This window comes from Phyllobates terribilis, unplaced genomic scaffold (genome assembly GCF_046119375.1).
Source record: "Phyllobates terribilis strain yellow unplaced genomic scaffold, ASM4611937v1 Scaffold_12__6_contigs__length_324123572, whole genome shotgun sequence".
NCBI lineage: Eukaryota > Metazoa > Chordata > Amphibia > Anura > Dendrobatidae > Phyllobates > Phyllobates terribilis.
This window is the reverse complement of record NW_027362772.1, coordinates 155,539,795-155,683,973: the sequence shown is the minus strand read 5'-3', so window position 1 is coordinate 155,683,973 and position 144,179 is coordinate 155,539,795. Positions and strand designations below refer to the sequence as shown.

General features: G+C 45.7%; 4 protein-coding genes across 6 annotated transcripts; 3 read left to right on the top strand and 1 right to left on the bottom strand.

Annotated features, from left to right (window-relative positions):
- Positions 1 to 45,267: 45,267 nt before the first annotated feature.
- Positions 45,268 to 58,711, top strand: MED25 (mediator complex subunit 25). 3 transcript variants are annotated; one of them, XM_073656399.1, is made up of 20 exons: positions 45,268 to 45,465; positions 46,919 to 47,065; positions 47,176 to 47,221; positions 47,313 to 47,437; positions 47,581 to 47,679; positions 48,122 to 48,242; positions 48,373 to 48,532; positions 48,776 to 48,909; positions 49,016 to 49,112; positions 49,725 to 49,945; positions 50,268 to 50,405; positions 50,494 to 50,576; positions 51,990 to 52,047; positions 52,743 to 52,850; positions 53,161 to 53,337; positions 53,599 to 53,706; positions 53,795 to 53,878; positions 53,993 to 54,175; positions 57,627 to 57,834; positions 58,221 to 58,711. In XM_073656399.1, the coding sequence occupies exons 2-20, from the start codon at positions 46,941 to 46,943 to the stop codon at positions 58,325 to 58,327; spliced, it is 2,382 nt and encodes a 793-aa protein (XP_073512500.1). In that variant the 5' UTR covers positions 45,268 to 45,465; positions 46,919 to 46,940; the 3' UTR covers positions 58,328 to 58,711. The 3 variants fall into 3 exon arrangements, with proteins under 3 accessions (XP_073512500.1, XP_073512501.1, XP_073512499.1); XM_073656398.1 differs by having other exon boundaries at positions 45,269 to 45,465; positions 50,491 to 50,576; XM_073656400.1 differs by lacking the exon at positions 53,599 to 53,706 and having other exon boundaries at positions 50,491 to 50,576.
- A 751-nt stretch (positions 58,712 to 59,462) lies between these two features.
- On the bottom strand, positions 59,463 to 102,188 carry LOC141172322 (protein kinase C and casein kinase substrate in neurons protein 1-like). Its single transcript, XM_073656401.1, has 10 exons — positions 102,042 to 102,188; positions 74,619 to 74,768; positions 69,329 to 69,485; positions 68,714 to 68,949; positions 68,274 to 68,429; positions 67,407 to 67,582; positions 66,705 to 66,825; positions 66,333 to 66,427; positions 65,183 to 65,277; positions 59,463 to 60,761 (listed from the first exon to the last, which is right to left on the bottom strand). Exons 2-10 carry the CDS (start codon positions 74,676 to 74,678, stop codon positions 60,646 to 60,648), a joined length of 1,212 nt encoding a protein of 403 aa, XP_073512502.1. The 5' UTR covers positions 74,679 to 74,768; positions 102,042 to 102,188; the 3' UTR covers positions 59,463 to 60,645.
- Positions 102,189 to 115,653: 13,465 nt separating this feature from the next.
- On the top strand, positions 115,654 to 124,102 carry SAXO3 (stabilizer of axonemal microtubules 3). Its single transcript, XM_073657787.1, has 5 exons — positions 115,654 to 115,857; positions 119,638 to 119,838; positions 120,021 to 120,182; positions 120,722 to 120,849; positions 123,493 to 124,102. The coding sequence occupies exons 1-5, from the start codon at positions 115,762 to 115,764 to the stop codon at positions 123,899 to 123,901; spliced, it is 996 nt and encodes a 331-aa protein (XP_073513888.1). The 5' UTR covers positions 115,654 to 115,761; the 3' UTR covers positions 123,902 to 124,102.
- A 512-nt stretch (positions 124,103 to 124,614) lies between these two features.
- On the top strand, positions 124,615 to 139,333 carry LHB (luteinizing hormone subunit beta). Its single transcript, XM_073657788.1, has 4 exons — positions 124,615 to 124,735; positions 130,997 to 131,166; positions 134,519 to 134,687; positions 139,012 to 139,333. Exons 2-4 carry the CDS (start codon positions 131,111 to 131,113, stop codon positions 139,240 to 139,242), a joined length of 456 nt encoding a protein of 151 aa, XP_073513889.1. The 5' UTR covers positions 124,615 to 124,735; positions 130,997 to 131,110; the 3' UTR covers positions 139,243 to 139,333.
- Positions 139,334 to 144,179: the final 4,846 nt, after the last annotated feature.

The window sequence follows — 144,179 nt, the reverse complement described above, 5'->3', positions numbered from 1 at the left end:
ACCCTCGCGTTCTCAAAATTTTGGGTGACAGTTATTACTGGTTGGTGACACTTCTAGACCCACGCTACAAGGAGAACTTTATATCTCTTATTCCTGAGGCGGACAGGTGTACAAAAATGGAGCAGTACCAGAAGGCCCTTGTTGCGGAACTATTAAAAAAATTCTCATCTGAAAATGCTAGCGGCAGAGGGCACACTTCATTGGACAACCAAGGAGTACAGGCGAGAGAGACACAACTTCAATCCAGCAGAGGCAGGGGAACACTGTCAAAGTTCTGGGAGAGTTTTCTCAGACCCTCCCATCGCACAGGCCCTGAGGCGCTGGGTACTCTCACAAGGAGTGCAAAGTTTGGGAAGATGCTGAGGAAGTACCTTGCCGACCGTACCAACGTACTCCGTGATTCCTCTGTGCCTTATAATTATTGGGTATCCAAGCTGGATACGTGGAATGAACTGTCTCTCTATGCCTTGGAGGTCCTGGCCTGCCCTGCCGCCAGCGTTTTATCAGAGCGGGTTTTTAGTGCCGGTGGGGGAATTATAACTGATAAGCGCATCCACCTGTCAACTGAAAATGCGAGACAGGCTGAGTCTTATAAAAATAAACAAGGGCTGGATTGGGCCAGACTTCTCAACACCTCCGAATGATAGCAGCATAACATAAACTCATATCCAGTGTCTTTTCTCGGGAGGTGTATTCCCATGCACCTTTTCACACCCACACATGGGTATACGCTTCCTGATTTTGGCTATTTGCTCTTGTCCTCCTCCTTCTCCTCATCCTCCACCACCATATCACCAGGGTGACCGTGGTCCATGATGCAACACCCACATAATTTTTTTAAAGGGTGTTTATGATGCCCGTAAAAAAAATTTTTTATACAGTATGTTCATGTATACCCCCCAGGGGTAAATGCTTGTCAGCCCATACACTTAGTGCATGGGCATTACAAGTATAGGAGGCCCGCTCCTTTCTAATGGGAACATTTTTTTATGAGGCCCTCCTCCACGTCTCTTCCAAGGGTCATTGAAGTGCCTCCAAATTTTTGGCCGCCCTTGCATTCACTGCATAGGCCAACACTATGGGAGAGTCTCTCCTTTCTAATGGGAATTTGTCATTACTGTGGCCCTGCTCTGTGTGTCTTTAAATTCTTAGTGGGGTTTTTCCTGAAATTGTCAGCCGTTGGACTCACTGCATACCCTATAACTGTATAGCAGACCCTCTCCTTTCTATTGGGAACAAGTCGTACTTGTTACTGTGGCCCTGCTCTATGTGTCTTTAAATTCTTAGTGGGGTTTTTCCCAAAATTGGTCAGCCATTGCACTCACTGCATACCCTATAACTGTATATAATGTAAAAAAATATATATATTTCAGCTCACCTGGGTCAGCCTGCTCGGTCCACTTTCTCATGAGGCACGGTGCTCGGATTGTAAAGATCTCCGTCTGGGAGACATTAGGCAGTGATGAAAGGGTAGTTATCCAGCAACTCGTGAAATTGACTTAAAAAATAGCCTTTATTTTGAAAAAATTAAAAACATGAAACCATAGTGCAAATAAAAGCGCACAGAGGTTTACGCGTTTCGGATACGTAGATCCTTATTCATAGCATAATACAATGTTGAAATGGAAAAACTTTTAAGGCATATGGAGAAAGTAGCTGCCCACCGACATCACCTGTTCAAAAGCTCAATTACACATGAGTCCAGAGTCTCAGAAAACTCAGTTTAACACTAAATGAACTGACTGTTTCTATTTAAAAGGAAAAAAAATAAAATTGGAAAGTTACCAAACAATTAGAAACTCGATAAATATAACTCGCTAAATATAAGTCACATAATATTAACCTAGAAACAGACAGTTATAATGAATATAGCAGGAAAACAGCTAGTGTAAAATAGTGCAAGTGGAAATAACCGGAATATTAATACAAATACATTAATTCATTTCTCATATTTAAACCAGTTGGATATCTAGTATTTAATTTCAAAATCCACTGTGCTTCTTTTTATATATATAATATTATATATATATATATATATATATATATATATATATATATATATATGAAGCAAGAAAGGAAGAAATTTCCTTTTTAGATTTGAAATTAAAGAGTAATATTAATAATCATAGGGTGGAATGCAACCTTTTTCGTAAAAAAAATAGCTGGCAATTCTATATTGCACGCCTCGAGCCAGCACCCTAAACATGTTATTAGCAACATACCCACAGGAGAGTTCATAACGGCACGCAGGTGTTGCACTGATGGCGTCAAATATGAACAGGAATGTGAAATTATTAAAGAGAGGCTAATAAATCGAGGGTACGATACTAAAACCATAGAAACATCAAAAGATAAAACTAATGGTAAGACCAGGGATCAATATTTAGCACAGAGTTCCAAAAATGCAAATAGAATAAATAAATTCCCAAAAAAAGTGATATTCTCAACCACATACCGTACAGTCCAAAAGTTTGGACACACCTTCTCATTTAAAGATTTTTCTGTATTTTCATGACTATGAAAATTGTACATTCACACTGAAGGCATCAAAACTATGAATTAACACATGTGGAATTATATACTTAACAAAAAAGTGTGAAACAACTGAAAATATGTCTTATATTCTAGGTTGTTCAAAGTAGCCACCTTTTGCTTTGATGACTGCTTTGCACAGTCTTGGCATTCTCTTGATGAGCTTCAAGAGGTAGTCACCGGAAATGGTCTTCCAACAATCTTGAAGGAGTTCCCAGAGATGCTTAGCACTTGTTGGCCCTTTTGCCTTCACTCTGCGGTCCAGCTCACCCCAAACCATCTCGATTGGGTTCAGGTCTGGTGACTGTGGAGGCCAGGTCATCTGGCGTAGCACCCCATCACTCTCCTTCTTGGTCAAATAGCCCTTACACAGCCTGGAGGTGTGTTTGGGGTCATTGTCCTGTTGAAAAATAAATGATGGTCCACCTAAACGCAAACCGGATGGAATAGCAAGCCGCTGCAAGATGCTGTGGTAGCCATTCTGGTTCAGTATGCCTTCAATTTTGAATAAATCCCCAACAGTGTCACCAGCAAAGCACCCCCACACCATCACACCTCCTCCTCCATGCTTCACGGTGGGAACCAGGCATGTAGAGTCCATCCGTTCACCTTTTCTGCATCACACAAAGACACGGTGGTTGGAACCAAAGATCTCAAATTTGGACTCATCAGACCAAAGCACAGATTTCCAATGGTCTAATGTCCTTTCCTTGTGTTCTTTAGCCGAAACAAGTCTCTTCTGCTTGTTGCCTGTCCTTAGCAGTGGTTTTGTAGCGCCCAGGGGATGGGGACAACTCGGCGCCCGGGCCTTAATGCCTGGTCTTGGGGGATGTCGCGGTGGTCGGCTCCCGGGCCCGTACCCTGGGGTCTCTCTTAAAAAGGGGAAAAAGGAAAATGAAAGGTCGAAGTTCGTGACGTCACCTGTGGTGTCTGGTGAGGACCACCAGTGCTGCGGCAGTCCACTGAGGCCGGTGTTACGGCAGCTATGATGGTGTAGCTCCCCACAGGTGGAGCTAGGCCTCAGGGCAGCAGTGTTTGGTAAGGTGCACGATATGGCGGTGACCCAGCCAGGTCCAAGGAAAAATGGGAGACACACTCACATTTGGCTTCAGTACCTTTTTACTAGTGGAGTTGCGGTACCGCCCGGAGCACTGTAGGGTGACGGGTGCACTGCAGGTCTCTCCCCAGTGAGCAGGTATAGGGCCTCCTGTATCCTTGCCGCTTCGTGTAGTTTATGGCCTGTCTGAAACTAGGCCCAACTTAGTCCTTGTGATGCGCCGGCTGACTTAGTGTTAGGGCCTTTTGCTGAAGAGCACGCTCCTGGTATGGCGGAGCCTCCGTGCCTCCTGGTCCTGCTACGTGTCAGCTCCTGGACTATCCTGAGAACTGAAGTCTTCCAGGAAAGATCCGGCTGTTTTCCACAGAGGGTATACTGCTATGCAGACTCGGAGCCGGTATCCGGTATATTTCTGGGGTGAGCCTATGAAGCTCCTCTGTCCCCAACACTACTGTTCCACTAGCCTTCGGCCTACTCTGGGCCCTCACTAGGCTATACACACTGGCAGTTAGCTGGCTGCCTCTTCTGCCGCTCTCTAGAGCGTCGACAACACTCCTAGCTGTCTCTCTGTCTCAGACTGCAGCAGACTCCAGCCTGTTCTCTCACCACAGAAACCTGCTGAGTCCCCTCTCCTGCCTAGCTCCACCATCCATATTTATATCTCCCTGTAGAGCTCCCTCTGGTGGTTCTGGGGTAGGGTGGAGGTGTTTGCATGCTCTGGGGGCCTCTTGTGGAGAAAACCTGAAATGCACCCCCCTTGGGTCTGTGACTCCATGCACAGCAGGGCATCACATTCCCCCCTAGTTGAACTCAGCACTCCCGGGCTGAAGCACATTTTGTAATAACAAAAATAACAAGCTTCCCTTTATGGGAGGTTAGGACACTCGAACGTTGCATAACAAGTTAGTAATGAATACATATATATAATGCAATAAATAATTGGCAATGAGCAACTAGAAAGTCCAAGTCTCTTCCGGAGAGGTTGCTCAAAGGGGCACTCCAGGGAGCGCAAATATTTACAATACAAAGTCTTTGGGCCGCACAAAGTCCTCAGCCTCAGAGTTCATATATGAGGAATAAGCAGGTTAGGGTTAAAGTGTCCATTTCACTTAGATTGTCCAATCAAAGGGAAGAAATATAAGTTAAATACACACATGAATACAATATGCAGTGTAATACATAATACCCCAGGGGTAACTATCTACATGAATCATTGCTTCTATTTTAGATTCTATATCTAGCTGGGGTTTGACCTTGCGTGGTGCGGGTTGATCTGCGCAGAAACGGGATGCGTGAGACACTAGTGTTTGCACTATTTCCCATATGGTCAATACTAGATATAGATGGACTGCTGGTGTATTTTGACCTCCCTAACCGACTGGCAAGTGTACCGTTTGCTGGGCCTTCTTGCTCTGCTCCCGCCGGTGATCCTTCTTGAGCAGACTCTTCTCCAGTATTAGCAGGTTCAACTTGCTGTGGGGAGTTTTCTGGTTGTTGGAAGAAGTGGAGTACTGGGACGATTACCGCTCCTCCTATTTGAGGCCAATCTGCCGGGAAGTCGCCTAAGTCAGTATGAATTCCTGCTTCTTCAGGTTCCTTCTGGATGATGAGAGGCACTTCTTCTTGGGGTTTGAGCAGATCCGGACACAACTTCAGGTGGTCCCGAGATACTGTTGCTGTGGTTCTCCCTCCATCTTTGCTGATCAAACACGTCTTCCTGTTGTCAAACCTTGAATTCAACACAGTGTAGGGTTCTCTCTCCCACTGGTCATCAAGCTTGTGATTCCTCCGCTTTCTTTTCAATACCACTTCTCCTGGTGTGAAGGGTTCTGCTGGTGCACTTCTGTTGTATTGTGCCTCTTGTTTATCCCTCACCTGAGTGAGACTGTCTTCGACACAGGCTTAGACTCTCCTGTACTGCTCCTGTCTGGTCGTGTCCTAGTCCTCAATGGTCACATCAGCTTCAGGTTCTACAACACCAAGCTCCAGGTCCATGGGCAACTTCCCTGGTCTTGCCCGCATGAGATATGCCGGAGTGCAATTGGTGGAACTTACTGGTATGTGATTATACAGATCCACTAGGTCAGGTAGTAGGTCTGGCCATTGGTTTCTCTCTTCTAGTGGTATGGTCTTCAGTAGATCGATGATGATGTTATTCATCTTTTCACAGAGACCGTTAGTTTGGGGGTGGTACTGTGTAGTCCTGATCTTTTTACACCCGTACAGATGGCAGAACTCTTTGAACAATTCAGCCTCAAAGGCCGGGCCTTGGTCAGTCAGTACCTGTTCAGGGTATCCATGGGGCCTGCAGAAGTACACTTGGAACGTCTTAGCTGCTGTCTCTGCTGTCAGGTCTTTGACAGGGGCGACCACCAGGAACCTGGAGTTGTGATCCACCATGGTCAGGGCATAGGAGTCCAGGGCCACGATCTCCAGAGGTCGAGTCATCTTGATGGGTTCCAGGGGTGCCTTCTGGCTGCTGTAGTCTTTTCTTCTGAGGCTACAGGTTCCACAGTCTCTGCACCACCTCTCAATGGAGCTGCGCATCCCCACCCAGTAGAATCGACACTTCAACAGGGTCTCTAGCTTTTTCCAGCCAAAGTGCCCCGCCTGATCGTGGTAGGCCTCCAACACCATCTGGATGTCCGTCTTGGGGACCACTATCTGCCACACCATCTCGTGGGTTTTGGGATTGACGTACCTCCGGCACAACTTCTCACGGTAGATAAACAACCGGCTTCTCTCATTCAACAGCTGCTTTGCTTGGAGAGACGCATCCTTCTCCAGGGAGGAACCTTCTTGGGTTATCAGCTCCTTGATACGGCTGACAACCGGGTCGCTGTCCTGGGTCTCTTTCCAGCTGTGGTGAAGCAAGGGGTTTAACGTCTTACCGCGCTGCTTCCTGGAGGCTCGTAGCTCGTGGGCCATCCCATTCCGGTGGAAGGCAGGTAGTTCAACCTCTTCCAGGTCATCCACTTCTTCTTCTGTGTCTGACTGGTGAGGCATCCTGGACAGGGCATCGGCGTTGGCGTTCTTGCGGCCCACCCGGTACTTTATGGTGAATTGGTAGTTTGACAGCCGAGCCATCCATCGTTGTTCCATGGCTCCCAGCTTGGCTGTTTCAAGATGAGTTAAGGGGTTATTGTCAGTGTAGGCAGTAAACTTGCTGGAGGCTAGGTAGTGCTTGAACCTTTCTGTGATGGCCCAGACCAAGGCCAGGAACTCCAACTTGAAGCTGCTATAGTTCTCTGGGTTCCTCTCGGTCGGGCGGAGCTTCCTGCTTGCATACGCGATGACTTTCTCCTGGCCATTCTGCTTCTGACTTAGGACAGCTCCGAATCCTTCATTGCTGGCATCAAACCAGACAATGTGAACTGAGGTCTAAGATGGCAGACATACAAGAAACAGAGGCATGTTCACACTAGCAAAAAAGAAGCAAGACAAAAATATATCTCATACCCTACCATAATTATATATAAATGTAAAGCAAAATTGCATAATAAATATAGGGTACTTAGTGAACTATTTTTGATCAAAAAAAGTATACAAGCCGTCCCACCAGCGGCAAGGTGACCCTAAATTGGGACGGTACCTATACTGCCTATATTAAAAACCTTACTGTATATCAAAGTTGAAGTAATGCATATAAAAGGGTAGACAAATAGGACCGGGTCCCAACTCCAGACCACCTAGGCCCGTGGTAAGCTACATATATACCAATCAGCTCAACAAAGGGCATGCCACACCCTTAAATTGCACAGAATGCAAACAAGTCAAAAAACCAGACAATGTGAACTGAGGTCTAAGATGGCAGACATACAAGAAACAGAGGCATGTTCACACTAGCAAAAAAGAAGCAAGACAAAAATATATCTCATACCCTACCATAATTATATATAAATGTAAAGCAAAATTGCATAATAAATATAGGGTACTTAGTGAACTATTTTTGATCAAAAAAAGTATACAAGCCGTCCCACCAGTGGCAAGGTGACCCTAAATTGGGACGGTACCTATACTGCCTATATTAAAAACCTTACTGTATATCAAAGTTGAAGTAATGCATATAAAAGGGTAGACAAATAGGACCGGGTCCCAACTCCAGACCACCTAGGCCCGTGGTAAGCTACATATATACCAATCAGCTCAACAAAGGGCATGCCACACCCTTAAATTGCACAGAATGCAAACAAGTCAAAAAACCAGACAATGTGAACTGAGGTCTAAGATGGCAGACATACAAGAAACAGAGGCATGTTCACAGTAGCAAAAAAGAAGCAAGACAAAAATATATCTCATACCCTACCATAATTATATATAAATGTAAAGCAAAATTGCATAATAAATATAGGGTACTTAGTGAACTATTTTTGATCAAAAAAAGTATACAAGCCGTCCCACCAGCGGCAAGGTGACCCTAAATTGGGACGGTACCTATACTGCCTATATTAAAAACCTTACTGTATATCAAAGTTGAAGTAATGCATATAAAAGGGTAGACAAATAGGACCGGGTCCCAACTCCAGACCACCTAGGCCCGTGGTAAGCTACATATATACCAATCAGCTCAACAAAGGGCATGCCACACCCTTAAATTGCACAGAATGCAAACAAGTCAAAAAAACAGACAATGTGAACTGAGGTCTAAGATGGCAGACATACAAGAAACAGAGGCATGTTCACACTAGCAAAAAAGAAGCAAGACAAAAATATATCTCATACCCTACCATAATTATATATAAATGTAAAGCAAAATTGCATAATAAATATAGGGTACTTAGTGAACTATTTTTGATCAAAAAAAGTATACAAGCCGTCCCACCAGCGGCAAGGTGACCCTAAATTGGGACGGTACCTATACTGCCTATATTAAAAACCTTACTGTATATCAAAGTTGAAGTAATGCATATAAAAGGGTAGACAAATAGGACCAGGTCTCAACTCCAGACCACCTAGGCCCGTGGTAAGCTACATATATACCAATCAGCTCAACAAAGGGCATGCCACACCCTTGCCGCTGGTGGGACGGCTTGTATACTTTTTTTGATCAAAAATAGTTCACTAAGTACCCTATATTTATTATGCAATTTTGCTTTACATTTATATATAATTATGGTAGGGTATGAGATATATTTTTGTCTTGCTTCTTTTTTGCTAGTGTGAACATGCCTCTGTTTCTTGTATGTCTGCCATCTTAGACCTCAGTTCACATTGTCTGGTTTTTTGACTTGTTTGCATTCTGTGCAATTTAAGGGTGTGGCATGCCCTTTGTTGAGCTGATTGGTATATATGTAGCTTACCACGGGCCTAGGTGGTCTGGAGTTGGGACCCGGTCCTATTTGTCTACCCTTTTATATGCATTACTTCAACTTTGATATACAGTAAGGTTTTTAATATAGGCAGTATAGGTACCGTCCCAATTTAGGGTCACCTTGCCGCTGGTGGGACGGCTTGTATACTTTTTTTGATCAAAAATAGTTCACTAAGTACCCTATATTTATTATGCAATTTTGCTTTACATTTATATATAATTATGGTAGGGTATGAGATATATTTTTGTCTTGCTTCTTTTTTGCTAGTGTGAACATGCCTCTGTTTCTTGTATGTCTGCCATCTTAGACCTCAGTTCACATTGTCTGGTTTTTTGACTTGTTTGCATTCTGTGCAATTTAAGGGTGTGGCATGCCCTTTGTTGAGCTGATTGGTATATATGTAGCTTACCACGGGCCTAGGTGGTCTGGAGTTGGGACCCGGTCCTATTTGTCTACCCTTTGATATGCATTACTTCAACTTTGATATACATTAAGGTTTTTAATATAGGCAGTATAGGTACCGTCCCAATTTAGGGTCACCTTGCCGCTGGTGGGACGGCTTGTATACTTTTTTTGATCAAAAATAGTTCACTAAGTACCCTATATTTATTATGCAATTTTGCTTTACATTTATATATAATTATGGTAGGGTATGAGATATATTTTTGTCTTGCTTCTTTTTTGCTATTGCTGGCATCAGTATACAGCAGGAACGGTTGGCTGTAGTCAGGGTAGGCTAGGATCTCATCACCTGTCAGGATCTCCTTCATTTCTTGAAATGATTCAGCCTGTTCTTTACCCCAGTAGAATGGGGGATTTCTGCCTTTGGGGGACTGTCCTACCAGGAGGTCTTGCAGAGGTGCTGCTCTCTTGGTGTAATCTTTTACAAACCTCCGGTAGTATCCTATCAATCCCAGGAACTGACGCACCTCCTTGAGGTTCTTCGACTCCGGCCATTTCTGGATGGCAGTGACCTTCTCCGGGTCTGGTGCTACCCCTTCTGGACTGACAATGTGTCCCAGGTACTGTACCTTCTTCTTGAGCAGGTGGCACTTGGAGGGCTTCAACTTCATCCCATACTGGGACAGTGACTCAAATACCTCCGCCAGGTGCTTCAAGTGGTCCTCATACGTCTTGGAGTACACAATCACGTCATCCAGGTATAGTAACACAGTCTCGAAGTTGCAGTGTCCCAGGCAGCACTCCATCAATCTCTGGAACGTTCCGGGGGCATTGCAGAGTCCAAACGGCATACTGTTGAACTCGCAGAGTCCCATCGGGGTGGTGAAGGCCGTCTTCTCCCGATCCTCCTCAGCCACAGCTACTTGCCAGTACCCACTAGTGAGGTCAAGGGTGGAAAAGTAATTTGCAGACTTCAAGGCAGCCAGGGATTCCTCAATACGTGGTAAAGGGTATGCATCTTTATGTGTAATGCAATTTACTTGTCTGTAATCTACACACATTCTCATGCTTCCATCCTTTTTCCTGACTAGAACTAGGGGAGCTGCCCAGGGACTACAACTATCCCTTACTACCCCTGCCTTCTTCATGTCATGCAACATCTCCTTGGCTTTCTGGTAGTGTGCTGGAGGTATAGGCCTGTACCGTTCCTTGATGGGGGGATGGTTGCCTGTGGGGATGTGGTGTTGTACCCCCTTAATCCTCCCAAAGTCAAGTGGGTGTTTGCTGAATACCTGCGTGTATTCCTCAACCACCCGGTGTAATCCCTGTTTCTGGTGGGCAGGAGTGGTGTCTGTCCCAACGTGGAGCTGTTGACACCAATCCTCCACCTGTGTTGTAGGGTCATTATCCTCCACTTGGTTTGGGTAGGTTAAAGACTCCGCCGTGTGAATAGAGTTATTATTTACAGTGTAGAGTTTGCCAATAGTGGCATAACGTGGTAATCTGACCTCGTCTTCCCCATAGTTAAGAAGGCGGACGGGCACCCTCCCATTGCGTACATCTACTACCCCCCTGGCAGTCAAGAGTGTAGGTCTGTGCTCTGAGCTAAGGGGTTCTACTACTGCCTGGTAGCTCTGTCCTTTAAGACCTATTGCTGCTCTACACCAGATAAGCATTTCACTCATTGGGGGTATTACAATGGGTATCGGGTCTGTTACCCGCACATTACCAATCTCACCACCCATCAGCTTCACTTGCTGCTGGTACGTCAGGGCTCGGATCTCCTTCTGGATCGCTGTCTTCTGCCCTGGTCTGGCAACGTCAGCGAGCTGTTGGAGTAAAAACACAACCTCCTCCAAACAGTTACCAACAATGTTAGTGCCTAGTACCATATTCAGTCCATTTTCCTCATGGGCAGTCTTCACCACAATGAGTCCCTGGTCCTTTAACCCCACTCTCCCCACTTTTACTGCTACATTCTTAACCCCAAGTAGGTCAAGAGGGAGGCCGTTAGAGGCTGGAGACTGTCCATGGACCAGTATTTGCTATAGAGGATATCAGGTATGATTGTTACCTGGGATCCGGTGTCCAGCAGGGCAGGTATCGCAATGCCGTCCAGTATGATGGATAGGAAAGATCTTCCTCCCATGAACCTGCAGTGCCAGTCTGAGGGGCCTGCTGAGTCTATTCCTGGGTGCTGGCCCTCGGACCCAGGGTTTGCTCGTTTAAAGGACACTGGTGCACTGTGTGTCCTGCCTTCTGGCAGCGGTGGCAGACGAACTCTTGGCGAGGATGATGCTGGTTGTTGGCCCTTCCTGGGGGTGGCGTTGTCCTCCTCCGGGGTGGCGACGTCCTACTCCGGGGTGGCGACATCCTCCTTCTCCTCCGGTTCATCCAGGGGACATCCTCAGGGCAGTCAGCTAGCTGGATCTTTCCCTCCGTCTCTGGCTCCGTCCATAGTTGCAGGGCACTCATTACAGTGGCCAGGTTTTTGGTCAGCTGGCGCACTTCTGAGCGCAGACAGTCCAGCTCAGTAGGGGGCGCTGCCTGCACTTTGGCTTCAGCAGCCAGCGGGGAAAAGGTGGGTGCTGCTGGTGTTGTTGTGGCCCCACCCTGGTAACGCTGGATAGATGTATCTGCTGTCTCCAGGGGTTGTAGTCCCTTGATAGCCATGTCCTTAAGGGTGTCAAAGGTAGCATCTGTATGGTCCAAGGACCACCAACGCACAGTCCGGCTCTCCGCTTGGGACCTTAGCCCCCCGACAAATTGTTCTTTTAGCATTTGACTCTCATTAGTTATGCTAATTGGACTAACCTGTTTTAGAGCCCGCAGGGCCCCTTGTAAGCGGCAGGCGTAGTCCCGAACGCTGTCCTCCGGTCTCTGAGAGCATTGGTAGAACCTCATCCGGAGGTCTGCTTCAGTGCGTTCCTCGAAGGCAGTCTGTGACTTTTCAAAAATTACGGACACTGATTCCTGGTCTGCGGCTGTCCAAGTCTCTACTTCCCTCTCCGCAGCACCAGTCAATTGTCCCACAGCTACTGCAGCTCTTTGTTTGCCCGTCATAGAATACATGTCCAGGATGCTGCATATTTTGCGCTTGAATCCAGACAGGGTGTCCGGCTTGCCGCTGTACTGGGGGAGCCACTTTGCTCCAGGCATGTACGGTAAAGTCAATGGTACGATAGGGGCTAAAGGCCCTGGCAATGGGGCGGCTGCTCCGTCCTGCGCGGCGGTGGCTGCGGGTACATCATCGGAGCTGTCAGCCTGGGCAGCGACGTCGGGCTGTTGCTGCAAAGTGAATCGTGGCCTACCTTCCTTCTGTAGGCCGCAGCTCCGCAGGTGATGGTCTGCTGATAGGACCTTGCGTCGCTTATGTTCCACGTCAGCACGTTCGCTGGGTTTTCCTGCCAGGACCTGACGCTGCGTCAGTGCGTGGGGCGTGTCCTCAACTTTGCGCGCTTTCAGCGGTTACGCCCCCTAGTTTTCCCGCGGTTACTCCCTTCTTCTCGCGCGGTGACCGGAAAGATGGCGGTCAGTGGCGGGAAACTCCAGAAAATGGTGGGAAAAGCTTCACCACTGTAAGTTTTACAGTTTCTTAAGGTGCACAGTACCCGGTGGCAACGGGCACAACTCTTTCTGTTGCCGCGGGCACGCAATCCTGTTCGTGACTCGTTAGAGAGATGAAGCGCCCAGGGCAGGGTCGGTCTGGCGGGAAATCGGGAAATTTCCCGGTGGGCCCCGACATGAGAGTGAGAAAATTGGTGGCGGGGGCCCTTTAAAAGCGCGGCTGAAGCAAATGTAGCGTCGCGCACATTCATTGGTGACAGCGGGCCTGCAGTGACGTGCATGCAGCATACTTACCACGTGAGTCCCTGACACTAAGAGGATGGATTCTTTCTGGGTGGTGACACGCACTGCGCTCTGCTTTCCCGCTGGCTGGCAGACTGTGGTGTGGTGTCAGGTGACGCAAATGCCGCTCTCTTCTGGCCTCTGATACGCCGCGGCCGCGCTCTGCAGTGCTTTCTCTCTGCTCCGGGGCCGTCCTATGATACGCCGGCGCCACCGAACCCGACGTCTCGCTCTGCACTCCCTGCTCCCGGTCTTCTGATGTGGTCCCATCCCGGCTCCATATCTGCTCTGGCCTGCTCCCCTGTAGTAATACCGGCTCCCGACCAGGTGGTGGCACCGGAGCACCGCCCCCTTCTCTCCTGCTCTGACTCTGGGCTTTTTTATACCGGTTCCGGGGCTGGATATGTGGAATGTGGCCTGGCCTGGAATTGAAAACAAGACTGCAGTCCTACAGCTCTCACTGCTTCAATTTCATGTCAAGAGCACCGTGCCAAATAGTCAATAACGTTTTTATGGGTGAGTTATATGGCTGTGTGTGTGAGTGTGTGTGTGTGTGTATATGCCTGCGTGTGTGTGTGTATATGCCTGCGTGTGTGTGTGTATATGCCTGTGTGTGTGTGTGTATATGCCTGCGTGTGTGTGTATATGCCTGTGTGTGTGTGTATATGCCTGCGTGTGTGTGTGTGTGTGTATATGCCTGCGTGTGTGTGTGTATATGCCTGCGTGTGTATATGTATATGCCTGCCTGCGTGTGTATATGCCTGCCTGCGTGTGTATATGCCTGCATGTGTGTGTGTGTATATGCCTGTGTGTGTACAGTGTGTGTGTATACAGTGTGTGTGTATATGCCTGCTTGCGTGTGTGTACTGTATATGCCTGCATGTGTTTGTGTGTATGTATTTGAGTGCCTGCATGTCTACGTGTGTATATGTGTCTTCACACGTGTGTGCGTACTTCCCTGCGTGTCTGCATTTTTGTGTGTGATTGTCTGAGTGTGTCTGAGCATGACTGCGTGTGCATTTCTGTGTGTGCTTGCCTGCGTGTGTACGTGTCCCCATTTCTGTGAGTATCTGTATCTGTGTGTGTATATTAGGGCTCTTTCACATGTCCTGATATTTACGGGACTGGAGATATCCGTGTCCACCTGTGTGTCATCCGTGTGACACGTACCGGCGCTTGGGAATCAGTGTACAGTTAGCGCTGTTCCCAAGAGCCGGGTGCTGAGCGCTGCGCTCATCATAGATCCCTGCAGGTGCTGCGATCAGCAGCAGGGTCAATGATGAGAGTAATAGACTACTCCCTCCATGTCCAACTGTAAAAATAGGAATAAAATAAAAGAATCCTTATACTCACCTCTCCTAAGTGTCACTCGCTGTAATCCGTGTGAGCGCTCACGCCGAGGAGAATGACTCCTGCAGCGAGCGGGCCCCGGAGCTGCACTCAGTGATTGACAGGGCACCACTTGTTGAGTGCAGCTCCGGGGCCCACTCGCTGCAGGAGTCATTCTCCTCGGCATGAGCGCTCGCACGGATTACAGCGGGTGACGCTTAGGAGAGGTGAGTATAAGGATTTTTTTTATCTTATTCCTATTTTTACAGTTCTACACGGCGGGAGTAGACTACTACTCTCATCATTGACTCTGCTGCTGCTGATCGCAGCACCGGCAGGGATCTATGATGAGAGCAGCGTTCAGCACCCGGTGCTTGGGAAGAGCGCTCTCATCAGTGTGCGGGACGTTTTGCGGGAGGTGCAGCAGGTAAAAACATTCATTTGAATGGGTCTACGTGTACCAATGTCTCTGGTACGTGTGGAAACTGTCACCGCATGTACTGACGTGTGAAAGAGCCCTTAGTATGTGTCTGTGTGCTCTTGTTTTTGTGTGTGTAAGCGTGCTTCTGCATGTCTGTGTGCTCTTCCGAAGATTTATTATATTTGGGGAGAGATGGAAGAGAAATTTTAGGAGACAGAATGAGGAGATGTGTGAAAAAACAGTATAGTGAACCAGAGGAGGGGTGGGAATGAGTGCAGGAACACAATGTGGAAGGGGGATGTGTGAGGAAACAGTATGGAGAGTGGGGGAATAGTGTGAGGAGACAGTATGGAGGGAGAAAAGTGTGAGGTGACAGCACAGAGACTAGGTAGTGTGGGGGAAGGTATAGAGATGCGGCAATATGGGGGAAACAGTGTGAGGGCACACAATGGGGGGAACAGTATGCTGAGGAGGGGGGGAGTGTGATGAAGGGGCACAGTATAGACACTGGGCAGTATAGGGGGGACACAGTGTGAGAGGACAATGTTAACAGGGGGCCCAGTATGGTAAGGAGAGGACAGTGTGGAGAGGGGGCCCAGTATGGAAAGGAGAGGACAGTGTGGAGAGCAGGTACCATAAGGGGGGTAGAGTGTATGTCATGTTTTGTGCAGGGAGCATTGTAAGAGTTAGGTTTATTCAGGGGCTCAGTGTAGATATTTTTATTCAGGAGCATTATAATGACTCTGCTATCTTTCAGGGCATCGTGTGGGGATGTGCTGCAGAAGACCAGAGAAGATGGAAGTCTGCTGAGATGAGCTGTGGATGAGAAAAGTCATCATGGAGTCTGGACAAGAGGAAGAAAAGAAAGAGAACGACTCTAATCAGAGAAGACATCTCAGGTAAGACACCTGGATGTAAATGTTCATTTGTGATCCTGCCTGTGTCTCATCAGTACTGTGGTTCCTGTATGGTCCGCAGTCTGATGATGACTGATAACAACTCCCAGTATCTCTATTGTTAATTACATACTGGGAGTAATAGGTTTATGCGATACAAAGATATATGGGTCTGACCTGACATTACAGTTGATGGTGGTTCAGATGATGTATTCATGTACTGATGTGTTTGTGCGCGTCTGTGTGTTTGTGCACGTCTGCGTATCTGGAATAATATGTATTTTTGTAAGATGCGTGTATGTAACTGTGCATTGTGGTGTGTAATAACATTCATATGCTTGAGGTGTAGCACCTTGAGGGTTCGGCTGCTACAGGGGTATTGCACCTCAACCCAGAGGTGTGGTATTCCACTCCCGGGTAAGGATGGAGTGTGGACCTGAGCTCGGTAGGCTGCATGCACTACATACATCCCATTTCCGAGGAACAGACCGACGGTACTCCCACTTAGAAATGTGCAGGTACGACCGAGTCTGTTCCTGGCTGGAGTGGGAGGGGGGTGGAACATCCCAAGTAGTGTAGGGGCAGATAGGGGGAGCAGCCTGGGTAAAGATAGGAGCTCATTGGGTGCTGGTCACCTGAGCTCACACATAGAGGGTGTATATAAGGTGGGCACCAACTAAGAACAGGGTCAGATGCAGAGAACAAGTCAGGAGTAGAGGAGAAGAAAGACCCAGAGTGAGAGAGGAGAAGAGAGAGACCCAGAGGCACAGAAGAAAAGGACTCTAAGATCCCAAATTAAAACCCCGGGTGAAGAGTCGGCATCAGGGTACCGGAACCCAAGCTGGTGGGGGTAAAAACATTCCCCAGCCAGAGACCGGAGACCGTGGGCAGCGTTTGCCACGGTCACCCACCACATCCACCCCGAAGGCACACCACATGAAGCGTCAGGGAACCCAAGGCCAAGGGTGTCCCAACAGAAGGCCCGAGGGAGCTGGACCTAGGTGGATCACTGGTGGGGACGGCCAGAGAACGGGACAGAAGGAGAGCTCAGGGCCACGTTCCGGACTTGTTTGGGGGTTGGCTGGATCCAGGACCTGGTGGACGCAGCACGGCTCGGGTGGTCACTCGAAGCTGGAGTGACCAGTACAACATCTGCAGTAAGTAAACACCCTTAACTGCACAACCCGACTCTGTCTTCACTGCCGTCTGCACTGCACCACCACAACCCCCATCCTCTGCACCTGTCCCCCCTGAGGCTATACCCCACCCGTTGGGGGTTATACCATCTCAAGCTGCACCTGCACCATCAGCCTCAGCGGACCCTGCTGCAGCGGCGGCCACAGTGACCGCATCACAACGGGTGGCGTAGTCGACACAAAAGAACTCTTAATAACATCTGTAGGACTGCCACATAACACTGAGCTTGACGCCCTGGGCACGGGCCGGGTCACAGCCGCTCGGAGACTACAACCCCCCATCTGATCCGGTGCCGGGTATTCCCCTCAAAAAGGAATATGTCCCAGGGGGCGCGTCAACTTTGGCGTAGTCGGCAGGATTACGTGCCCACAACAACCGGGTACTGCGTGCCTGAAGAAAAGTGCAAGTTTACCTCAGAAAGAAGTCTCCCGCCGGTTCCGGAGGGTCCACGCCATCGGACCCCATCACAGGTCGTTTCCCGCCGATTGTCCGCCATTTCCAGCTTGTTCCCGCCATCTGCAGAGTTTCCCGCCACTGGGCGACGCTTCCCGCCAAATCCGAAGATTTCCCGCCTTGGAAGAGCAGCGGACGCCATTATGGGCGTGCCAAAGGAGGGCGAGAGGCCGCCTCCCATCGTGGGACGGGACAGAAAATGGCGCCAAAAGTGGAAACCGCCCCCACCAACAGAGACTGTGATGCTGGAGGTGTCTGTCAGCGTGAAAGAACTACCCCTGGAGCTGACAGTCACCGAGTTGCCCCGGGACCGCCCTCGAAGTGGGAGGAGACGAGAGAAAAGAGCAAAGATGGGTGCCGCCTGGAGCAGTCTGGAGCGAGCGCACCCGGAGGCAAGAAGCCTGGAGAAGAGTATCGGAGGAGCTTACCCGGAGATGGCGAGAAAGCAGAGCAGCACCGGCCCGTTGGCCAGGAGCCTGCTAGAAACCGAGGAGGGAGAGCAGAGCAGCACCGGCCCGCTGGCCAGGAGCCTGCTGGAGACGACTGTAGGAGAGCAGAGCAGCACCGACCCGTTGGTCAGGAGCCTGCTGGAAACAACGACCCCACTAGGACTAGTGGAGGTCCTAGCACAGCTCCCCCGAGACCGGGAGTGTGCACAGACCGCTCTGGAGGGCCTCGCAAGGAGGATGGCCCGGGTGCAGCGAGAGACGTTGGCGCAGTGGAGCCGAGAGATGGCCCAGCAGACCGAGACCTGTCAGCGGAGCACGCCACCCGAGACGAGGAAACAGACCGCCTCTGAGGATGGCGCGGGAGGATTGAAGGCCGGAGACGGCGCCGAGAAGGGAGCCGAACGAGTGGAGGCAGGTAAAGGGGACGTCTATACCCCAAACCGGGAAACCGCGTACCTGCCCCAGCTCCCCGTCGCAGAGCCCGAAGTCTATCCTGCCGTGCCCGTCGCTGCAACGTCACCGCCGCAGACTAGGCCTCAAACGGGAGCCGCGACCCCTGTGACGTCACACGCCTCGACCCCGAGCGTGACCAAGCAGGAAGTACCACCAGCCTGGTCGCAAGGCCTAGTACCCCCGGGCGCCGCAATACCAATAGCGCCCCCTACCTCCGCGGAGCCCCCGGCCTGGTCGCAGGGCCAAGTAGCCCAGGGCGCCGCCGTCCTTACGGTGCCCTTTACCTTCCAGATGCCCCAGGCCTGGCCGCAAGGCCCGGGCAACCCGGGTGCTAACACCACCGCGCCCATAAGACCAAGAGTGCCGCATCTGGGAGAGGACCTGTACGCCCAGCACACGTGCCCGGATGGGCAGCCATTTATATGGCCACCGGAGTTCCACCATCCCCGACTCCGGAGAGAGAGACCCCTGGATGAACCCCTGATCCCGGCTCCAAAGCCCGTAAAGAGGATCTCGCCCCCGCTAGCAGAAGTGCAGTTTGAGTGGGACCCCACCGGAGAAGATCTTATGGGGTTCACTCAAGAGACTCGGGCAGCTGCAGCGGAGCGTGCTGAGTGCTGCCGCCAACAGCTCGAGGACTTTGAGAGGGAGCGGAGAGAGAGGCGGGTCCGGGAACAGCAAGCTCAAATAAGGAGCGCGGAGCAGAAGAGCCGGGCCAGGAGAGACCCCCGTGCAGCGCATAGTCCCCGCACCACCGGGACTGTGATAAAGTTTAACATGCAGCATGGGTGGGGCTTCATCCGAGACCACCACACCCTAGGCGACGTCTTCGTAACCAGGAGAGACGTTGAGTCCCACCTACCGGAGGGACACAGAGGTCGTGACCTTTACATCGGGGACGAGGTCACCTTCACCCGGCACAAGTGTGCCAAAGGTCCCTACGCCCTCCATGTGCATCGCCTGACGGAGGAAGAGCTGCGGTGTGAGGAGGAAGAACAAGAGGACCCGGACGGGTCTGAAACTAGAGCCAAAGGTAACCATAAAGCAAGAGCAGGAGGACGCCGTCGCTAAGGACAGCGAAGCAGAAGCTGTATATAGTTGCCCGTCGGGGCACCGTAAACTGAAACCGTAAACTGAAACCGTGAACTGAAACTGAAACTGTTGCTGTTGCTAATATAGTCCCCGTTGGGACCAGCAAGTGTGAACTGTTACCCGTATTTCCTTAAATCCCACTGACCGAGGACTGAGAGCGGTCATCCCTTTCCTAAATACCTGGCCGAGGACTGAGAGCGGCCATATCCCTTGTATATAGTTGCGCGTCCCAAAGCGCCCCCTACCGGTTTTATAGGAAAACCAGTTTTCTAGAGAGACTGTCGCACTTTACCCGGTCACACGTTGCACAGTGACCGGAGGAGGAGCCAGAGGCGACGAGAATGTTTTATATGCTAATATATGTTGTTTTATATGTTTTATATGTTTATGCAAAAATTTGTATGTTTTGGTGTTGTTTATGTCTTACAGCCCGAGGACGTGCTGTGATTTACCAGGGGGGAATGTAGCACCCTGAGGGTTCGGCTGCTACAGGGGTATTGCACCTCAACCCAGAGGTGTGGTATTCCACTCCCGGGTAAGGATGGAGTGTGGACCTGAGCTCGGTAGGCTGCATGCACTACATACATCCCATTTCCGAGGAACAGACCGACGGTACTCCCACTTAGAAATGTGCAGGTACGACCGAGTCTGTTCCTGGCTGGAGTGGGAGGGGGGTGGAACATCCCAAGTAGTGTAGGGGCAGATAGGGGGAGCAGCCTGGGTAAAGATAGGAGCTCATTGGGTGCTGGTCACCTGAGCTCACACATAGAGGGTGTATATAAGGTGGGCACCAACTAAGAACAGGGTCAGATGCAGAGAACAAGTCAGGAGTAGAGGAGAAGAAAGACCCAGAGTGAGAGAGGAGAAGAGAGAGACCCAGAGGCACAGAAGAAAAGGACTCTAAGATCCCAAATTAAAACCCCGGGTGAAGAGTCGGCATCAGGGTACCGGAACCCAAGCTGGTGGGGGTAAAAACATTCCCCAGCCAGAGACCGGAGACCGTGGGCAGCGTTTGCCACGGTCACCCACCACATCCACCCCGAAGGCACACCACATGAAGGGTCAGGGAACCCAAGGCCAAGGGTGTCCCAACAGAAGGCCCGAGGGAGCTGGACCTAGGTGGATCACTGGTGGGGACGGCCAGAGAACGGGACAGAAGGAGAGCTCAGGGCCACGCTCCGGACTTGTTTGGGGGTTGGCTGGATCCAGGACCTGGTGGACGCAGCACGGCTCGGGTGGTCACTCGAAGCTGGAGTGACCAGTACAACATCTGCAGTAAGTAAACACCCTTAACTGCACAACCCGACTCTGTCTTCACTGCCGTCTGCACTGCACCACCACAACCCCCATCCTCTGCACCTGTCCCCCCTGAGGCTATACCCCACCCGTTGGGGGTTATACCATCTCAAGCTGCACCTGCACCATCAGCCTCAGCGGACCCTGCTGCAGCGGCGGCCACAGTGACCGCATCACAACGGGTGGCGTAGTCGACACAAAAGAACTCTTAATAACATCTGTAGGACTGCCACATAACACTGAGCTTGACGCCCTGGGCACGGGCCGGGTCACAGCCGCTCGGAGACTACAACCCCCCATCTGATCCGGTGCCGGGTATTCCCCTCAAAAAGGAATATGTCCCAGGGGGCGCGTCAGAGGCACCTTTACTAAATCTATTAGGTCTCTTTCACATGTGTTAAGGAACTCCATTTGTCTTTCCACATTTAGGAACAGACAAGTGAAATTTGCTAACCTTGTCATAACTGTCACCATTGGGATGTGCTTGTATGAAGCGGGTTCAGGAGCTGAGCCTGCTCCATACCGGGCAGATGTCGGCTGTGTTACATAGCCGGCATCTGCCTGTAACAGCAGTGATCAGAGCTCGCCTTGATTGCTGCTGTTTTGAGTATTTAAGTGCCCTTGTCAATCACTGACAGCGGCATTTAGATAGCACAATGGCCGGTACATGCAGTCACCTGCTCCCTTCAGCCCCCTGTGATGCAGATGCAGGTTGCTGATGGGTTGCCAGTAGTGCTGAGTGAGCGTGGTCGGATAAGAGGCATTACAGTCACCGTGAACTACAAAGTGAGCGTGCTGCAATAACGTCCAGCACCTTGATTGTGACACTTCCATGGAGCCCAACCTCAGGTTGAGCTTCATTGAATGACTAACATGGCAGCAGCACCTGGCAACTAGTGCTGAGCGAGCGTGGTCGGATAAGGTGTGATCCCAGCATGCTCGGGTGTTATCCGAGTATCTTGTAGTGCTCTGCTACTATGCTGGGATCACACCTTATCCGACCACGCTCGTTCAGCACTAGTTGCCAGGTGCTGCTGCCATGTTAGTCACTTTGTAGTTCGCGGTGACTGTAATGTCTCCATCCTTGCACCGACCCTATGACAGGAAGCGAGTGGCGGCAGGGAGAATAAAATGTAATTTTCTCCATGCAGCCAATGCTTTTCCAATAAGCCGTCTAACCAGGCTTTAAACCCTATTTACCTGCAGATTACCCCTATATCTGCAGATAAATAGCGTTTTTCAAGGTGACAAGTTACCATTAAAGGGACTCTGGCAGTACGGAATGACTGTTCGAAGAAAGTCCTGCCGCTCAGTGCTTCACAGCGCGGCCAATCATGTAACTATAGTACATTATAGAAAAGCATAACAAGTAATAAAACCGTTTATGGTGGGCTGTAGTGTGGGCCCCTAGAGTCAGTTCTCCTGGTGGGCCCTAGGCACCTCAGTCCGACCCTGGCCCAGGGGATGGGGACTACTCGGCGCCCGGGCCTTAATGCCTGGTCTTGGGGGATGTCGCGGTGGTCGGCTCCCGGGCCCGTACCCTGGGGTCTCTCTTAAAAAGGAGAAAAAGGAAAATGAAAGGTCGAAGTTTGTGACGCCACCTGTGGTGTCTGGTGAGGACCACCAGCGCTGCGGCAGTCCACTGAGGCCGGTGTTACGGCAGCTATGATGGTGTAGCTCCCCACAGGTGGAGCTAGGCCCCAGGGCAGCGGTGTTTGCTAAGGTGCACGATATGGCAGTGACTCAGCCGGGTCCAAGGAAAAATGGGAGACACACTCACGTTTGGCTTCAGTACCTTTTTACTGGTGGAGTTGCGGTACCGCCCGGAGCACTGTAGGGTGAGGGGTGCACTGCAGGTCTCTCCCCAGTGAGCAGGTATAGGGCCTCCTGTATCCTTGCCGCTTCGTGTAGTTTATGGCCTGTCTGAAACTAGGCCCAACTTAGTCCTTGTGATGCGCCGGCTGACTTGGTGTTAGGGCCTTTTGCTGAAGAGCACGCTCCTGGTATGGCGGAGCCTCCGTGCCTCCTGGTCCTGCTACGTGTCAGCTCCTGGGCTATCCTGAGACCTGAAGTTTTCCAGGAAAGATCCGGCTGTTTTCCACAGAGGGTATACTGCTCTGCAGACTCGGAGCCGGTGTCCGGTATATTTCTGGGGTGAACCTATGAAGCTCCTCTGTCCCCAACACTACTGTTCCACTAGCCTTCAGCCTACTCTGGGCCCTCACTAGGCTATACACACTGGCAGTTATCTGGCTGCCTCTTCTGCCGCTCTCTAGAGCGTCGGCAACGCTCCTAGCGGTCTCTCTGTCTCAGACTGCAGCAGACTCCAGCCTGTTCTCTCACTGCAGAAACCTGCTGAGTCCCCTCTCCTGCCTAGCTCCACCATCCCTATTTATATCTCCCTGTAGGGCTCCCTCTGGTGGTTCTGGGGTAGGGTGGAGGTGTGTGTATGCTCTGGGGGCCTCTTGTGGAGAAAACCTGACATGCACCCCCCTTGGGTCTGTGACTCCATGCACAGCAGGGCATCACAGTTTCCTAGCAGCTATTTTACCATGAAGGCACAAAGTCTCCTCTTAACAGTTGTTGAAGAGATGTGTCTGCTGCTAGAACTCTGTGTGGCATTGACCTGGTCTCTAATCTGAGCTGCTGTTAACCTGCGATTTCTGAGGCTGGTGACTCGGATAAACTTATCCTCAGAAGCAGAGGTGACTCTTGGTCTTCCTTTCCTTTCATGTGAGCCAGTTTCTTTGTAGCGCTTGATGGTTTTTGCAACTGCACTTGGGGACACTTTCAAAGTTTTCCCAATTTTTCGGATTGACTGACCTTCATTTCTTAAAGTAATGATGGCCACTCGTTTTTCTTTACTTAGCTGCTTTTTTCTTGCCATAATACAAGTTCTAACAGTCTATCAGCTATGTATCCACCAGACTTCTGCACAACACAACTGATGGTCCCAACCCCATTTATAAGGCAAGAAATACCACTTATTAAACCTGACAGGGCACACCTGTGAAGTGAAAACCATTTCCGGTGACTACCTCTTGAAGCTCATCAAGAGAATGCCAAGAGTGTGCAGAGCAGTCATCAAAGCAAAAGGTGGCTACTTTGAAGAACCTAGAATATAAGACATATTTTCAGTTGTTTCACACTTTTTTGTTAAGTATATAATTCCACATGTGTTAATTCATAGTTTTGATGCCTTCAGTGTGAATGTACAATTTTCATAGTCATGAAAATACAGAAAAAAATTTAAATGAGAAGGTGTGTCCAAACTTTTGGTCTGTACTGTATAACAAAAATTATTATAATGTTTTTGGTGTTGTACGGAAACACTTGCCATTGCTTTATACCGATAGTACTCTAAAGGAAATTTTGAAAAATGGATGCAAATTTGTTCCAAAGAGGTCACGCACAGTGGGGAACATTATTTCTCCTAGTGAATTTAGAAATAACGAACATAGAAAGAGGGGGAATTCTTGGCTGTCCACAAAAGGCTCATTTAAGTGTGGACAAAGGCAATGTGGTTTGTGTCCATATATGATCAATAACAACAAATCGGTAATTAATAATGAGGGACAAATATACCGTCTAGTGACATTTATGAACTGCGGCAGTAATCATTGTGTTATGTGATTTTCTGTACACAGTGTAATAAACAGTATGTTGGGTCCACAAGCCGCACTTTGAGAAAACGTTTGTCAGAACACATATACGATGTCCTAAATCCCACTACTCGTAGTTTGTCAGGAGCCTCCAGGCATTTTTTGCATGAACATGGAGGTAATATCAGCTGCTTATGTGTAAGTGCATTGAAAACTGTCCCTATATCTCACCGTGGTGGGGACAGGGTTAAATTATTATGGAAAAAAGAAGCACAGTGGATTTTGAAATTAAATACTAGATATCCAACAGGTTTAAATATGAGAAATTAATTAATGTATTTGTATTAATATTCCGGTTATTTCCACTTGCACTATTTTACACTAGCTGTTTTCCTGCTATATTCATTATAACTGTCTGTTTCTAGGTTCATATTATGTGACTTATATTTATCGAGTTTCTAATTGTTTGGTAACTTTCCAATTTTATTTTTTTTCCTTTTAAATAGAAACAGTCAGTTCATTTAGTGTTAAACTGAGTTTTCTGAGACTCTGGACTCATGTGTAATTGAGCTTTTGAACAGGTGATGTCGGTGGGCAGCTACTTTCTCCATATGCCTTAAAAGTTTTTCCATTTCAACATTGTATTATGCTATGAATAAGGATCTACGTATCCGAAACGCGTAAGCCTCTGTGCGCTTTTATTTGCACTATGGTTTCATGTTTTTAATTTTTTCAAAATAAAGGCTATTTTTTAAGTCAATTTCACGAGTTGCTGGATAACTACACTTTCATCACTGCCTATAACTGTATAGCAGACCCTCTCCTTTCTAATGGGAACATGTCTTACCTTGTTACTGTGGCCCTGCTCTATGTGTCTTTGACGCGCCCCTGGGCCTACTTAGTGTAGCGTTGCGCACGCGGGGACTACCCGGAGCCGGGCCTGTTGGGGGTAGTAGTTTCGTGGCGGTGACCCGGTCCGTGCCCAGGGAGTCAAACTGTGTGGCTGAGTATTAGCAGTAGATGTTGGACGACTACGCCACCCGTTGAATGCAGCTATGGAGCTGCCGCTGCAGGGCAGACCGCTGAGGCCGGTGGTACGATTGTGCAGCGTAGATGGTATAACCCCCAACGGGAGGGGTATGGCCTCAGGGCAGCCGACGTGGATGATGGGGGTAGCAGGAACCACTCAGAGACAATGCGGTGTAGTTCAGGGTCTTTACTGGTGATAAAGATAGACCCTCCCGGAGTACTGGCTAGCGATCGGGGCCTGGTCAGTCTTTGAGCAGATAGGATCTCCCCTGGCCAGGCGGAGTTGTAGGCCTCCCCAACTAATTGTACTCTTCTGGCTACCTTGCTAGAGGCGGGTAAAAGTAGCCCACGTCCCTGAGTGTACCATGTGGTGCTCACCCGTATGGCCGGTGACTCGGGGCCTTCTAGTGGCTTCCGCTCCACGACGGCGGTGCTGGTCCCATGCGTGTGACCGTGCCTTCGGGTTTCTTGGCCAGAGGACCTGAAATCCCCTGCCGGGCGGTTTCTGCTGCTGGGTCTGGGTTAATCCCCACAGCCTCGGACTCCGGGTCCGGTGGTAACTCTTCAATAAGGGCGAGCTCTTCAGCTGCCAGCCCCTGATTCCTTTTAGCACTGCTCCCACAGAGCTCCTGATCTCTCTTTCCTATAGCTGCTTCTCTTCTTCTCAACTCAACTCACTAACCCTGCCTCAGCCCCAGCTTTATATAGGGGAAGTTCTTCCCCTCCCAGGACTGGGCAGGAGGTGTGGCATGCATAGGATTCCTGACCAAGAGACCTCCCACCTGCTCTCAGACATAACATTGCTATTACTGTGGAGACCAGACCCCTGGGGTGCCACATCTTTAAATTCTTAGTGGGGTTTTTCCCAAATTTTGGCAGCCCTTGCAGTCACAGTGTAGCACCCCGAGGGCTCGGCCGCTACAGGGGTATTGCACCTCTGCCAGAGGTGTGATATTCCACTCCCGGGTAAGGATGGAGTATGGACCAGGGCTCAGTAGCTGCATGCACCACACACACCCCATTTCCGAGGGACAGTTCAACGGTGCTCCCACTAGACAGAAGTGCAGGCACGACAGAATCTGTCCCTGGCTGGAGTGGGGAGGGGGAGGAAAACCCAGTGGTGTAGGAGCAGATAGGGGTGGGTCTCTGGGCATAGGTAGGAGCCCATTGTTTGCTAGTCACCTGGGCTCACACAGAGAGGGAGGTATATAAGGTGGGCACCATCTTAGAAGTTGAGACAAGACAGTCAGAGGAGAGGAGTGAGAGAAGGAGTTCAGCCAGAGAGGGCTGACAGGGAGCTGTGGCTCAGTCTGGGCCCAGCTCCATGAGGCAGGCCTGGAGTGGAGGCCAGAAACAGCAGAGAGAACAGGAACAGAAGAGAAAGTGTGGCACCCCAGGGGTCTGGTCTCCACAGTAATAGCAATATTACGTCTGAGAGCAGGTGGGAGGTCTCTTGGTCAGGAATCCTATGCATGCCACACCTCCTGCCCAGTCCTGGGAGGGGAAGGACTTCCCCTATATAAAGCTGGGGCTGAGGCAGGGTTAGTGAGTAGAGAAAGAGTTGAGAAGAAGAGAAGCAGCTATAGGAAAGAGAGATCAGGAGCTCTGGGGAAGTCGTGCTAAAAGGAATCAGGGGCTGGCAGCTGTAGAGCTCGCCCTGATTGAAGAGTTACCACCGGACCCGGAGTCCGAGGCTGTGGGGATTAACCCAGACCCAGCAGCAGAAACCGCCCGGCAGGGGATTTCAGGTCCTCTGGCCAAGAAACCCGAAGGCACGGTCACACGCGTGGGACCAGCACCGCCGTCGTGGAGCGGAAGCCACTAGAAGGCCCCGAGTCACCGGCCATACGGGTGAGCACCACACGGTACACTCAGGGACGTGGGCTACTTTTACCCGCCTCTAGCAAGGTAGCCAGAAGAGTACAATTAGTTGGGGAGGCCTACAACTCCGCCTGGCCGGGGGAGATCCCATCTGCTCAAAGACTGACCAGGCCCCGATCGCTAGCCAGTACTCCGGGAGGGTCTATCTTTATCACCAGTAAAGACCCTGAACTACACCGCATCGTCTCTGAGTGGTTCCTGCTACCCCCATCATCCACGTCGGCTGCCCTGAGGCCATACCCCTCCCGTTGGGGGTTATACCATCTACGTTGCACAATCGTACCACCGGCCTCAGCGGTCTGCCCTGCAGCGGCAGCTCCATAGCTGCATTCAACGGGTGGCGTAGTCGAACATTCTAACATCTACTGCTATACTCAGCCACACAGTTTGACTCCCTGGGCACGGACCGGGTCACCGCCACGAGACTACTACCCCCATCTGATCCGGCTCCGGGTAAGCCCCCGTGCGCGCAATGCCGCACGACACAGCAGGCCCAGGGGCGCGTCAACTTTTGGCGTAGTCGGCAGGATACCGTGCCCGCAACCACCGGGTACTGCGTGCCTGAAAAAAGAGACTTTTAAACTAACCTGAGGTGAAGATTCCCGCCATCCGGCGCCATCTTCTACCTTCTTCCCGCCATCCGTGAAGTTTTCCCGCCATCCGGCGCCATCTTTTGCCTTCTTCCCGCCATCCGTGGAGTTTTCCCGCCGTTGGACGCCATCTTGAAGACGCCGCGCGGGAAGAAGAGGGGCGTGTACTCCGAAAAGACCGCGAGAACTGAAGCCCCGCCTCACGTCCGGACGTTGCGTAAGGTCCTGGAAGGAGCCCAGCAGACGCCGACGTCACAGGAGCGCGACGGAAGGTCCTCGACCCTGACGATCCACTGCGGAGCCGCGGCCTACGGAAGAGGATCATCGCAAGGTAGGCCACGGTCCACTAGGGGGGAGGAAGATGTCGGATACGGAGGAGAGCTTCACTGCCACAGCCACCGCCAGCGCCACCGCTGCTGCGGTCATGCCTTTCACGATGCCCTATATCCTGGGGGCAGCCTGGCTACCCCAGTACTCAGGGGAGTCACATACCCTGAATGACTTTAGAGAAAAGCTGGATAGCCTCTTCCAGGTGTACCCCCTCACAGAAGAGCAAAAAGTGAGCATCCTGGTGGCCCAACTAACTGGGGCAGCCCAAAGGGAGGTAAAGTCCTGGCCACCTGGGAGGAGGACTGTCGCAGGGATATTAACCCGGCTGAAGGACACCTTTGATACCCGCACCTCAGCCGAGATTAAGCTTAGATTCTACGGGTGCAAACAGCAAGCACATGAGAGTTTAAGAGACTATGCTTTAAACCTACAAGAGGCCCTGAGAGCCATTAAGCAGACCGACCCTGACGGCGTGGGAAACGAGGACAGGCTGTTGACCGAACAATTTATAGAGGGACTATATTGCAATGCCCACCGAACCCAGTTGCGGGCAATGGCCTTACAGGATCCTCATCTGGACTTTGCACAGTTCAAGGACAGAGCCATCCGGGTGCTCCGAGAACCGGCACCGGGTGGCGTTGTGACCCACAGGCGCCCTACTACCGCTTACCACCAGGAGGCGGCGCCCTTGTCGGCAGGGCCTGTGGGAGCTGATGCGCAGGCTTTGAACAATGACCCGGCTCCAGACCTGCACCATCAGGTCCAAGAGCTAGCTAAAAGCGTTGCCGCGCTAACCCGAACTGTGCAGTCGTTACAGGTTTCTGCTCCAGGGAAGATCCAGCTGGCATCCGGACCGGAGGACATCCCGTGGCGTCGACCAAGGAGGACCCCACCGGCCAGAGGAAGACCCAGCGACCGATACAACGAGGACGGACAACCCATCTGCCGCCGCTGCAATCAACCCGGACATATGGCAAGGTACTGTCCTTTAAACTGGCACAACCTGGGGTAGAGGGCCAACCCCCAGGAATAAGATCACCAGGCCCATCGAACTGGCGTGACAAATATGTGGGAGGACGTCCAGTCTTGCCTGTGGTACTGGATGGCATTCCTATGAGTGCCCTACTTGACACCGGGTCACAGGTCACCACCATCCCGTACGTGCTCTTTAAGCAGTACTGGAATGACTCGGATATAACCCGCTACCCTGACGACGACTTGAGTATCATCGCCAGCAATGGTCAACCCGTGCCACAGATCGGATTCAAAGAGGTGACCATTAAAATCGGTAGAGTCGAACTGGCAGCACAGGGACTGATCATTGTAGACATTGACAAGCGCGAGAGTCACCCAAAGATAACGCTAGGAACTAATGTGATTGAAAATTGTCTTTCAGAGGTGATTTTCATTTTACAGCAGGTTGCCAAGAACGCCAGCTCCGGCCAGCAGCGAGTGCTCCAGAAAGAGATCCGGGCACTGATGCGACGGCAACAGGTGGAACTCTCCGGTGGTGAGATTGGTAGCGTAAGAATGTGTGACCCTTTCCCTATTGCCATGCCCCCGAAAAGTGAAATGATGATTTGGTGCCGGGCAGCTATTGGTCTGAGAGGTAGAGATTACCAGGCCATGGTAGAACCAGTCTACTCAGACAGTAGGCCCACCATTTTGACAGCACGGGGGGTAGTTGATGTACGCCATGGGAGGGTGCCCGTTCGTATAATAAATATCGGGAAAAGGGAAGTATACCTGCCCCGGTATGCTACGCTAGCCAAATTATATACTATCAACCAAAATTCTATACAGTCTGTGGAACCCTTGCCTCCATCTCACCCGGAGGAAGGTAACGGCTCTATGAAAATAATGGAGGATTGGTGTCAGCAACTACATTTGGGTACTGACTCCACTCCCTCCCACCAGAAACAGGGAGTCTACCGGGTGGTTCAAGAGTACGAGAGAGTGTTTAGTAAACACCCGTTAGACTTCGGACGAGTCAAGGGGGTAGAACACCACATCCCCACGGGAGACCATCCTCCCATAAAAGAGAGGTATCGGCCCGTACCCCCTGCACACTACCAACACGCCAAGGGGATGCTTAGAGACATGAAGGAGGCTGGGGTAATCAGGGATAGCTGTAGCCCCTGGGCAGCTCCACTAGTCTTGGTCAAAAAGAAAGACAACACCATGAGAATGTGTGTAGATTACCGGAAAATTAACCGTATCACACACAAAGATGCGTACCCCTTACCAAGAATAGAGGAGTCTTTGGCTGCTTTAAAATCTGCTAACTTCTTCTCCACCTTGGATCTCACTAGCGGGTACTGGCAGGTTCCTGTAGCAGAGGCGGATCGGGAGAAGACCGCATTCACCACCCCGATGGGACTTAGCGAGTTTACCTGCATGCCGTTCGGACTCTGCAACGCACCAGGAACCTTCCAGCGATTGATGGAATGCTGTCTGGGACACCGAAACTTTGAGACGGTCCTGTTATACCTGGACGATGGCATCGTCTATTCCAATACCTACGAGGACCACCTGAAACACCTGGCGGAAGTGTTCGAAGCTCTGGCAAGTTACGGCCTAAAGGTGAAACCCTCCAAGTGTCACCTCCTGAAGCCAAAGGTGCAGTACCTGGGACACGTGGTGAGTGCTGACGGAGTGGCTCCCGACCCTGATAAGATCACCGCAATTAAGGAATGGCCAAGCCCCTCCAGCGTAAAGGAAGTGAGGCAGTTCCTCGGGTTGGTAGGCTACTACCGAAGATTCATTCCCGGTTTCACCAAAAAGGCAGCTCCTATGCAGGACCTCCTGATAGGCCAGTCCAGGAAGGCCAAGAACCAGAAGCCGCCCTTCAGATGGGAGAAGCTGGAAGAAGAGTCCTTCCGCCAGCTGAAGATGGCCCTCACGGGGGATGAAATCCTGGCGTACCCGGATTACAGCCAGCCCTTTATCCTCTACACCGACGCCAGTAACATCGGGCTAGGAGCCGTACTATCCCAGATCCAGCAGGGGAAAGAACGGGTAATTGCTTACGCCAGCCGAAAACTGCGACCCACCGAAAGAAACCCTGAGAATTACAGCTCATTTAAGCTAGAGTTCCTGGCAGTGGTGTGGGCAGTCACCGAACGCTTTAAGCACTACCTCGCTTCTTCCCGGTTCACCGTGTACACGGATAACAACCCGTTGACACACCTGGACACTGCAAGACTCGGTGCCCTAGAGCAGAGATGGATGGCCCGCTTGTCCAACTATGAGTTTACAATCAAATACCGGGCAGGACGTTCCAATACCAACGCAGACGCCCTGTCCAGGATGCCAAACCTACCGGACGTAGGGGAAGATTCAGAGGAACTGGAAGAAGTTGAGCTCCCCGCGTTCCACCGTCATGGGACTATCCAGTATTCCCACCGTGTAAGAAGTAAGCAAACCGCTACGTTCAACCCCTTACCTCATTACAACTGGGTGGAGACGCAAGACAGTGACCCTGCCGTCCGTCTGGTAAAGGAGATGCTGACTCGGCCAGATGCACGCCTTGACCCAGACGCTCCGGAGGAAGCCAAGCAACTGTGGGCTGAGAAGAGTCGACTGTTCCTTTATAAGGGAAAGTTGTGCCGCAGAATGGTTAACTCCCGGACGCATGAACTAATCTGGCAAGTAGTGGTGCCAAGAAGAGACGCAGCTATGGTGATGGAGGCATACCACGACGGAGCTGGGCATTTTGGATGGAAGAAGCTGGAGTTCCTGCTGCGCGGGCGGTTCCATTGGGTAGGCATGAGAGGAACCATCGAGAGGTGGTGCAGAGACTGTGGCCCATGCAACTTAAGAAGGAGGGACCGTGCCAGCCAGAAGACTCCCCTGCGGTCCATCATCACCAGACAGCCGTTGGAACTGGTAGCCTTGGATCATGTAAAACTGACCCCAAGCAGAAGTGGCTACGTCTACGCGTTAACCATCGTGGATCACTACTCCCGGTTCTTGGTTGTCGTCCCCGTCAAGGACTTAACGGCTCACACAGCAGCTAGAGCCTTCCAGCAGCACTTCTGCCATCCGCATAGATACCCGGAGCAGGTGCTGACGGACCAGGGGCCTGCCTTTGAAGCGGAAGTCTTCCAGGAGTTCTGCACCCTGTATGGCTGCCGGAAGATTAGAACAACACCCTATCACCCGCAAACTAATGGACTTTGTGAGAAAATGAACCAGGTGGTGATAGATCTTCTGAAAACATTGCCCCTGGAAGAACGTAGTCTGTGGCCTGAAAAGCTGCCCGACCTGGTGGACCTATACAACCACATCCCTGTAGGTTCCACCAACTGTACCCCGGCTTACCTAATGAGAGCAAGACCTGGTAAGCTTCCTGTTGATCTGGAGATGGGAGTCCTGACACCCGAGGACACTTCACCAGAAGCCAACTGGGACACAGAGAGGCAGCAGCAATACCGAAAAGTACAGGAGAGCGTGGAGCGTAGTCTCTGTCAAGCTAGGGAAAGACAAGAGAAAACTTACAACCAGTATGCTCCCGCTGTTCCCCTGGTGCCCGGAGAGCAGGTCTTGAAGAGGAAAAGACGGCTCCACAAGTTGGACGACCAATGGGAGAAGGACCCGTACACCGTACTGCCCTCAAGCCACGACAACCCGAAGATCTGTACAATCAGTAAAGACGGAGGGGAAACCACAGCCATTGTATCCCGGGATCACCTGAAGAAGTGTCCTGAACAGCTACGGAACCCTGAAGAGGAACAAGAAGACCCTCGACCCGTAGAGGAAAGGGAAGATATGGTTAGTACTGTGCTCGGAGACTTCTCTCGGTCTTGGACTCAAGTCAATGGTGCTGTTGTGGTACCCGTCCTCACGTTCCTCCAACCAGCATCCCAAGTGCCTACGGAGACGCAGGTAGAACTGGAAGAACAGCCGGTCCAGGAGGCAGAAGACCCCACACAAGCAGACCAGGAGAATCAACCCTCTGCTTATAGTGAGCCTGCCATACCCCTAGTGAGCCAAAGAGTCCGTAGACGGCTGCCCAGTTTACCCTTGACAGCTCCTATACCCTGTAGCTCAGGACCAATCAACCAGCTCCGTAGGTCCACTAGGGTCACTAGAGGCCAGCTGCCCATACGGTGGAGGATCTAAAATGTTCAAGCTATTTTATTAATGTTTATCTGTTTATTGTTGCTTGTGTATAATTATGTGTTTATAGTTATTTATAGGAGTCTTTGGTGGATTTACCGGGAATCCTTTGTGTATATAGTTGGAGCGTAACCCAGGACGGACTGAAAGACTGTTAAGGACTCGGGCAGGACAGACCCCTACCTGGTTACGTCTCCCTGTGTTGGTGAAATGGACACCCTTGTTTTCCTCAAAAGTTACACCCGGTTGCGGACACGCCGTGACCACCTTATGTGTTGTCTCTATTAGAATGTTATTGTTTGCACCTTGTTATGTTTACAAAAGTATGTTTAGTCCCGAAGTACTAACTTTCACTAGGGGGGAATGTGGCACCCCAGGGGTCTGGTCTCCACAGTAATAGCAATATTACGTCTGAGAGCAGGTGGGAGGTCTCTTGGTCAGGAATCCTATGCATGCCACACCTCCTGCCCAGTCCTGGGAGGGGAAGGACTTCCCCTATATAAAGCTGAGGCTGAGGCAGGGTTAGTGAGAAGAGAAAGAGTTGAGAAGAAGAGAAGCAGCTATAGGAAAGAGAGATCAGGAGCTCTGGGGAAGTCGTGCTAAAAGGAATCAGGGGCTGGCAGCTGTAGAGCTCGCCCTGATTGAAGAGTTACCACCGGACCCGGAGTCCGAGGCTGTGGGGATTAACCCAGACCCAGCAGCAGAAACCGCCCGGCAGGGGATTTCAGGTCCTCTGGCCAAGAAACCCGAAGGCACGGTCACACGCGTGGGACCAGCACCGCCGTCGTGGAGCGGAAGCCACTAGAAGGCCCCGAGTCACCGGCCATACGGGTGAGCAGCACACGGTACACTCAGGGACGTGGGCTACTTTTACCCGCCTCTAGCAAGGTAGCCAGAAGAGTACAATTAGTTGGGGAGGCCTACAACTCTGCCTGGCCAGGGGAGATCCCATCTGCTCAAAGACTGACCAGGCCCCGATCGCTAGCCAGTACTCCGGGAGGGTCTATCTTTATCACCAGTAAAGACCCTTAACTACACCGCATCGTCTCTGAGTGGTTCCTGCTACCCCCATCATCCACGTCGGCTGCCCTGAGGCCATACACCTCCCGTTGGGGGTTATACCATCTACGCTGCACAATCGTACCACCGGCCTCAGCGGTCTGCCCTGCAGCGGCAGCTCCATAGCTGCATTCAACGGGTGGCGTAGTCGAACATTCTAACATCTACTGCTATACTCAGCCACACAGTTTGACTCCCTGGGCACGGACCGGGTCACCGCCACGAGACTACTACCCCCATCTGATCCGGCTCCGGGTAAGCCCCCATGCGCGCGATGCCGCACGACACAGCAGGCCCAGGGGCGCGTCAAAAGGAAACAAGGAACAGCACATTAAGAGAGGCCCAGAGACACGAGAGAAGAAGGAACCCCATAGGCCCAGGAGATTGCGGGTGACGGGTTGGCAGAACAGGGTACCGGATCCCAAATTGGTGGAGGCGACTAATCCTCAGCCAAAGACTGGCGGTCGTGACTATATCTCGGTGCGACCCCTCCCTACACCTACCAGGAAGGCACACCACATAGGGTCAGGGACACAGAAATCAGCGTACCAAGAGAAGGCCCGAGGCAGCCGGACAAACGTAGAGTCACTGGAGGGGCACGGCCAGAGAAGGGAAGAGAAGGGAGCCCTGTGCCACGCTCTGGAATTGCCTGGGAGTTGGTCGAGCCCCTTGCCTGGTGGACGCACCACGGCTTGGGCAGTCGCCGCCAGTGCCGAGGTGACTAGGACCAGTAAAGAACTGTGAGTAAAGCATTGGAAACTGCAACCACACGTCTCTGTGCTTCTTCGCCGCACCAGCACCACCAGTGCTGGGACGCTCGTGCACCATCACTCCCATCATCCGCACTAACTGCCCTGAGGCTATACTTCTCCCGTGGGGAGTCATCCCATACTTGGCTGCGCATACAACATCAGCCTCAGTGGGCTGCATCGCAGCGGCGGTCCCCACTGACCGCAATCCACGGGTGGCATCGTCGGACAATTATAATACTACTAAGTCTACCACTGGTTTGACCACCCTGGACACAGACCGGGTCATCGTCACGGAGACTACAACCCCCAGCGATCCGGCTCCGGGTATTCCCCGCACACACGTGCACGCACAACACAGGCCCAGGGGACGAGTCAACAGCATGGGCATTACCACTATAGGAGACCCGCTCCTTTATAATGGGAACATTTTTTTTTACTGAGACCCTCCTCTATGTCTCTTCAAAGGGGTATTGGGTTGCGTCCAAATTTTTGGCAGCCCTTGCAGTCACTGGATGCACAATAACAGTATAGGCGACCCACTTGTTAATAATGGGAACAACAAAGCATAGCCGGCTGATGGCTCTCTAACAATAGCTAGGGCCGACTGCTGGCCTTTTAAGAATAGTAAGGGCCGTCTGATGTCCCTATAAAAATAGGCTTTATGACTTTCAGAGTCCCTCCATCATAAATAAAACAGGATGTGTCTGATGATGTGTCACATACCACATTACCAGATAAGGTTGTAAAATGTTAAAATGACACTTCCCGGTGAATGCATTTGTCTTAAAAAATTACGTAAAAAAACAAAACAATAGGATCTTTCTTTAGTATAAAAAACAGCGTCACCAATTTAACGTCAATGTAATCACATTGTTCAGCTCATGTACCTCCTCCTCTATCTCTGAAATGACCACATCAGTCACAAGCTGACAGCACTGCAGCACTGCCTTGGCCAAGCGGCAACAGGCTGTGCTGAAGATAACATGCTTAATGCTTAATTGACAAACCGCCCAGCGCTGCAGAGTTGTTGAAAGCTGTAACACAGCAGCCTGATCTGTGGCTCTCACCGCTGAGCATACAGCCAGGCATGGTCGTGTGTGACAATGGGCGGAACCTGGTGATGGAGAAATGACAGCCGGAGTAGATACGGTTTCCCTCTATGCCAGTCCTTTCACCGAGCTAAAGAATATGGCTGTGGTGAAATACAACTCCCACTGAGAAGCTGTTTCAGATTGAAAAACATTGTGCCCACCAGAGGATTGGATTCTGAGGGCTAACCTTACTCACCCGCTCAAGAGCCCCATAGCAGCTGCTAAGTGAATCATGAATATCATGAACTCTCCTGAGGTAGAAGCCAGGGCACACCAGAGGATTCTCTGGTGGGACCGTCCAACCCTGCCGTGAAGCAGTCCTGGCTAAGAAAAGTGTGTGGGAAGGTTCCCGGACACTCTATGGCTGCTTTTTTACTGAGGAGGAAACACGCAAACACGGGGAGAACATACAAAGTCCTTGCAGATGTTGTCCTTGCTGGGATTTGAACCCAGGATCCCAGCGCTACAAGTCTTCAGGGCTAACCACTAATCCTATGTGCTGCCGTTCACCCTCTAATATCTAACAGGCTGGAGAAACTTGCACCTACTGCCACTCTATCTTCAGCTCCTTTGTGAGAAAATGTATTTGGGCAGCCACTCAGTCTACCAAATAAAATTCCTGAGAAGGAAATTGGGGATGGCTTCGCTACTGGTACTGGGGGCAGTGCTAATACCATGGCGTAGTACCATAGTTTGCTGGAAATATTCCAGGCTGGTAGGAGGCAAGCAAATTCCCACAGAAAAGTACCAGCAGTAATGTTCAGGCCACATTTCAAGTGCAAGCAGCTTTACAGGACTTCCTGTGAGAAATGACACACAGGGTAGATACGGTTTCCCTCTATGCCAGTCCTTTCACCGTGCTAAATACAACTCTCAGCAGAAAAAGTTGTTGACTGGCTCCATACCGTCCCTGGCTACATTCACCTGTCCACGTGTTTGTGATTAGGCGGTCCTTCCCAGTAAGTGCACTGGGGAGGGCACTGGTAATGTTGTGGGACCCGTGCTTGTGAAAGGCGGAGGCGATACTGGGAAATATAGTGGCGGCTGGGGACCGAGTATGGACACCCGGCCGCCACCTGCATGAGGTTGTGAAAAGCTTCCACCTCCACGAGCTTAAAAGGCCATATTTTAAGTGCAAAGAGCTGCCCAGAAATCTGGCAGTTTAGTGTTGTGGCCTGTGGGTGGGTGGCTGGCTGCATACTTGCACTTGCATTCCAAGTGACAGAAAACTAAGCAGATGGTGGCCTCTATCATCATCATGGCCTCACCTCGGTACTATGAACTCTCCTGAAGCCAGGGCCGGCCGGAGGAGTCTCCGGTTCTCTGGTGGACCCGTCCAACCCTGCCGAAAAGCAGCCCTGGCTAAGAAAAGTGTGGGGGAAGGTTCCCGGACACTCTATGGCTGCTTTTTTAATGTGGATCGGCCATGCTTATGCATGTTATTTCTCAAAACGCATTACAGATCAGGCTTTGTCCAACTCTGTATTCAAGAAATTAAATGCGCAAAGAAAGATGTGTGTGTCAAAGCACCACCGACAAGTGAGAGTTGATGTTGGACGGGCTGCCATTGCTTCTGCAACAAGCTCAATTACAGGACTTCCTGGGAGAAATGACACGCAGGGTAGATACGGTTTCCCTCTATGCCAGTCCTTTCACCGAGCTAAATACAACTCTCAGCAAAAAAAGTTGAGGACTGGTGTGGCGCCCCTGCGGGTTCAGTCGCCACAGAGGTACTGCATCTCACCCAGAGGTGTGGTATCTCACTCTCAGGTAAGGATGGAGTACTGCCCGGGACCCAAACACCTGCATCCAACACTACCCCACTCCAGACCAGCAGGAGCGGCAAGATGCATTGCTGCGCTGCTGAGCCCTGACCCTGGCTGGAGTGGGGGGAACCAAGAGAGCGGGAACCATGTAGTGGGTGTGGGTGGAGGAAGAAGATCAGGGGAGCACTTGAGAAGGAGGATATAAAAAGGAGAAGCCATCTTGGGACTTCACTTCAGTCAGAGGAGGAGAGTGTGTGGAGCAGGAGCTCAGCAGGAGCTCAGCTCAGGGAGGAGGGCCTAGTGAGAGAGGCCCAGGACAAACTGAAGAGAGGAGAGGAGTGAGAAGAAAGGCTCCAGTAAGACAGAAAGGATCCTAGGGGCACGGGCAGTGCAGATGCCACCCGTGGGCCCGAACCCACCAGGAGTGGAAGGATCAGGCCACAGAGAGGGGACTGGCCCCTAAACTAGCAGTCTCAAGTCTCAACTATATAACCGGAGGGTGCAGCATTTCAGGTGCTGAAGCCAACAGCCACATCTAACTCACCAAAAAGGTGGCCATAGAGGACCCAGGGGACAGAGAAAACGTCGCCCGACAAGGTCCGCGGTCACTGGCTTGGGACACTGGGTGTGAGGTGCAGGGAGATGGGCAGAAGGAACACATAGAAAGGGGTCCCGTTACGTACTCTGGAATTGCCTGAGGGTTTGCTGAACCCCTCCCTGAGTAAGCACAGGACGGCGTGGGAAGTTACCCTTGCCCTGGTAACTTGGAGTCTAAAAATCGTGAGTAAAACCCTGAAGACTGCACCCCACTGTCTCTGCGAATTATTACTGCGCCATCATCCCCTGCACCACTCTACACACCTACTTCATCTATAACATCCCTGCAACGCCCTGGAGCTAAGCTCTACCTGTGGAGCGCTAAACCAACTTTGCTGCACTAACATCAGCTCCAGAGGACCTGCTCCGCAGCGGCGGCTCCATATAGACGCATTCCAGGTGGCGTCACGAACTTTATATAAAAACTATAAATCCCCTGTAAATAACCCCTTTTATTGACCGCCCTGGGTCACGGACCAGGTCACCGCCACTGTGACATCTCCCCTAGCAACAACCGGCCTGGCTACCGAGCACCCCACGGCCCAGGGGGCGTGTCACTGGCTCTGTACCGTCCCTGGACACATTCACCTGTCCATGTGTTTGTGGTTAGGCGGTCCTTCCCAGTAAGTGCACTGGGGAGGGCACGGGTAATGTTGTGGGACCCGTGCTTGTGGAAGGCGGAGGCGATACCGAGAAATATAGTGGCGGCTGGGGACTGAGTATGGACACCCGGCCGCCGCCGGCATGAGATTATGAAAAGCTTCCGCCTCCACAAGCCTAAAAGGCCACATTTCAAGTGCAAGCAGCTGTCAAAAATTTGGCAGTATAGTATTGCAGCCTGTGGGTGGGTGGGTGGCTGGCTGCATACTTGCGCTTGCATTCCAAGGAATGGGGTAGGGACAACTGAACGCTGCAGTGGGACAAGGACGTGGACGGTGATTTTTGCAAGTCTGCAACGACAGGTGCATGGCGGGAGGCATCTTCGCATGCGCCAAGGATCACTTATGATGGGCACACTTTTAGGCAGTGACCTGGGAGTCAGAGATGCTTCCAGAGGTCTTCCTCATGCTGTTCCCATGTCTTTTCAGCACTGTATACATGTGTCTGATGATGTGTCACACACCACATGGCCTGATAAGGTTGTAAAATGTTAAAATGAAATTTCCTGGTGAATGCATTTGTCTTGGTTGAAAGCAATGCAAAAGTGCAAAAACGCATCAAAAACATTACGTGTGAACATAGCCCAAGGTGTGGAGGAGTATTTTTGTTTTTGGTTATTTATTTTGCCTTATATACAAGTCATTACCCTGGAAAGGATGTTCCTTAACATATTTCCCAGGAAAATCCATTTTGGTTTCGTTTTTGTATGTTTTATTGTGAGTCCGTAAAAGTGGCATAATACTCTGACCACGTTGTTGACAGCAGTGACCTGGGAGTTAGGGGTGCTTCCAGGGCTCTTCCCCATGCTGTTCCCATGTCATTTGAGCACTGTTCCCATTGATTTGGGCAATTTTTAGACCCTCTGCAGACCGCCGGGGGGATCTGCCTGAAAAATGCTCGAGTTTCCCATAGACTTACATTGGGCTCGTTGCTCGGGTCGAGCACCCGAGTATACCAATGTGCTCGACCTGAGCAACGAGTACCCGAGCATTTTAGTGCACGCTCATCACTATGTGCACATAGCCTTAGACCCTGTCCTGTGTCCCCCCATTCATTATAAGTCCTTGTTAGCATCATAATGAATTTGTGCATGGGAGAAGACATTATCAGGCACTGAGCATCCTCCGCCACCTCCCAATTCATTACAAGTCCCTGACAGCGTCTTTTCCCACCTTTCAATGCATTATAAAGTGTTCTATGAACCTTACCCTCTCCTCTCCCACTATCCAATAAATTTTAAGTCCCTGATAGCGTCCTCCCCATCTTACAATTCATTATGACACAATCAGGGACTTAGCACCCTCTCCACCATCTAATTAATTTTACATCCATATCTAACATACCCCCTCCTCCTGTTCATAAATCCATTATAAATTCCCCTTATTCCCATCCCAATCCCACACCCCCTCATTGTCCTCTCCCGCATCCCTCATTGTTCTTTCCTCCATCCCCTCAATTTTCCTTTCCCCCACATCCCTCATTGTCCTCTCCCACCCCCTCATTGTCCTCTACCTCCACCCCATCATTGTCCTCTCCCCCACCCCATCATTGCCCTTTCCCCCACCCCCTCATTGTCCTCTCCCCCACATCCATCATTGCCTCTCCCCCGCCTCCATCATTGTTCACCACTTCCACCATCATTGTTCTCCCCCACCACCCCATCATTGTTCTCCCCAACCACCCCATCATTGTTCTCCTCCACCTCCCCATCATTGTTCTCCTCCACCACCCCATCATTGTTCTCCCCCACCATCATCATTGTCCACCATCATTGTTCTCCCCCACCACCCCATTATTGTTCTCCCCCACCACCCCATTATTGTTCTCCCCCACCACCCCATTATTGTTCTCCCCCACCACCCCATCATTGTTCTCCCCCCACCTCCATTATTATCCTCTCCACCACCCCCATCATTTTCCTCTCCACCACCCCCATCATTTTCCTCTCCACCACCCCATCATTTTCCTGTCCACAACCTCAATCATTGTTCTCCAGCACCCCTATCATTGTTCTCCCCCACCAACCCATCATTGTTCTCCCCCCACCTTCATCATTGTCCTCTCCACCACCCCAAACATTGTTTTCCCCCATCCCAATCATTGTTCTCCCCCACCTTCATTATTTTCCTCTCTACCACCCCCATCATGGTTCTCTCTCAACCCCATCAGTTTTCTCCCCCACCTCCATCATTGTTCTCCAAACCTCCATCATTGTTCTCCCCCACCTCCATCATTTTCCCCTCCACCACCCCTCATTGTCCTATACCCAGTGTATTGCTGAAAACAAACACACACAACAATACTCACCTCTCCGTCTGTTCCCCCGCAGCATCGTCATCACTGGCAACTTTCTAAATGACACAGGCGTGTGCTGCATGCTGACGTCATCAAGCTGCGCAAGCCTGTGTCAGACAGAAAGTGCTGGGCAGGAAGCAGAGGACGGATTTTTGCAGCTCTGCTGCCATTTTCTCCTGTATGCAACGGAGATGCAGGGATCACTCCCTGCCCGACACACATGATGAGGGCAATCTGGCCATGGGCCCCCGGAGCCCCAGATTGCTCTCATTATCAGCCGCCCTGCAAAGGCTTCCCTCCGGCTGCACCTGCGGTATGTCCACCTCTGCATAAAACCCCAATTATTCCAATTTAATATCATAAGTTATATATCATCGATATATCTCCACCACCTGAAATTAGAGCTAAACATGAGGCTGCTGGAAAACAATAATAATCTACACTGTGCCCCTGAAATTAATAAACAGTGTATGTGGTATAACTAGGGTTCCATGGGCCCAAATGCAAAATTTGGACCAGGGTCCCCACCAGTATTTTGGTCAGATCTATAGGCCCCAGTAATAATGTTCTCCATCCTGGAACCAATCCTGTAGTAATGTTCCCCATCCTGTAATAATATCCCACATCATGGCACCAATTATGTAATATTATCTTCCGTACAGAAATAATGTCCCCTATTCTGGGCACATCCTATAATAATTTTCTTCCTCCTGGCACCTATCCTTTAATAATGTCCCCCTTCTTGTAACAATGTTTCCCACCCTGTAATAATATCCCCTATCCTGTACTAATGGCCTTTGTCCTGTAGTAATGGACCCCATTCTGTAATAATATCCCCCAAACTGTAGTAATGCCCCCATCCTGTAATAATATCCCCCACCCTGTGGTAATGTCCTCCGTTCTGTAATAATATCCCCCATCCTGTAGTAATGGCCCTTGTCCTGTAATAATATCCCCCATCCTGTGGTAATGGACCCCATTCTGCAATAATATCCCCCACCCTGTAGTAATGTCCTCTGGTCTGTAATAATATTTCCAGTCCTGTAGTAATGTCCCCCATCTTATAATAATATCCCCCATCCTGTAGTAGTGTCCACCATCCTGTAATAATATCCCCCATCCTGTAGTAGTGTCCACCATCCTGTAATAATATCCCCTATCCTGTAGTAATGGCCATCGTCCTGTAGTAATGTCCCCCATCCTGTAATAATATCCTCCATCCTGTAGTAATGGCCCCTATCCTGTAATAATACCCCCCCCCCTATCCTGTAGTAATGACCACCATCCTGTAATAATATCCCCATCCTGTAATAATGTTCCCCATCCTGTAGTTATGACCCCTGTCCTATAATAATATCCCTCATTCTGTAGTAATTCCCTCCATCTGTAATAATATCCACCATCCTGTAGGCATGCCCCCATCCTGTAATAATATCCCTATCCTCTAATAATGTCCCTCATCCTGTAATAATATCCCTATCCTGTAGTAATGGCCCCTATCCTGTAATAATACCCCCCCATCCTGTAGTAATGACCACCATCCTGTAATAATATCCCCATCCTGTAATAATGTCCCCCATCCTGTAGTGATGTCCCCAATCCTGTAATAATATCCCCATCCTGTACTAATGTCTCCATCCTGTAATAATGTCCCCCATCGTGTAATAATGTTCCCCATCCTGTAGTTATGTCCCCTGTCCTATAATAATATCCCTCATTCTGTAGTAATTCCCTCTATCTGTAATAATATCCACCATCCTGTAGGCATGCCCCCATCCTGTAATAATATCCCTATCCTCTAATAATTTCCCTCATCCTGTAATAATATCCCCTACCCTGTAGTAATGGCCTCCGTCCTGTAGTAATTGCCCCTGTCCTATAGTAATGTCCCCCATCCTGTAATGATATCCCCATCCTGTAATAATATCCCTCATCCTGTAATAATATCCCCATCCTATAATAATATCCCCTACCCTGTTGTAAAGGCCCCTGTCCTGTAGTAATTGCCACGTCCTGTAATAATGTCCCCATCCTGTAATAATATCCCCATCCTGCAATAATGTTCCCCATCCCGTTGTAATGTAAACATATCCCCATCCTGTAATAATGTAAACATATCCCCATCCTGTAATAATGTCCCCCATCCTGTAATAATATCCCCATCCTATAATAATGTCCCCCACCCTGCAGTAATGTCCTCTGTCCTGTAATAATATCCACCCCCTGTAGTAATGTCCCCCATCCAGTAATAATATCCCCATCCTATAATAATGTCCCCCACCCTCTAGTAATGTCCTCCAGCCTGTAATATCCCCATCCTATAATAATGTCCCCCACCCTGTAGTAATGTCCCCCATCCTGTAATAATATCCCCATCCTATAATAATGTCCCCCACCCTGTAGTAATGTCCTCCGGCCTGTAATAATATCCCCATCCTATAATAATAACCCTCATCCTGTAGTAATGTCCCCCATCCTGTAATAATATCCCCATCCTATAATAATGTCCCCCACCCTGCAGTAATGTCCTCTGTCCTGTAATAATATCCACCCCCTGTAGTAATGTCCCCCATCCAGTAATAATATCCCCATCCTATAATAATGTCCCCCACCCTCTAGTAATGTCCTCCAGCCTGTAATATCCCCATCCTATAATAATGTCCCCCACCCTGTAGTAATGTCCTCCGTCCTGTAATAATATCCCCATCCTATAATAATGTCCCCCACCCTGTAGTAATGTCCTCCGTCCTGTAATAATATCCCCATCCTATAATAATAACCCTCATCCTGTAGTAATGTCCCCCATCCTGCAATAATATCCCCATCCTATAATAATGTCCCCCACCCTGCAGTATTGTCCTCCGTCCTGTAATAATATCCCCATCCTATAATAATAACCCTCATCCTGTAGTAATGTCCCCATCCTGTAATAATATCCCCATCCTATAATAATGTCCCCCACCCTGCAGTAATGTCCTCCGTCCTGTAATAATATCCACCCCCCTGTAGTAATGTCCCCTGTCCTGTAATAATATCCACCCCCTGTAGTAATGTCCCCCATCCAGTAATAATATCCCCATCCTATAATAATGTCCCCCACCCTGTAGTAATGTCCTCCATCCTGTAGTAATATCCCCATCCTATAATAATGACCCCCATCCTGTAGAAATGTCCTCCATCCTGTAATAATGGCTTTTCCAGGCTCTTTGTTTCCCTGCACATTACTCTTTGATGTTTTCTGTGCTCATGCATCAGCTGAGAGGAGTTCAGAAAAAAAGAAGGCGCTCACTGACAGATTCTCAGTTAACTCATTTTGCAAGCGGCAATAAATAGCATAATGCAGAACTATAGAAAGCAAACTTTTTATTGAAACCCTATTACAAAAACGATTTTTAGCCCAAAAACATATGCATTGAAGGAAGATAAAGTAAAATTGTCCCTAATATGTTGGACAAAACCTCTTTAAGGCCACAATGGGGTTAACAATTGCTATGTTAGTGATACTAATCATTATTAGAAGCTTGTATCACTTGGTTTTGTAAACCAGAGCAGGAGTTGTAGAGATTTTTCTCATTACAGCACATTTAGCAGTTTGCGCATAATCCTGTTCTACCGAGTATACTGAAAGTGCAATGTCATCTCCTGCCTCTAGATGGCACCAGAGACAACCAAGCAGAAGCGCAGGCGCTGTCACACAGGAGTCAGACAGCACTAATCGATCCCAGACGATGAGCGCGCTGCCTGTGTACAGAGCGGTGACCTCGTTGTCGCTCTGCGCCGGCGTCTCGCTGGTGTGGAGGAGGTTGGGAGCTTCCGGGATACGGAAGTTCTGGGCACAGCATCTCCTGGACCCCGTGCCCGGGTAGAGGGGGCACACACCCTCCCCCGTAGGGAACCTCTACGGTCACATTTTGGGGGGGTCTGTGTGTACGGGACTGGGCGTGCTATAGAAAGGTAAAAGAACCGCATGTAGTGTGTACAGCAGCTGGAGAACTACAATACCCAGCATGCTTTGCTTATTTACCTGTTTTGGTTGGGTTTTATAGATTATTTGCAACTCTAAATAGTTTGCTTAGATTTCTGTGCTGTGTATAATATGTATATGGGGTGCATTTAATTTTTGCAGCAACTTAAAGGGATTTTCCACCAATACATGGAATGTTTAAAGGGATTCTCCATGAATAAATTCTATAATTAAAGGGATTTTCCATAAATGGAATATTTAAAGGGATTTTCCACCAATAAATTGTATATTTAAAGGTGATTTTTTTTCCACCAATAAATTGTATATTTAAAGGGATTTTTCCATAAATTCTATAATTAAAGGGCTTTTCTGCAGTTAAATCTGCTTGATAACATTCTGCAATACTTTTAGCACTTTGATTTCTCAGCACTTTCCAGATCTCTGCTTGAGAGAGATGAACGTTACATGATGTCCGTGCCGATGAACACAGAAAAAGTCAGAAACTCCCAAAGTTTTGCTTTTTTTTTTTTTTTATTGTTCCCTCCTATTGGCTCATAGTGAGGGGTCCTGTGCTGAAGACCCCACTGTGCGACGTCCATGTGCTCATACAAGGGGGGGGGGGGGATATAGATTCTTTAAGGTTTTCCCCCCTTTTATCTTTTTTTACTGTGTTAAAAATATTAAGATCAGCTGTTACTGGACCTCCCGGGGTCCGGTGCTGCATCGTCACCACTGTTGTAGTGATTGTGTGCAGACTGCAATGGTGACATCAACATGCTGCAGCCAATCACTGGACTCCAGCGGCTCGTTCTGTCTACCTCAGTGTTTGGCTGTAACGCTGTTGATGTGACGTTACCGCTGCAGCCTGTATATAATCATGGCGGTAAAGAGCTGGACCCCCGGGAGGGCGAGTAACAGCTGGTTTTACACAAATCCACCACTGCTGGCATGTTATCGCTGGTCCATAAAATGGTCCTGCAACTAGGACCCCAATCAATCAGTTTTACTGTTGGTTGCGTTTTCTCTATTTGCTCCATGTCTTATTAGTGTTTAAAGGGGTTGTCTGGCTTTGGGGCTCTCTGTGACTGCAGACTTGTGAATCTTCACAATCCACACAGTTCTCATCAGGATTTTCCAGCGCTGGTCATGTGACCTCAAGCATTCTTCTGGCCACATTCCAACTAGACATGTTTGGCCGTTATCAATTAGATTGCGCACGACTAGTCGGCATGTGACTGCATGTCTGCAAATTGCATACTTGCAGTCACGCGTCCACCTGCTCCCAACACCGGAAAGTACTGACAAGCGCGCAATGTGCAGTCACATAGAGGGACTGCACCCCAAAGCCGGACAACCCCTTTAAGATAAAGAACCCCCCTTGAAATATACCCTCTTGAAGCCGGCATCCAGTCTGACACTTATCCGATGTTTTGTCTCCTGCAGATCCTAGAGAACAGTCCCAGCGATGGACGCATCAACCCAGGGAAATGGAGGCATAGTATCCGACGTGGTCTTTGTTATAGAAGGCACAGCTAACTTAGGACCGTACTTTGAGTCTTTGAGGAAACATTATCTTCTCCCCGCGATAGAGTAAGTTATATTCCACCTGTTTGTGGCTTCCGTCTGAAGCCTTGAAAAATGTAGCAGAAAGGGGTCTGCTAGGTTTGAAACTTCATGCTCATATTATTTCCACCCCCCAGATATTTTAATGGCGGCCCCCCAGCAGAAACTGACTTTGGAGGAGATGTGAGTTGTTGCACATTTTGTCTAACAGGAATCAGCAGTCCGTCATATGCTGATATCCACCTGTACTGACCGCTCTTGTCTTGTGTTCCAGTATGGCGGCACACAGTACAGTCTTGTGGTCTTCAATACTGTGGACTGTGCTCCAGAGTCGTACGTCCAGTGTCACGCTCCCACCAGTAGTGCCTATGAGTTTGTTCAGTGGCTGGACAGCATTATGTAAGTCTTTTGTCTTATTAATCCCACAAATTTAGGAGTCTTCCAGGCTTTGTTGCCGGCACCACTTTTTTTTTTATAGTGCACCAGGACCATCTTGTTCAAATGTTAAGGACAGTCTTCTTTCTGTCTTCTTTTTTGTTCAGGTTTATGGGAGGTGGTGGTGAAAGCTGCAGCCTCATCGCCGAAGGTCTCAGCACGGCCCTGCAACTCTTCGACGACTTCAAGAAGATGAGGGAACAGATGTAAGTGACTCGTTTCAGACAGTTGTTTGGAAACTTTTTACTGAACAGATGACTTAGTCCGCTATTCTCCTGGATAATCATTGGAAGAACCAAAAACGAGATCAGCAGCCATCAGTTGTGTTTTCCAATGAGACAAACAGTTTATAGTAAAAATCTACACAATTAAAGGGGTTGTCCAGCCCGGAGAAGTGAGATTTACACAGTAAGTTACTAATGTTGTTCAGGTTCCTGCACCTCTAACATAGTTCCACTTCCAAGGTCTGGAAAAGTTGTGTGAAGAATCAGGAATCTATATAACCCTAGCAAAGTATCTTATGAATAGTAGCTGTTCTGCAGCACTCGGCAACGGCTGCTACACACTGCATTTAGCTGCATTCAGAGTGTTTATATGCACGGCGGCGGCTGCTGCATTGCCAATAATGTATTGATTTGTCTCTGGCAGCGGGCAGACTCACAAGGTTTGCATCCTGATCTGCAACTCTCCTCCGTACCTGCTCCCTGCTGTGGAGAGCACGACCTACTCCGGCTACACGACAGAGAACCTGGTCCAGAAGATTGGGGAGGTACATATTGTTTTTTTTTTGTATTTGCCTTTGCAGTGGCCAAAAATGTAGGAAAAAAAAGATCATAATAATGTTAATGTTGATAACATTTATTTGATACTTGACGTGGAGTTTCTGATTATCTCACCAGAGAGGGATCCATTTCTCCATCATCTCTCCGCGGAAGCTGCCGGCTCTGAGGACACTTTTTGAGAAAGCCATGCCGGTAGGAAGCATGATGGAGCCGCAGCCCAAGGACTACAGTCAGGACCCCCGTCACATGATACTGATCAGAGGGATGGTCCTTCCAGGTTAGCGCGACAGTTCCTATAACTTGTATCGGGTGCATTCACACAGATGTTTTTGTAGACGTGACTGGCCCAAGTTTTACGACAAATTGGAGATATAATACATATGAATTACCAGCTGTGTAATATATGGACCGGCGGGTCCTCCATGGCGAATATCTAATGTTCCTGATAACACTGATGGACGGTATGACCATGTGTATATGTCTGTACTGGTGCAGTTACCTTTTGTGCTTCCTTTTACAGTTGGAGGAGCATCCTCCACACCTGGTATTGTCCCATTAAAGCAACCTCTACCCCAGCCACAGCTCCCCGTGGTACAATCCCAGCTTCCAAGTGCCCCGCCGCACCCGCTGCCACAAGTCCAGGCTCCATACATGGTACAAAGAGAGTGTCATTCATTTTTTTTTTTAAATGGCAGTATTAGATGGAGGCCATTGCTTCTATACTGATATCTGTATCTCACATGTGATGACTTTATTCCAGCATCCTTCTCAGACGAGCACACTGACCCCCGCACAGCTTGCTGCACAGTCAGCCGTTGAAGCTGCCAAGATACAGAAGAACAACATCCAAAATCGGTGTAAGTGTCTCTAGCTGCTTTCCGTCCATCGAAGTGCAGGACTGTACAGTTTGGAGTTAAAGGGGTTGTCCGGGACTTTTGCATTGACGGCCGATAATCAATATCTGATCTTGGGGGTGCGACACACAGGACCCCCGGCGATCAGCTGTTCCCGGTGCCTTTCGGAATTGATCTGCACCGCTGTTTCCACTTTATAGTGGCCAAATCCAGGTACTGCACATCCCCCTTCTATTGAATCGATAGGGGGCGCATGTGTAGTACCTGGCTGTGGCCATTATACGGCTGACTTGGCTGCACACCTCTGAAACGGAGCATTTCCGGCCAGCGCTTGGAACAGTAGAGCTGCGCAAACCATTTTTTTGGCACTGCTCGGAGATTAATTTTTCCGAAACTCTCGACAACATTTTAAAGGGATTGTCCAGGCATGTTCTCCAGTTCGATTTGTGCAAGCTTATAGATACAGTGACCAAGACGACTGTCTGACCTACTTTCTTTCTATTTCCTGTCCACTACTTGTTGTCAAGACCTATCCATCTATAATTACAGACCAGTTACTTTCTCGCTGCTTTGTGCGTTCCCTAAGCTCTGGTTATTTTTTTTTCCCTCTTTCAGTTCCCGGACTCGGAGCCCTGCAGTCTACTCCGCCATTCAACCAACCACCGTCTCAACCAATGCCTCAAGGACAAGCTTCCAAGATGGTCACCTCTTCAGCTTCTTTACTAACGTCATCTCCCCAACCAAGTTTAGTCTCCACCGTAACCACCGGTCCAGGACCTTCCCAGGGAATGATGGCGCAGCAGAGCGCTCAGCAGCAGCCTGTCCCGCAGCCCATGGTACGTCACAAACGATGGCTCTGCACTTCAGTCAAGCTAATCTATGGCCGTCTCTGTATTTCTCCTTCCTTGTCCACCGCCATCCAGTTATCGGGGGGCCTACTAGAGCCCTCTGTTCTTCCTGGAACCCCAGCCTGCCATACTTGTTTCCATTCTCCGAATTGATGGGGGTCCTAAAGATCTAACAAGATGGGGATAACCCCTCATCCTAGATAATTAATATTTATGGTCGGTATGCTACTTCTTCTAGGGTCTGTAAGTTCTCTTTGGTATCTGAAAAAAGATTTACTTATATATCATTCGGCTTATTATTTTCTCGCAGCCCGGCACAGGAGCGCCGCCCGGTTTACCGGCTCAACAAGCAAACGCACCTCAGCTCGGCACCGCACAACTGGCCAATACGCAACAGTCTGTGGCCAACAAAATGCTGGCGTGGAGTGGCGTGCTGGAGTGGCAGGAGGTGAGTTATGTCCTGCCAGATGCTACATATCAGGAGGGTTTAGAGTGGATGGTTTTGATTTAAGTCTATTTGCATTTTCGCATAGAAGCCTAAACCACCGTCTGTGGACACCAACGCCAAGCTCACCCGTTCCCTGCCGTGTCAAGTTTACGTCAACCCCGGGGAAAATCTGTAAGTGCCTATAGGTGTTGCTTCGTTAGCTCAACTGTACTTTTTAAAAAAAAAATTCCAGCCCTTAAAATCAAGTAAATGGTGTCCGGCTGGTTTGGGTACTATAAATTAGAGATTAGTAAAAAAAAAAGGGTCTGGTGTTCCCACAAATGGCGCTGCTCATGTTCATGTGTCAGGAATCGTGTCCACTTGATTACCTTATGTTATTGTGTTTCTCGTTAATAGCATCAAGGGACACAGGGCTGTGGGTATATGCCCTTCTTGACAGTAGGTAAAGGGAAAAAAAATATTGCCTCCTGGTGGGGAAAGACCTCTCCTTGGACACTTGCTAGGCTAGTTTTAGCCTTTTTGGAGGCAAAAAAACAACTTGTTCCAGGGCCGGGATGTCAAACTTAAATGGGTTGACCACTACTTTCACATTGATGCCACTTATTCGCCAGTCTCCTGCCCCTCTTGCCACAGTTGAGTATGGTTGTCCCCACGATTCAGGCGAAGTCACAGAAGGGGTGACCCTTTGGGAATCCGAATTCATCAGATTGTAGAAGTATATTCTCAATTCTCCCATCTCCCATGGGCTCTGATTAGTGTCTCTCTTGTCATGGAGGGTCTCGCTTATCTTTATTTTCCCTGGAAATTCTCTTTTACAGCCCATTTGGCTCTTTATTTCCACTCTGATGTGGTCTCTTCTGTGGTTACTGGCACCGTTTTGCTCTGTTTAGGGGAATCTTTGGTAGCTAGAGGGGTCTATCTGGTTCCACCTTCACCTTCCTGATGGTCTGTTTTCTTTTCCCAACTGCCAGGCCTCCTCCACTGATCTCCAGGTAAAATGCACCACTAGGAGATCCAACTTTACTTGCAACCTTTTTGTTCCTCCCCCAGGGAGCCTGGTACCTTCCATCACTCCCTCGACGTGGCTTAGAGTGAGTCGGAGAGGGGTATTTTTCTTTTCCTTGAGCCTTTTTTTGTGCTTTTTTGCCAGGCGTGTTTTTTCCCAGGCTTTCTACATTCCTACAGGCACTTTTTCTGCCTCATTTTCTCCTGTCCTGGCCCCCTTCCTTTCCACAAGTCGCCAGAGACTGCAGCTTCCCCAATGCTAGAAACGAGACGATTGTTGTACAATCTTTTCCTGTTTTTGGGTTGCTCTCCTACCACTTTCGGCAATAAACTGAGTGTCCGAGCAGAGGGTATAACCCACTTTTTTTTTTTTCTCTCCATGTAATGTCTTGCCTCCTAGTGGCAGGGCATCCACCCATAGTGCTGTTTCCCCCCCCCCTCCCCCCAAGTTGTCAATGAGAAATAGATTTTATGATAAATATAAAAATCCAATTTTAATGAGTGTTCAGAAACTAATGACATATAAACAGAATTTTACAAAAAAATAAAGTTCAACTTTTTTTTTTTTTTGCATTGCAGGAAAACAGATCAGTGGCCTCAGAAGTTAATAATGCAGCTGATCCCCCAGCAATTATTGGTATATAAGAGTCTTTAACTTTTGTGTAAATCTCCATGTGTGGTTATATGTTTTGGCCATAAAAGCAGTTGATTGCCTCTTTAGCGAGGACTTGTCACAAGTGTCCATTCTTTGCTCTTTTTATTCCCGCTGCTCCCTTGAGTATTCCAGTTTTTGTTTTTTTAAAATCCACCATATGGTTCCAGAGATACGGACCTTTTTATTCATTGATGAGCTTTACAAGGGGGTGTGGCTCACAGGGTCATTATGCAAAGCAGCCTAAAGATCCACCCCCGAGGATCCAGCACAAAGATATTGGCACTAAATTGGCCCATATCTCTGGATCCGTAGAGCAGATTTTCAAAAAGAAAAAAAACGGGTAATCAAGGGAAAACCGGGAATAAAATAAGAGCAAAACCAGCCACTTTTGACATGACAGGTCCTTATTAATGCCCCTAAACACAGATGATCATTCCGAAATTGCCTTTTGTCTGTCCATCTAATGCATAGGGAGGGGGTTCTGAACTCATCCCCAGACAAATGATATTGGGAAGGAGAAGGATCTGGCCTGTTGAATTTTGGCGACAAGATAAACGGTCTTATAGAGACCTGTATGTGGGGGAATCGGGGGAGAGAGCTGTCAGCCATCTAACGTGTATGACCAGCTTTGGGTTGGCCCTAAAAATATAACAAGAGTTGCCTTTATCTTGTTGCAGACCACCTTAGGACCCTTATTCAGGAACTCTCGCATGGTGCAATTCCACTTTACCAACAAGGATCTAGAATCTCTTAAGGGTCTCTACCGGATCATGGGTAACGGCTTTGTAAGTATGCATTATAGGCTCCTACATGTATTACTGCTGAAGATAAAAAAATATATATAAAATTTTAAATATATATAATATAAAAAATATATATATATGTATATATTCATTATAAAAAATGTATGTGTGTGTGTGTGTATATATATATATATATATATATATATATATATATATATATATATATATATATAATTTTATAATGAAAAAAATGATTCAGATTTTTTTTTATTTTTTCCAGAAATATTGTAGTTTATCAGAAAGTATTTGGAACATGAAGATGTGACTTTCATCTTAATTCTTGCTGTTTTAGGCCGGCTGTGTACACTTTCCGCACACCACTCCGTGCGAAGTCCGGGTCCTCATGCTGCTGTACTCCTCCAAAAAGAAGATCTTCATGGGCTTGATCCCCTACGATCAGAGCGGCTTTGTCAACGGCATCCGACAAGTGATCACCAACCACAAACAAGTGCAAATGCAGAACCGCAGTGTAAGTAGGAGCTGGCGATCAGTCCGATTACTGCTCTTTATCTAACCCCGTCCCCCCCCCAGCCTTGTTAGTATAGGGACCCCACTCAAAAATTATGACAACTTTTTCTCATTCTGGTTCTGTGATATAATTTGGTTCCAATATTTTTTTCAAAATTTGCACCAAATATGGCACATGTGAACAGGCCCTTAGTGTCTGCATCACAGCCGCAGTAATTGAACTTTCAATATGGCCGCCTGAAAGTGTCCCCTGTTCTTTTAGATGGGGGCAGCTCAGTCTATGGGCGCCGGGTCGGCTCAGCCCAACCCTCAGGCCTTCTTATCCAAGCAGCCCGTTCCTCTGCCGGTGACGCAGGCTGTGCCACAGCAGGTAAATCCTTCCCTACGCCGTCTCGCTGTGTGCGCCGGTCTGTATCACGGCATCGCTCACCTTGCATGTTGTCTCTGTCATATTGCAGATGGCCGGGCAGCAGGTAACGCAAGGCATGCCGTCTGTCAGCCAGGTAACCATGATGGATGAGCAGCAGAGATCTCAGAATCTGGTGAGCTTGCGCTGTGATTGCACACTTATTGCATTTCCTCTGCACGCCGATACTCTGTGTGAACATGCGCTTAGGCGTCCTCGCTGACTGCAGTGCTTCCATGATTCCTTGCAGTTACAGATCAGGATGCAGCAACAGCAGCAGGCACCGCAGGGCCCCAACCAAGCGCCTCAGCAGGGGACCCAAGCTACAGTGCAAGCCCCCGGACAGCCACAGAACCCGGCAGGAGCAATGCTGAGACCCCAAAACCCCGGTGCCAACCCCCAGCTCCGAAACCTTCTGCTCAGCCAGCAGCCCGTGAGTGACTTCTGCCATTCTGCTAATCCGAAGTGGTCAATGTGAAGCTTCCTAATCCCTTCGTTGGACACTTAAAGACCACGATTAATCTAAAAAATTAAAGGGGTTTTCTAAATTCGGAAAACGTCTTTCCTTGTTCTGCAATTTTGTTTTACATAATACAAACTCCGCTTTACTCACCCTCCCAGGGTCCAACGCTGAGTCTCTGCTGCTCTTGACGTCATAGTCTGTGGCGCTAGCGTTACGTTGACAGCACTGCAGCCAATCGCTCAGCTCAGTGACTCTGCCTTAGACGTCACGAGCTGATTGGTTGCGGCATTGTCGACATGACAACAGCACATCAGGAGCAGCAGACGAGACTCTTCGCTGAACCTGGGAACGGTGGGTAAAGCACAGTTTGTTTTTTAAGCAAACTGCAGCTGGGAAACAAGGGCTCTGGAAAATCAGAAAACATAAGTATCAATAGATTTGTTACATTTCTGGTGATTCAAAAATTGAGTGTTTTCAGTGCCACGGTCTGAAGTTTAGAGCCCCCAGAAATTTTAACTTTTACATGTCAGACAATGGTTTTAGAGAGCCGCCGTGTTGGTCCTGCTGCGCCCATCATTACATGTACTGCTACATCATCACTGCAGCTGCCGCAGTAGGCCTAGACGCGACTTTCCCGGACAAAAAACAGCACCCGTCAAAGATAATCTTCAGTCCCATCACCAGACAGCACTGGCCCGGTGATTAGGACTTCTGTGACTGATGATGTGTTCTTATGTGATATCACAGTGGTGTTTGTCCTTATTTCTAGGCTGTGTTCTTATGCAATGACGTCACAGTAGTCTTTGTCCTTATGTGATGACGTCACAGTAGTGTTTGTCCTCATTCCTAGGCTGTGTTCTTATGCGATGATGTCACAGTAGTGTCTGTCCTTATTACTAGGCTGTGTTCTTATGCGATGATGTCACAGTAGTTTTTGTCCTTATGCGATGACGTCACAGTAGTTTGTCCTTATTCCTAGGCTGTGTTCTTATGCGATGATGTCACAGTAGTGTCTGTCCTTATTACTAGGCTGTGTTCTTATGCGATGATGTCACAGTAGTGTCTGTCCTTATTACTAGGCTGTGTTCTTATGCGATGATGTCACAGTAGTTTTTGTCCTTATTACTAGGCTGTGTTCTTATGCGATGATGTCACAGTAGTGTCTGTCCTTATTCCTAGGCTGTGTTCTTATGCGATGATGTCACAGTAGTTTTTATCCTTATGTGATGACGTCACAGTAGTTTGTCCTTATTCCTAGGCTGTGTTCTTATGCGATGATGTCACAGTAGTGTCTGTCCTTATTACTAGGCTGTGTTCTTATGCGATGATGTCACAGTGGTGTTTGTCCTTATTCCTAGGCTGTGTTCTTATGCGATGTCACAGTAGTTTTTGTCCTTATGCGATGACGTCACAGTAGTTTGTCCTTATTCCTAGGCTGTATTCTTAGGCGATGATGTCACAGTAGTGTCTGTCCTTATTCCTAGGCTGTGTTCTTATGCGATGATGTCACAGTAGTGTCTGTCCTTATTACTAGGCTGTGTTCTTATGCGATGATGTCACAGTAGTTTTTATCCTTATGTGATGACGTCACAGTAGTTTGTCCTTATTCCTAGGCTGTGTTCTTATGCGATGATGTCACAGTAGTGTCTGTCCTTATTACTAAGCTGTGTTCTTATGCGATGATGTCACAGTAGTTTTTATCCTTATGTGATGACGTCACAGTAGTTTGTCCTTATTCCTAGGCTGTGTTCTTATGCGATGATGTCACAGTAGTGTCTGTCCTTATTACCAGGCTGTGTTCTTATGCGATGATGTCACAGTAGTTTTTGTCCTTATGCGATGACGTCACAGTAGTTTGTCCTTATTCCTAGGCTGTGTTCTTATGCAATGATGTCACAGTAGTGTCTGTCCTTATTACTAGGCTGTGTTCTTATGTGATGACGTCACAGTAGTTTTTGTCCTTATGTGATGACGTCACAGTAGTGTTTGTCCTCCTTCCTAGGCTGTGTTCTTATGCGATGATGTCACAGTAGTTTTTGTCCTTCTGCTATGATGTCACAGTAGTTTGTCCTTATTCCTAGGCTGTGTTCTTATGCAATGATGTCACAGTAGTGTCTGTCCTTATTACTAGGCTGTGTTCTTATGTGATGACGTCACAGTAGTTTTTGTTCTTATGTGATGACGTCACAGTAGTGTTTGTCCTCATTCCTAGGCTGTGTTCTTATGCGATGATGTCACAGTAGTTTTTGTCCTTCTGCTATGATGTCAATGTAGTGTTTGTCCTTATTACTAGGCTGTGTTCTTATGCGGTGACGTCACAGTAGTTTTTGCTCTTATGTGATGACGTCACAGTGGTGTTTGTCCTTATTCCTAGGCTGTGTTCTTATGCGATGACGTCACAATAGTTTGTCCTTAGGCGATGATGTCACAATAGTGTTTCTGTATTTGTAGGCTGTGTTCTTATGCGATGATGTCACAGTGGTGTTTGTCCTTATTCCTAGGCTGTGTTCTTATGCGATGACGTCACAGTAGTTTTTGTTCTTATGTGATGACGTCACAGTAGTGTTTGTCCTTATTCCTAGGCTGTGTTCTTATGCGATGACGTCACAATAGTTTGTCCTTAGGCGATGATGTCACAATAGTGTTTCTGTATTTGTAGGCTGTGTTCTTAAGTGATTATGTCACAGTAGTGTCTGTCCTTATTCCTAAGCTGTGTTCTTATGCGATGATGTCACAGTAGTGTTTGTCCTTATTCCTAGGCTGTGTCCTTATGTGATGAAGTCACAGTAGTGTTTGTCCTTATTACTAGGCTGTGTTCTTATGCGGTGATGTCACAGTAGTGTTTGATCTTATTCCTAGGCTGTGTCCTTATGTGATGAAGTTACAGTAGTGTTTGTCCTTATTCCTAGGCTGTGTTCTTTTGCGATGACGTCACACTAGTGTTCTTGAACTGGAATATTCCACTAATTTCCAAGGATGGGAATATAAAATAATAGCTGATTAAGGCTGTGGTATTGAGGGTGACCAGTTGGAGGTGTATCCTGCCAATAATATCCCACTTTTTCACTTGTCATTCCTTTATTATTACTGGAGCGACAAGAGTGGAAATGATTTCTATTCCGATAAGTAAATCTGAGCATGCCGCTGATGGAGACCAGATGTGCGTGATGTCACCGGAGGGCGGTGGACACCTCGTGTGCCAGATGGCAGCTCGGCTCGGCCGACCTTCTTGGAGAGGGGAACCGTCTCCAGGCTTGTCATCATATGTCCCCCCCACAGCTGATGACCTGAAGGGGTCGCCAGAGAGGTTTATCTTATGCATCAGGAGATTTTAATCATGTTGGCTTTTGTGTTTCCGCATTATCTTAAAGCAGGGTCAAATATGGAATAAGGAGGTAAGAAGTTTTGTATTTTCTTCCAGCCCCAGGCCGCAGTTCCCCAGGCCCAGCAGCCTTTGCATCACATGCAGCAGGCAGCACAAGGCCTGCTCCCTCACCAAGCATTGGGGCAACAGATGCCGCACCAGCCCCCCGGCCAGCCACAGCTGCAGATCTCAGGGCAGTCTCTTATGCATCAGGCCCCGGCCCAGCAATGGGGCAATCAAATGGCACAGCGAGCACCCATGCCAGGTAAGTCATAGTAATGCCAGTTTATTTTTTTCAGGTATGGCCCAATTCACTCTCTACTTGGTTTACAGATTAAAGGGCAGGCGCAGTAGTTATAAAATAAAAAATGGTGGGATGGGGGTGTGTTCAGCAGCAGTGCTGATGACACATCAGCACTGCAGCCAATTGGTGAGAGCAGCAGCGTTTTATATTGCTAGCTTCTGAGCTCATTGACTACAGCGCTGTTTGTGACATCAGTGCTGGACCTGGGGAGGGTAAGTCATACTACTGTTGTCTTAAAAATAAAAAATAAAAAGTTTTCTGAAGTGGCACAACCCCTTTAAAATTATAATGTTTACTTTGGCACAATATATTTGATGTCTTTTTGATAAAGTTTCCGCACTTTTCAGGAGTCATGATGAACGCAGGGCCACGAGGACCCGTCCCTCAACCAGGATTACAACAAGTACAGGCCCAAAGTGTCATGGAAGAGGATATCTTAATGGACCTCATCTAAAAGTAAATCTCAGTCATCCTGAATTCACACTGTTGGAAATCTTTTCTTATCCACGTCCATCATCGCTTCCACAATCCGGCTGATTCCTTTAGATCTACTCTGGAAAACTTTGGATTCTCCCTTACAAATTCTGCGTGCACTCCCATCTCCCGCCACCGTGAGGCAGCACTCAGCCAGGTTGTCTTGTTGTTTGCTACTACAACTCCAGTAATCCGCCATGGATGGACACATGATTCGCCATCTTCACAGCTGAAGGATTTCTTATTTAATACGTTTTTGTTTTTTTTAACTTTAGCTAAAAAAAAGTCATTTGTAGCAGTTTTTTTTCATTTCACAATAATGGGTTTGACAACAAAGTATTAAAATAATTATTTTTAGATATAAGTCTTTTGTGTTCGTGGATTCAAGTGCATGTTTTATAGTTAGGCTGGTAATAATTGCTGATGGATCTTATCCTTCACCAATGTCTGCTGAAAGCAACGATTGGACCTATCATATTTCGATAGGTCTGATACTTCTGGCGGTTTCCATTCAAAGCATTTATATTAAGAGCCCATCTAAAGATTTTTTTTTTTTCTAGTGGAGAAACTCCCTTTAATCATTGTTTAAAGGGGTTCAGGGTATTTGCCTCTAACAGCAGCAACTGGAGCTAAGCTCCGATTGCTGCTGTTAACCATTTAGGTGCCGCTTTAAATGACATTGGTGATTTTAAATGGTTTTTAAACAGTGTGGGCAGCAGAGTTAAAAGGAAAAAAAAAATACTAAAACGTCCCCCCCCAATTCAGTAAAAATATATTTGGTATCAGTGTCCTTAAGTCCACTGTATCAAAATTTGAAGTTATTTAAATAAAAATGCCAGCTCTATGGAAAAATAAGTTACAGGTCCCAGAAAATGGCCACAGAAAAACAAAAATTCAGAATTTTTTCATAACCAGTGAAAAATACCAGACCTGCAGAACTACATCACCAGGTAATTTTTTAACGCACATTGAAAAACAAAAAACTGGCGAGATTGCAATTTTTTTTTCACCATTTGGCCCCGCTTTTCTGTACATTTATATGGTGAAGTTGAATGGCGTCAGTCAAAATTACAACTGGTCCTGAAAAAAATAAAAAATTATGGTAGACACGTTGCTTTTAATTCAAATTTTATTGCTTTAATATCTCTTTAAAAAACAAAGGGAAAAAAAAACATTCCGAGACCCGCACTTTTAAAGGTACACGCCACGCACACACATTGTACTGCAACATCCGTAGGATCGGCGTCACGCCGGGTATGAAGGTGGTCCAAGCCAGGCAGGACGTTTCCTGAGAGCTGGGTGCAGTCTTATAGTTTGGGGGTGAAGATTTTTTTGTTTGTTTTTTATGTACGGGATATAGAAAAAATAGGCGAGCAAATAACAGACTGGCACCAATAATACCCAGGTAGCGGTAATACCTAAGGCTAGGGTATTTAGAAAAAACTAAAGATAATGGACATCGGGGTCATTTTTTTTCTCTCTTAAATGCATGTATTTGAGGCTAAAAATATTTTGGGTTTTATTTGGCTTTTACAGGTTCTTTGTTTCCCTGTAATATTTCTGGCTGCAGAATGAGTTAACTGAGGATCCATAAGTGAGCTGGTTTTAACTTTGGTCCTAAATGTGCACATAGGAGTCCAGGAAAAAAAAGTTACAGCTTCCAATGTGCAGATTGATGACCGCAGACTGTATCAATGTTGAACTGAACTAAAAAAAAACAACAACCTAACTTATGTTTCTCTTTTGAGTTTTGATAGTTTATGGTCATAAATCTGCACATAGGAGTTCAGAAAAAAAAGTTACAGCTTCCACAGACTATATCAAAGTTGAGCTGAACTCAAAAGAGAAACATAGGGAGTTTTAACTTTTTTTTTTATTTCAGTTCAACTTTGATATAGTCTGTGGTCAGAAATCTGCACATTTGAAGCTGTAATTTTTTTTTCTGAACTCCTAAGTTAGAACCAGCTCACTTATAGATCCTCAGTTACCTCATTCTGCAGCCAGGGAGACAAAAAACAAACTTGTAAAAGCCAAACGGAGCAAAAAAGTTTAATGAAACTTAAATCGCAAAAGTAAATAAAAATTACCCCGAAAAGAGTTAAAAAGATGTGGACAATCAGAACCCATGTCCTTTTAATCTGTAACCATCCAAACACTTTAATGCCCCTCTGGCCCGGCCCTGTCACTTGCTAACCCCAGCCCAGCATAAGGATCTGAAAAGACAAGAAGTACAGTCCCTGTAGAGCCAATTGTCAGACACCAAATACTGAATTCCTGGTGCTCTTCAGTAACTTTTCTCTACCCGGTAATGACTTCTACATAGTTGGCCGGATAGAGGCCCACCTGGCCACGATCAGTCACACCTTTACACCAGCCTTGTTCGTCCTCATCTTCAATCTTTGTCAGTTCGTCACCTGGTTATAACAGAAAAGTTAGTAAAGTTTTGTGCCATTAAATGTCATGGTGCATTCACGCTGCTTTTGGATTCCCAACACCCTGACCAAGCCCAAAATGACATACGGATTGCAGAGAAGAAACAATGAAGAGTCAGAAAAACAGCGTGATGTGCTACGTAAGAGCCGCCGCGCTTGGAAAATACGCTGTTTCTCGATCTACATTGTTTCCACTGTGCAAACCATTTGTCTGATGAAGGGCTGAGGCTACCGACCGAAACGTCACCTGTACAGCTGGTGCAATAAGTATTGAACACGTCGCCAAGTTTGTAAGTAAATATATTTCTAAAGGTGTTATTGACCAGTGGCAGCAGGCCATCCTCCATCATTCAGCACCTGACATTTCAGCGCAGTGAGCACGATGAGGTCACTACATGGCGCCCGCTGCACTGAGGTGTGTGGTGCTTCAGAACGCTCGCTGCAGAGACCAGAGCAGCAGGGGAACGAGAAGAGGTGAGTATTGTTGTTTTTTTGTTTTTTTTTTAATTATTATTATTATTGCGGGAGCCAGTATACTATATGGAGTGCATTATACTATATGGAGGACTATGGGGGGTGCATTATACTGTATGGGGGAGTGTATTATACTGTATGGTGTGAGTTTGTGTGGGGTCCATCATATTGTGTTGAGGGCTGTGCAGGGCCATTATACTGTTTGGAGGGCTAGTGTGGGCCATTATAGTGCATGGGGGGGCTGTGTGGGAGTCACAGTTGGGGAATCATACTTTGCCTTTGAAGCTGAGGTGGGGTACAGTAGGGTCATCATACGGTGTTTGGGGGGCACTTTTGTTGGCATCTTTACTTTGTAAATGCTGGAAAGTTGTGAGATGTCCTCTTCTGTGACCCTGCCGAATAATATTAATAATTTTATTTTTTTGGGGGAGGGATTATAACTTCTGCTATAGCGCCCCATGATTTCTATGTACGCCCCTGTTATTGACCTGAAATTCTCACCAGATGTCGGTAACAACCCAGCCAATCCACACAGGCAAAGAAATCAAGCCATAGATGTCGCATCTGGTGAGAATTTCATGTCGATAGCACCTTTAGAAATACATTTACTTATTGAACATGTCACCAATTTACTAATTATTTCACTGGCTATATATGTGGGATAGTCTGCCCTGCACATTAAAGTAGTTTCTATTTTAAACCCCCAAAATTGGAGTTTTCCTTACGTTTTGGATCAGGGAGCTGTACCCTGTCGGGTCTCTGTTCCCTTCCTGTTTTTTTTCTTACCCTTTCCCCCTTTTTTATCAAAAGAAAATATAGACCGAAAAGGGATGAAGCTCGACCATATGTGCACTAACCCGGGTGTTTTGAGAGGTTTAGTGGGTCTTCCTGGGCAGATTAGGTGGGGGTGTGGCTTAAAGGGGGTTTTCTAGGCTCAACATATTGATGACCTATCTGTTGGATCAGAAAAGGTGGTCGGATGTAAGCAGTAGTGATGAGCGAGCACTAAAATGCTCGGGTACTCGTTGCTCGGGTCGAGCACATTGGAATACTCGGGCGCTCGACCCGAGCAACGAGCCCAATGTAAGTCTATGGGAAACTCGAGCATTTTTCTGGCGTTCCCCCCTGGCGGTCTGCAGAGGGCCTAAAAATTGCCCAAATCGATGGGAACAGTGCTCAATTAAACGTCAGGTAGGGTATATAGGAGGGTGCATGAAAAACATAGCAGGGCACTTGGAACACACTAGTGCCCTCCGATTTTCATGCACCCGTCTCTAAAAAAGCCGGCCGGCAATTCAGCAGCGGTAACCTACAATTTAGAATAGAAAGAATAGAGCTTCACACATAGATTAGATAGATAGAAACATGTCAGTCACATATATATGAAGTACAGTGACAGTGTTGATTACTGTACTTGTCATTTAGTGTTACAATAAAGGATTTATTAAAAAAAAAATTGGCGTGGGATCCCCCATAATTTTAGTCTCTAGCGGAGGTTAAGCAGACGGCTGGGGCAGATGTTTGAAGCCTGGGAAGGGGGTAAAACCCACGAAGCTTCCCAGGCTACTAATATCAGCCCCCAGCTGAATACCTAGCCTTTACTAGCTATTAAAATGGGGGACCCCCCCAAAAAATTACGTGGGGTCCCCCCTATTTTAATAGCTAGCAAAGGCTAGGCAGACAGCTGGGGGCTGATATTAATAGCCCAGGAAGGGTGCCATGTAAGTAGAGTTTAATTTAGAACAATAAAGAATTGTGTCTTTATTTCAATTAAAAAAAACACAAACACCCAGAATAAAGACACAATTCTTTAATGTTCTAAATTAAACTCTACTTACATGGCACCCTTCCTGGGCTATTAATATCAGCCCCCAGCTGTCTGCCTAGCCTTTGCTAGCTATTAAAATAGGGGGGACCCCACGTAATTTTTTTTTTTTTTTGGGTCCCTTATTTTAATCGCTAGTAAAGGCTAGGTATTCAGCAGGGGGCTGATATTAGTAGCCTGGGAAGCTCCGTGGGTATTGCCCCCTTCCCAGGCTTCAAACATCTGCCCCAGCCGTCTGCTTAACCTCCGCTAGAGACTAAAATTACGGGGAACCGCACGCCAATTTTTTTTTTTTTTTAAATCCTTTATTTTAACACTAAATGACAAGTACAGTAAGCAACACTGTCACTGTACTTATTATATATATATATATATATATATATATGTGACTGACATGTATCTATCTAATCTATGTGTGATGCTCTATTCTTTCTGTTCTAAATTTTCAGGAACCAATGATGAATTGCCGGCCGGCTTTTTTAAAGAGACAAAAACACTATAAGGCTGTGTGCCCACGATGCGTTTTTTAAGCATTTCCGCAGCGGCAAAAACGCTGCATAAATGCTTAAAAAATGCATGGTAGAAGGCCTGCCATGTTCCCCAATGATAATCCGCATGTGCTGTGTACATGCTACGGAAATTTCCGCAGCGGGTTATCATTGCGGAAAAAAGCGCAGCACTACCAATTATTTTGCGGAAGCGCTGCGTTTTCGCCGCCTTTGACTTGCATTAGACCGCATGCATTCTGCTTCACTAGATAAGCACATGCGGAATACAAACGTTCAATGTGCGGATGGTACCCGGGTCTAGAGGACAGGAGACTCTCCTCCGGACCCGGGTACCATAGAAAACTGTAAAAAAAAAATAAATAAATAAAAAAATAAAGAATAAAATAAATGTTATATTTACCTTCTGGCGGCCCCCGGTGCGCTCCTCCTCTCATGCCAGCAGATCGCGATGGACTGGAGGACCTGCGGTGATGTAATTTAGTCATGTGACGGGTCACACGACGCTGACGTCGGCAGGTCCTTCAGTGTACCGCGATCTGCCGGCAGCCGGGACGGAGCGAAGCAAAACTCCGGGGCCATTATAAGGTAAGTATATATTTATTTTTTATTTTTTACCATTCTTTTACGGTCACACTATATAAATCTATGCCGGTTGCATGGATTTATATAGTGTGACCAAGTTGTCAAGCACTTTCCAAGTGATGCTAAAATTGCTTGGAAAAGCGCTTGTCAACCCGCATGCGGAAATGCATGTGAAGAACGCTTCATATCCGCATGTCCCTGGCAGGAAAAGCGCATGTGCAATCCGCATGTACAATCCGCATGCGTTTTTTCTGCCAGGGAGATGCAGAAACGCTCAGGAAAAAATCCGGAGCATTTCTGCATCGTGGGCACATAGCCTTATTTTTTTTTTTAATAAATCCTTTATTTTAACACTAAATGACAAGTACAGTAATCAACACTTTCACTGTACTTCATATATATGTGACTGACATGTTTATATCTATCTAATCTATGTGTGAAGCTCTATTCTTTCGGTTCTAAATTGTCGGGTACCGGTGTATGCCGCTGCTGAATTGCCGGCTTTTCATGTTTCACTGTTGGCACTGTTCCCATCGATTTGGGCAACCACTGTAATGCCACAACCACCATGGCTGTGGCATTACAGTGAGTGGCAGACAATCCCTGCATGATTGGTGCTCTAAATAGCGCCAGACATGCAGGACGGGGACCCGAGCTCCCGCCCGAGCATCGCGCAAGTACTCGGCGAGCTCCGAGCATCTCGAGTAGTGAGATGCTTGGGCGAGTACCGAGCAGTGCTCGCTCATCACTAGTAAGCAGTGAACGATGCGGAGTAGCACAGCTCCGTACACTCTGTAGTGGCCGTTTCCTGGTACTACAGCTGAGCTCCCATTTACGTCAATAGGTGTTAACCTGCAGTAACTCAGAATGGCCACTAAGCGGTGAACGGAGCTGTGCTGTTTACCACCATTCACTGTTGCTTCAATATGTTAAGCCAGGAAAACCTCGCAAATAGGGAGATGTACCTGTATTAAATTAATACAGTACGGACACTGTGTTACTAAGGTCCTTACCTGCTTTAAAACTGAGCTCATCAGACTCCTGGCCTGAATAGTCATAGACAGCTCGTACCCGCACTCCGGGGACATTTACTGGTGCTTTATTCATACTGTGAACCAGAAAATAAATATTGTAATGAGTTAAAGACGACCCGTCGTCAGATAAAAATAGACAATTTTTTGTTCTCATTTTATTCCCGCCGCTCCCCTGATTATTAATTTTTTAGTTTTTTTAAAATCCGCCCTACAGTTCAAGAGATATGGGCCTTTTAAGTTAGTGCTAATTTGTATGGCGTTAACCAAGGGGCGTGGCTCACAGATTCCGCCGGGGCGTGTCTTTAGGCTGCTCTGCATAATTACCCAGTGAGCCCCACCCCTGTGTAATGACTATAAAAAAAGCACTAAATAAAAAGGCCCATATGTCTGGAACCGTATGGCGGATTTAAAAAAATAAAAAAGTAGAATACTCAGGGAATCCGCGGGAATAAAATAACAACAAAAACTGGACACTTTTGACCTGGGGACAGGTTCTCTTTAAAAGACACATCTTGTAGTACCACTTAGTAGATGTTGAAACTAGAAGACATTTTCATCGTTATTGAATTTTAGTTTTTTCCTCCAGTTTCTTTATCTGATTAACCCCCAAAACTCCTGCTTGTGTAATATCAGAGCTAGCCATTGGCTACTGGAAGCCATTCTTCCCTGCAGCGCCTCTGCAGGGGCAATTAGGTATTACATAGTGCACTGAAATAAGGCACTAAATTGCCTCCTTACTTCCTTCTATATTTAGCATGCAGCCTACAAACATTGGAGTTAGTAGGTTGAGTCTCCGCCACTGTTCCCGATGTCTGTTATTGTCTGCAGCGCTGATGTCACGTCGACAGCGCTGCAGCTAATCAGTGAATTAGTCGGCTTTTGTCATCAACTCTAGCAGAACACTGATTGTCTACAGTGCTGTCGAAGTGACATCAGTGCTGCAGACACAGCAGTGGAGGAGACTCAGCACTGGACCTGGGGATGGTGACAAAGGCACTTTTTTTTTTTTTGTTTTTTTTTTTTAAACTGCAGCCAAAACTGGAAAACTTCTTTTAAAAAGTATTTTCTTCTGACTTTGTCAGCGGTGCGGTATTTCTGGATGTATTTTATATAACCTGTATAATCTCACCTGCTTTCTGTGGGCGTCACACTGTATAACTTCACTTTTTCCTCTTTCACTTTCTTCTTTTTTACTATCTGTTGCTCAATATCCGGACTCCACTCCTACAGAGGAATATTCGACCTGAAATCAATACGTTCCACTACCGAATGCGTCAGACATTGACAAAACGTCACTTATTTTCAGTTTTCTGATGAAGGGAAAGTGGTAACAAACTTGCACTAATTGTTCCTTTAATTACAATGGCGTTTTTGCAGCTTTTTTTCCCGGCGTGTTGCATGCTGCCTGTGGTTTTATATTGTTTTTTTTATCTAGACGGTTCCTTTTAAAAGTTTTGTTTTTTTACATTTTAACAAGTACAAGTAATAAATGATCGCGTACCTCCAGCTGGGGCCAGTTCATCAACATCCCGGGGCCATGTTTATTCCTCCACCACTTTAAATCGTCCTGGTCGCTGACCACCATTATAGCCTGGTTCAGATCTCCGTATACCGTCATAATACTAAATATACAGAAAAGCAAAATCATCATCGCAATCTCTACCTGTCCAGTCCGGACCTTCCAGGTGGCGTTAACCCCTATCCGATCGAGACCACCAGGGATGTAGGCGTTAACCCCTATCTGATCGAGACCACCAGGGATGTAGGCGTTAACCCCTATCTGATCGAGACCACCAGGGATGTAGGCGTTAACCCCTATCTGATCGAGACCACCAGGGATGTAGGCGTTAACCCCTATCTGATCGAGACCACCAGGGATGTAGGCGTTAACCCCTATCTGATCGAGACCACCAGGGATGTAGGCGTTAACCCCTATCTGATCGAGACCACCAGGGATGTAGGCGTTAACCCCTATCTGATCGAGACCACCAGGGATGTAGGCGTTAACCCCTATCTGATCGAGACCACCAGGGATGTAGGCGTTAACCCCTATCTGATCGAGACCACCAGGGATGTTGGCGTTAACCCCTATCTGATCTAGACCACCAGGGATGTAGGCGTTAACCCCTATCTGATTGAGACCACCAGGGATGTTGAACAACCCATTGACTGAATGAGCCACGAGAATCTTTCGATCTCTTACCTCTCGTTATTAGTGATGTCGAGGTGTTTGTGTATGGAGTGAAGAGCCTGTTTGAAGAAGACAATTTTCTTCTGCTCTTGTTGCTGACTTTGGTCGAACACGGTTTCCATTTCTTCCATGTATTTGGGATTATATTTATTGAGTTCTTGTAAGGATTTTTCGTATCTTTGTTTTACCTGAAGTTGATATGAGAAAATGTTTAGGTCAGAAAGACAACAAAAGCCGCCCCAGTGGTGACCTCCTGACGGCTGCAGCCGCTCCGATCTGAAAGGTGCTACCAATGATGGGTCAACCCTTTCGAAACAAGTCTATGCCTGCATGCAGAGAAAGTCAACTGTACAGCAAAAAAGGACTTCTAATCCAGTCTTCTCATGTATTGGCCATCACCCATACATGACACCAGTGGTTGCAAAGTTGGGCTTGTTTTCGGAACAGAAAAACGGAATAAGTGATCCGATGGATCAAAAGGAAGTAGAGGGGTCCCGTTCATTATTATGGGATTGTTGTTTTTTGTTTTTTTTTAGAATGGGGAAAAAAAAAGTTTTTCTTCCATTCTAATGCACAGAACCCATACGGACCCCATAGTGATCAGCAGGACCCCTCTGCTTCTGTTTGATGCAGCGGATCACTTATTCCGTTTTTCAGTTCCGACAATGGAACACACTGAAATTCCGAATGATTGTGGACACAACATGTTGAATATGGGGTGCGGAACAACAAGGGCCACATTAGGATAGACCTTTAACCCCCACCCCATTCTGCCATAAACCCCCCCATTACTGCACACATGCATCAGCCTCATCCCGAGACCCTTTTCTGGGGAGAATTTGGAAGAATCTGTAGCGCTACGTCTTGGTTCCTCCTTACCTTTTCTTTATCCTGTTTACACTTCTCGTGATCTTCTGTGAGTTTCTTTTGTTTTTCTAGAGACAATTCCGGATTAATCTTTCCGTTGTTCTCTCGGACACCTGCTAAATGTTCCTTCTTGCAGGCTTTGTGATAGGATGATTTTGCTTTCTCAAGCTGTAAGAAAAAAAAAAAGTTTGGCCAAGACGATACACTCAGACATAACTTTCGGGAACTAGTCATTATCTCCAAAAAGTTCCATAAAAATCCCATGTGGGACCACCTCTAAATTATACCCTACCCTACTTTTTGGCTACTGTTCCACATTGGTCATTTCTTTCACTGACCCATTTAGGGTCTCAGTTATTGAACCCCAATCTGGTTCCTGACATTAAGAAAAAAATTGAGTTTTTTTTTTTTTTACCATGTATAATATCAGTAGTTTAAAATTAGACATTCACCTTTTTTAACTTTTTGGCCCAGGGTTTTTGGGCTTTGTGGAATCCGTTTTCTATTTCGCAAGATTCCTTGAATCCGCCGAAGATTTTGCGGTGATACGTCTCCTTTTGCCAGTTGCGGATTTTCTCGGTGTCGTCTGTCATCAGGGTCTTCTGTATCTGCACGTGCAGCTCGCTGAGCCGCTCGGTCGCTGTCATGAAGGACTGCCAGGCACGTAAGAGGGAGCCGTACATGGGACCTATGGATAAATTACAGTCTAAACTTCGCAATCTGATTGTTATTGTTTTACTTACAATTCGTAGTTTTGCTAATTTGTCTACGAAAATAGGGACGATTTACAAAGTAACCTGTTTTGTCGTAATTACTAAAATATTACTTTTCACATTGGCCACTAGAGGGAGCCCTAGAGCAATGACACTGCCTATTTTTAAATGTTGCTTTTCAGCTGTGCTGGGAAGACTAAATCGCTAAAAGGAAGGGGGAATAATTAAAGGAAAAAAAGTCTGCTGAATGGCGGGGACATTTTTTTTATACAGAGGCTTCGCTACCATTAGTTCTCCTCTGACGCACAGAATAATAGACTTTAATTCATTGTCTGCCCCATTTCTAATACTCACTGGCGTCCACTATTGGTTTCCATCTGCGGACCCATTCCTCCATCTGTAGGGAATACTGCTTCTCTATCTTGGCTCGGTCTTGGAAACAGGCTACGATATCATCGCACAGCCGGTACCCTTCGTCCATCCGCTTTGTGGTGCTGCTATAATTATTTGGCTTGGAGACAAAGCATCAATGCATTAGTTTAACTTTGTAATTATCATTTAAAATATTTTACAATATTCTAAGAAATTAAGAAAATGCTGGTGGACCGGCTCCGTCATTTGGTTTGTTGGCTGGTGACTATAACAGACACCGGGAGCATCGGCTGAGACTCAGCAGTGACCCGTGAAGGGTGAATAAATCTGAAACTGGAAAACCCCTTCAAGGTGAAGTGAGATTTTCCTGGCTGATTTTACTTTAACCTCTTTACCCCCCAGGGTGGTTTGCACGTTAATGACCAGGCCAATTTTTACAATTCTGACCACTGTCACTTTACGAGGTAATTACTCTGGAACGCTTCAACGGATCCCCCTGATTCTGAGAATGTTTTTTCGTGACATTGTACTTCATGATAGTGGTAAAATTTCTTCGATATCATATGCGTTACTTTGTGAAAAAAATCAGAAATTTGGCAAAAATTTAGAAAATTTAGCAATTTTCAAATTTTGAATTTTCATGCCCTTGAATCAGAGAGATATGTCACACAAAATAGTTAATAAATAACATTTCCCACATGTCTACTTTACATCAGCACAATTTTGGAACCAAAATTTTTTTTTTTTATTATTATTATTATGGAGCTATAAGGGTTAAAAGGTGACCAGCGGTTTCTAATTTTGCCAACAAAATTTACAAAACCATTTTTTTTTCACATTTGAAGTGACTTTGAGGGGCCTTTATGACAGAAAATACCCAAAAGTGACACCATTCCAAAAACTGCACTCCTCAAGGTGCTCAAAACCACATTCAAGAAGTTTATTAACCCTTCAGGTGTTTCACAGGAATTTTTGGAATGTGGAAGAAAACAATGAACATTTAACTTTTTTCACAAAAATGTTACTTTTGACCCATTTTTTTTTTTTTTTTTTGCCAGGGTAACAGGAAAAAATGGATCCCAAAATTTGTTGTACAATTTCTCCTGAGCACGCTGATACCCCATATGTGGGGGAAAACCACTGTTTGGGCGCATGGCAGGGCTCAGAAGCGAAGGAGCGCCATTTGACTTTTTCAATGTAAAATTAGCTTGAATAATTAGCGGACGCCATGTTGCGTTTGGAGAGCCCCTGATGTGCCTAAACAGTGGAAACCCCTCACAAGTGACACCATTTTGGAAAGTGGATCCCTCGGGAAACTTATCTAGATGTGTGGTGAGCACCCTGAACTCCCAGGTGCTTCACAGAAGTTGATAACATTGAGCAATAAAAATAAAATTTTCACATTTTTCCCACAAAGATGTTTCAGCCCCCAATTTTGCATTTTCATAAGGGTAACAGGACAAATTGCACCATACCATTTGTTGTGCAATTTTTCCTGAGTAAGCCAATACCCCATATGTGGGGGAAAACCACTGTTTGGGCGCATGGCACGGAAGGAGCACTGTGTGACTTTTTGAATGTAAAAGTTTGTTGAATAATTCGCGGACGCCATGTTGCGTTTGGGGAGCCCCTGATGTCCCTAAACAGTGGAAACCTCCCACAAGTGACACCATTTTGGAAATTAAACCCCTCAAGGATTTTATCAAGGGGTATAGTGAACATTTTGAACCCAGAGGTACGATACAGAATTTGATAACATTAGGTCATCATATTGAATAAGTAATCATTAGTCTTGAGTACAAGTGCTCGCTACTTGAGTTTGCATCGGGAACTCAGGTATGCACCATGTATCGCGGGTGCTCGAGTGACAAGCTCAAGTCCCCGCCCGCATGTTTCACGGTTGTTAGACACCCAAAAAACATGTGGGGATCGCTCGTGCATGGCAGGCAATCCCCACATGTTTTTTTGGGCTGTATAACAGCTGCGAAACATATGGGGAGGAGACTCGAGCACCCGATGCAAACTAAAGTAGCAAGCAGTCGCCATATCGTCATCATGTTTTTTCTTTACTTTTGAAAAAATCCCAACACAACCCTATCCCCAACCCTAACCCTAACACAACCCTACCCCTAACCAGGGCTGTGGAGTCGGAGTCGTGGAGTCGGTATAAAATGGACCCACTCCAACTCCTAAAATATGTAATAAATTGGGTACAGTAGTTCAATGCAATTTGTGGGAAATATTTTTTCATAAGAATTTGGGAAAGTTATGAAATGTCCTATAAATGTCTGTCCTATTCCTGATCTCAGGGTCTACACTTTTAGTGGAGATGAATCTGTGCTACAGTAAATCTATCACTTAAACATGAGCCGTGTATGAGGGAGTCAGAGGTTTGGCTTACCGACTCCACAGCCCTGCCCCTAACCCAACCCAACCCTACCCTACCCTAACACAAGCCTAATCCTAACACAACCTTGTCCCAAGGTATTCAGTCACTATAATGAGGCAGCAGAGTTACTCTGGACTCCGTCTGGCCTCTGTTCAGAGTCGTCCTTTTTTTCAGAGGTTCACAAAACTGTGGCCAACGGCACTTTTATGCACGCCTAATAAAAAGACGGATACCGTGGGATCACAGGCCAGACTGCATTCACGGTGCCTCCATCTGCCTCATTACAGGGAATCTTCCGCCGGGGGATGCGTCTAAATCAAATATTTCAGTGATTTACACGGAAACCCTGGTGTAAGCGCTCAGCGCAGGATAAATGTGAGCCGAGCCTTACTGAGATCTTAGGGAGGCAGAATGAACAAATCAGCAGGAGGTGAAGAATTGGTTTTATTATTTACACCGTTCCTCATGCGGTATAAGTGATTAGACAACTTTATTCTTTGGGTTGGTGCGATTACAGTGATACCAGATTCATCTCAGGTTTTTAAGTTTGGCAGCTGTCACACACTAAAAGACACTTTTTATTTAAAAGACTAGTTTTTGCATCGCCATATTTTGAGAGCTATAATTTTTCCATATTTCGGCCAACAGAGTCATATAAAAGCTTGTTTTTTGCGGGACGAGTTGACGTATTTATTGGTACCATTTTCGGGCATGTGACATTTTTTGATCGCTTTCTATTCCGATTTTTGAGAGGCAGAATGAACAAAAACAAACAGTTTAGGAATTGTTTTTTTGTTGTTTTTTTATGCCGTTCTGCGTGTGGTAAAATTGATAAGGTAGCTTTATTCTTCGGGTTGGTGCGATTACAGAGATACCAAATTTATATTGTTTTTTTATGTTTTGGTGCTTTTACACAATAAACTTTTATAGAAAAAATATTTTTTTTGCATCACTTTATTCTGAGAGCTATAACTTTATCTTTTAATGGAGCTGTGTGGCGGCTTGTTTTTTTTCACCATTTTTATTTACATTTGTCTTTTTTGAACGCATTTTAATCCACTTTTTGTTCCGCGGTATGACGATAAAGCACAGTTTTTTGCTTTATTTATTTATTTATTTTACCGTGTTCATTAAAGGGGTTAACTAGTGGGACAGTTTTGTAGGTCAGGTCGTTCCGGATGCGGTGATACCAAATATGTGTACTTTTATTGTTTATTTTTTTTTCATAAATATGTATTTATGGGCACAGTATATTTTCATTTTTGGGGTTATTTTTTCTGTCGGAATCAGCTGACACCCAGCGGCGATCGCGGCCGCACAGACTCTGTGTGGGCGCGAACGCTGAGGCCTAATAATACGTACCTGGTCATTAGGGCACAGGGACGTATTATTATGCCTCACGTCAGAAAGGGGTTAAACAGAGTAGCTCTTCCAATTGGCACAGATCCACTGATTCTGGAACAGTTTTTAATTTTCTTTGGCGCCCTTCCGTTCCAAAGTAATGTCCCCTGGAAATAATCCCTTCAATAAACTGGGCGTGTACCACAGAACTTCTGTGGGCGTGGCCATGTTTTGGTTGGCCAGAGTCAGAGGAGAACATGCAAATGCCCACAGAGAAATTCTGTAGTACACACCCAGTTTAGTGAAGGGATTATTTCCAGGGGACATAACTTTGGAACGGAAGGGCGCAGAAGAAAATGAAAAACTGTTCCAGAATCAGTGGATCTGCACTAATTGTAATAACTACTCACTTTAAATAAAAAACATCCCCTTTAAATGTCACTGACAACAGACACTTAGCGGTTAAAATACTATAATCATAGCCACCTCCAATCGCAGCAGCGTTTGCATTTTCTTTTCTGACTCTGGCCAATCAAAACATGGCCACGCCCACAGATAAGTTCTGTGGTATATAGCCAGTTGATTGAAGGAACATTTTATGATGGCATAACTTTGGAATGGAGGGGCAGAGAAGAAAAAAGTTGTTCCAGAATCAATGGATCAGCGGTAATTGAAGGCAGAACTCCGTTTAAATTAAAAATTCTGATAAAAGGCCCCCTTTAAATGATTGGAAACAGTGAAGCATTTTGTCATCTATGCCTCCCTGTCAATGTTACATAGTTACATAGTTACATAGTTTATAAGGCCGAAAAAAGACAAGCGTCCATCCAGTTCAGCCTATTTCTTGTGCACTGCAGCTATTCCGCAGCGTTGATCCAGGGGAAGGCAAAAAAAAAACATGCGGTATAGGCCAATTTACATCATTGAGGAAAAATTCACTTCCCGACACCAATCTGGCAGTCAGATTAAATCCCTGGATTAATTAACTATCACTAAGCATAAGATGTAATTTTATTGTTCTCAAGAAAGGCGTCCAGGCCTCTCTTGAACTCATTAAGTGAGTTGGACATCACCACTTCCTCTCCCAGAGAGTTCCAGAGTCTTCCAGAGTGTTATCATAGACTGCAATACTACAGTATTACAATGTATTTTATGAGTTCATCAAGCAATCACAGGTTCAATTCCCCTAGGGTGACTAATAAAAATGTAAAAAAATAAAAACAGTTTAAAATATTTTTGAACAATTCAAATCATCCCCATTTTCCCAAAGCAAAGATGTATGTACCCCAAAATGATCCAGCAAAGGACGAGCCCCGATAAAACGCTTATCGACTAAAAGTTAAAACAGATATTTGTTTTCAGGATATGACGATACAAAATAATTTTTCTTTACATTTTTTTAAATTTTAAGTAGTAAAATAAAAATTAAATTAGGTAAATTTGGTATCACCATAACTGACTGACCTGTAGAATAAAGTTAACAGGTGATTTTTTTACCGTAAAATAAATATTGTAAAAAAAAAACCAAAACTTTCCGCTTACCATCCAGAAGCTGTCACTGGTTGGTTCCTCAACTGCGACTTCGCTGTATATCACCGACATGATTGCGTTCTCTTATTATTTGCTTGAATGTCACTGCCTTCAGGAATATTGCATCACTTCAAATCGGTGGCGCTACGCTTAGGTCTCTACCTGTGAAAAATAATTGAATGGTCAGTTCCCCAAAAAAAACAATGAAGGGCTCTAAAGACCTCTGGTCATCTAGATTTCAGAGGGACAAGCCAATATTTTATCATTATTAATCACCCGGACCTCAGAAATCCTCAGGTCACAGCAATTCTTGTGTTATACAAACCCAACCCAAAAGTGATAAGTTACCTATTTAAATTAAGAAATAAAATTGTCTTAAGGCCAGGGACACATTTTGCTTATGGCCAGTGTTGGGCACATACGCTTAGAAGGTACACAGTGGCCACAGTCAGGACTGATCTCTAGCCATCTATCCACTATAGAGACCCCTTGTAGTAAACTGAGTAACACATGGCATGATTTTTTTGTTGTTTATGTAGTGGCCCTCTGCATTTAAAGTGCAGTCTACTGTTCTTTCGTTATCAAAGGACCTGTCATATGCAAAAAAATACAGTTAAATACCTTGCAAAATTCCCTGAGATCCCCTGATTCTGCCACTTTTTTCCGTTTCAATCTACGTCACTCCATTGCAGAGATATTCACATTTGTTGCTTTTGTAGAGCAGTATGTGAAATCTCTGCTTGTAGTTTCTTCAGAGTCTTCTCAGGGGGCATGTGCTTTTACACACACCTCCTCCTTCCTGAGATGCTGCCAATCATAGCTTGGGAGCTGATCTAGAAGTCTGTGATTGGCAGTGTCCAGGAGGGAGGGGTAAGAGCGCACACTCCAGAAAAGAGTGAAGAAATGCCAAGTTGCACTACAAGCAGAAATTTCTCATACATCAAAAGAAACAGATGTGAGTATCTCTGCAGTGGAGCGACGCAGCGCAAAACAGAAAAAAGCTGCAGAATCAGGGGAGCTCAGGGATTTTTTCCCAAGGTATTTAACCCTAGTTTTTTTTTAACAAGTTGCAAGTCCTCTTAAAATGTTATGCAGACACAAGGCCAGACAGAGGCCAAAAATACTCAGTTTTGGCATCTGTTTGGTAAACTACTCTCACAGCATGATCTGATATCTATGCTGAGAGTTGTAGTTTCAGAACAATTGGAGACAAGCCACAGGTTGGAGATCCGTGCCATGGAGGGAAGAAGGATTTGACATTGCACAAGGCTTATACTGTAAATTTCCAGTCCTTTGAAGCTGTTCACACCATTTAGCACACAATCTGCACTTTGTTTTTCAGCACAATATTTACAGGCTTTCTTTGTTTCAGTAAGTAGTTAAATCTCTTACTCCCCTGGAGGAAAACTGCATCAACCTTATCATCCAACTCCTGTTATACAACTGTACAATTCAATTGAATTCTACTGTATTCTCTACATTTAACATACACAATATCACATGTGTGTCTGATGTCTTAGATCTGAAGAGTCTTGTGTACTAACTTTGATAATCCATGACACAATCCTTTTTGAAAGTTTACCCTCAATCTCCACCCGATGGACAGCTCCTCAGTGTCCCTCCACTCTGCTGCTGTTTGCTCAATCTGCTCACCTATCTTATTAACAGCCTCAGTGTCCCTCCTCCCTGAAGAGATCTGACACTGCTGAGTACAAGCTGCAGCTGGCAGTCAGGCTCGATGTATGGGCGGGCGGAGATTGAATGCTCTTATGAACTCGCTCACTCTTGAATTGGACTCATGAAATGTTCATTTTAATATTAGAATTATAGAGCTAATCTGACATGGATTTTCAAAGAAAGTACACTGGCCTCATCAGGTCCCCCCCCCCAAAAAAAAAAAAATCTAATATTGTACTGTATGTAGTTTGCTCTGTGAAATTTGGTTACAGGTTCCCTTTAAATACCTATATAAGCAAAATCTACAGTTCTTACACAGGACTCCAAATCCTCTGCAAGAGAAAGAGTTAAAGGGGTTGTCCAGATGAAAATAATTCTTTATATCCAAGATGTACCCCAACTTCAGATATCGGTCCAGGTCCTGGTAGCTCCATTTCTGCTCCTCTATTAGACCCATGACAGTTTTTCTGTGCAGTATGTGAAGGGGGCTGTCTGACAAGCTCATTTCAAAAGTTATGACAGACGTTTTGTGGTGCACGCCCAGTTGGTTGATGAGAAAATTGTCATCTTTATTTCCAGGGGGTATAACTTTGGAATGGAGGGGCACAGAAGCTTGAGTATAGCTGCTGCGATTGGAGCCAGCTACAGCATTTTAACCGCTAAGTGACAGCTGTCAATTGTGACAGCAGCATTTAAAGGGGACCTTTCACTGGATTTTTTTCATTTAAAATGAGTACCTCCTCAAAATTATCACTGCTCCACTGATTCTAGAACAGTTTTTCTTTTTCTTCTCTGCCTCTCTGTTCTTATGTTATACCCCTGTGAAATAATCCCTTCAAATCAACTGGACATATAACACAGGAATTCTCTGTGGCCGTGTGCTTCTGGCCAATCAAAACATGGCCACGCCCACAGACCTACACACCCAGATATGCTTCTGGGGGCATAACTTTGGATTGGAGGGGCACAGAAGAAAAAGAAAAACTGTTCCAGAATCAATGGATCAGCGGCAAATGGAAGACATACTCAGTTTAAATTAAAAAAATCCAAGGAAAGAACTCCATTAAAGGGGTTGTCCAATTCTAATGCATTCCACCATGTAATGTGCCTGTTGGCCCAATTCCACTGCGTTCCACCATGTGATGTGCCTGTTGGCCCAATTCCACTGCGTTCCACCATGTGATGTGCCTGTTGGCCCAATTCCACTGCGTTCCACCATGTGATGTGCCTGTTGGCCCAATTCCACTGCGTTCCACCATGTGATGTGCCTGTTGGCCCAATTCCACTGCGTTCCACCATGTGATGTGCCTGTTGGCCCAATTCTACTGCGTTCCACCATGTGATGTGCCGGTTGGCCCAATTCTACTGCGTTCCACCATGTGATGTGCCTGTTGGCCCAATTCTACTGCGTTCCACCATGTGATGTGCCTGTTGTGCCAATTCTACTGCGTTCCACCATGTGATGTGCCTGTTGGCCCAATTCTACTGCGTTCCACCATGTGATGTGCCTGTTGGCCCAATTCTACTGCGTTCCACCATGTGATGTGACTGTTGGCCCAATTCTACTTTCCGATAACCACATGATCAGCCCATTGTAGTTTAGTGATTGATGAGAGTCACGGCAGTTGTGCCACCACCGATCGCACATCGTATCCCAGCGTTACGCAGTTAGTGTCCGTCCTGAAACAACCTCTATTACTAGATTAATCTTTTGATTTTTTTTTTGTGTGGTCTGAAACCTAGCTCCAAAGAATTATCCTGACTCGGACAAATCCCAGCAGCTTCTTCTCAAGTGGTTTTCTAAGTCAGCAATGTATCACAGGTTGTGGAAAATGGATCCTACAAGTATCCATTCTTCTAAAACCACCCGAAATTCTTCTGTCAAATTAGAAGGCGTTGGATGAATTTCCTACATTTAATAAAGGCAAAATATTTCTCTCTGGAATTTAACCATCGGGATTATACGACATAAAACCCTGGACAGAAATACCGCACACCAAGTTACAAATCCAGCTCATCCCGTATGTACGTTGTGTCTCAGAGTTTGTGCACTTCGAGTTTTTAAGGAGTTTTTGTAGCGGAAACTCTCCAAATCCTCCTCAAAAACATGGAGTTTCTGCTCGGTTTCTGCTCCAAAAACTCGACAAAAAAAAACCTCAGTGTGAACACACTTTAAGGCCATGTTCACACAACATCTTTTACAGGAGGATACCTCCAGGAACCCACCTGAAAAAAAAACGCTCAATAAGCATTAAAAAGAAGGAGCATATCAAATCGATGTCTCATGTTCTATCTTTTTGAGTGAACGGCCCATTCTTCTGACGTCCGCCACTATTATACATACAATTTAAAGCATTTTTTCCATGCAGCAAAAGAAATTAGATTTCTAAAATCTCACTCTTATGGTAGGTTATAATCATTGAAGACTGGAATACCCCTTTAAATTATAGCATTCTGGCTGCAGGAAGCACTAGAGGGAGCCTGGTAGATAACTGTGTACATGGAGTATGCAGTGAGCTCGTGAGCTCCCCCTAGTGATGACTGTCAACAGAAAATTTTGATTATTTAATGCTATAAATATGAAGGAAATTTGGAACTTTGTAGCAGAATAATTAAGCTCCAAACATTGATTTGTTATATTGAGAAATTAATCAGCATAGAATGCACAAAAGGTATAAAAGTAAAAGTTTAGCATCTTACAAATCCCTGGAACCCGACAACGAAGTCCCGCCAGTAAGAAACACATATTAGCATGTGAAACAATGTGTCATCTGTGGATGTGTGTTCATCTGACAATATTCGGGTCTATGAAAAGTTGGGTGACAGCCCATACAGGAACTGTCATGGCTGCTATTATTGTATGTCCCCCAGCATCTGTGGGAGGCTGAATATTGGGACTTAAGAAAGAAGTGACCTCTTGTTGTAAGTGCAGGAAATGTGCAGACGACTGATCAGCATGAGAGCCGCTGCGGGAACAGAGGGGAGATTGTCCACATGCACCAGCTCTATCCTAGCACATGATCCCAGCGCCACATCCCCAGGCTGGCTTCAATTCCCCCCTGAAAGGAGCGGCCAGATATTACGTAGAATAAAGCCTAAAACAAATACATATGTTCCACGAGTAAGTATGTGATGTCTGATAGAGACGTCTGCTGTGCGGGTCCAAGCACGGCCGGGAAATTATACAATGAAAACAAACAGTCCAGAAGATGTGGAGAAGAGTAAATATCTATCTATGTATCTTATCTATCCATCCGTTTATCTATCCATTTATTTCTCTATGCATCCATCTATGTATTTATATATCCATCTCTCCATCCATTCCTCCACCTCTATCTATCCATCCTTCCCTCCACCTCTATCTATCCATGTATTTATATATCCATCTCTCCATCCGTTCCTCCATCCTTCCCTCCTGCCATCTCTCTCCATCCTCCCTTCGCTCCATCTCTCTCCATCCTCCCTTCGCTCCATCTCTCTCCATCCTCCCTTTGCTCCATCTCTCTCCATCCTCCCTTCGCTCCATCTCTCTCCATCCTTCCATCTCTTCCTGTATATCTTCATCCATCCCTCCACTTCTCCATCCATCAGACAGGTGTCAGTTGCCGCTGTATCTCCTATCCAATATGTCAGGTCTGTGCACTTTTGGGAAGTTACACTCCCGGCTATACTCTTCATCGGTCACTAAAGGCTCATGAATCGTGGATCTGGGACCATTTCCAGCCTGGAGTGGCAGATTCCTGGAGCAGCGGATCTCCTGGCTGTATGCAGCCTTCCCCACCTCCCCATACAGCACATTCAGCCGTGTCACTATAACAATTTGTTGTATGTTGGCAGGTACAGCGCTGGCTGCTTATGTATTTTCCATGCAAAACGAATAGTCATAAAGTTTGGGGTCTGCAACTAATTGCCTTGGCAGATGTCTGAGCTATGACCTGTTCTGCCGGATTCCAGACTGAGCTTCTGACGTTGGCCCCTCCAGTCCCGGCTGTGTAAGCTGCTCACATACACGGCATGGAGAGAGGCATGTGGTCATTCCATGGTGGCTGCAGCAGCTCTTTCCACCGCACCCATTACTCCAACAGTTGCAAAAAATTAGTAATTGAGTCATGTAATCTCCATGGAGAGGCAAGAGAGTAAAAAAACTTCTACACTGACGCTGCCACCGGCTGGATCAGTAGTAATAAACCTCCAGCTGGTAATTGTAGGGGGACATGGGCAGGTCAGACATGGGTAGGCGCATCCATCCTCGTCACCTCTTGTTTGTCTTTGACCCTGACCTACAAACTAGAATGTTAAGGTCCAAATATGGAGAAGTGACGGCCCATTAAACCTGACTTGTCTATATACTCCTACCATCAGGCCTGACCTGCCTATATACCTCTACCATTGACCTCTACCATCGAGCCTGACCTGCCTATATACCCCTACCATCAGGCCTGACCTGCGTATATACCTCTACCATTGACCTCTACCATCGAGCCTGACCTGCCCTATATACCTCTACCATCGAGCCTGACCTGCCTATATACCCCTACCATCAGGCCTGACCTGCCTATATACCTCTACCATTGACCTCTACCATCGAGCCTGCCCTGCCCTATATACCTCTACCATCGAGCCTGACCTGCCTATATACCCCTACCATCAGGCCTGACCTGCCTATATACCTCTACCATTGACCTCTACCATCGAGCCTGCCCTGCCCTATATACCTCTACCATCGAGCCTGACCTGCCCTATATACCTCTACCATCAGGCCTGACCTGCCGCCTATATACCCCTACCATCAGGCCTGACCTGCCTATATACCTCTACCATTGACCTCTACCATCGAGCCTGACTTGCCTATATACCTCTACCATCGAGTCTAGAGAACTAGAAACCTCCATTGAAGTCTACGTCTGATCCACAATCACATTCCCAACATCCCCGTGTACAATGCTGAAGGTCGGCTGGTGGATACATAAGGCCTGCAGGCTTTGAGACAATTGTATTTTCTGCAGAGATGACTTATGTTCCACCATCTGGTGATCTGATGGACAAAATCGGTGGAAACATGGTTTATGTCAATATGTGCATTTCTAGTTAGGTGGAGGAGAAATATTAACGCAGTGTATTTTTAAGCTAAAAATCACTTTGATAATTGGGCTCTCTTAAAATGTTGCACAGTTTGTCTTCTATAGCCTCAGAATGCAGCTACAGAATCAGTGAACTGGGAATCTGTCAGTGAGCCCATTCACAGAAGGTGACAAACCTTTTAATAATACTTGTGCCTTCTTATGTGGCAGTGGGGCATTTGGACCCCCTCATGTACTAGTACCTGGGTGCTCCTGCTGTCTCTCCACCCCTGAAAGTGTACACCCCAGAAATAAAAAATCAGAAGTTAAAAATACTATGAAAGGGAATGAAGAGTCTTCGAAGGAGGGAAGCTGAGCAGGAACGTTTGATCTATAACTAGGTTAATCTTTACTCTGAGGGAATTCATGGAATGTAACACTGGTGTCTGTGGACAAGGTCGCGCCAATGACACGGAGCCGGCACCGGGTTCTCACGCTGGCGGCTCTGAAACATCTGTACACTCAGGTACGGAAGAATAAAGAAGACTGGAGATGGGCAACGGGCTTCAGGCCATAAAATAAGGACATGGGGCAATGACGGATAAAAAAATCTGGTTATTCCCAATGTTACGTTGAGTTAGCCAAAAATTGGTCAACATCCGGAAGATTGCAGAGGGTCGATGCATTATAGGAGTTCTCTGCTCCGTGGTGTTACATTGGGGAACCATATTAAAAATTTGGACCAGGAACATCTTTACTATCAAATTCCCAAATACGAAAACCCTATGATTTTTTTTTTCATTTCACTGAGGCCCAGAACTAACGCCCAAGGTGACGTCACTACAGTGGAATAGCGCACAAGGTCACGTCACTACAGTGGAATAGCGCCCAAGGTGACGTCACTACAGTGGAATAGCGCCCAAGGTGACATCACTACAGTGGAATAGCGCCCAAGGTGACGTCACTACAGTGGAATAGCGCACAAGGTGACGTCACTACAGTGGAATAACGCACAAGGTGACGTCACTACAGTGGAATAACGCACAAGGTGACGTCACTACAGTGGAATAGCGCCCAAGGTGACGTCACTACAGTGGAATAACGCACAAGGTGACGTCACTACAGTGGAATAACTCAGTCATTCACAGTCAGGGATAATGCACACAGTGATGTCACAGTACAGGGATTATGCACAGAGTGATGTCAGTAGAGGGTGAATGCAAACAGTGATGTCACAATAGAGGGTGAGTGCACACAGTGATGTCACAGTAGGGGGTGAGTGCACACAGTGATGTCACAGTAGGGGGTGAGTGCACACAGTGATGTCACAGTAGGGGGTGAGTGCACACAGTGATGTCACAGTAGGGGGTGAGTGCACACAGTGATGTCACAGTAGGGGGGGAGTGCACACAGTGATGTCACAGTAGGGGGGGAGTGCACACAGTGATGTCACAGTAGGGGGTGAGTGCACACAGTGATGTCACAGTAGGGGGTGAGTGCACACAGTGATGTCACAGTAGGGGGTGAGTGCACACAGTGATGTCACAGTAGGGGGTGAGTGCACACAGTGATGTCACAGTAGGGGGTGAGTGCACACAGTGATGTCACAGTAGGGGGTGAGTGCACACAGTGATGTCACAGTAGGGGGTGAGTGCACACAGTGATGTCACAGTAGGGGGTGAGTGCACACAGTGATGTCACAGTAGGGGGTGAGTGCACACAGTGATGTCACAGTAGAGGGTGCGTGCACACACTGATGTCCCAATAGAGGGCGCATGAACACAGTGATGTCCCAATAGAGGGTGCGTGCACACAGTGATGTCCCAATAGAGGGTGCGTGCACACAGTGCTGTCCCAGTAGGGGGTGCGTGCACACAGCGATGTCACAGTAGGGGGTGCGTGCACACAGCGATGTCACAGTAGGGGGTGAGTGCACACAGCGATGTCACAGTAGGGGGTGAGTGCACACAGCGATGTCACAGTAGGGGGTGAGTGCACACAGCGATGTCACAGTAGGGGGTGAGTGCACACAGCGATGTCACAGTAGGGGGTGAGTGCACACAGCCATGTCACAGTAGGGGGTGAGTGCACACAGCGATGTCACAGGGGGTGAGTGCACACAGCGATGTCACAGTAGGGGGTGAGTGCACACAGTGATGTCACAGTAGGGGGTGAGTGCACACAGTGATGTCACAGCATGGGGTGAATGCACACAGTGATGTCACAGCATGGGGTGAATGCACACAGTGCTATTTCCCGATGCATTGCAGCGTTCTATGGGGCATATGTATTCGGGTGGATACGTCATACACCCGTCATAAAACTATTAAATGTTTTGCCTCTTACATTTGACGCTTATCAGCATTCCTCCCGCTACAAACAGACACAGATTGGGCCAATTTCTGACTACAATAATGTTGATTGATCGCCCTGATGCTCAGCACAGGTGCAGCACACGTGTCTCTTATTATGGGAGTGACCTGACAACCCTGGGGCTTTCTGGAAGGAATAAATACATTAACTCACTCAGGCTTGGAGAGATATTTATGGATCCCATTATAAATAAATCTGGCATCTTGTTAGGGAACCGACGTCCGGTGCTGTAATAATGATTGCACGTGAAGGTAAACCGGTGTCGGCAGGCGCTGCCACTAGTATACAGAGTCTATACGTCGTCTAAACTCATACAGGATATCTGAATACACGCAAGGCCTGACGTTCCTACACTCATCTACACTACTAGTAACTTTTTGAGAAAACTTACAAAAATATAATTAGGAAAAAAATTCTCATCATCGATACAACATCTTGAAGGCCTCTCAAAAATACTACCTCTATGAGAAGACCACCTCTATATCCAGACCAGATTTTGAAATTTCCTCTAACAGATTTTTGGTTCCATCGTATAGTAGGTACATTGACGATCTTCTTTGGTCACCTCCATTGTGTACACAGTAAGCTGTGAATCAGTGGTGTGGGTGGGGTTATACAGAGCTCAGCATTTAGAGAACTGCTAAATCTGCAACAGATAAAACTGTGATTTTATCAAAACTGCAGCAAGCAGCCCAGTAAGTGATACATCCTTGGAATCAGGGTCACTGCCCCTACATCATACTGCTCTCAGATCGAGTACCAAAAACCTAATGACCGATTCCCTTTAAAACAAGCAAATCTTCAGAGAACGGCACAATGGAATTTTAATGCTGAAATTACTCTCTGTGTGAATGTACTCTTAGGGCTTGGTTATTCAATAATATGAAGCCAGGCTATATCACAAAGTAAGTATTACGTATTAACACATGTAGCGCAATGAATAACAGTGAATGCATTACTATGTGTAGCAGATTGTGTGTGTCAGAATGACAGTGTATGTATCAATGTATACATCATGCATATATATCACTATATACAGTACTGTCCAAAAGTTTTAGGCAGATGTGAAAAAAATGTTGCAAAGTAAGAATGATCTGAAAAAGAGAGATTTGTTTTTAGCAGTTAACAAAATGCAGTTCTTGTAAGAACATTTGCACACAGTTTTTGAGGGCACTCGGCCAGGTGAGACATCTGGCTCCTCCCCTTCCTGTCTCTGCTTCTGTCACCAGGTGGCATCATACTCTTGTTGCAGGTGACAACTCAAGTTCTGTGTTGGGAGACCAAGAGTTAACTTTTGTTAGTCTTTGCGTCCTCCTATTTGGCCTGCAAGCTATTTAAGCTCCTAAAACCCTACTGTCCACTGCCAGTTATAATTTGACTAACTCCAGTGAACTTCTTAGTATCCTGCTTTTGCTTCCCAGTTGACTTTCCTGATTTTGACCTCTGCTTGTTTTTTGACTACTCCCCCTTTCTTACAATTTTGGCCAGCATGGACCTTCTGGTACTGACCCAGCTACCGGACCATTTTTTCTTGCCAGCTCGCACCACCAAACAGCAGCTAGCTCCCCAGCCAAGGGGTCCCTGTGTAAGTCCAGATCCCTGTGTAGGGGTTAATGGGTGAAGGCCAGGGCAACCCCTGGTATCTGGAAAAAGAAGTAGATAGCGCCAAACCTGTTTGTGATAGCTTTCTCTAGAGCTGCCAGGTGACCACGAATAGGGCATCCGTTACAGGAGGGACGTTGTTCCAAACATCTTGGAGAACTAACCACAGATCTTCTGTGGATTTCCCTTGTCCAAATCCTTCTGTTTCTTCATGTAATCCCAGACAGACTAGTTTCCCCCTTGGCAAGGTGAAAGAGACCTTGAGATATCCTGGTCTCCAGAGGAGCAAACTAGAATCCTTATTTTAGCACATGAGACCTCTCTCTCTCTTCCAGACACCAAGAGACTAATCACAAATTATTAACTAGGTATTGGAGAAAATATTCACCACATCTTGTTGGCACTGCGATTATGGGCAGAGTACCCTACTCCATACATTTCCGTCTTGTCCCTTACCCCTTAGACTATTGGAAAAAAAAGTACACAGGATTTAGTCTGAAGGAAATTCAGCACGGAGATTTTGAGAGGACCCGGCTATAATCCTCCTCCATCACAGCAACGTTCCTATTAAAAGTTTCCACCACTCTTTATTGCACCTTTTCTTAATGGAGCCAAGTCCTGTATCCCAGTGTTATGGAAATCTACTACCCCTCCCACTATCCCCAACTAGTTTGCTCGGGTGAATGAGATTTATTGTAAGACAACTCTTCGTCCTTCCCTCATTCCCATTACTTTCTTCAATTTCTAATAGGCTTATAGATGAGGTATACGTACGCCATTTGTTTGCCACCGCACTGATTGACTAAGGTCTTTCCAATGAGGTTTTAAGAGTCGGGGGAGGAATATTTTTTCCTTACGTCGATTGCGTCATTCATTTATAAAGTTGGAGAGCAATTACAGAAGTAAATATAAGATATCATTGATGTCGGACTCATGATTGGCCAGTGATTGTTACCGTTTATCATCTTGTTTTGGAAAATTATACAAAATGTTCCATACAAAAAAAAAAAGTATCTGCCTTAATTTCTGAGCACTGAGAACACCAAGAAATGGGCAACGCTGAGGAACGTAGACACAGTGGGCGGCCAAGGAAACTTATCTCAGCAACTGACTAGAGGGTCAGCGACTCTAGTACGAGGTAAAGGAGGGTGAGACAGAACCAGGTGCTAGGAACCAACGTTGGGGCAAGGAGTGGTTGGAGGAGGTTCCTAATATATACCCTGCTGGAACGGGATAGGCCAGGGAACCTAATCTCTGCAGGAAACAGCAGGGTTAAATTTCTGTAGAGACCAGTCATGCCCCCGTAAAGCCAAATGGAAACCTCATGCAGATGCAGCAGTCCTGAGGAGTGCTGCAAGAGGCAAACTCAACGAGACGGTCTGATATGAGGAGAAGCTGAGCAGTGACCACAGTGAGTAGAGCGGCGCTGCTCCAGCGACACCTACCCCCGCTGCCCTAGCAACACCTTTCCAGTGCTGCCCTAGCGATACCTCCCCCCGCTGCCCTAGTGACACCTTTCCAGTGCTGCTCCAGCTACACCTCCCCCCCCCCCCGCTGCCCTAGCTACACCTTTCCAGTGCTGCCCTAGCGATACCTCCCCCCGCTGCCCTAGCGACACCTTTCCAGTGCTGCTCCAGCAACACCTCCCCCCCACTGCCCTAGCTACACCTTTCTGGCACTGCTCCAGTGACACCTCTCCATCACTGATGTCATGACTTCAGCGCACATGACTGCTGCAGCCAATCACTGAGCTCAACTTTGCCGATGTAGAGCCACTCTTTATACAGGCTCTCCTCTCTGGCCAATAGATAAAGATCCTGAGCAGAGAACCCTCTCTGAATTTTCGAATAGGACTAATGATAAAGTTTATTTGGAAACCATACAACCCCTTTAAATAACAATTCAATGATACAGAATTTTGGAAAATGCTTCTTTTATCCCTAGCAGTGTTTTCATAGTAACATGCAGGGCTGTAGAGATTTCCAGATTCTCGAATATTGTTCTCCAACAATAAAATTAAGCCGTCCTGCTTAGATTAATTTTAGGGGATTGCCATTTAGGCAGTTGCCTGCTATAGAGACCCACTCTGAAACAAAACGCATTACATCCCTCGTATCTGACGTTCTGCAGACGGCTCCTTGTGATGTCAATTGTAACATACCTGGCGGCGTCCTTGCATAGTGGTCCATCTCCCACTGTGCAGGAGCGCGCACTTGATCTCCTGTCCAGAATGTCTCTCTGGCTTCCCTCCATGCTGTCTGTTTGTGTCTGTCTCTGCTGCTTAAGGGCGGCGCCCGATCACTTCCTGCTCTTTGTACCTGCTGTGGGTCACGCCCCTTGTGCGTCCTCAGCCTATTGCTGTCTGACACTTGGTATATAGCTCAGCAGCTCCCTTCTATCCCTGCCTGAGCATAGTGTTTTCCTTCAGTGTGTGCTTGCACTCTGAAGGTGCCAGGTCCCGTCTTTGTTCCTTGTCTGCCTTTCCTGGAGGCTGTATTTCCAGGCCTGTCTGAACTTAGTCCTGTATGTCTCCTGCTTTGCGGTATCAGCTCCCGTGTCTGAACTGTGTCCTGTATGTCTCCTGCTTTGCGGTATTAGTTCCCGTGTCTGAACTAAGTCCTGTATGTCTCCTGCTTTGCGGTATCAGCTCCCGTGTCTGAACTGTGTCCTGTATGTCTCCTGCTTTGCGGTATTAGTTCCCGTGTCTGAACTAAGTCCTGTATGTCTCCTGCTTTGCGGTATCAGCTCCCGTGTCTGAACTGTGTCCTGTATGTCTCCTGCTTTGCGGTATCAGCTCCCGTGTCTGAACTGTGTCCTGTATGTCTCCTGCTTTGCGGTGTTAGTTCCCGTGTCTGAACTAGTCCTGTATGTCTCCTGCTTTTCGGTATTAGTTCCCGTGTCTGAACTGAGTCCTTTCTGTGTATCTTGTCTGTCCTGTCTGAACACGCTCCTAGCCTGTTCCTCCCGCCTTCTAGGGGCTGATTACCTAGACCCGCTCCTGTATTTTGTCTGTCCTGTCTGAACACGCTCCTAGCCTGTTCCTCCCGCCTTCTAGGGGCCGATTACCTAGACCCGCTCCTGTATTTTGTCTGTCCTGTCTGAACACGCTCCTAACCTGTTCCTCCCGCCTTCTAGGGGCCGATTACCTAGACCCGCTCCTGTATTTTGTCTGTCCTGTCTGAACACGCTCCTTGCCTGTTCGTCCTGCCTCTCTGGGGGCAGTATTCCCAGACCCGCTCCTGTATCCCGCTGCAGTGTCGGTCCCCTCCGTACACTCAGTTCCAGTCTGAACTCTCTCCTATCCTTTACCTGTTTTTCCCCTATGTCCGTTCCCTTCCTTTTTCTGCAGAGTCTGAACTTGTACCTAACTCCTGCCTGTTGTCTCTGTACTCCCGTTTGTGAGTTTGTGGTCCACTCGCTACTTCACTGCAAGTACCCTGTGGGTGTCTGGCTCTGTCTTTCCCTTCCTGTCTGTTCCGTGTGTACAGAGTCCTGTCCTGCCCTGCTTCTGCCCGCTGCTCCGGCAGTCCTGTCCTGCCCTGCTTCTGCCCGCTGCTCCGGCAGTCCTGTCCTGCCCTGCTTCTGCCCGCTGCTCCGGCAGTCCTGTCCTGCCCTGCTTCTGCCCGCTGCTCCGGCAGTCCTGTCCTGCCCTGCTTCTGCCCGCTGCTCCGGCAGTCCTGTCCTGCCCTGCTTCTGCCCGCTGCTCCGGCAGTCCTGTCCTGCCCTGCTTCTGCCCGCTGCTCCGGCAGTCCTGTCCTGCCCTGCTTCTGCCCGCTGCTCCGGCAGTCCTGTCCTGCCCTGCCTGTACCCCTCTGCCTGTAATGTTCCTGAGTCCCAGTGTGTACTGGGCCCTATCCCGCCTGTGTTCCTACCTGCTAGTGCCTCCCTGTCTGCACTCTAGCTGTGCTTGCCTGTACCCCCCTGCCTGCATACCAGTCGTGCCTGCCTATACCCACCAGTCTGTGTGCCAGCCTACCAGTCTGTTCCTGTATTCCCCTGTGTGGGTCAACAGCCGTGTCCGGGGTCTGTCCTGGAGTAGCACCTGGTCCCTCTGCTCGGTTCCTCCTTGGTGCACTGGCGTCGTATGCCGTCGTGCGACCCTGGTCGGATCGGGTGAATACCTAGTTACGCCCCTCCAGGCATTCACTCTCCGGCACGGTCCAGTGGAATCACTACCAATCACACGCACACGCCGCTTAGCCCGGGCGTGTGCATAACATCAATCATAATTGCAAATTCGTTTAGAAACCTTTTTCAGAGATCGGCCAAATTTAACCCTTCACTGACCCAAAGTCCCCCTCCACCACCACCACCACCCACCATCTTTTTCAGGATTTGTCACCCAGCTTTCCTACGGGCCTGAACGGCACCTCCACCTCTCTGTTCAGGATATATACTTGCATTGTATGGATGCTGAATCGGCTTTTTACAATGTATATTTATTAGGGATTATTGTATTTTGTATGTATGTAGTGTATGTAATATTGGATATTCTGTTTTTTTTTTTGTTCTGCTTTATGATTAGTTATGCAAAAAAGAAACCCAGTTGATTATTATAGGGTCCATTTGGAGCATGCAGAACTTTTTCTTCAGTTTTAAAAAAACAGACTCCAGGTGGACCCCATAAGCAATGGGACCCTTCTACTCCGGTTTGCATAACTGATGCAGCGGATCACTAATTCCACTGGTCTTTTCCTAAAGTGGAACCCACGGAATGTCGATGTGTAAAGATCCTTACATTGATCCGTCCACACCGTATGTGCACGTTAGCCCATTGTGTACAAAGGGACAGACCTGTCAATCAACTGGAGCTGTGTGGGGAGAGGCGGGAAGGTGTCCACCCCCGACTAGTCTCATCGCTCTCTCTAGTCCCTGATGGGCTTTTTTTCTGAAACCATACGGCCAGGTTCTGATTCATGTTGCCCATGGTTAAGTCAGCATGAATCCCTGTTCCCTTTAACTGATTTGTCCAGCAATAGAAAAACATGGCTTCTTTGTATCAGAAACAGCGCCACCTCTAAGCATGGGATGTGTCTGGTATTGCAGCTCAGCCTCATCAAAGTGGTATTGAGCTGAGCTGCAATACCACACACAACCTATAGTCAGGTGTGGTGCTGTTTCTCATGCAAAGCAACCATGTTTTTTTTTAATGAGCGCTTACCCCTTGCTAGCTAGGACTAGTCTGGGACTGCAATTTTAGTGCACAAATTGTTGGCCAATGAGTCAGTTGAATGATTGCAGGAGGTTTGGAGAGAGTTCTAAAGCTAATTGATTAGTGTTCAAGAAGACCCACAGAAGGGCTATACAGATCTATGAACGTGGCTGGTGTGACCTTTGGGGAAACGCAGGCTGCAGCAGGGGGTAACTTCCCAGAGACTCACAGAAGGCAGAAGCTGTCAGCCACTTTGGGCACAACTTGACTGTCAGTGGACTCATGGAGCAGTGCATGGTCCACAACTCTTTGTAAGGTTAGATTAAGAGTAAAAATGTAAAAGTGCTTGTAAGAACAAGCAACTTTGCAATTTACTCCTTATTAAAAAACCTCTTCATTTTTAAAAATGTAGCGATTTCTAATTTTAGAGTTTACTGCTCATTGCTTAGTTACCGACCACCGCAGAGTTCCCAGTTTCCAAGGCAAGATGCGTGCATATATAGCAAGTGCTGCTCTGAATCTGGCAAAACTGCCTTTACTAGCAGCATGGGAGAGAGCACAATTCAGACTAGTGGCACGACCATGCTGCTAGTCTGAACTGTCAGTCTTCAGGAGCGTGCCGCCCCCTGCAAGCAGGAAGCCGGGAGGAAGAGGAGAAGTGTGCTCCAGAAGACAGAAGAAGAGCACACCTTTATCAAAGGGTTTTTCTGATTTCAGAAAATGCTCCCCAGCTTTTTTTCCTAAAGAACTTGTTTTCTCACCCTTCCTGGGTCCAGCACTAAATTTCCGCCACTGTTCCCGGTCCCTGTAGCGGCTCGTGCAGTCAACTTGGGCAGAGTTGCTGAGTTCACTGATTGTCTGTAGCATTGTGGCCAATAACAGAAACTGGGAGCAGAGGTGGAGACTTTGTTCTGGACCCAGCGAGGGTGAGTAAGGCACCATTTTGGTTTTTTAAAACAAACTAAAACCAACTGAGAGGGGTTTTCTTAAACCAAAAACCCCTTTTAATATTGAACATAGAACAGAGTTCTGCAACTATTAACTCTTACTGTGCCACTTATATGTTTTGCAACCAAAGTGCATTGTGCCTCTTTGTTTGATTTGCAACCACCAAGCGCACGGTGCCTCTGTTGTGCCAATTCTGTTTTCTGTAACTCCAGGGTTAGTGTATGTAGAAGGGGAGAAGGGAGATCCCTTGATGAAGCGGTAAGTGCGAAACTCGGTCAGATTAGGCTTATCCTAGGAGGAACATGCAGCTGTTTTCCATCAGCCCTTAGAAACAGCTTTTTATGCAGTTTGCTTATATTTCTCTATAGCAAGGGATGAGGAGAGTTAAAGGGAGCAGGGCACGCTGGCAGACGATCATGGAAACTTCTGAAAAAGTATAGATATAATTGGTTTTAACTGTTCTGTTTGAGAGATTATTTCTCGCTCTGACACTTCTCCAGTTTGTGTGATGTCCCCTGGGTGGGATCTTTTAGCAACGATGGAATGGGGCCAAATACTACCGCAATCCTCTACTGTTCTGTTAGAAAGCCACCACCATGCAGCCGACATTGTGACCACAGAAATCTGTGTTACACATATGAATCTGAGAGGAAAGGGGAATTCTGTGCAAAAAAAAGACCTATAAATTCCTCCAGTGCATCGTATGAGCAATGTCCTTCCAAACTTAGCGATAAAAGTTCTTTTATTGTTTCAAGGGAAATTGGTGATGACACAAATAACTGGTATCACAACTCGTTTATGGGGTGTCATTCAGCTTTGACAAGCTCCTAAATGGCAAAGAACCGAGTACGGGGTCGCAAGCATTACAACGCAAATGCATTGTATGTTCCAGTCACCCCCAACCTGCGGTTTTAAAGCTTTTGCAAATATACACCATTCTGCATGATCCAGGCACAAGGATAAAGAATAAGATATGACTGCAAAATCCGACTACACATGGTTTGTTTGTAGTCTGTAACCACGGAGACTCATAATTCTGTATAAAAGCAACAGTCACAAAAAAAGTAGGATTATTTTACATCAAAACTTCTTGCAAAGTTGATTCATTATAGATGCACTGAAGAATTAAAAACACACACTATAAATTGGATTTGACTTTTAAAGAATTATTTAAAAAGTAACTAAACTTTCATTTTTTTATCAAATAATTTTGTCCAACACGGAAAGTTATAAAACTTTGTAAATCCCTTTTAATAGGGGATTTGTCTTCATATATGTGGAAAAAAAATGCATGTAAGTGGTTTCCAATCTTCCTATCAGAACGTACTACTTTGGAGTATAGATGATGGCAGTGAAAGTGTCAGCACCTACGTCTCACTAAGGCCTCATGCAGACGTCCGTGGATCTCGGTCCAATCAAGTGCCCAGACCAGAGCGCGGACGGGCCGCGAGTGCCCAGACCAGAGAGCGTGGACGGGCCGCCAGTGCCCAGACCAGAGCGCGGACGGGCCGCAAGTGCCCAGACCAGAACGCGGACAGGCCGCAAGTGCCCAGACCAGAACGCGGACGGGCCGCAAGTGCCCAGACCAGAACGCGGACGGGCCGCATGTGCCCAGACCAGAACGCGGACGGGCCGCAAGTGCCCAGACCAGAACGCGGACGGGCCGCAAGTGCCCAGACCAGAACGCGGACGGGCCGCAAGTGCCCAGAACAGAACGCGGACGGGCCGCAAGTGTCCAGAACAGAACGCGGACGGGAGACCAGCGGCCAGTCCAGGTATTTTGGTGCATGATCGGACCCAGATACATGGACGTTTGCATGAGCTCTTAATCTGGGGAGAAGCTGCTGCAGGAGACTGTTTTGGAATGGTGCTGTCCCATCAGTGCCATGATCTGTACTCCAAACGAGGACGTTCTGATATCAGTGCAGCTGAAGGTGGGGAAAAGTTGGGATTGGAAGCCACTTGTATGGATTTTTTACAGGAATGAAGACAAATCCTCTAAAAGTGATTTGAAAAGTTTCATAACTTTTTATGCTGGACAAAGTTGTAATAAATAAAAGTTTACCTACTCCTAAAAGACATTATCACTTCTGGTCCTCCATTACTACCAGTCTTCGTTCTATTCATGTGCTCATGGTTGTGGTGTAAGGTGAGAGGGGCAATAAATGCTGCATAGTACATAGCATGCTATGTATAGATCACAGCACATGAGGATACAGCAGACCCTCCCTGGCATGTACCAGCGCACAATCCCAGACTAGTAATATTTATGGCGCAGAACGCGCTACCGGGTGAATAACGTGTTCTGAACACGCATTATACTTTACAAGATGCGGGTCTTTAAGATGGAGCACAGAGACGGTGGTTCTTTTGACATTGAATTAAAACAATTTGGACAAAATTAGAAACTGACAACTTTAGGGTACATTCACATGTAGCATTTTTGCTGTTGATTTTTCTACAACGCACGTGTTTTTGGTGCATTTTTCATGTGTTTTTGCAACCTTTTTCCCATGCATTCGAATGAGTGAAAAATACTGCAAAACCGCAGAAAGAATTGGCATGCTGCGGATTTAAAAAAAAACAAACAATAAAAATAAAATGTAGCACGTGAATGAGATTTTTTTTTATATATATGACTCATTTAGTTTGCTCAAACTGTAAAACACAGCATTTTTTGACTGAACAAAAAAAATGCATTGAAAAAAAAAAATTGTGCAAAAATGCCATGTGTGAACCTACCTGTAGAGAGAAAATGTCAGCAGTTTTTACCCTGCAAAACTAAATGCAGAAATAGATAGTCGACCAGGAGACACGCTTAAACATAACTTTCTTGGTCACAAACTAAGCTTAGTTGGCCACCTTTGGGGACTTTTTTTTTTTTTTTTTTTTACCCAAATATTGGGGCTAAAAAAATATTTTTGCAATTGGGTTTCTTTACAAATCTAGCCCCCTTTGACTTTGAAATTCTCTTTGTTTTCCTGCACATTTAACTTTGATGTGGTCTGTGGTCATAAATCAGCTGACGGGAGCTCAGAAAAGGACAGATAAGAGTTAGAAATGTTGTCCGAATGAGCTCACTGACTGATCCTCAGTTAACTCCTTCTGCAGCCAGCAATAGACAGTGCAACACATAGGCTGTAGAAGGCAAACAGTGCAAAACATTTATGAAAACCTTTTTGAAAATTTATTTTTAGCTCCAACTAAGTAAAAAAAAAAACGGACAACCCCTCTAATGTCTGCTAAATCCAGGCAGAAACTATAAAAAAAAGCTTCCAATTTACTGAAACTCGTTTCGGAGTGGAACCATAAAACACAGTGCTGATGCCTGAGGAAGGAGTAGGTTGCAATAAAACTGAAAAGCGTTGCAATACATTCGAAGTTTTTTATACTTTCCGCCTTTGCCAGCGGCAGCACCCGCCACCCGGGATCCACCGCACTGCTCTCTCTTTTACCAGCACTACGCGCAAGAAACTTGTCAACGCTTCCCGCTGACCGTGAGGTCTCACCTTTATCTAGGAGCCTACCGGATACTCCAGGAGAGTTGACTAAAAGTCCCAACAAACTACTCTCTGGACCTCTATGAGCATGTTATAAAGGGGGGGATGGGAAGTCAATGGACTTTTTTTTTGGGGGGGGGGGGATAATAATATAAGGTCCCCACAAATTATCAATATGGGGAAAATTATGAAACCTCTATATACAGTGGGCCACAGTAAAATCAGCAATAATCAGCAGATCATCAGATCCTATCATAGATGCCTTCTACTTCAGCCCAATAAATTAGTAGTCATCTCGGTGGCAAAGAATGAAGATGTTCTTCCCTATATCTCCTGTCCGAACCATCCATAAAAAGGGCTGACCCCATTACGGACACAAGGAGAAAGCTCAAGATTTCTTCACGCTGCCCCATTTTCTTGAGCCAAAGCAAAAAGATGGAAGCAACTTTCTAGTTTGGATCCACAGCTGAAAACCTCGAAAGACACTTTTCGGACATCTGTACCAATCGTGTACGTGTTTTTTCCTCTCTTGTTTTCCAGTAGCTTTTTCATATTTTCCTCTTCATGATGGTAACTGTTCTTTGTCACCGTTTGCTTTTTAACTTTTCTCTAGTTAATTTTTTTCCATCCGGCACTTAATCCGTCATCCCAATGGACTCGGTTGTCCTACATTCGCAGCTGTGCAGAAATACCGAAAAATCCACTTGGACTCCACCTTTTATGACTATAATAGGCCTTTGGCTCCATCTTTCTTGGGCTCAGAGCAGACAGGCAGAGAAATAAATGGAGAATAGAAACTCTTTGCCACTTCTCTTGAAATCCAAAGCAGCTGAGGAGGTGCGAAAAGAAAGGTCTTTCCTAATAAAATCTACTTTTTTCTCGCAACCCAGAGTCTAGGGTTCCTGGATGTTCACATGCTTCCGAAGGGGGGGGGGACATGAAACGAGACGGGAGAAGTTATCTTCTGTGCAAAAATCCCTTTATTTCCTGGCTACAATACAGACAGAATAGAGGAGGGTTGCTTCTGGCCAGCGGGTACTGTATCTCTGTGGCACTTCTTTGGAGCTTTTCAAATAAAGTCAAAAGACCTCTCCGCATGATCTCTGTCTAATTGGATGCCTCAGACTACGTTGCCTGGAGTCGTTTTCAAGCGGTGCCCTTTTTCTCTCCACCGGACTTACATTTTGCAATTGTTTTCTCATCTTTGGTCTTATTTGTGGCTATCTGAAACCAATTTCACCGAGTATTATTGACTAATTTGTACTACAGGACCGATGCACGATAAGGGCAAATTCTAAAAAGTTGTCTTCAACCCTGTTACTCCAAGAGCAAGGACCGATGGTTGCACCAAATTTGATGAGCGACTTCATTTTAGACCTTCCACCTCCACCTTGGAAAAGTGGAATAAAAACTGGGTGGACTTAATCCAATCGGCCAATTTTACGATATTTTAAACCAAAAATGGTACAAACAACGGGTCCGAGATTTTACTTTTTGGCTCAAAGAGGATTGTCACCGGGTGAAAGTGGCCAATTTTTGCTCTTATTTTATTCCCACTACTCCCCTGAGTACTCCGTTTTTTATCTTTTTAAAATCCGCCATACGGTTCCAGAGATATGGGACTTTTTGTTTAGTTCAAAAATTTTTCAATTTTCATGGTCTTTACCAAGGGGGTATTGCAGCCTAAAGACACGCCCCAGAGGATCCTGCAAGTCCTGCCCCCTTAGACCATAAAAATTAACCCTATAGAAAAAGTCCAACATCTTTGGAACCGTATGGCGGATTTTAAAAAGAAAAAAAGTGGCATACTCAAGGGAACAATGAGAATAAAATAAGAGACAAGACTGGCCACTTCTTTAATGACAGACAAGGTGTGTATCTTTTAAATTTGGAGCATTTTACCAAAGCGGTTTTTAGTTTAGGAATGGAATATGGAACATGAACCTTCAGCCTCAATAAATTGTTCCTCTCAGTGTTGTAATTTCTCAACTCTCGAGATGTTGCAGGGCTAGGGTCGGCAATGATCTGTGAACTCCCTGGTGGTCTGCTACTAGGAGAATGTCGGCAGTGGTGTAGCTTGAAGTTCATGGGCCCCAATACAAAATCTCCAATAGGGCGCCCATCTATCAAGGGTCTTTAGTGGGATTGGTCTTCTCATAAAGACCATTTTCACCCCCCCCCCCATCCCAATGGCATCAGGGTGTGATCGGAACCATGGCACCCACCATACTTTCCTCACTGTATTGGTTTGCAGTCTCTGGATGTTAACAAGAATGTTTGTTCATTCACTGATAGAAATCAGAGATCTTGCAAATGGACAACAAAAAACACAAATGGGACCATTTACAGTCATATGAAAAAGTTTGGGCACCCCTATTAATCTTAAGCTTAATGTTTTATAAAAATTGGTGTTTTTGCAACAGCTATTTCAGTTTGATATATGTAATAACTGTTGGACACAGTAATGTTTCTGCCTTGAAATGAGGTTTATTGTACTTACAGAAAATGTGCAATCTGCATTCAAACAAAATGTGACAGGTGCATAAGTATGGGCACCCTTATCATTTTCTTGTTTTAAATACTCCTACCTACTTTTTACTGACTTACTAAAGCACTTTTTTGGGTTTTGTAACCTCACTGAGCTTTGAACTTCATAGCCAGGTGTATGCAATCATGAGAAAAGCTTCTTAAAGTGGCCACTTGCAAGTTGTTCTCCTGTTTGAATCTCCTCTGAAGAGTGGCATCATGGGCTCCTCAAAACAACTGTCAAATGATCTGAAAACAAAGATTATTCAACAAAGTTGTTCAGGGGAAGGATACTAAAAGCTGTCTCAGCGATTTAACCTGTCAGTTTCCACTGTGAGGAACATAGTAAGGAAATGGAAGAACACAGGGACAGTTCTTGTTAAGACCAGAAGTGGCAGGCCAAGAAAAACATCAGAAAGGCAGAGAAGAAGAATGTTGAGATCAGTCAAGGACAATCGTCAGACCACCTCCAGAGAGCTGCAGCATCAACTTGCTGCAGATGGTGTCACTGTGCATCGGTCAACTATACAACGCACTTTGCACAAGGAGAAGCTGTATGGGAGAGTGAAGCGAAAGAAGCCGTTTCTGCAAGCACGCCACAAACAGAGTCGGCTGAGATATGCAAAAGCACATTTGGAGAAGCCAATTTCTTCTTGGAAGAAGGTCCTGTGGACTGATGAAACCAAGATTGAGTTGTTTGGTCATACAAAAAGACGATAAGCATGGCGGCAAAAATACACAGCATTCCAAGAAAAACACTTGCTACCCACAGTAAAATTTGGTGGAGGTTCCATCATGCTTTGGGGCTGTGTGGCTAATGCCGCCACCGGGAATCTTGTTAAAGTTGAGGGACGCATGGATTCCACTCAGTATCATCAGATTCTTGACAATAATGTTCAAGAATCAGTGACAAAGTTGAAGTTACGCAGGGGATGGATCTTTCAGCAAGACAATGATCCAAAACACCACTCCAAATCTACTCAGGCATTCATGCAGAGGAACAATTACAATGTTCTGGAATGGCCATCCCAGTCCCCAGACCTGAATATCATTGAACATCTGTGGGATCATTTGAAGAGGGCTGTCCATGCTCGGCGATCATCAAACTTAACTGAACTGGAATTTTTTGTAAAGCGGAATGGTCAAAAATACCTTCATCCAGGATCCAGGAAATCATTAAAAGCTACAGGAAGCAACTAGAGGCTGTTATTTTTGCAAAAGGAGGATCTACTAAATATTAATGTCACTTTTCTGGTGAGGTGCCCATACTTATGCACCTGTCAAATTTTGTTTGAATGCAGATTGCACATTTTCTGTTAGTACAATAAACCTCATTTCAAGGCAGAAACATTACTGTGTCCAACAGTTATTACATATATCAAACTGAAATAGCTGTTGCAAACACACCAATTTTTATAAAACATTAAGCTTAAGATTAATAGGGATGCCCAAACTTTTTCATATAACTGTATCTAGACTGTTGTGTTGTGCATCAGTCCTGATCCAAGGTTTGCTGGAGGAGGATGTGCCAAATTCATTAAGAGGCATGGGATACTTAATGAATTTGTAGTTTACTGTCCATCATAAACTTTACAGCTCCAAAACGAAAACAGCCTTCCTTCAGTATCAATGAGTAACATAAACAGTCTTATTCTTCAGGTAGAATGAAACATGCAGCGGCCTAACCAACCCGGTATTTCCAGCAGCAGCTCACATTTGTGTTAAATGTGTTCACCAAACAAACACCTCTATGTTTGGCTCCAGCACACCTCTCCTTGCAGAGCAAACTATCCAACAGCTCTGACTTTCTCCAGTTTCAACACACTCCACACTGCTGAGCTAACCCAGCTGCTGTTAATAGACTTGTAACCTCGTACTGAATCATAGGATCGACTTTTCCCTGCCAGGTACTGTATGGTTACTCACAAAACCAGGACCAAAAATCCAGTCACATTAAACTCTCTCAGTAACCTAGTGTTACTGGTACAGCTTACATTACCGACATCATCCAGGACCTTACAATGTGCTTTCCTACAAGTGATATAAAGTTATTGAACCCCATCCTGCACTGAATTTTCATCATTTTTTGGCCAATATAACTTTCCTTTTTGATTTGCAACAAATTCATCCAAGAATTTGCACCTTTTTTTTTTTAACGTTAATTTACTGATTCTTACGTCAATGTGGCTTTTCCAGATGTTTCAGACTGATTCATCAAATGTGACTTTTTAAAAATGTTGCGAAATATTTTTTGCGCAAACATACTCCAGTCCCCCCTACCTAGGAGTGATTATTTTTGCTTGTCTGCAATATTTTTGGGTTTAAATTTTGTGGAACGTAAACCTTTATTAGAGCAAAAAAGAAAAAAAAATCTAAAAGACAAAAATAAAGACTATTTTTGACTTTGTGAAAAATTTCATGAACCGCATGAAAAATTTAAAAACGTCAAAACAATAATGAAAAGTAACTTTAAAAAATGCAAATATTTACATAAACCTCCTTATTTTTGAGTTCTGGCACCCCACGAGAAAAAAAAAAAATCTCCTCTAGCCACTTGATTGGGCACAGGTCGACCCTGGAGTATCAGAACATCCCATGAAAGTAATCACTCTGCTTCCAGGGGATCTCGGTGGTGACATTGGCTGAATTTTTTACTTTACTTCTATTCGTTTGCTTGGAAGATGTTTGCAAAATGAAGCACCACACCCTGTTTATGTAATTTGTCTTTGCTGCACAGACTATTTTTTTCTTGTTTGGGCTCAGGAGAATACCGTCCTTTGTCTGACTACTGTACACGGACATAATAAAATGCTAACTCCGAGACTGGACAACTGCTGCACATGAAATTCCCACTCCATATCTGCCAAGAGCCCAGGGCCATGAAAAGACCTACTTTACAGTGGGTGAAAACAGCTTAACTCTTCAGTCATCACTCGATACTAAAGAACGCAGTGCACGTTCGAAACATGTTCGATGTCCTAGCATGTTTTGCCCATATCCACACGCATAGTGTGTTTTAGTGTGCTATGTATTTTTTTAACAATTTTTGGACTGAAAGCTGGATCGGTATCTCTTTGCCCATCACTCAAGCACTGGCAATAAGACTCTGGATGGATGGAGCAGACTCTCCTGAGCTGTAAAAGTTATAAAACTTATTGCAGCTCACATATGTGCGACACTTGTGCTGACTTCACGAGGCGCGGGGTTTCGAGAAGAAGCATCAGGGGTTTCTGCAAAAAATATGGTTTTGCCTATGACAACCAATTATGAATCAGCCAGAGGTCAGGAAATCCTCATGGGGAAAAGAAAGGTGGGGTACTCCGAATTTATTTGCCCAATTCTTTTTTTTTCTTTCTCCCAGGAGAAAAGCCATTGACAGACTTGAATGGTGGACGCTTACTCCCTCCCCCCCCATTTAGAACATGTGCATGCTCAACTGAGAAGAGCGTGCATACGCATAGGGGGCTGAAAGCGAAGGTGTGCATGGCCACCTTTACTATAGCCTATGCCATAGACATTGGATCAGACAGGCTGCCATAAATAGTATCCAGTCTTCTGCAGAGTAAGGTATGAATAGGATATTGAAATATTTTGGGAATTTTTCTTAACTTTTCGCGATACAATAATTAAACTTTCATCCGAGTGCTTTATTTTGCTATATTTTTTTCCGTATCTCCCAATGGAAGCTACAGACAATATATCGTAAGTTCTGCTCTACCGACAAACCAGTTTTCACATCTAGATGGGATTACTCCTTTTATATGAAGATTTATTACGTCCCTCATCTCACACGCCGGTATTAATCCAATATGCGTTGGACTAAGATGTGCCAATTAGGAGCGGCGCACCTCTTAATAAATTTCGCACATCCTTGCTCCAATTTCCATCCAAAGTTTTGATCAATTTGCCATACCGATGGTCGGTCTTACCCTTTCCTAATTAATGTTGCTCATTCCCCCCTTCCATGTGGCAATAAACAAGAAAGAGTTTGCAAATATGGAGTTTGCCAAAATTTGCAACTTTTTTTTTTTTTTTTTTTACACCAATCGCAAAAGTAATGCAAAACGACAAATTCTCCCCTTACCGTTGGCTGAATATTTAAGCAATTTTCTGCTCTATGGTGCTAGGACTTTGATGAATGAAGGATGTAGCTATAGAATTACAATCCATATACAACTTTTAGGTAGTAAAGAAACAAACAATCAGCTATAACTTCCATTGCTTTGATTGATAGTGTACCTGCTGATATGACACCCAAATTTACCCGTTGATTGTACAAAGCTATGTTCGGTGTGCAGCACTTTGGAATAGGTTGGCAGTAAACTTTTCGGAGCGCAGCCCCCTATATGCCATTTTTAGGTGCAGAATGTGACCGTCCGCTGCCCCCACACACTATTTCTTGCAGTGCAGTTTTCCACTTCTCCCTTTTGTCTACTCCCCTAATGATTTCCACAGCTATCTCCAAATTGCCCAGGACCTTACGAGAACTCTGTGAGAGGATGGGGTCTCGGTGAGAAGACCAGAAATGACCACAAACTTTATAATTAGAGGTCACAACCAAAACAAGGGGAAGCATAGAGTAAAAGTGTTGCCTTACCAGAGGAGTGTCTGCCTGCAGTCCCTCTCCCTGACTTTGCCTTGCAGATGATGACTTCGAGATCCCTGCCAGCTCGCTGGGGCTAGAGATGGCCAGGAAAGGAGGAGGCTTGGATGGGAGTAGGAGGGGTAACATTAGACAGTGTCAGATGGGGAGAGCAGGATTTCGGTGGAGCTGCTGGAAAAGCCAGGACTTCTGTTTTTTTTTTGTTTTTTTTTACTTGCTGACTTGGATGTGTTGGAAGGAGCGGGTACAAGGTTTAGTGATACATGGTCTTCTGTTAATAAATAATGTTGCTTTAGAGAACTAGTCTGGTAACAATATAATACCGTAGTGTCCAGTTCCATAACTAGGCAAATAACATTGATACAATTTATAATATTTATACATAAAATTTATTATATATATATATATATATATATATATATATATATATATATATATATATATATATATATATATATATATATATATATATATATATATATATAATCACTGCACAGTATCCAAAAACCAAGCCAAACTAAGTAGACACCTCCATATAGTGCACATATAATACAGTGACCAAATGACAGCTCCACACATAGTAATATAAACAATGTTTAAGTAATACCAGGGGTGTAACAATATAATCCCCTAGTGGATTTTTGCCACTGGAATTTAGGGGGGCCCAAAAAGTCCTTTTGTCCATATGATAAGACCAGTACTATTAAAGACCCGCGATCGGTGGAGACTCCAGCCCTTAAAATGCTCAGTTTTTGCTCTTCTTCTATTCCCCTGAGTACGCAGGTTTGTTTTTTTTCAGTTCCAGAGATATGGGCCTTTTTATTTAGTGCTTCCTCACAGTCTCCTCAGGGGCTGCTCTGCATAATTACCCTGTGAGTACAGCCCCTTTGGTAAAAATCATAAAATTTTCCACTAAATAAAAAGGGCCATATCTTTGGAACCGTATGGCGGATTTAGAAAAAAACAAGAAGTGGAATACTCAGGGGAGAAGCGGGAATAAAATAATAGCAAAAACTGGATCATTTTAAAGTAGTGACAGGTCCTTTTTAAAGTTACACCACTGATACCTATGTGGCCTCAGGTGCCAGGCCATCGCCCCAATCAGCAAGCACTCCTACATCCGGCTTTATGCATCCTGTTTGATGCCCCTGAAGCCTGCTCTGCTTCACCTGACTTGTCTCTTTAAGTCACGAACCTTATATTAATTGAAGTTAGAACTGCGTAATGTTTCATTTGCCCTGTAGTGGCGCTGCAGGGAAGTTGAATATTCATTGCAGAGTGTCATCTTAGATTAAAGCTGATCAATCACGGATTACATTCTCGGACCTTTCTGACAAGGAACTGTCCAAACCTAAAAACCCTTTTAACTTAAAGAATCTCTAGCAAATATAAGTAGCTGAGTGAAAAGTAGAGTGTCACCAGTACTGCCATCAATACAGTTCACACAGGGCTTGTCATACAACTTTTAAAAAATCCTGTACATGAAATCTGTTGAGTACCTAGGGAAAAATCCTCAATCCAAATGTCTAGGTACAAGGAGGTACGAAAGTTGGGTGGTTGCCATGATATACGTATCTAGATTTGGATGACAGTTCACAATTTTCCTCTGCATTGGCTGCTTCCTACATCTGCTTGATTAGGACACAACTATGAACTGTGACAACAGCTTAACGACAGTGTCTAAAGGGAGTCTATGGAAGTCTGAAAACTTTTTTTTATTTTTTTTTACAGGTTCCTTTAGGATCCCTACTTTATGATTTGCACTGAAGCGCCCCTTGTTCACTATCACTGTGTTACGCACCTGTCTCAGCTCCAGAACCGGGCTCTGCTCCCTTCTCCAATGACCGCTGCCATTTGCTGTGCTCCACGTTGGGTTTCACAAGTTGCCTGGAGTCCCCTTGAGACATAATGACCTAAGGGCTTTTAAGGCCGATTCTGACATGCCTCTGTGTCTGAAAATTGTACAAGCCATGTGTTCAGATTCCTTGTTCTATGGCGTTTGCCACCATCCAGCTTTCTTCAGCTGCAATCTTCTCTGCAAACTAAATGGCACGGTGTCGGGATGTGCTGCAAAAGGCCCAAGAGGAGGGAAGTTTGTAGAGACAAGCTGTGGATGTGAAAAATCGTCATGGCATCTAGACAAGATGGAGGAGAAAAGAATGAGAATAACTCCAATCAGAGTAGAAGACATCACGTATAAAAAAAGTCTAAATGTTTTTTGTGATACTGACTACAGTACATCTCATCAGTACTATGTTTCTTGTATGGCCCACAGTCTAATGATCACTGGTAACAACAACTCCTAGTATCTCTCTACCATTGTTAAGGACATATGGGGAGTTGTAAATTTATGTGTTCGAGTATATATAACAGGGGCTGGCCTGACATTGCAAATGATCGCTGTACTAAGCTTGGTGATGTATTTATGTACTGGTGGTGGTTCTGGTGATGTATTCATGTACTGGTGGTGGTATTGGCAATGCAGTCATGTATTGATGGTGTTAAAATAAGGAAAGAGTTAATGTGTACAAGCCTGCCAAAACCTCATAGTTTGAGGAATTCTACTTCTCAAACAAAGACATACTGAAGGGGTTTCACTAAGCTGGGTGGATGTAGGGAGTGTCTGTACTTATTATGGAGCTATGAATTCTGTTTTTTGTTACTATTTTAGAAACACCTACATTTATGCATGAACTGTATGTATTCACTGAGCATATACAATAAAGTGCTCAAACCATTATTACGTGGAGATCTTTAGAAATCACAAGACTGTGTACTTCTGTTGGTCTCACCAGCACTGGAATGCGTGAAAACTACTCTGACGATGGTGATGTATTCATGTACTGATGGTGGTTTTGCTAATGTATTCTAATACTCATGGTTCTGTGTTCATGTTGATTGATTATTGTTTTGGTGATATATTCCTGTACAGATGGTGGTTCTAGTGCTGTGTGGGAGCCAAAACCAGGTGAGGAACAATCAGATAAAAGGTATAATAGAAACAAGAGCATCAATTCAGCATTTATCATCCACGTCTGGTTTTGTCTCCCACTCCTGAGAAAAAATACTGACCGAATACTGACCAAATACTGATAGTGGGGCTGTGGCCTAAAGGTGACTGTTGTGTTATATTCATGTACTATTGGTGGTTCTGGTAATTAGGGAATGTGAGAACACCTTGTATTTTGTAGTATACAGGAAGAAAAAGATTTTTTCACCACCAGGCGCAAAACAGTAACAATGCAGTGACATGACAAGAATCTGCATAACTAATCATATGCTAAATAGTTGCAAGTCAAATTTATGTATGAGATAGCCAAGATAATTGTCTATAAAATTATGGTAGTCTCACATTCAAAGCAGCAGTGGATGGTGAGGTATGGAGCCTGAAAGTCAAAAGTTCAAAACATTGTTACACTTTTGCTAATCAGTGTATTCATGTACTGATGGTGGTTCTTGTGCACGGTGGCGCAGTGGTTAGCACTGCAGCCTTGCAGCGCTGGGGTCCTGGGTTCAAATCCCCCCAAGGACAACATCTGCAAGGAGTTTGTATGTTCTCCCCGTGTTTGCGTGGGTTTCCTCAGGGTTCTCCGGTTTCCTCCCACACTCCAAAGACATACTGATAGGGAATGTAGTTGTGAGCCCCGATGCGGACAGCGACGATAATGTATGTAAAGCGCTGCGGAATATGTTAGTGCTATATAAAAATAAAGATTATTATTATTATTTCTGTACTGATGGTTATAGTTCTTTAGAACTAGCCATTCTTTTGCATGTTAGTAAAGGCAGACTGTGTGGCAAGGGGCTGCATTTTATACACCATGCAATTGTCCTTTCTGTTCTAGAAATCAATGGGCAAACCACTTCACTATACACACAAACACGCTGTAGTGTTGATTATGTAACGTCTGAGCAAATCTCAGAGGTCTAAGAAATAACTCAATTCTCAAAGTAATTTTCCTACAGTAAAAACGTGTGAGACAGATGATGGTGGATGTCCATCTGCTGCAGTAGTACTAGAAGTCCCAGTGCAAGTTTAGAACTATATCAATGCTTTTTGAAGTTCATCCTGATCCTCCTGGTTGATGAATAGACTAACAAAAGTGCTACAATGACTACTTGTGTAGCCAGACCAAGGCATATCTGATCTCTTTGGGAGGTATGAAAATACGAGTGACAACTCCATCATGGCTCGTTCTGCCAAAAAAAATTGTCTGAATGTTTCTCATTTCAAAGCAAAGGGGGTCTAACTTTAAAAAGTTCCAGTCCGCTTATCTAACATATCTATTTTACAAAATGCTTTAATACTGAAGTTCTCCTGCGCCCCCCCCAAAAAAAATTCTGCAATATCTTTAATTAGAACTTTGATTGTGCTGTTCCTCTGCCATTCATCCTGGAAATTTGCCCTGCTAGTTGTGCTGGAACTTGCAGTTGCCCCAGTTTTTAGACCTCCCCTATAGGGTATGCTTAGGCATTGTTGTCTTTTTTTGCATGATTGTCACTCTCTGGGGGGCTGTATCTCGTTAACAGCAGGCTACGTGCCTCCTTCAGAGTGGAAAATGACCCTAATACTTGTGTAGGTGGTATAATCCTCTGTTGGCACTGGCCTGACCATTTCGTGGACCATTTGTTGTTGTGATGGGTGTGAGCAGGGGAATCTGCCATAGTCCGCTCCACAGGCACATAGAGACTGTGCAGTTGTGGCATGAACACGTGGAGCCGTATTAGTAACTGACTGTTCTCCAAAAGAAACAGGAGAGAGATCCGTTCTGGGATCTTCTGACTGTATCACCGATTGCCGCAGCTGTTGTGGTGCTGAACATAACCCTGCTGGATCGTCACCACAATGCCAACATGTGCTGCCAGCTTACGTGGCATTAAAGGGGCTGCCTGCCTTAGAATACACACTTTCAAAAAAAATACTCATGGAAAATCAGGAATTAGTAAAGGAGGGTTCCCTGTCCAACACGATTAACTATTATCCACAATGAAGATACTCTGCAAAGAGCATCACTTAAAGGGTAACTGTCGTTTTAATTTTTTTCTTCCATAAATTAGTATCACATATGAAAATAAGAAACTGTGTAATATATCTTATGAGGGAAATCAGCTTCTTTCGCCTTCTGGAATGATCATTCATTCTCAATTCACGTTAAAATGTGTTTTCAGACTTGTCCATTACTGAGATAGGAGATAACAGTTGGTGCTCATAAAGTTCTATGGAGAACTATAACTATCGTTTCAGGAGAACTATAACTATCGTTTCAGGAGAACGTGTGTCGGCCTCTAGCTCCTCCCCCTCCATAGGATTTTAAAAGCACTAACTGTCATCGGTTGTCACAGTAATTAGAAAATCTGTCTTCACGGAATACAGGTTTTACTTGTGAATTAAGAATGAATGATCGGAAGCAGATTTCGCTGATAAGATATATTACAAGAGTTTCTTATTTTCATGTGTACTATTGATATACAACAAAAACTGAAATGACGGGTAATCATTAAGGCCCCCATATATACATGCGATAAAAGTCGGTCAGACCCATCAAATACGTCAGGATCAGCTGATCATCTGATGTGTATGTGGGCCTCCCAGCCGTCCTCCAGCGGTTTATGTTGGGTAAGTGGAGGATCAGGAGGTTGGAATTCAATTACCCAATCCTTTTTGTCCAGCGGGAAGATAAACAGAGCTGAGCGTTACTTTTACACGTGTCCTGTTTACTCACTACACCCCGGTCTGCTAAACTTTGTTGTCCTCCCCTTCGGGCATTGCAGATGGCCCAGCATGATCCCATGTAATCTTCTGGCTGGGTCTATATAAGGCCTTCCAAGATACACACCTGTGTCTTAGTATTAAGCCGTCTGCCCGCGGCTTCCAGTCCCCCGGCTACCCGTCTGCCCGCGGCTTCCAGTCCCCCGGCTACCCGTCTGCCCGCGGCTTCCAGTCCCCCGGCTACCCGTCTGCCCGCGGCTTCCAGTCCCTCGGTTACCCGTCTGCCCGCGGCTTCCAGTCCCTCGGTTACCCGTCTACCTGCGGCTTCCAGTCCCTCTGCTAAAACATTTTCCGAGTGCCTCACCCGTCTTCTGCACCGACACATGTGGCCTGAGTGCCCACCCGGACCTTAGGCTTGGAGGATCCACCTCACCAGGTAAGCATAATAGTTACTGCATATAGGGGTGTCAGGAAAAATGGCTATCCAATGTGAAGGGCCAACTTTACTCTGGAGGACCTGACACATCCATGCATTGATTATTGATTTTAGTGCAAACTTTGTAATACTTCATTTATCCCGGGGGGGCACTGTAGGGAAATTGAGGCTTTAGGAGTCACTGGCTGGTGAGTCTCCATTACTTTCATAGACACATGCAGGACCACTTCCCCTATAAGTAACTGGTGGGCTTTGAGATCCAGATCTGATATGGCAGCCCCACATAATTGCTTTTGTCCATGCGCACCCCTCCCAAACTGATTCCAGTCCTGCAAGCCAGGCTTCCATTCACAATTATAAGGCACCTTCTTTTCAGACACCAAGGAGGTCCGATCTGAAATTGTAGCCAAAAGATGGAGGAGCAATGAATAAATAGCCTGAGAACTAAAAATAGATGGAAAAAACTTTGCAGGCTTGTAAAGACTTTCTCCAGATGCCTCTACTGTGATGGATTACATGTAGACAGCAAAAAATTGTAATAATTAAAATAAATACAATTAAATAACAAAAGAAAAATTACATGTCCCAGCATGAATTACACATAGAATGATAATATTATCATACTTGCCAATGTCTTGGTAGATAAATTAGGAACGTTTACGCCCAAGAGCACCCGTAAGCCGATTGCGAACACTCGCTTTTGGGAGAGGTTACGTAAACCATTCCTGTTCAGACCAGGACGTGCCCAAATTTGCTTCCAAAAATTCAGAACTGTTGGCAACTATGTATGATAAATAACACATGGTAGGTGGGGGGCTTCAGTGCCACAAATTACACCACTGGGCAACCCAAGTAGAAGCGATTTGGTTCATATAGCAGGACAGCGGCAAGGAACTCCGACGCACACCATGATTCGTGAAAAATTTTGGTAAGTATACCAATGGTGGAGTTCCCTAGAGGGAAAAGGAGAGAGAAGCGCTTTCTGAAAGTAGTATGATTAGAATTGTTAAAACCAGCGATAGGGAATTTGCTCACTTGATGAAGTTTTGCACATGGCCAAAACTCCAAAATCACATACCAGATCCAATAGGTGCAGCCGAGCTGGTGTACTGTTGGAAAATCCTCCAAAGGAATCCCGGCAGTGTTAAATTAAGGTGGAGATACAGTTGAATGGATAAAAGTAGTGCCAAAATAAAATAAAGACCATAAAACAATGCGTTTCGCCTGTATCCAGCCTTCCTTAGGTGTTACCTGAGGAAGGCTGGATACAGCTGAAATGAATTGCTTTTTATGGTTTTAATACATTTATTGTGAATGGATAAAAGTAGCGGCAAAATAAAATAAATTAAGACAATAAAACAATGCATTTCGACTGTATCCAGCCTTCCGCAGTTGACACCTGAGGAAGGCTAGATACAGCCGAAACGCGTTGCATTTTATAGTTTTAATACATTTATTTTGGCACTACTTTAATCCACCAGGGCGCCATTTACCTGCCATCTCCACCTTGAAGTTAGTTAAGCAGAAGATGTGCCACGTCATGAAGTTTTAAGGGCCCATTAAGTGGCTGAGGCTCTCATAATGCTTGGCAGAGGATCGCAGGCACAGTTGTGAACACTGCCCTAGTTTAGCTGTCACAAAGGATTAAACTGGACACCAATCTTTTTGTGCATCTCTATCCAGTCTTTTATAAAGTCTGTCAGTATCTGTGTGTAATCAGATCTTGCCCCTTATTGAGATATTGGGGTACAGGTCAAAAACGTAGAAATGATAGTTGTCATCAAGGGGAAAAAAAACCTTACAGGAGCTCACACTGACACTGTATGTGACACTGTGTGACTCTGGGTCTGCTGGCATGGTCCTGGCTTTATGAAGCCTTGTTCCTACACTCGCTGCATTCCAGACGACAGATGGTTGAGCTAAGAATAAATTGTGCCCCACCCGGTACAAGGCTCGGCTGCCACATAGACCCTCTTTGATGAGACTTTTGAATCTCCATTGCAGTTTATTTATGTAGGAAGATAGCTAGAGTCCGATTTCTTAAAGGGGGCTTTCAGACCAAGCAAGGTTTGGAGAGCCAAGCTCTAGAGATAATCTGACCGTTTAGGCTGGCGCTTTTATTTTTACAGTAAAAAGCCATATTGGTATTACTATACATAGATTATTACTCTTTGGAGTCCTGGTTCCTGGGCTGATGTCCTCTAGAATCACACCTGTGACAGGTGCAGGACCCTTTAATATCCCACAGGATTGAGGGAAGCTGAGGAGAGGTAATCCCTCAGTGTTCAATTAGGCTGCATATTTGTCCTCCAAGTGTTGCAGACTAGTACACTGTAGGGGGCTGATGCAATAGGTAATCAGCAGGCATTACACAAATTAACATACAACAAGGGTCAATGGACAGTCTCGCATGAAACAATGTCTCATGTCAAATAGACTGCTATTTTAGGGTTTAAGAAAGCATGAATGAACCAACCATTTGGCATTAGTGCAATGCCCTCTAAAGCAAAAAACAAGACAATCAAAAAAAAAAAAAAAAAAAGATAAGTAATGAGTACACCTCAAATGCAATTTATTAACCCCTTTCCGACGTAGTATGTAATAGTACGCACCACGTCGGCATCCCCTGTTCAGCGCGGGCTCTGGCGCTGAGCCCGCACTGAACCGGGCACATGTCAGCTGATTTATACAGCAGATATGTGCCCGCAACAGCCGCGGGTGGAATCGCGATCCATCTGCGGCTGTTAACAAGTTAAGTGTCGCTGTCAATCTCTGACAGCGGCATTTAACAGCACCACGCCGGAAGCGTGTCACTTATCCCGCCCATCGGTGACCCCGCCACATGATCGTGGGTCACCTATGCATGGGCATGACAACCCGGGGTCTGCAGCAGACCCCTGTGGTTGTCATGTAAAGATTGCTATGAGCACCACCTAGTGGTCGGCGCTCATAGCACATGAGCATTTCTACTACATAGAGGCGATCTGCTCATCGCCTTTATGCAGCCGAGGCTATCGGACTGCTGCTGCTTCTAGTCTCCTATGGAGACTATTGAAGCAAGCAAAAAATTGGAAAAAAAAGTTTATAAAAATATTAAAAAAGTTCAAAAAATATAAAAGTTTAAATCACCCCACTTTTGCACCATTCAAAATAAAATAAAAAGTAAAGCCCACATACACATAATTGGTATCGCTGCATTCAGAATCGCCCGATCTATCAATATAAAAAAAAGAATTAATCCGATTGGTAAACTGCGTAACGAAAAAAAAATTCCAAAACGCAAGAATTACGTTTTTTTGGTCGCTGAAACATTGCAATAAAATGCAATAAAGGGCGATCAAAATATCGGATGTACCCCAAAATGGTATCAATAAAAACTTCAGCTCGGCGCGCAAAAAATAAGCCCTCACCCGGCCCCAGATCCCGAAAAATGGAGACGCTACAGGTCTCGGAAAATGGCGCTTTTTTTTTTTTGTTGTTGTTTAGCAAACTTTGGAGGTTTTTTTCACTACTTAAATAAAAAAGAACCTATACATGTTTGGTGTCTACGAAGTCGTAATAACCTGGAGAATAATAATGGCAGGTCAGCTGTAGCATTCAGTGAACGTGGTAAAAACACCCAAACTGTGGAATTGCATTTTTTTTTGCAATTTCACCGCACTTGAAATTTTTTTCCCCCTGTTTTCTAGTACACGATATTGTAAAACCAGTGATAGCGTTTAAAGTACAACTTGTCCCGCAAAAAATAAGCCCTCACATGGCCATATTGAACAAAAAATAGAAAAGTTCTGGCTCTGGAAAGAAGGGGAGCAAAAACGGAAAATGCTCCTGTGATGAAGGGGTTAAGCTAAACTAAGTGTATCATGGCTGCTGTGGTTGACAAGGGGCCCACATTACTTTCAGTCTACCCCTAGTTCCCATCCCAAAATATATAACTCCCAAAAACACCTCTAATGCGCAGCCATTGCAAAAACAGACCATTGATTTTAAAGAGCTGTGTAGTACTTCATTTATCCTTCAGGGGCGCTGTAAATTAAATCAACACTTGCACAGATTCAAAAACAAGTCCATCGATGGAAAAATCTAAAACCTACGCATCTCATGGTGATACAAATCAATTAATTTTTTTTTACAAAATTCAGATTTTTTTTTTAAGCCACTAAAATAATGACAAAACCTTAAAAGTTTGACAACGCCGTAATTTAACTTACCCTGAGTGTATTGTTGCCGGAAGTCATCTTTACTGCGTAATGAACGTTGTAAAAACTAAACTCCAAAAAACTACAGCGGAATTGCAGGGTTTTTTTTTTTTTTTTTAACAATTTCACCTAAATTTGGATTTTTTTTTCCATTTTTCAGTACATTATATGGTAGAGTAAATGTGTCATTCCAAACTACAGCTCAACCCACAAAAAAAAAAAAAAAAAACCCCAAGCCTTTGAGCAGCTATGTTGATGGAAAGATAACAAAAAAAAAAGTTCAAGCTCTTGGAAAGAAGACGGAGGAAGAATTGAAATGGCAAAAAAAAAATTGGCTGCATCGTTAAGGGGCTAAAGACTGTTCAAGTTCAAGTTGCAACAACAGCAAAGCAGTTGTAACAGTAAAGTTGCAATGGAGTCAACCTTATCTTCGGGTCACTCAGACCTGCTCTAACTTGACAGAGGCTAAACTCTACTTATATGACACTGTGGACATATGGAGTACACAGGAGAATGGGCGATTCTCACCCATGGGAGTATCTTTCAAGAGGGGGCCAACACTAACTATCCCTTTAAATTCCTCCAGTCTGCTCAGTTCACAGCACTTCTGAGGCATCAGGGCACCATCTACTGGTTCAGCAGTCAATGTAGCCCCCCATAGCCCACACTGACCCTGTAATGGCTTCCTTCGATGTCTCACACAAGCAGTGCAGGGTCAGTGATTGACTGCAGCGGTGATGTGAGCGTATATCTAAAAGAATGTGGGTCCACTTTTCTTAATGCGGAAACCCTCCCTTTAAGGGTTAATTACTAAATCATGCAGCAAATAGTATAATGATATAGTAGAGTTGTAGAGTAACAGATTGAATATCTATTAATACATAAGAAAAGAAAAATACATTCAATTCCTATTACTCCACGATTCATCACAATAATTGGAAGACCCTGAGGCCAGATCATACATAGAAAGTACGGAGCTAATCCAGGGATCCAAGTTCAATTTGGATCAAATTTTGATTTTTGGGAAAAAAAAAAATGCTGCTCTGTCTATACAGATAAGTTTGGAAACTGATAATATTGTTACAACAATTATAATTTGGCTTAAATATACACTTCTAAAAAGCCAAATGAGGTGAATCAGACACCTAATTTGATTGTATACATATGTCTAATTTGCAAATTATGTAGTTTATGGATTACTAGGTATTGGGTGAAGTAGTCCTGTTCTTGCCTTTGTGCAATTAAACTACAAAACATGGTATATAGCGCCACCTAGTGTATTTTTCTCATCCGCAAATTCAAAATTTAAAATAAAAAACAACCTATCCCCAATTTTCAGGGGCTTTCTTAGGTTGTAAATATTGATTCTTGATAGCTAGATAGAATTCCAAAAACTATTTGGGCTGATGCAAGATGAAGTGATCATATGGGATGAAAAAATATTGTCCGAAATACAAAGTAGAGGTCACATTATCCCTTTCAAGTGGGATAAGGTGGCACATAGGAAAAAGATATATTGTGTTGGATAAAGTGGAAATTCCAGACCTCTTAAATTCAAGTTTTTGATTTGACCAGAAGAATGGGAAGTGGGTCACACAATCGTCCAACTAATGGGCACGTAGAAAAGTGGGCAGCATACCACAATCGCCCTAATGGGGTTCCAGCCGTGTCGACACTGGTTCGCGTAACATTGAAAGGTGCAGTGGATGAAACATTGCTACAAACAGAAACTTCCGTTGCAATCAAAATTATTCAGCCTCCATTTCAAATTTGGTTTAGTAGCAAAATTTACACTTGTTATTTGCAACAAACCAATCAAACAAGAACAATTTTAATACTTCAGCACCTCTAATGTAACAAGTTTCTGGAAATTCAGCACAAAATGCCACTTTTACTGACTGCTGCGGTCTCCGAGTTATTCAACCCCTTCATGACAAGCGATTTTAGTACTTAGTAGACCTCCCAATTCATCAGAACATTCTGTCCCTGGAGCTGAAGGCCAAGACTGGGGAGAGAGGAGCATCTGTACAGGTTTGGGCGTGTGATCTAGAGTCTGTAAAAACTGGGGTTCTAGTCTGGAATCTTTAAGTGGAACCTGTCACATGAAGAAACGCTATTAACCTGCAGATATTGGGTTGATCAGCAGGTTAATAGCATTCTGAACCTGCCCGGCGCCCCATATCTGCAGGTTATTAGCGGTTTTTCACAAGACAGGTTCCCTTTAAATGGAGGTAGACTAATCTGAATTCTAGGATTTTTAAAGGTTCTGACTTGGAGTCTATGAACCGGGGGACTGGTCTAGAGGTCTATTCTAGGATTAGTATTTATTTATACTATTTAATAATATTTTTGCATCTATTTAGAGGGTATACATACACTGTATTTAGGTTGTCTGGTTGGAGTGCGCTATTAGTTTGGGACTCTGGGAGACTCTATATTTGTTTAGGGGGTCTGGCATCTATTTAGATGGTTAGTCTTGTTTGCAATTTGTGTTACAGGATGGCGTCCGGTATGGGATCTGTGTGGTTTTAGGTCTGTACATAGAGTCTGGCCTCTGGTCTATATGCAGGGGTGGTTTGGTCTGGGGTCTGTTCCTAAGGGGCTTGGGTCTGTATACAGGAAAGGGGTCTACATAAAGGGGGGAGGGGTTCTAGTCTGGGGGTTTACTGTGTCTTTAGCATTCTTGACATTTCAGAAAATTTAGGAGTTGCACAGAATAAGGGGAGACCTCCCTGTCTCTAGAAAAAGCTGGCGATTATAGGTGCCTGACATTGCTATTTGTCCATTTATCCTGTTCCTCCGATTTGTCTTACAACAAGGAGCGAAATCTAGTCTAGGATCTGTACGCCAAGGCTCTGATTTGGGGTTCTGTATTTATTTAAAGACTTCTTTTCAGGGGTTCTGGCCTGTATTGATTTTGCGGTGTGCTAAAGAGGTAATACGTACCATCTTTGAAACGGCCATTAATTCTCAAATATGAACAAATGTGCATTAGATGTAGGGTCTAGTGTACATTGAGAACTCTTCACAATGCTGTTTTTTTATATATAATATGTTATTGATCCTCCGTAGACAATTGCATTATGAAGACTTGCTATAGAGGAGTGAGACCTAATGCAGGAGGTCACATGTAGATTTCATTATTATTAATGACTGTGATCCCTAGAATACTGAGGAGTGGCAGGTTACATGTCTCACTGTTCCATCCTGTGTCCCTGTCTGCACATTGTCATGTAAATGAGGAGTGTTCTATCTCCATGACAACAGGAAACATAACATTCCACAGGTTCAGCCTCTATTCTGGACCTCTCCTAGCTGCACACGCTCATCTATTGCTCGGTTCCTTGGAGTTTTTATGTGTTTTTAATAATGGGTGTAGAGCGGAGGCAGGACTGGCATCTCACCAGTACTGGCGTTGGCCATGACTACAAATCTCCGGTGTCGTTCCCACCTGCACATATCAAGGTAATGTGAGTGGCAGTGGATAATAAGCCGGGTTTATAGAACGCTTGATGTGTAGCTTGTTGTAAGGCGGTAGAGGTTGTATGGCCACCACAGATGTATCAATTTCATTATCAATCTGATTATAATCTGACCATAAATCAGATTATACATGATCAGTGTCAATCAAAACTTATTCTGGCAGTCAGGAAATGTATCAAGCGTGTGATCTCGTAGAGTTTAAACCCTGTTTATGTCTCATTTTATGGCCTCTGTTTGACGTATATGCCAGGAAACGCACCCAAAATGTGTTAAATAGAGGCTGTGACAGAAGCCTAATAATACCATCCACTACCATAGACAAAAATGAGATCTTATACATTTTTCCTGATCAATCCGTTAAAAAGTAACTAAACTTAATTTTATTATTTCATTTTTATTTTATTTTTTAAATAATTTTGCCCAGCATGGAAAGTTATGAAATGTTAAAGGTCACTTTATTAGAGGGATTTGACTTCAATCCTGTAAAAAAAAAAATGTAATTACGTTTCTAACCCCTGCTTTTGCTCAGTCTATTTTCCTGCCTTTAGCTACATGGATATCAGAACGTACTCATTTGGAGCACAGATGATGGCAGTGATAGGTCAGCTCAGCACCTGTGTCTCACTAACTTTGGGGAAAAGCTTCTGCAGGAAATTGGATTGCTACTTCCAATAGGTGGCGCTATAGAGTACAAGTCCTCTTTTTCTCTGAAGAGGCAATTTGCATATCTGATAAGGAAAACACTCAAAGGTGAAGACAGGAGCTGAGCCTTCACTGCCATCATCTGTACTCCAAGTGAGGTATTTCTGATCTAAATAATTAAATAAAATGGGGACAAGCTGGTGCTGAGCTGACCCATCATTGCCATCATCAGTACTCCGAATGAGTACTTTCTGAATGCAGATAAAGGAAGGATAATAGACTGGGGAAAAGCAGGGGTTAGGTTAAGTGCACACGTAGCGTTTTTGATGCGTTTTCGCTGCGGTTTTTCGCCGCAGAAATGCAGCGAAAACGCTATGTAATCCATCTTCCAACTATTGCAATGGCAATCCTGATGTGCTATGCACATAATGCGGAAATTTCCACTCAGGATTGCCATTGCGAAAAAAAACGCAGCATGTCCATTCTATGCAGAGTTTCCCACCCATTGACTTTAATTGAAACGCAGCAAATCTGCAGGTATAATATTTATACCTGTGGATTTGCTGTGCTTCAATAAAAGCCAATGGGCGGTGAAACGCTGAGGAAAAGGTGCGGATGGTACCCGGATCGGCAGAGGAGGAGTACTACTCCCCTCATCCAACCGCCGCTCATGCTGATAAACAGTAAGAGCGGCGCGGCTGAGCGGAGTAGTACTGTCCTCAGCCAAGCCGGGTACCACACGGTGTAAAAAAAAATATTTTTAGTATTCATTAAAATACTTTATTCTGGCCATGTATTTACTGAAAAAGCGGCGACCCACTTTACTACGCGGTTATTAATGGAGGCATCTAATAGACGCCCTCCATTACTAACCTGGGCTTCACGTCAGCTGCCAATACAAGGCTGACGTGAACCTCAACCCCATTCGCTACCGCTACAGGTCACTGGGAAGAGCGGAGGCTAAGAGCCAGATCTGGCGCATCTTATGGATGCGCCATTTCTGGGACTGCTGAGGGGTGATATTAATAGCCGCGGAGGGGGCTAGTATCCATGGCTCCTTCCCTGGCTATTAATATCAACTCGCAGCTGTTTGTTTAGCCTTTTCTGGTTAGATTTTATAGGGGGACCCTACGTGAATTTTTTTCTGGGGTCCCCCTGTAATCTAGCCAGTAAAGGCTAAACAAACAGCTGTGGACTGATATTAATAGCCAGGGAACATTGTTGGCTAATGGCCCCTTCCCCGACTACTAATATGAGCCCCCAGCAGTTGGCTTTCCCTCTGCTGGTTATAAAAATGACACGGGAACCCACGCCATTTTTTAAAAAAAAATTTAGGCTCTGTGCCCACAATTCGGACGTAGCAGCTCTTTGGACGCATAGTTTTGATACATACTAAATGTTGCATTCTATTGAACGCTGGTAAATCCACGTGTTCACTGAACCATGCAGATTTATCGCATTCAATACATTCTAGCGGTCAAATTTATGTTGTGGAGACTAGCGACTCCGCAAGAGAATTTGACATGCTGCGGTCCTGAAAGACGCGCCGCATGTCAGTGTCCACGGGTGATCCTCAGCCTCAGATGCATGTATCGTGGATATAGGATTTCTAGAGATCCCATCCACTATACTGTAACATCTGGACGCTGTGGGTTTGACGCTGTATAAACACGCAGCGTCAAACCAGCAGCGGCTCCTGATCGTGGCCACGTATCCAAAATCACCCGCAGCATGTCAATTTCTGTAGCAGACACGCTAGTCTCCGCTGCCGATTTTGACCGATTGAAGGGTCATTATATGCGGTGGATTCACATGTACCGACAGCAAAAGTGCGGCATTAGAACAATGCGTTTTGGACGCAGCAAAAATACGCAGCGTCCAAAGCGCTGCTTGTTGCTGTTTGTGGGGACGTAGCGGCTAACGAAACAGCTGTGAGCTGTTAATAATGGCCAGGGACCATATTTGCCTAATGGCACCTTCCTAGGCTAAAAATAGCAGCTCACAGCTGCCCCAGAAATTACATGAATGGAAATGCTAATGACATTGGGTGAATGGGATTAGCTAACACCTAGCTCTTTTGTTTGATGATGACAAGGTGTCAATAAGACCATTTCATCACTAAACCTAATTAAAGTAAAGTAAAGAGTTAAATAAACACACAGACATAGAGCAAACACTTTATTTGAAATACTACAGACACATTCTTTAATCATTTAAATTAACCAATATACTCACCCCAGTTTTGATGGTAATCCAAGGATTAAAGCAATGTCCCACCAAATACCTTTATTTATCTCCAAAAAGCAGTCATTGATGTACAAAAACGCTTAAAAAAAAAACGCATTAAAAAAAACGCATAAAAAAACTCGGCAAAACCACACGGTTTTCCGCAGCATTTTTCCTGCCAAGGAGATGCAGAAACGCAGCAGAAATTTCAGCTTCAAATCCTGAACGTGCGCACATAGCCTTAGGAAGATACTTGCATGCATTTTTTAAATGAATGAATACAAATCCCCTAATAAAGTGATGCGCAAAGTTTCATGCTGGACAAAATAACAAAAAAAATTAAAAAGTTTACTTACTCTTCAAAGAGATGCCATTATAAGCTATGGGTGGTAGATGCCACAATTAATCATCAATTTAATAGATCCTTCACCCATACGCTATAATGGCATCCCTTTATCGGATGAAAAGTCCATAACGTATTCGCCACCAATAGACTCCCATGATAAAAAACATATGTTATTTTTAATAGATTCTGCAGGAAGGAATAGTGTCGTCTAGTACATTATTCTATACCTTTTGGCCTCCATCTGGCATTAGAGCCCTATGGACACGTTTAGCACTTTCCCACACTAAATGTAGGGTAAAAAATGTGATGTGAATCTCGTTCTTGGCTGAAAATTTGCATGCAAATACTATATCATATATGGCCTATAAGTACCTGTATATCAAAGTTTGCAGGGTCCAACCACAACTATAAAAAAAATTGCAATTCTTTTGACTGTCTACCAGGATTGCTATAAGTGACTGGATCACTGATTTTTTGTTTTGCCTTACAGTCAATGATAGATTGCAATACATTTCCTGATCGCTGCCATTTTTTGCCTCATTTTCCAGTCCACCATCTCTGAGCCTCTTCCAGCAACACTGCGGGAACTAAGCGAAGCCACCGCCTATGATGAACTGATAAATACATTTGAGACGACGACTGGAAGCACTCACAACCGGAAATATTGTGGGGGCACCCTGTCTCAGCCCAGTCACCCCATCCCCGCACCTCATTGGAAGGTTCATTATAATAAGGATTTTTGGGATAAGGTGAGAAAAGTCATTTCACAAAGTTCTTGGTTTTTGCTTGTACAAACTGTCTAACCGCAGGTCAGGAGGGTTGTGCGAGTTGAGAAAAGAGATCTACTTTTCTCCATGTGCACATCGCCTTACTAGTTCTAACTATGAATTCTCACATAATAAGAGATCGCGCTTTTTCATTACCTTCACAGTTGAAACTAAGACCTTGGAGGACTCCATTGGATCCAAAACACCAAAGCAGTGAGATGAAAGCAGAATTCAGGGGGCGTCCAGCTCAACCTACCATCACTAATTTCCATGCAGGACCTCAACCCTTCTCTCTGGAAAATCACATAAATAGAGGACCGTCACAGGTTTGTCTATGTTCACATTGCCTTTTTTTTTGGCTTCTGTTATTTGTATCCATCGACAAAAGATACCAATCGCAAACTCAGCCTCAAGTAGAAGTAAATGACGTCTATCACCCCAACATGACTGTTCAAACTAAGCACAAACGCTCAGTGAAACCTTGGTGTACCCTTGGTGTGGCCAAGTAGTTCACTGGACCTTCCCTCCTACATATTTTCCATCTATCTTTGTCCTCCTTTTCCTTGATTGGCAACTCTGACTATACTATAGACAAAGGACAGAGATGAATGGAAAACAAGTAGGTGAAAAGGTGCACGGAGCTGCTCAGCCATGCCAAGGGTGCACCAAGCTCCTGTGCTTGGCTTGAATAGTCATTTTGTGCTGACAGACTCCCTTTAAAATGAAATCTGCAAGCAAGAAAAAGGAGGAGCTGCAATTGACACTGATCATCATTTGTCTATTCTTGCACCATATTTTAATCAGCCATTTATCATATATTTTGAAAATTCAGGAGCAGATCTTTAAAATCTCTGTTGCAATTTAGGCGATAGTGGCAACAACGGAAAACAAGGCTGTATCCGGAGAACCATTCTACGTAACAGACAAGGGGGTCTTGAGCTTGAACGACATATATGCATCCACTACAGCTCGGGACTTCCGTGCATTTACAGCGTAAGTCTAAACCTCTATCAGCACAACATGACTGTTCAAACCAAGCACAAGCTCTCGGTGAACCCTTGGTGTGGCCGAGTAATTCATTGCACCTTCCCTCCTACATATTTTCTATCTATCTCTGTCCTCCTTTTCTTTAATTGGCTACTCCGACTATACAATAAACTGTATCCGGAGAACCATTCTACCTAACAGACAATGGGGTCTTAAGCTTGAACGACATTTATGCATCTGCTACAGCTCGGGACTTCCAGGCATTTACAGCGTAAAGCCCCCGTCTCACATAGCGATATCGCTAGTGAGATCGCTGCTGAGTCACGGTTTTGGTGACTCACCAGCGATGTCGCTATGTGTGACACTTTGCAACGATCAGGCCCCTGCTGTGAGGTCGCTGATCGTTGCAAAGTGTCCTGGACCATTTTTTGGTCGTTGGCCTCCCGCTGGCCAGCACACATCGCTGTGTGTGACCAGCGGGACCAACGATCTGGCTGGTAACCATGGTAAACATCGGGTTACTAGGGGCACGCGCGCACTTAGTAACCCGCTGTTTACCATGGATACCACTCTGCTACGGTGCACGGAGGCTACCGTTCACCTTAGCAGAGTCGTATCCATGATAAACATCGGGTTACTAAGTGCGCGTATGCCCCTAGTAACCTGATGTTTACCATAGTTACCAGCCTGCTCCTGCTTCAGCAGGCTGGTAAAGGGAGCAGGACATCGTGGAAAGATTCTTTCCACGATATCGCTGCTCCCCTGATCGCTGGTGAGCCTGCCTGTTTGACAGCTCACCAGCGATGTATTAGCGATGCAGCAACGATCCCTGACAGGTCGTATCGTTGTCGGGATCGCTGCTGCATCGCTTAGTGTGATGGGGCCTTTAGTCTAACAACCACGAGTGAGACAGAAGTTATCTGATGCTAGAGAAAAGGGTGTAAATTACCCAGAAAACAGCCTCACTCTTATCTGTGGGCTGTGCCTTGTATTGCAGCCATGGACATGAGTGGAGATGATTGTCCATCGTGGCTCCCTCTTGTTGACCAAGTTGATGGAGATTTAGGTTACATCTTCAGGGTCTACAAGGCTTTAATGCAAAATCGGCTGATCTTCTGCACTCCCATTAAGAATGAAGTAAGCAAAGTTGTGCATGATCAACCACCACTCCATTCACAAGGGGATCTTCAGAGCACAGGTTCTTGGGATCAGTCCAAGTTCCGGGTCCCAGAGTTCGTTCACCCAAAGTCACACAGATAGATAGGGGATAAATTCCAAACTTGATACAACATTTTAAGTGGCAGAGAAGCCCAAAGGGACCATGTTGTGACAACTATCTTTGCATCCAATATATCCCCGTTAGATCCCAAAGCATCACTGAGGCTCTTTCACATGTCAGTGTCTCCGGTACAAGTGGTGACAGTTTCCACACGCACTGGAGACACTGACGCACGCAGACCCATTCAAACGAGTGGGTCTGTGCACATCTCAGTGTGTTTTCAAGGACCGTGTGTCCGTGTGCTCCACACAGAGACAAGTCCGATTTTTTGCAGATACACGGTCGGCAAAACGTCCCACACGGATGACATCTGTGTGTCATCCATGTGACACGTACCAGCGCCTGGGAATAAGTGCTACAGTTAGCGCTGTTCCCAGGTGCCAGGTGCTGAATGCTGCCCTCATCATGGTTCCCTGCCGGTGCTGCGATCAGCATCAGCAGGGACAACGATGAGGGTAGTGGTAGTCTGATCCCGCAGTGTCCCCACCTGTAAAAATAAGAATAAAATAATAAAATCCATGTAGTCACCTCTCCTAGGTGTCCCCTGCTGTAATACTCTGACCGCTGACGCCGGGGAGAATGAGCCGCTCCGGAGCTGCGCTCAGTGAGTGACAGGACACCGCTCCTGAGCTGCAGCTCATTCTCCCCGGCTCCTTGGCAGCAGCGGTCGCATGGATTACAGCGGGGGATACCTAGGAGAGGAGAGTACATGGATTTTATTATTTTATTCTTATTTTTACAGGTGGGGACACTGTGGGAGTAGACACTACTACCCTCATCACGGTCCCTGCTGGTGCTGATCACAGCGCCGACAGGGAACCATGATAATGGTAATGTTCAGCACCGGCTCTAAGGAACAGAGCTAACTGTACACTGATTCCCACGCGCTGGTCTGTGTGATCCTGATGCAGCACACGGTTGCCACACATGTGACACACTCGGACACGGATATCTCCGGTACCTGTTTTTCCGGTACCGGAGATATGCAGACGTGTGAAACCGGCTTAAGAGTCTGTTTTTTGTTTATAGGGTTATTCCCATCTCAGCCTTTTAGGAATGGCTCCGTCAAGGCTCTGAACACTGGAGGTGAAGCTACAGAGACAGCTAATTTACTCTGTTTCCATAACTCTCATTCATTTTGGTTGGGGGTTACGGATGAATCGTAGCTCAGCCATTCTCTACCATCTCTAAACTCCACCTCCAGTGGTTATATCCTGGACGGAGTCTTACATATAAAGGGCTGAGATGTACGAATTTGAAGGTTATGTAGGAAGTAATCAGCTCCAGTGCTATTTATATTAGTCCCAATGACAACCATTATTTTTGCTAAGTTGTATTGGTTTTTATTGTCTTCTACTTTTCCAACTCAGGAAAGAACTTGAAGGCTATCCGAAAAAAGATATATTGACATATTGGCAGGCGGAGGATTACCCTAAGGCCTGGGGACACGGCCTGAAAGAAAACCCTATACCGAAGGAGAGTCAACCAACACTTCCACATCCACCTCCAATGAGGGACACCCTTCAGTTTCCTATCGCCACTAAACTGCCACGTATACCACCACGTGCACAATCTGTCCCACACACAGGGCTAAAATCCTTGGCACAGGAAAGCTACCAGTGGCCACTGGACGTCAAGAGGTCACAAGATGTCTACTACCCCCTAGAATGTCCCTGGACCAAACCAAGACAGGGGCCATTGCCAGAGATCATGTCTGTTCCTAAGATGTATGAAACAGAATACGAGACATATGGTAGCGAGAGGCCAGTTGCGGTGTGACAATAAATGACCTGTAATAATGTTTTAAAGGGTTATTCCCAGAATTCAAAGTTATTGATGGGGTTGCGGAACATTTACTGATCATTACTGGAACCCCCAGCGATAATGAGATCGGAGATCTGCAGATTCCCTTCTTGAATGGTGCATGCTCAAACTCTGCTGCATTCATTGTCTTTGCCGTCCCGACCTCCACCAGTCCCATAGACAATGAATGGAGCAGAGGTCGAGCAAGTACTCCTCCTCTCCATTCAAGACCGGGCTCTGCAGGATCGATGGGGTTGAATGAGTCAGACCCCCAGTGATGAGTAATTATCATTTATCCTGAGGACAGGGGATAACTTTAGATTCTGAGAATACCCCTTTAAGGTCGAACACTCTGTAGCTTTATCATGGAAATAGCGCTTAGTGCTTTCTCTCCTTGTTGTTAATTTAATTAGACCCTTAACTTAAAGGGGTTGTCCAGCAAAATAAAACTACTCATTGAGTTTAAAAGGTGATTTAATGGCAGCAACTAATATACTTTCTTTTACAAGTGTGCCCTGATTTCTTAGTTTCTGTTATGCTTGTGTAGCAACTCACTCGGGAAATTAGGTAAATTAAAAAACTGCAACTGACCCTGCCAGTCCCTGTACAGACTAGAGATCCTGACCCGCAGTAATGGTTGCTGCATGAGCAGAGATAGCCCTAATCACAGACTAGAAGATGGCGGCTCGGACCTAAACTGCCTGAAAGGCAGTCGAACGCTTCACGTTCCTACTAAAGGACGGAAGGGCAGTTGCAGTGTGTGAATTACCGGCAAAAGGGAACGTATGCTGAAAAAGGAAAGATTCCGGAGTGAGTAAAGTAAAGAGTAAGGACAGTTAGATTATATGCCGCCTACTTCCTAACAACAAACAGAAGGTAGCTGTAAAGTAAAGAATAGAAAAAGCTGCCCTTCTCATGCATGTCCGGACAATGATCACTAATAAACACAAAAGGGCAAGTTGTTCAAAATGCTCAAAAATATATAATTTCCAACTGTATAAATGACACATCATGAAACTAAAGTAGATCTGTGCAGAACAAGAAACAATCACTTTTGATATATGACATTAGGGTACATTATTGTGATAGAGTCATGGAGTATTCAAAGTATTCTGCCCTAAACTCATCCACAAGTGTTAAACATGGTGTAAAGAAATGATGCACTCGGGGTACCTGTACATGTGGCCATATAATCAAAGAAATGGCTACCACAGCTCGGCCACAACGTGTCGTCACCCGGATGGAGCTCGGCCACAACGTGTCGTCACCCGGATGGAGCTCGGCCACAACGTGTCGTCACCCGGATGGCATGTTCACACTTTCTTTTTTTCTAAAGCAAAATTACTTAAATGGGACTAAAAACCTAGATGTTTTATTGTTGGAGGTCCCACCCAGGGATCCCCGGGCATTTCAGCGCAGCCCCAAAAGCAGGACCCTGCACATACACATTCCTGCTTCGGGGCTGTGCTGCAGTGCCAGGAAATCCAACGACCTAGTGTGTAAATCACACTTTGTGTGTTAAATGTATTTTTTTTAATCTTCTGCATAAAACTGCATGAAAAAAAATCTTGCCATTTTCACCCTTGCTACTAGGCTAAATATTTGACTTATACTTCCTGTTCTGTACAGAATACTTTTTCGGTGGTCTCATTATCATTAAAGACAGCATTATAATTGACTGATACCTCTATATACATAAAATAACACAGGATCCATCATTCACAATAGGTGATGTCACAGCTCACCTCCTCCCCCTCCTGTACAATGACCGACAACACCTCTATATACAGGAGATAACTATAGGCATTTTTTTTTATACAGTCCTGCTCATCGTTATTGGCACCCATGAAGTTTAAGTACATAATCTGGAATATCTCCTGAAAAAATGAATCAAGTGAAGCAGTTTTTCTGTATAGAGACTCATGTTAAATACTAAAAAGCAAATGATAAACAGTGGGAGGGAAAAATAGAAAAACCTACAGCTTGCGGTGTCGCTGGTATTGGCACCTTTTACATTAATTTAGTATGGAAACACATTTTGCCTCGCGTGCGGTAAATCACAAAAGAGATTCACCTGTGACTGTCGGTGCCCATGTGACATCAATTAGCCAATGAATGATTACTTCAGTGTTTTAAAAAGCCACATGGTAGGCCCTGTTCCTTTGTCACAATGGTGAAGACAAAAGAGCTGTCTGAGGACATCAGAACTGCTATTAGCAAACACAAGACTTCCAAAGAGTATAAGGCCATCTCCAAAGACCTTGGTATCCCAGTTACAACAGTGCGCAATGTTATTAAGAAGCTTGCCAAGCATGGAATCATCAAGGATCTCCCTGGAAGTGGGGGAAAGAGGAAAATTAACAAGAGACGTCTTTGAACGTTGGTGCGAATGGTGGAAAAAACACTGCGTCAAACATCTAAAGACCTAAAGGCCAACCTGGAACAGTCTGGGGTCATGGTTCCAACAAGTACCATACACTGCACACCGAACCAAGCAGAGCTTTATGGGCGAAGGCCAAGGAAGTAACCATTGCTGAAGAAGAGACATAAAAAGGAATGACTGATCTTTGCCAAAGAGTACCTTGACAAACCACAATCCTTCTGGGAAAATGTTCTGTGGACAGATGAAACAAAAAAAAAAGCTTTTTGGCAATGCAAAGCAACAGATGACGCAATGAAGGTTATAAGGAAAAGTACACCTTACCAACATTTAAGCATGGTGGAGGATCCATAATTCTGTGGAGTTGCTTTGCTGCGTCTGGTACTGGAGGCAGGGCCGCCATCAGGGCATTACTTGCTCTTACCGCTGTATGAGGCCCTGTGAGCAGCAGTAGAGAGGCGGTGCCCCCCTCTTGTGCTTCTGCTCACGGGGCCCCACGCTGTAAGAGTGTCTTTGGCTGCACACACCTCGGCGCTAAGTGCCTTACCGGAGCTGCGCGGCTGCATACTTCTCCTGACTTCTGGTCAGGTGACATCGCGTATGCGCCGTCACCTGACCAGAAGTCAGGAGAACCTGCGCGGCGAACCTCTCCTCGGTGCAGGAACCTAGGAGCACTCGCAGCCTTCAAGATTGAACAGCCGTGCAGCAGCTCCAAGGGAGTCCCTCTTCCCCTTCAGTGGCAGGCTGGTGAAGGCACGATGCGATGACTCATTGCGTACGTGCCTGCAGAGAGCGCCAGGATGCCAGTACAGGTGCAGGGATCGTATGAGAGGTAAGAATGAAAACTTTATTTTTTTAAATAGAATTAAATGGTCTTGGGGGAGAGCACATGATGCATTGGGAGTGGGAGGATGAGCACATGGAGAATTGGGAGTGGAGGGTGGGAAGAGAACATGGAGAATTGGGAGTGGGGGGTGAGCACATGGAGAATTGGGAGTGGGGGGTGGGAAGAGCAAATGGTGAATTGGTAGTGGAGGGAAGACCAAATGGTGAATTGGGAGTGGGAGGTGGGAAGAGCAAATGGTGAATTGGGAGTGGAGGGAAGACCAAATGGTGAATTGGGAGTGGGGGGTGGGAAGAGCAAATGGTGAATTGGGAGTGAGGGAGAGTAAATGATGATGAATAGAGGGTGGGGGTGGGGAGAGCACGGACATGACAATGAATTGGGGCAGAGGGTGCGTGTAAATAAAATGAATCGGCGGAGCAGGAGGTACAGAATAGGGGTGTTGAGAATGCAGTAGTGTGACTGGTAATAAATTGGGGGAAAGTACAGGTTCTAATTAATTTATATATTTATTAGGTGGGGAAAGTGGCTATTCACAGTTAGTGGGTGGGCGCAGCGGTGGATTACAATTTATATTTGGAATGGTGGGTTGCATAATAACTAGTTATATATTAATGGTGGGTGCACATCTGTATTCAGCTGTGTAATGTAGAAGTTGGGGAATGTGCTCTAGATAACTGTTATTTTCTGTAGAGACGAGTACTGGCTGTAAGAAGTAGTGATGGCGGTCTGCGCTGGATGAAGAAAAAGAAAAGCGAAGATGAAGGACTTCACCTAGAGATGTCACTGGTGAGTTAGTGTGTTATCTGTACACTGGCACTATATACTATGTACAGGGCTCCTGTGTATAATGTCACTGGTGATCACTATACTACCTGTACACTTACATTATACACTGTATACCATGTGAGCTCTGTACATGTATAATGGCACTTATGGTAATATTGCGTTTTTTTTTTTTTTATTAATGATCAGTATTGTAGTATTCGGTCAGTATGTGGTGGTAATATGTGGTCCAGTCATGTGTGTGGCGGTATTTGTCCCTTGTATGTGATAGTATTCGGTCACTATGTGGTGGTAATGTGTGGTCTGGTCATGGTGTGGTGGCATTTGTTCCTGGTGTGTGGTATTTGGTCACTATGTGGTGGTAAAATGTGGTGTGGTCATGATGTGGTGGTATTTGTTCCTTGTATGAGGTATTTTTGGTAATTTTAAAAAATGTATATCACACATTCCCTTAAAAATTTCTTAAAATATCCAATACTCTTTTTAGGTATATTTTTATTTATTTTTCTTTAATAGGTTAGAGTAGAGTAGGGCCCGGCCAGAAGAGTCTACCTTATCGTGGTAAAAATCTTTTGGCCTAAACAAAAGCTGATGGCTATGTGTTTGATCTGGTGTTCACTGGGAACTGGAAATGTGTGATTGGTGAGGACATGATGCAGAAGGGGAGTTTTTCCAAGAGTGGGCGGTGGGACTGTAGAAAATTTCGAAGGATGGAGGTGGAGCTGGGGTGGATCCTGGGCGGAATTTCAAGGGGCCCGAAAATTTTGCCAGTATGGGGCCCTAAAATTCCTGGTGGCAGCCCTGACTGGAGGCCTTGACCGTACCACAGAAATCAAGTATTAATTAGAGGTGCCTTTATTGCTGCACATGCTCTTTATTCTGTTTTTTCTTTGCTTTTCAACTTCCATGTTGCAATTTCAATGTTTCATTGTTATATTACTTTGGACCACTAATCAAAAAACCTTGAGGATACAACTTTGGTACATTACCATTGATTTCTGAAAATATTATACAGTTTATGAAAAAAAGTGCCAATAATGGTGAGCAGCACTGTATCACATGCCCTTTAAGAATAGGTCGTCAATGTTTTAGATCTAGGTAACCCCCTTTGTCATTAGAAAACCAGTGAGTACATTTTGAGTCCTCGGTTCAATTTTAGCCCAAGGTGGAAATCTAAGGTCTTAACACATTTATCAGCTGAAACAGCTTCTCTGGTTACAGCCTCCCACACAGAACGCCCGGTACCTGAGGATAGAGCTAGGACCAAGGCTACGCTGGGAATATAACACCCCGTTATGTAATACACAGTAATATCCATTTCCTCATCCATGAAATACATTAATATACCTAAAAGATAGTTGGAGTGGCCAGGGGCAGCCAGGGGACTCCTCTGGGCGATCCAGGGCCTGATTGTAATGATGAACCCCATTCACAAGGAGCATTGTTATAACTGTATTTCATTAAAAATGTTGCACCGTTGCCTCTATGTTGCAGGGCCTTTTGCTGGCTGCAGAATGAGTTAACTGAGAATCCGTCAGTGAGCTCATTCTGACGACCCAATGGGATAGTTTGTAGCTTTTATCTGTCCTTTATGGCCAAGTTTAAAGGGGTTGTCCAGTACTTTTAAAAAAAATGCCAGTTTGTTTTAATGATAAATACACCTTCTTTCTAATTACCTTGCGCTGCTGATTTTGCCTGTGAGCGGCGCTATCGCTGGCCGCTAACAGGCAGCACATGACCCCACAGAGCCAAATAGTGCAACAGTTTTAATGAAACGAAAAAGAAAAAATGATTTTTAGCCCCAATTAAATGCATTTAAGCAAAAAAAAAAAAAAAAAGGTTTAAAAACGTCGCCAAAAGGTAGACAACCCCTTTAAAGAAGAGACAAATCGTTTCCAAGGCACCAGAGAAATGATTATATTTCTTTATTCATCCAAAATACATCATAAAAGCGTTTCGGCCAGCAAGCTGCCTTTTTCAAGCATAAACAAAATGGCAGATGAAGCTGGACGGTCCACTCTTTACTCTGCACTGATGTTCAAAACATCAATACAGAGTAAGCAGCTTTCACTAGATCGTGCAGCTGTGCAAACAGGAAACTGGGTGTCAGACACAGCCAGACTCCCCACAGAGTCAAACAGTGCAGCATTTTTAATGAAACGAAATAGCAAAAAATATTTTCAGCCCCAAATAAATGCATTTAGGCAAAAAAAAAAATATAAAAAAAATCCCCAAAAGGTGGACAACCTCTAAACTACTTCTGGACCTTCCATAGACTAATCATTTGGGTGTTCCATGCTTTACTCTGCACTGACGTTCTAAAACGTCAATACAAAGTAAGCAGCTTGCATTAGATCGTGCAGCTGTGGGAGCAGGAAGCTGGGTGTAGGACTCCCCACTAAGCTAAACAGCGCAAAGTTTTTAATTAAACCAAATTGCACAAAATGAGTTTTAGCCCCAAATACATGACTTTAATACATGCATATATTTTTTGAAAGTTTTGGTAAAACATGGGTTAAAGCATCAGTGACCACTAGAATGCCCAAGTTTAAATGATACATAAATAATAGTACTATACAGTGCACTAACAACAACACCGCCATACACTGTCTCATACTGGAAATGAGCTCCAGTTGTAAGACTTGTTGTAAGATGCTGCTAAATGAACTCGGAGGAGGGCTGTGAAGGACCCAAAACCATTTATCAGACCCTGGGGCTGGGGCAATGGTGGGTGCACTTTTTAAAACAGAGTAATTCTCTCTATATCTTTAGTTTAGTTCTTTAGAGTTTTTTTTTTGGACCATTTGTAAAGGATGTGGATACCAAGGACTAAAGCAAAGAATGATTCTGAATTTCTAGGAAAAAAGTATAAAAAAGAAAAAGGTGTCTAAATATAAAATTGCAGATTGAAAGCAATTACTCGGTCTGTTTTAGATAAATGTAGAAACCATCACATATGTCCGGTTGGACAGACTGGTCCTTGTGGATTAGTGCAATCATTCATTTCAGGATAGGGAAGATTTATTAAACATCTCGGTAATAATTCACTAATCTGCTTCAGAGAAAAACGAAAAAAGAGAAGATCCATTCAGCCTTCACACCCCCACAGGCTGTGGCCATGACAGATGGGGCTGGGTCATACGTGAATATTTAAATGAGGACTTGTACAAGCTGAATGCATCGGCCCAGACACCTGGAAGAACCATTTAGTCTTCAGCTCCTTGCTGCAAGGTAAGTGCCCTCAATACTGAGGAGATCGGCTATGCGTTGTTTGTCTGCAGTGGTATCAAAGGCGCAGCGTTTTTAGAGAAATTGCTTACTGGCCTATTCATACTAGACTTAGTCTCACCCGATGGGCAACGCCATAGCATGCTGGCTGCTGTCCACGTTAACTTGATCCATGCTTCCTTTTGCATCATCATGATTTATTTATTTCTTTTTCACACTTTTTCATAAAGAACCCCCCTTGTGTTGGTCTTTGATGATCATTTTCAAAATTTGGGGCAGAGATAAAGATTTATATCTTCACTTCCGCATAGCTTTCAAATTGTCAAAAAGCATGTAAAATAAATTGCAATTGGTCTTTGTTAAGAATGTATCTACATTTGTATTTATTTAGAATCTTCAGGTCTCCATGGTAACAGACTACAAACTCTGTGTGTAGTCAGGTTCCTAATGTAGGAGGCTTACGAAAAAGTATGCCTACATGATTAGACTGAAAATAATGTATCTGTATAGATCAGCATAAAAGACACAAACACTAAGTAATTTTGAATCCAAGACTATTTGCAAAGCTGTTTCCTTTTCTATGCATTGGGGACAATAAAATGGATGTGGATATAGATTTTAAAGGGGTTTGTTCAGGACCAACATATTGATTATGTATCATTAGGATCGGTGGGGGTCCAACACCCGGGACCCCCTACATCGAATGTAAACAATGTATGGAGCAGAAGTAGTGCAGTGCCATACATTGTTTGGTGGTCGCTACTGGGTACTGCATCTTATCTCCTATTTAAATAAAGAGAAGGGAATATATTTCTATCAAATTATTTTCCAATTATAATGAAATTCATGAGAAAATGGTGCAAATCTATGACAGAGAAGGCATAATGGGGTTTCGAAATTAAATCAAAAAAATATATATTACATACAGTGCCTACAAGTAGTATTCAACCCCCTGCAGATTTAGCTGGTTGACACATGCGGAATTAACTTTGCATTGTGACATTTGTACTGTAGATCAGCCTGGAAGTGGGAAATGCACTGCAGCAAATTTAGTTGTTTTTTTTTTAAAAACGTAAAAAGTTAATTCAGAGTGTCATTTATTATTCAACCCCTCAAACCACAAGAATTCTGTTTGGTCCCCCTAAAGTATTAAGAAGTAGTTCAAGCACCAAGAATAATGAGCTTCACATGTGTGGATTAAAGATCTCTTTTGCCAGCCTTTTCTGACTATTTAAGACCCTCCACAAACTTGTGAACAGCACTCAGACATGGTCAACATGGGAAAGACAAAGGAGCATTCCAAGGCCATCAGAGACAAGATCGTGGAGGGTCACAAGGCTGGCAAGGGATACAAAACCCTTTCCAAGGAGTTGGGCCTACCTGTCTCCACTGTTGGGAGCATCATCCGTAAGTGGAAAGCTTATGGAACTACTGTTAGCCTTCCACGGCCTGGACAGCCTTTGAAAGTGTCCTCCCGTGCCGAGGCCAGGCTTTTCCAAAGAGTCAAGGCTAACCCAAGGACAACAAGGAAGGAGCTCCGGGAAGATCTCATGGCAGTGGGGACATTGGTTTCAGTCAATACCATAAGTAACGTACTCCACCGCAATGGTCTCCGTTCCAGACGAGCCTGTATGGTACCTTTACTTTCAAAGCGTCATGTCAAGGCTCGTCTACAGTTTGCTCATGATCACTTGGAGGACTCTGAGACAGACTGGTTCAAGGTTCTATGGTCTGATGAGACCAAGATCGAGATCTTTGGTGCCAACCACACACGTGACGTTTGGAGACTGGATGGCACTGCATACGACCCCAAGAATACCATCCCTACAGTCAAGCATGGTGGTGGCAGCATCATGCTGTGGGGCTGTTTCTCAGCCAAGGGGCCTGGCCATCTGGTCCGCATCCATGGGAAGATGGATAGCACGGCCTACCTGGAGATTTTGGCCAAGAACCTCCGCTCCTCCATCAAGGATCTTAAGATGGGTCGTAATTTCATCTTCCAACAAGACAACGACCCAAAACACACAGCCAAGAAAACCAAGGCCTGGTTCAAGAGGGAAAAAGTCAAGGTGTTGGAGTGGCCTAGTCAGTCTCCTGACCTTAACGCAATTGAAAACTTGTGGAAGGAGCTCAAGAATAAAGTCCACATGACACACCCAAAGAACCTAGATAACTTGGAGAAGATCTGCATGGAGGAGTGGGACAAGATAACTCCACAGACCTGTGCCGGCCTGATCAGGTCTTATAAAAGACGATTATTAGCTGTAATTGCAATTAAGGGTTATTCCACAAAATATTAAACATAGGGGTTGTATAATAATTGACCCACACTTTTATGTTTAAAATTTAATAAAATTCAACTGAGCAACATAACTTTTTGGTTTGTAAGATTTATGCTTCTGTTCATAAAACCTACTCTCGTTTGCAGTTTGAAGGCTCTAACTTATTTGCATCTTATCAAACCAGCTAAATCTGCAGGGGGTTGAATACTACTTGTAGGCACTGTATATATATGCAATATATTTTTCGGTAAAAAAATATATACACACGATATATATATATATATATATATATATTATACACACACATATATACACACACACTCATACACATGCGCATACCATGGTTGTACCATTATATGCCTAGTCTGTTATAGATTTGCACCATTTTCCCATGAACTTCTAAAAATAAAAAATATTTTCCTACAATTAAGATAAGGTGCCAGATTCATCATTTGTGATTCACTGAAGTCACTTTTTTTTTTGTTTTGTGGTATTTGCTGATAGTTTCTGAGCCAAGTTCTTCAAAATGGCATACGTAGTTCATGAATTTAGCCCAAATTTAAAAATGTTTTATTTTTGCCTTTGACCAGTTTTTGCAACTTTTTTGCATCAAAAGTTGCAAAAAAGCGCCAAATTGAAAACTTGTCCGGAAACGTTTCTCTACGTAGGGACTGAAGTGAGATGCACCAAATAATGAAAAAAAAGACTATATTTGGTACAAGTCGCATTTCATGAATCTTTGTAAGACATCTGGATATGCAAAGCTGTTGAGAAATATAAAAAAGACAAAAAGAAAGAACTTAAAAAAAGTGGTGCAAAATGTATTCAGAATACTAACTAAAGACGAAGCAAATTACTCCCGAAAAAATGGAGAAACAACAATGATGAATAGGGCCCAGGTGCCGTACCCCAGATGTGGTCACTAAACAATGTATGGAACTGCGCTGCTCCATACATTGTTTACATTCGAAACAGGGGGTACCGGGTGTTGGATATTTCCCCCGATAATTTTACTGAATAACTGCGTATGTGACTCCAGCTACACCTGTATAATTTTGCCCTTTTGAACACAGGATGTTCACGTCTCATCTGATATCCTGCTTTCTGGTCGTTTACTTGTCTGCTGTGCAAGGACGTCGGCCATGTCATCTTACTAATGCCACCATATCTGCTGAGAAGGACCACTGTCCAGTGTGCGTCGCCTTCACCACCACCATCTGCAGTGGTCACTGTCCCACAATGGTGAGATTTGTATTATGCATTAAAGGTATAAATTGTATCTTTGCGTACAAAGCCAAGTGGGAACTTAAAAGACATATCATGGTTGGTGCCACATTTAGTGTCACGGGTTTACCACGACAGAGAGGGGTCAGAAGACCACACTGTCTGATTTCACATACTCATGCACTGATTAGAAGAACTTCACCATCTTATTAAACAGTGCAGGTTTCTGTTTGTAGTGCAAGGGTTAATCCAGGGGTCTCAAACACGGGGTCTATGGTGCCTGCGGGCCACAGGTGCAGAAAGGACGCCGAGGGAACGGAGGACAGGTGAGAAGAATCTTTTTTTTTTTTCTCTTGTATGTGTAGAACGGCACAAGGGACAGTCCTAAAACATGGGGCCGGTCCTAAAACATGGGGACCAGGCTGGGGCCGGTCCTAAAACATGGGGACCAGGCTGGGGCCGGTCCTAAATCATGGGGACCAGGCTGGGGCCGGTCCTAAATCATGGGGACCAGGCTGGGGCCGGTCCTAAATCATGGGGACCAGGCTGGGGCCGGTCCTAAATCATGGGGACCAGGCTGGGGCCGGTCCTAAAACATGGGGACCAGGCTGGGGCCGGTCCTAAAACATGGGGACCAGGCTAGGGCCGGTCCTAAAACATGGGGACCAGGCTGGGGACGGTCCTAAAACATGGGGACCAGGCTGGGGACAGTCCTAAAACATGGGGACCAGGCTGGGGACAGTCCTAAAACATGGGGACCAGGCTGGGGACAGTCCTAAAACATGGGGACCAGGCTGGGGACAGTCCTAAAACATGGGGACCAGGCTGGGGACAGTCCTAAAACATGGGGACCAGGCTGGGGACAGTCCTAAAACATGGGGACCAGGCTGGGGACAGTCCTAAAACATGGGGACCAGGCTGGGGACAGTCCTAAAACATGGGGACCAGGCTGGGGACATTACAACAAGATGGGGACCAGGATGGGGCATTACTACAAGATGAGGACATATCTACAATATGGGGACCGGTATGTGACATTACGACAATATGGGGCCCAGGATGGGAGACCTTACAACAAGATGGGGACCAGTATGGAATATTACGACAAGATGGGGACAAAGATGGGGGACATTACAAGATGCAGACCAGGGTAGGGCACATTACTACAAGATTTTGGCAGAAAAACTTCAAAATAAAGCATGAAAAAATATTTTGCCACTAAAAATGCTGCTTTATATCTAAACTAAAGTAAACAAAAAAAGTGCATGTTTTATTATAGCCACATCCATAACGATCCAAGCTATAAAAAATAAAACAGGAAAAATGTTCAAAAGGTGTATAGAAAAAAAAATGGTATCACTAAAAATGTCACTTTGTCCTGCAAAGAATGCGGCCCCCAAATTAAAAAATTTTCCGTGTGCGGCTCATATACCCAGCCGAGTTTGAGACCCCTGGGTTAATCTGTTCAGCTGAACCTCCTGGAGCTTTCCTGATTTGATGGTCTCAGCTGTTCAGTGTTGGCCACTCCCCTCTGCTACATATATACTCCTCTGGCAATCACTACTGCCAGTGTTAGTTTCATATTGGCTGGTTTTGGAGTTGGAGGTGTTGGCTGTTTGAGGAGGCATTTGGAGTGTTGTTCTAAAGACTGTTGCTTGGTGATTTGTCTGTGTGCATATCCTCATCATCTCCTATTTGGTTTTTCCTGCCTATACAGTGGGGGAAATAAGTATTTGATCCCTTGCTGTTTTTGTAACTTTGCCCACTGACAAAGACATGAACACTCTATAATTTTAAGGGTAGGTTAATTTTAACATTGAGAAATAGAATATCCCCCCCAAAAAATCAAGAAAATCACATTGTATAAATTAGATAAATTTATTTGCATTTTGCAGTGAGAAATAAGTATTTGATCCCCTACAAACCATTATGAGTTCTGTCTCCTACAGACCAGTTAGACGCGCCTAATCAACTGGTTCCCTGCATTAAAGACAGCTGTCTTACATAGTTACCTGTATAAAAGACTCCTGTCCACAGACTCAATTAATCAGTCAGACTCTAACCTCTACAACATGGGCAAGACCAAAGACCTTTCTAAGGATGTCAGGGACAAGATCATAGACCTGCTCAAAGCTGGAATGGGCTACAAAACCATAAGTAAGGCGCTGGGTGAGAAGGAGACAACTGCTGGTGCAATAGTAAAAAAATGGAAGAAATACAAAATGACCGTCAATCGACATTGATCTGGGGCACCATGCAAAATCTCATCTTGTGGGGTATCCTTGATCATGAGGAAGGTGAGAGATGAGCCTAAAACTACATGGGGGGGGACTTGTTAATGATCTCAAGGCAGCTGGGACCACAGTCACCAAGAAAACCATAGGTAACACATTACGCCTTAAAGGTTTAAAATCTTGCAGTGCCCGCAAGGTTCCCCTGCTAAAGAAGGCACATGTGCAGGCCCATCTGAAGATTGCCAATGAACACCTGGATGATTCTGTGAGTTATTGGGAGAAGGTGTTGTGGTCAGATGAGACAAAAATTTAGTTCTTTGGCATTAACTCAACTCGCCGTTTTTAGAGGAAGAAGAAGGATGAGTACAACCATAAGAACATCGTCCCAACTGTGAAGCATGGTGGGGGAAACATTATACTTTGGGGGTGCTTTTCTGCAAAGGGGACATAACGACTGCACCGTACTGAAGGGAAGATGGATGGGGTCATGTATCACGAGATTCTGGCCAACAACCTCCTTCCCTCAGTAAGAGCATTGAAGATGGGTCGTGGCTGGGTCTTCCAGCAAGACAATGACCCAAAACATACAGCCATGGCAACAAAGGAGTGGCTCAAAAAGAAGCACAGTAAGGTCATGGAGTGGCCTAGCCAGTCTCCAGACCTTAATCCCATAGAAAACTTATGGAGGGAGTTGAAGCTCCGAGTTGCCAAGCGACAGCCTCAAAATCTTAATGATTTAGAGATGATCTGCAAAGGAGAGTGGACCAAAATTCCTCCTGACATGTACACAACCCTCATCAACTGCAAAAAACGTCTGACTGCTGTGCTTGCCAACATGGGTTTAGCCTCCAAGTGTTAAGTGTTGTTTGCCAGAAGGATCAAATACTTATTTCTCACTGCAAAATGCAAAAAAAAAAAATGATCTAAATTTATACAATGTGATTTTCTTAATTTTTTTTGGGGATATTCTATCGCTCAATGTTAAAATTAACCTACCCTTAAAATTATAGACTGTTCATGTCTTTGTCAGCGGGCAAACTTACAAAAACAGCAAGGGATCAAATACTTATTTCCCCCACCGTACTTCCCGGTGTTCCACTCTGTTGTTCATGAGTGCATTTTTTGCACGATAGGTATTTTCATTTATCCCTGTACGTTAGTCTGATTTGTGTATTCTTATACACTACAAACTCCCCACTTCCCTGGGTGGGGGAGGGGACCGATAAGGGCAGATTCAGGAGCTCAGCAAGGAACGTGACCCCAGCGTCGTCACCATCAGAAGTAATCTGGGGAGCAGGGATAGACTAGGGCGCCCCTAGCCCCAGGATTTCCTGCTACAGTGCTGTGACATTTAGTATAAAGACCCTCATAAGCACTAGACTAAAATGGACCTTACCCGCCAGTAGTCTAATATGTATGAGTAGATTCCTAACTCTCATCTGTCGAGGAAAATAAGGGTCCACAGTTTGAATTTTTCTAGAACAGTGTCACTGCCAACATTTTGTAAATCTCTGCCTCCCTGGCATTGCGCAGTGAAGTCAGGTGTACACTCCTTAGCTTCATCGGTGCACTGTTCATGTCCAGGGAGGCAGCGGTTATGCAGCAACTTCCACCACAACGAGTCACCCACTAATTAGTATATCGCCTCCGCAGTTAAATAATGGATTTCTGAATCTCCATAAGCTCTAAAAACCACAAAAAGGGGCTTGTTAGGAAGTACGAAGAAGGGATAAAAGACATGGTGGCGGGTTGGGGGGGCCTTGGGAAGTGGACACGTTCCCTTTAATTGTAATCACAAGACAAGCTAAAATCAAGAGTGGATATATACGTCGTTTCTTTACACTCTTCCTTCCTTTTTGGATCCAATTCTGTTTTGTTTTTTTAACCAAAAACCACCATATTAATTTCACATACAAGTTCATTCCTAAAAGCTATATTCTTATCCGCAGAAGTAAACTTTGCCCATTTGTTACCATACTGCACATGTTAAGCACCATGGAAGAAATGGTGCTAGAATAATAAATAATAATACCGGTAAGCAGAGGATCAAGATCATATGATTAATTTCTAATCACTGTTTTTAAAAGTATTTCCATTGTTTCTAACAGGATCCGGTGTACAAAACAGCTCTTTCGTCATTTAAACAACAAATCTGCACTTATAAAGAAATCCGCTATGACACCATTAAACTCCCAGACTGCTTACCTGGCACAGACCCCTTCTTCACCTACCCTGTGGCACGGAGCTGTGACTGTGACCACTGCAAGATGGACTACAGCGACTGCACGGTGGAGAGCAGCGAGCCCGATGTCTGCATGAAGAGCCGCCTAGAAATATAACCCTACCGTCAAAGCACTAAACTGGGATAGAATCTTTACTAGCAAATTCCCCAAATCCTAATTAAAAATATTACCATAAATGTATAGATAGCAGACCTATTGATTGTTTGCATGTAACATGTACACCGTCTCAATAAATGAAAGTGCTTTACACATCACTACCTCATTCTTATAGACTTGTCTCAGTGATTCTGCACAGCACTTCGTATGTTCTGAAGAGCAAGGAAAGTCAAATGTGTCACTGGCCGATTAATTGCTTATTTCCCAATAATCGTGCAGTCTCAACAGGCTGCCGATCACCCGAAGAACGAGCAAAAAAGAAGATTTTTGGGTACTCACCGTAAAATCTCTTTCTTGGAGCCTTCATTGGGGGAGGGGCAGGAAACTATGGGTGTCTGCTGCTGCCAGTAGGAGGCCGACACTAGGCAAAAAAAGTAAAATTCTCCTCAACAGGTTAAACCTACCAACTGGAACCAAGCTAATCATTAAGGCCATGGCCCCACTATCAGTATTTGGTCAGTATTTTTTCTCAGGAGTGGGAGCCAAAACCAGGAGTGGGTGATAAATGCAGAATTGGTGACTTGTTCCTATTAGACCTTTTCTCGGATTGTTCCTCACCTGGTTTTGTCTCCCACTACGGAGAAAAAATACTGATCAAATACTGATAGTGGGGCCATGGCCTTAGTGAGATAGAAGTAGGAGAAGCAACATAGATTAATCACAACACTGTCCCAACAGAAGAACAAAAAGGAGGGTGCGTGACCCCAAACGAAGGCTCAGAATGAGGGATTTTATGGTGAGTACCCAAAATCTTCTTTTCTCTATTGATTCATTGGGGAACAAAGGAAACCATGGGATGTCCAAAAGCATTTCAAGAGTGGGATAAGATAGAAGCAAAAAGTGCAAAAAAAAAAAAAAAGAGGAGAATCTCTCCAGTCACAACCTGGGAGACTGCCGCTTGCAGTTCCTTTCTAGCCAGGTTCACATCTCTCAAGAAAAAGGTGAGACTGTAGAACTTGGAGAAGGTATGTAGGAAGGGCCAGGTGGTAGCCTTACAAAGCCGCAAAACACAGGCCTGATGATAAAAGAACCAGAACTGCTCGGGTGAAGCTAACAGTAGCCCTGAGTGGGGGTGCTCTGTCTTTTGCCAGATACGCTTCCAGAATTACAGCGCGGATCCAACGAGGAATAGTAGCTTTAGAGGTGGGGAGACCTCTACGATGACCCTCCAGAATTCCGAACAAGGAATCTGAATGTCTGAAGGGAGCGGTCATTGACAGGTAGAGACGCATAGATCTGACTTGTTGAAGGACCATTCAGAGGGTTGAGAGGGAGATGGACAGAAAGAGGGAAGGACTATTGCCTCGTTAAGATGGAAATCACTTTAGGGAGGAAGGAAGGGACCGGAAGCAAGACCACCTTGTTTTTGTAGACAACGAGAGAGGAAGAATGACAGGAGAAGGCGGTTATTTCTGAAACTTGTCTAATGGAAGCGATTGCCACCAGAAAGGCAACCTTCCAGGAGCGCAGAAGCAGGGAAATGTCCCGGATAGGTTCAAAGGGAGAGGCCTGTAAAGCGTCCAACACTAAATTGAGGTCCCAAGGATCCACAGGATGCCAATATAGAGGAACAGAATGGGCCACGTCCTAAAGAAGAGTCTGACCGGTCCCTTCAGGGAGCCAAAAGACAAACTGGACCCAAGGCCCAACTGTAAAAATTCCAAAAGAGACGTAAGAGAAAAGGACATGGGAGTGATGTGCTTGGATTTGCACCAGCAGAAAAAGGCCTTCTATGTACGATGGTAGAAAAGAGAGGAGGAATTCCGTGCTTTTATCATGGTCTGGATGATCTGATTGGAAAAATCAGAGACTCTTAACACTGCGGCTTCAACAGCCATGCCGCTAAATTAAGAGACTGAATTCTGGTGGAAGAGGGTACCCTGGGAAAGCAGATCTGGATGATCTACTAGCTTCCGCAGGGCATCTGCGAGAAGGTTGACCACTTCCGTGTTCCAGCATTTTCTGGGCCAGTCCAGAGCAATGGGAATGACTGGTACTGTTAGAACTCTCCTGTTAGTTTTTTTCTATTTTGGTAACGTGACCTGCTGCCTATTTATTCCAGCTCCACCCTTCTGGCTTTGCTGGACTTCAGTGTTATTTGACTCTCTATCTAGCCGGGTGCTTTTGTACCTATCTCTCTAGTTCGTTTGGTCCTTTGGACCTCTAAGTACTTTTTGTCTTTTTGCTCCGCTACAACATCTGCTAGGAGGTGTCCAATTTTGTCCCAGTCCTTAGTTCTTTTAGGGACCCCTCCCTTTATTCTATAGGTCTGCGTTCAGACTAGCTGAGGACGAAGGCGGGTCTGTTCACAAGGAACAGGTCGCCCGCTGCATCGTAGGGAATCAAGCTTAGTCTTATTGTAGGGACAGATTCCCTTTCTTTCCTTAGTTTTTGTAGCAGATCATAACAGGTACGCCTTCCGCTTTGATTTTCTTGATCAGCCTGGGTAAGAGGGGCAGGGGTGGGATCAAATAAAGGAGAACAAAGTGGGATCAGAAGATCACAAAAGCATTGGAGTTGACCGCTAGTGGATTGCAGGATCTAGATACAACCCAAGGGACTTTACTGTTCAGTCTGGATACCATCACGTCGATGATGGGAATACCTTAGGCAGATCTGGTCGAAGATAGTCGGATGCAGAGTCCACTCCCCCATGGCAAGACGTTTGCGGCTTAGGAAGTCGGCGACCCAGTTGTCCACTCCAGGTATGTGTACTGCTGATATCACTGGGTCTCTTTGTTCTGCCCAAGCAAGAATCTGAGACTTTTGTCATGGCTGAGCAACTGAGTACCACCCTAATGATTAAGAATGATCAGCCGATCCAGAGAGAGGGCAGTCTTGTCTGAACGAGATAGAAGGGCAGGCTGGAGAGGTCTGGTATGGAACTGTGTCAGAGTGCTTTTACACTGCGTTTTTGCACCCGTTCGTTGGTCCCCTCGGGGCTTAAGTGTGAACAGGATTTGGGCGTATGCGCTGATGGGGCCATAGACTAATTGTGAAGACAGAATGAACGTGTGCTTCGTCGTGCATCATTTTCAGGCGCATACACCTACTAGAGGTAGAGTGTGCAAAGCAGTCATCAAAGCAAAAGGTGGCTACTTTGAAGAACCTAGAATATAAGACATATTTTCAGTTGTTTCACACTTTTTTGTTAAGTATATAATTCCACATGTGTTAATTCATAGTTTTGATGCCTTCAGTGTGAATGTACAATTTTCATAGTCATGAAAATACAGAAAAATCTTTAAATGAGGTGTGTCCAAACTTTTGGTCTGTACTGTAGATGTTTGACCCAGGTATACATTGACTTGAGACCCAGGTAAAGGCGAAAGATGTGCACAGTACCGAGCCTGCAACTTTGAATGCTGACTGGCCAGGTACTCAATGTCCTTAAGAGGTGCGCTGTCACAGAGTGCAAGAGTAGTGTGGGTGAACAGCTGGGAATACCGGGAGGTCCCCAGCTGGGGATTCACCCCATTCTTGAGGAGATTTGGAGGAAAAGGATACAGGATCTTCATGCTTCTCTGTTTCTGGAACCATTTGTCTGGGTGCCTATTCCTTATAAAAAACTTGGCAGAATTCATTGTGGTTAAAGAAAAGTCTGGGAGCTCGCTTGACATTCTTAAAGGACACTGTTTGCACAGAGGGCAAAATGTTCACTTCCTTGACGTTCAAAGTCTGGTTCATTACCTGAACCAGGCTGTCAACCATGTCCCTTAATTCGGAAGCTTGGCTGAAGTTGAGGTCAGTCAGACTCAAAGATGGGGTCCAGTTCCTTAAGCATCTGAGCTTCAGAAAGAGGGGAGCGGGAAACAGAGGGCATCCTAGAGGAGGTAGAAGGAGACACCGAAGAGGAACTTGATTGATTGGAGCAGGTTCACTTGTGGATCTGATTCACCTAGGGATGGCGGAGAGGGGGGGGGTTTGGCAGATACTCTGTGACCGAAACTAGAGTCTAGGACAGCATTAGTTAGGTCAGCGACAGACAGAAAGAGCAACGGTCCATTCAGGGGAGGGGGAGCAAACTCGTTATGAGCAGTGGGAGGGGCTCCTGTGAGGCATGCGCCTGCAATCAGAGCAGAGGGTCGCAGGAGTAACAAGCAAACTGCATGATTAAAGGGAGTGGAAGAGGATGGCAGGGGCAATCCTCCTTGGGGTTAGGCATGGTAGAAAAGATGAAGAGAAGAACAACAGAGTGGAAAGAGACACTAAGGAGCAGTGCCTGTGCCTGATGCAGCAGAGCCTACCTGGTCCTAAAGACATTGTGACATGAAACAATGGATGATGAGATGCCTCCTGCGCTGTCCAGAAGAGCTGGAGTGCAGAAAATGCTGGCACAGAGGATGCTAGTTCCGGAGGAGCTGGAGTGAGGTCCGGAGGTGCTGAGGAAGTAAAGTATGGTGCGATCCCAAGAAAAGAGGAATGGAGCCCCCCAAAAAACCGAGTGAGGAATACGTACACGACTCTGATTGGACAGAAAAAAGGAGTCATCGGGTAGGCTGAGGGAAGGGAGTGGGTACAGCAAAGCGCACGAGAAAGACCCACGCAAGTTTGATTGGAGGAAGAGAGGAGGGGGCATGGCTGGACACACCAACTAGGTGTGAGAAATGTCAGGGCCTAAAATTTTGAAGAAGCTGGGCACCGAGGGGCGTGCTGGAGAAGGTTGGGAAATGCGATAAATCTCTAGCTAGCCCAGGAGTCCCCCCCACTGTGTGTACCTGAAAGAAGAGCGAGAGAACCAGAGTCCTAAAGATGGAATCCTGGCATCATCCCCACAGGTTTGAAGATGGTCATCAGGAGTCCCAGGAAAGGAAATCGCTGGAATTCTTCCCTCCACGCGTGCGCTAAGGTGGACAAATGGGCCAGAAATAACGGCA

Bases quoted from the DNA above. Each gene is read 5' to 3' on its own strand.
- LOC141172322 (XM_073656401.1), bottom strand. From the start codon at position 74,678: ATGTCGGTGATATACAGCGAAGTCGCAGTTGAGGAACCAACCAGTGAC. The intron at 68,950-69,328 runs GTGAGTATTAGA...ATTTATCCATAG, and splicing joins GAAACCAATAGTGGACGCCA to GTCCCATGTACGGCTCCCTC. The intron at 65,278-66,332 runs GTGAGATTATAC...TCTGGTTCACAG, and splicing joins GTGACGCCCACAGAAAGCAG to TATGAATAAAGCACCAGTAA.
- LHB (XM_073657788.1), top strand. From the start codon at position 131,111: ATGCATCGGCCCAGACACCTGGAAGAACCATTTAGTCTTCAGCTCCTT. The intron at 131,167-134,518 runs GTAAGTGCCCTC...TTTTGAACACAG, and splicing joins CTTCAGCTCCTTGCTGCAAG to GATGTTCACGTCTCATCTGA. The intron at 134,688-139,011 runs GTGAGATTTGTA...TGTTTCTAACAG, and splicing joins GTGGTCACTGTCCCACAATG to GATCCGGTGTACAAAACAGC.
- SAXO3 (XM_073657787.1), top strand. From the start codon at position 115,762: ATGGGTGTAGAGCGGAGGCAGGACTGGCATCTCACCAGTACTGGCGTT. The intron at 119,839-120,020 runs GTGAGAAAAGTC...TTACCTTCACAG, and splicing joins ATAAGGATTTTTGGGATAAG to TTGAAACTAAGACCTTGGAG. The intron at 120,850-123,492 runs GTAAGTCTAAAC...TTTCCAACTCAG, and splicing joins GACTTCCGTGCATTTACAGC to GAAAGAACTTGAAGGCTATC.
- MED25 (XM_073656398.1), top strand. From the start codon at position 46,941: ATGGACGCATCAACCCAGGGAAATGGAGGCATAGTATCCGACGTGGTC. The intron at 49,946-50,267 runs GTACGTCACAAA...ATTTTCTCGCAG, and splicing joins AGCCTGTCCCGCAGCCCATG to CCCGGCACAGGAGCGCCGCC. The intron at 53,707-53,794 runs GTAAATCCTTCC...GTCATATTGCAG, and splicing joins CGCAGGCTGTGCCACAGCAG to ATGGCCGGGCAGCAGGTAAC.